Source organism: Hippichthys cyanospilos, chromosome 2, assembly GCF_059441005.1.
Source record: "Hippichthys cyanospilos isolate Australia breed blue-spotted pipefish chromosome 2, RoL_Hcya_1.0, whole genome shotgun sequence".
In the NCBI taxonomy this organism is placed as follows: Eukaryota; Metazoa; Chordata; class Actinopteri; order Syngnathiformes; family Syngnathidae; genus Hippichthys; species Hippichthys cyanospilos.
Genome location: NC_142370.1, coordinates 27,507,629 through 27,651,807, shown reverse-complemented (window position 1 = coordinate 27,651,807; position 144,179 = coordinate 27,507,629). Strand labels below are relative to the sequence as shown.

Here is a 144,179-nt window from a genome sequence, read left to right as displayed (position 1 = left end):
GTGCAAATGCAGGAAGTGCGTGGGAGTCAATTCATCTGCTGCCAATGAGAAGACACAATAACAGCATTTCTCTCGGACCACTTGGCAGGTAAAACATTTTTTCCATGCCTCTTTGTGCCTCTTTGCCAACATCTTGACATTTGTGCATATATATATATATATATATATATATATATATATATATATATATATATATATATATATATATATATATATATATATGTGTGTGTGTGTAGCCACCATTATCATATTCGCTCATACGGGCATGCTGAAGACGAGCCCAGGTGTCTCCAGGAAGTAGACGGTGAACACACAGAAATAGTTGCCATTCAATCAGTGGACACTCAAAGACAAACAGCAATTCAAAGTCACAAACATACCTAAGACCGACAATAAACCTACATATCATGTATTTGGAATGTAATAAACGGGAGTACATGGAGAAAAGGCACACAGGCATGGGAAGAACATGCAAACTTAACACAGAAGGATCAGAGCCACAAACAAACCCATGACCTCTGCACTCAGAGGCACATATGCTAACCAGTGTTGACTGTAGTGGTGCCTTTCTTTTTTTAGTTATAATTCTTCTTCATCAAATTGGTATTTTCTATTCAATTCAATGTTGTTTACAGCACTTTGTTCGGGCCTATGGTTGTTGTATAAGTGCTTAAAATATAATGTTGAGTTGAGCAGCCATGAACACACAAAAAACATAGTTGGCCACTCAACCAAACTTCCGCAGTGGAAGGCAAAAGGTTATTTTCTGTTTTGTGTCCCACCTACACATACGTACACTCACTCCACTCCCGGCCCGAGACTTGCAAATCCAATTACAAATACAACGCCACTGCTGTTAGATTTGTAATTGACAGTTGTGTATAGAAAAGATGACACGCCCCATATCGGCTTTGGCTGACTATCGCGTCTATAAACTAGGTATAAACACAGCATCAAATCAAGTGGAATTCCTAAGAACGGCGCAGCATAACATTACCAAACATTTCTATAACCACCAGTGTGTTGTTTGAGTGGAGTCAATGTGTGAATCCAGCAGCTTCAAATCAATAAACAAACACACACAAACGTTATAGAGCCAATGGCCGACAAAAAGCAACCAAATTTCCCACCAGCACAGGGCCGTATCTCACTCAACATAGCTGACGTTTCTCCAGCACTTTGCTGTTCACACATCTCTTCGTTGTTTTACGCTGGACTGCACAGCTAATGTAATTCTTCATTTCAATAATCTGAATGTTATGATATACTTACAAGCAGTGTATTGTGTATGTGCATGTTTAGCTTTAAGGTGTTTGAGGCGCAACATCGCATAATGTCTGTTTAGGATAATGGTGTGTGATACATTGGTACAGTATTTTTGTTTTGAACTGATGCAAATATTTAGAACATTTTTTTTATTGGAGCATTATTTATTTTTGGAAACGTGTTCTTCGTGGTCAGGTTCAGTACCTATCCCTTGCGAAGAGCAGGAACCCTCTTTACATTTTCGTGTCAGTAAAAGACGAGACTTGTGTAAACAGCTGTGACACAGCCCCAGCGCGTGCACAGCCGGCCGCACGCAACACACGAACGCAGGTTGCAAAGTAACCCATCCTGGATAAAATATACTCCATCCTTTGATTAGCCTCTTTGAAATACTGTAACACTGTGATTATGTGAAAGCACTGCGCGTATGTGGTCGAAGCAGAATATTTTCTCTGCGATTGCTTGTAGAGGCGAGCGGTGGAAGGGGGGGCTGAGCCGGGTGTTGCATGAAGAAAATGGGAGTGAGAATGAGAGATAAAGTCAGGGCAGGAGAAGGAGGAGGGACTATTACATAGCGAGTGCGAGCCCTCTTTGTGCAGACATTGTGACGCCAGATGGCTTCTTCTAATAAATATTCAACCTTAACTCAGTTCCCATGTAACTTCTCCTTCTCCTGCTTTTTGTGCGACTGCCAGCACACCCACACGGTTCTGGGCCAGCGCAATGATTACAGTAAAGCAAACAGAGAGCAAGCGAGGAGGGGGGCGAGGGTGTTTGACAGAGGAAACGGGCAGACAGGGTCCTGTATACAGAGAGATAGGGTGCGATGAAAGCTGACGGTTTGCTTTCTTTTTGTGAGTATATGCGTGTGTAGTTGGAGTCCGGGTTTGCGTTTCAGAAGGTGGAGGCCCTCTGTGGTTGGCGAGATTGTTGAAGCCCGAGCGCTGATGTTTGTAGGGAGGATTTGTTTACCTTGTTCGGAGAACCCATTGCCATCACTCCTGTAGCACCTCTCAGCTTAGCTGGACACTTTTCAATAAAGCTTTCCCGCTCATCGTCCTCTCTGTCAGCCCAGCACGTGCTGGTTCAGTGGTTTACAAAAGATACATTGTGATTGTCTGCTGTTGTCCTGTTATTAAAGCAAAATAGCTAGTCGCCACTCATCGCGTTTCGGTCGGCTGCGTAGTCTATCTTCAAACCCTAAAACCGCACCTGTGTAGCGATACGAGACGTAGAAGGTCTTCGTTTAAAGTCCCAGCGCACCCCCCATTGCTCATAAACCTTCATTAGTGTGCAAAGAATTAGACAAATACCAAATGTTTGACACGAGTCTGTTTTGGCACATTCCTGCCAATGTGAAAATGATTGCATTAAAAAGCGACAACACCTCACGTGCGATCCCTCTTTTGGGGTGATAGACGAGTTGAAATGTGCATCATTAGCATCGGCACTGCATAAAACCGTGTAATCACTCACCAACCTGGCTCTTTAGGTATGCACCGCTATAACGCACCCCCAATTTACAGCCATGACTAATTTAGGGCGCTTTCCCACAAGCCCTGCTAGTCAGTTTTTATCAAACTTGTGTTTTGTTGTGTTTTTTTTCCCTCTTTGGTGGTCTCATGTTTACAGGTAAAATACAGTAATCTCACTTGAGCGAGGAGCAAATTGACCAGCCTGAGAAGACTTGGTGCTCCAGAATGTGTTCCGCCCCAGAAGTGATCTTGATACTGAAACTCGTAATCGTGATTTCAAAAACCAAGCCCGATCCATGTTTTGTCTGTTTTGCTTTAGTTTGATTCTATATCAGGTAAACTGCCAAAATATCAAAATCCTTCTGCCTAATCGGAGCAGAGAAAACAAACTGCGGTGTGACAGCATCTTACCTGCCCATCACGCAACCTACTTTAACTGATGTTGCACGCTCAGTGGACAGAGATTAACATAGTTTAACATGAGTGTGCGGTCATCCACTTGGTGCTAAATAGAATAAGACTCATCATCTAACAAACAGATTTCACTCAAATCCCAGTTGAGTTCACGACCCTGCTGTCGTACCTGAGGCCGAGCAGGTTGGAGGGCGTTTGGGTTGCGTGTTCACTGAGGGGATGAGAGCCCAGTTAAACTCTGCATGAACAAAGAGGAAGTGGCGGAAAAAAACATTTGATGCTGATAATGCCCGTGCTGAGCCCCATTAGGACGGAGGTATTATCCCCCAGTTGACTTTGGCTATGAGAATGCCCCTCCCCCATCCGAACCCCTTGCTTTGCCGTTTCCCACCCATAACAGACCTGTTGGCCGTGGAGGTCTATCAGGCTCCCACATCTAAACAGGACAGGGGCCCTGACCAACTGAGGCCCTTGTACACAGGAAGGAGCCTAATTCTCTATGGATTAGAAAGCAAGTTGCCATTTGGACAGCTGCTGGCCTGTGAAAGCTCAGAGGATAGAATTCCAGCAGCTTCCTCCAATGAGTAATCACGGTACAAATTGCTTGTAGAAAAAAAAAAAGTGTTGTTTACATGTTTATTCAATGTCCATGCAAACAAAAAACACAAAAAAAAATGATGTCTTGGGTGCACATTCCTGCACACATAGCTATGAAAACCTTCATAACCTGATCGACAACATGCTGCAAACCACATGAGAAGTACACTGATTAAAGCGAGCACAAGAAGGTCACGACTGGCAGAGTGGTCACTCCAGCCTGAAGCATCCTTCAGCGCCAACACAACCGCTGATTTCATGTCTATGTGGTCAATTAATATTCGGTTTGCTTTAAGAGACACCACACGTCTGATCAGCTGATGTCACCGTGATATTTTTCTCTTTTCCTATGTAAAAAGTGTGTTTTTATTAGCACCAAACACTAATCCAAGTCCGTGTCAACTAGGCACTAATGTATTAATTTATTACTAGTCTGTGGCAGTTGTTGTGGGAATGGGCTTGTCTTCCTCCCAACGTCTGAGCAATTTCCTGAAGGAGGGTAGATAGATAGGTTTTCTGATCCAAATCATGTTCACATACACATGTGAGTCTCACTCAAAATTGCTGAGGAGCTTGCTTGAAAACTGGTATGAAGAAGCGACTTCAAGTTTAAATTCAGTTGGGACAAAAGGTGCAAGTTACAGTGTGTATAGTAAATGACAACAATAATCACTTCACTTGCACAATTCAATGAGAGGTCTTCTGAAAATTAAAGATATATTTTTTTGCAATTGTTTGGTGTGATTGTTGTTTACAGTGGTGTGGATTGTAACATAATATAACGTTTTGGCCCTTATCTCATTAAATATATTTTTTACGTTTTATATATGTGAAATATATGTGATTTCTATAAAGAAAGTGACCATGTTGAAAATCACAGATCTTATGCATGCAAAAGTGCACACAAACACTCACACATAACCACGCGTGTCCCATGTCCCATATCCATGTCTTTGAATATTTGTTTACTGAAGCGGCTTCTACTGGCTGTCTGGGCTGCGCATCATTCTTATGGAGTAGATTGTTTACGTTGTCACTTTACAGTTGATGGAAAATTTACCTTTGACTTCCTTGGACTAATTAAAGTGCATCCTAAACGAATTTTGCAAATCATAACTGATGGAGTTACAAAACTTTTAGAGGATGCAGGGTGGCTGTTTGCACACACAAACTGTATGATGGATTCTTGTGAGTAACCCACAAAAAAAAAAAGCTACCTCCATGTATTGTACATATTTCAGTTTTAAGGGAAAAATTAGAATCCATCAAATATTCAGCTTGTGTGTAAGCACTTCCAATGCCCCGATCAATACCGATCAGTAACACTGTTGTCTGGGGCACAGCAAACACGTGGCTTACTGTCTCATATGGTAGACTCCGGCCTCTATTGATCTTGTGTTTTAAGGTCTGTTCTTGTGCTGCCATGAGTAATTCTTCCACACTGTCTTTCAGTCCAGCCTTTACGGTATGTGTTCTTAAAATAAGCCACTCCTTCAATTTGACGGTGATACATTAGATGCAGTGGCTTGTCTTTCCATGACAGTCCATCTGGCTCCTTCTTCTTACAGGGCTTATTTTTTCTGAGGCATTCACTGAACTGAATACAGTTGTTAGCAGTAGCTTGTTAGCAGCTGAGCCAGTGAGTGATGCAGCAAAGCCTCTGAGCACATTTTGCCAAAGAAAAGCAATTACAACCATAATCGTTCATGTCGTTTGCACAGCAATTTGATTCCTCGATGTTTTGTTTTAAAGAGAAATTAATAGTAAAAAAAGAATGGGTGTGCTTCAGGTGCTACAGAGTTCAGTCTGTTGCCACTCATCCTTGCCTGCAGTCCTGCAACACTTTCTTACTCTCCTATTATCAGTTCATAATTCTTTATAATTCAAGCAAATTAGAGAAACTTGACCGTGTTAGCGGAGTCCGGCATGGAGCTGCAGGCGGAGGCTAAATGGCAGAAATTCCCCCTGGAGCAACAAGCACATGAAGCAAAACATTGTCTCTGCCACAAAAGCCGCTCTGTAGGTTTGATCCCCTTTAATTTAATTAGCCCGAGAGGTAGCATTAATTTGCCAGGAATTCTTCTGAAGCAGAAATCCGCCCCCGGTGGATGCAGGCGAGCGCGAAACCTCCATATTGCTTTAGTGCGACATTTTCTTGGGCAATGCAATGAGATCACAATCTGCACAGCATCCTTTGCATGTTGTCGGCACCCATAAACAGTGTCCATCATGTTGAATCTACTTTTTAAATTCCATACACACTGTGAATACGGGCGGCGTGTTTGCAGACTGGTCAGCGCGTCCCACTCACAGTTAGGAGGATGAATGTTGTTTGTCTTTGTGTGCCAAGTGACTGGATGGCAACAAGTACAGGGTGCTTCTGCGTCGGAAGGCAGCTGGGATAGGCTCCAGCACACCCGGAACCCTTGTGTGGATGAGTGGCAATGATAATACAAAACTAAGTTAGCTTGTTAAAGTGAGATGTGTTCCGTTGCTGGAAGAAACATGCTCAGAGTGAACAGTTTCTGAATAATAAGCAGTTTTCCACAATTTTCAGAAGTCACCTCTATTGCCATTGACCATTTTTACAAAATGAAATACTAAAAACAAACTTTTAGGTATACAGTCAAGAATTAAACAAAATGGCTTTGTTAAAGCCATAACGTCTTGGCCTATGAACGCTTCGGTGGACGCTGTCTTCCTCAGTCAACTTTTCAAAGGTAAACTCCACATACAGTATGTAACCTTCTCCACCCTTGACTGCTATACTAGTCCAGGGTAGCCCCAGCCTACTGCCCGAAGATGGCTGTGATATGCCACAGCAAGCCAGCAACCCCAGCTAGGATAAGCGGCTAAAGAAACTGGATGGAAGCTAAACCACGATGATATAACCTCAAATGTTTTATGACATGCTAAGCAAAACACCCCATGCCTTTCCAGAGCATGGTATAAGCCCAGTCAATGTTGCCATAGATGGCTTTGGTTCAGTTCATTACTGGTAACCCACTTGGAATAAGGAACTCCACCTCAATATTACTTCATGTCCAACATCAGCCTTAACATCTTCCATTTGTGGTGTTATTATTCATTACAAATACTGCATTTTATGCTAGTGACAACTGACAAGTTGTGCTTTAGTTGCTCTATTCCAAGGGCTTTCATGAATGAAACCCCTCAGCATCAGCACACCTCCGCATCTCTGGGCCATGGACCCCACAGGTCCGGCCCATGTTGAACTGAGCGACCGTAGCGGCGATGTATTTTATTGTAGTGCCACTCTTTTCTTGTTTTTAGTCTTTTTAATCATCATCATCCGAAAATTGTAAATCCTTTTGGCACGTGTAATAGACTTACAACGTAATTATCTTCAGCACAGCATTTTCCACAGCTACAGTGGAATGGTTGACCCTACCACACGTGTTGTGCTGTTTCCTTGGGGGTGATAGTTCTATTTCTTCTTCCAAGTTGATGAAGACGGAGTTGTGAAATCCATTATTCACATTTGTGTAGTGCACACTAACTCCTGCAGTGTGATCAAATAATAAACCAAATTTGCCTAGAGACTACTCCATGCAAGATATAGCCCCAGCAACAGACTCGTTTGCATTCTCAACAAATTCAAGAATTTTGTTTTTGACCCTGCATTTGACTGAAGTCAGCGCTGCAAAGGGAAAAATCTCTCTTGACTTTATTTGATGCATCTGAATGGCGAATGGGAGAGTATGAGCTCATTGCAGGGTCTTGAGAACGAAAAAAAAAAAACATTTTTGGGGATTAGGAATTTCTTAGACCACTGTCTCTGCTTTTGCTCTATCGCCTATTGTCTTTAAACATTTGGGGTTTTTTTTCAAGCAATTGGGTGGTTTGGCCCAATGTGCTGGAGACCTGTGTAAGTGGTAGACTTTGATGTGGCTTTGTCATTGTTTTGCGCATACCATTTATTAAATGGCTCAAACACCTGCTTTTAATTGACAATGGACAGGCACTTGAACTAGAGCCAATCAAGTTTGGCATGCTGACCAAATGGGCCTATCACAAACAAGGGTGAACAACACTCCCTCCTTAAAAGGGCTGTGGGTATGGGAAGAGTTTGTTGGTGGTTGCTGCCTATGCTGGACGTTTGCCCTGAAGAAGGACTGCTTTGGAGCTGGTGGCGGCATGATCCTGAGGCGCAAGTGGCGGAGGCCTTGCTGATCCTCAGCCTGACAGCAGTGCATTAAGGGCTTGTCTATATGAGTGGCAGAGGATGGAGCTTCTGCCACAAAGGTGTGAGTTTCACTGGCCAGTGCACTATTTTTGCGCCACCCTTCCCAGTGGGCTGCCTGCTTTTTCTACCTTCTGTCCCCCAACAGGTGACCATGATGCGTGGCCTCAGACCTGGAAAGGTGTCAGAGGAACCTTGGCGACTGCAAATGCATGACACGTGTTTTTACTTTGGACTTTTAATCTTTTAAGAGACATTTGCATGTGTTCTCTGAGTGACTTTTAGCAACTTCAACAGCTTCATTTGTCTTTCTAAGACGATGATTTTACACATTGTTGGGTTAAATGACCAGAATAAGGTGTATTTTATGCATAACTATTATATTAGTTATCGTCCTTCCTGAGGTTTTAATTATACATTTAGATTACAAATCGTCTGTTGAACATTTACACATTTAGCGAGACAAAATAATTTTGATTATTCACTATTGTGTAATGTTCTTGATCAGAGAAGATCAGTACCGTATGATAATTTAATCTTTTCGCTCCTTCAACAATCTTGAGAGGTCTTCCTATCCTTTTGTCAGTTGATTGTAACCTGAAAAGCACTTATCATTAAGGACACTTGTCTTTTACCAATTAGAGAGCTTCTCTTAGGAAAATAAGTTCTGACCAACTTTATTTGCGCCTTTTACACTGACAGGTTCCTCACAGTGTTCCTTACAGAAGCACCTAAATGTTAGTGCCGGGAACATGAGCATCAGCTTTGCGAGATCAGCACCACATTGTGGGCCTTTCACATCCTATACATGTCGCATACAATCACGGCACAGGTTAGCAACTAAGTGCTGGGTGTGTTTTGCCGCAAGCGGTGTTGCTTTCGCTGAGATCTCCCACCACCACCACCCCCCACCCTCTCCATCACTGATGGGCACCCGATTTGTGCACCAAGGTGCATTATCACTGTTCGGAGGTAAAAGCATGGCTGCTCACTATTCACTGGATGAATAATTCAGCACAGCATGTTTGAACAGGTACCGAAATACTCCTTCAACAGAGTGGATTTGCCCTCCTCGAGCCCACCCATTCCCGATTCTGCAGAGAGCTCTCTAAACATATCAGCACGGTCCGATGAAATATTAACATGTATGTGTTAGCTTTAGACCAAGCACTATCATTTCTCCAAAGCTGAGACAAACAGGTAACTTCGCAACGTACAGGTTGGGATATCTGACACTGGTAAATATTACATTTAGGTGCGCCCTAGCCGAGCGCCCCTCTGCCTGATAGCAATGAATGTGTAAACCTCTTTCTGGTCTGATCACCTTTACAAGAAGCAATGTCAAGTAACACACATGTCTGGAAGAGACAATGGAGATGACTTAAGACCTATCAGTTTATCAGGTTTTGCTTTTAATTTGTAAATGTTTGGGTAAAAATGATCATTTTTATTTGTTGGCAACATAAATACAAATAATGCCTTGAGAATCCAAAGACCGAGTCACAAATTTGGATAGACTCTGACCTGACTTTCAGTTATCACATGAACATTCCACAGGCAAAGTTTGCTTTCCTCAAGCAGACAAGGAGTAATATCCATGATTTTATCTTGAATAGACTTGATTAATTTAATGGTCTTCTGACTGGCCTCCATCCAAAGAGCATCAAACAGCTGCAGCTCATTCAGAACGCTGCACCTCATGTTCTGACCAAACAGAAATCGATACGTTTCCTGATGGCTTCTGTACTATGCGCTGTGCCGTAACTTCGCCAAGTAGCCCATTCGAGAAAGTAAAGCTTGCGCAGAGCAGGACACGAACATTGGCGTAACTCCAATCATTGAAAGCGGTCTTGTCACTTTTTGCTAACTCGTTTGACTTATGTCTTGTGGTTGCGGAACTCCTTCCTTTGTGAGGGGGCGGAGCCCCGGCGTGCACACCTGTTATGCAATCTATCATCAGTGACCTTTTTAAACACGGCTGGGGAAGGAGAACCACGCTGGGGTATCTTCTCGCCAACCGCGCAGCTCCAGCTTACATCTCCTCCCAGCTATTACCAAGCTTACTCGTCTCAGTGTTTCTGTTATTGTACTTTTAGTCCCTCGGTAGATATTTGAGTAGGTACTTTGTCGTTCTCCTGAGGGGTCCATCCCCGACAGTTTTTTTTGTGTCGCACTTTACGTTGAACTTTTATGTTTTGCTACTACTATCCGACTGTTTTTGTATTGCGCTCTCTGTTCGCCCTTTTGTATTCATTTTAGTGACTTTCCTGATTTTGGAATATCTGTTGAATCTAACGCTGTGCGTGTACTTTCAGTGATTCAATTTACTCATTTGATCTCACTTTGCGAGTGCTTGTCTGTTTGGTGTGCGCTACACTTTCGGGTTCAAGGTATTCTTGACACCACAGGGCCGTGAGTTTAAATGCAATGCACTGCCACGAGTTTAAATGTTTCACTCTGCTTTTAACAAATCAAGTGTCACTGTCACGGATTCGGTGATTGTGTAAGTTTTAAAAGTGGCTTTCCCCTATCACGGGTTCCAATTACGTTGACACCGCGACAAATATTTGTGCCACCTTCACACAAATTAGATCAACAATGACATTAATAGCATTTAGTCCCTTCCCTTCTTTCCGATTTCCCCCTCTCTTGCATGTGCACGTGAATTAAAAGAGCTAACCAGGAACATTCAAACGCAATAGAATGCAAATGGTCTGTAATCATCACAACACAAAAATTTCACCATGTCCACAAAACAAAAAAAAAAACAACAAGAAAGCAGATGATAAAATACAAAACGATGTATGCATCCAAATGAATTCACAAACACATATTACTTTCATGCATATATAAAATGAATAAAAGAAAATACTTTCTCTACTGTACTAAATATGTATGTATCGTGACTGATAATGCTCCTTATATGCTCAAAGATAAACCAACTGGCACTTGTTTCATGCTTTGCCCATACCCTAAATTTAGTTGCTCAGTTTAAAATGTTTATTTTTATATTTTGTATGTCATAAATGTATGAAGAAATATTAATATTTTTAAATTGGGCATCAGTTTTTCTATATTTTGGTACCGCTATTTCCTATTAAATGACAAAGTATCGTGTTTTTTTTTCATTTTATTTTTTACTACAACACCAATATAGTGTATAACCAGCTTAAAAAAAATAGCAATTGTCCACATGCTATTTTTGTGGAAAAAGGGATGTCACTTAAAAATCAAAACATTAATGTATTCAGCAGAGGTCTTTGAAACTCATATTATGATGTCCGACCACTTAAACACATCCTGATATCAATTGCAATTAATTACTAATTTTAGGAGTAAAAAGGTGACATCCTCAATGAACCAGTCTTTTAGATGATTTTTTTTTTTTTTTTTTAATGGCTCCTGAATGAACAGTTCCCTTCAAAACACCAAACATTTTGAATATCAAATCGTGTCTTTTGCGCAGCTGAGTTTTTGGTTAGTATGCCAATCGCAAACAAAACAGAAAGAACTAAAAAAAGTTAATGTGCCAAATGTAACTAAATGAAGAGAAGAAGACGGAAAAGCACTGAAATGCATGATAACACAGATCACGACGCTCAGTTTGAAAGTGTATTTTAAGACCATGGTCTAAAATTTGGAGGTGCTGATTGTCATCGTATGCTTGTACATGCATGTAAACTGACTCGATGATATGGCTCCTTTAAGTATTTTTGGGAAGCTGTTTCTACTTTCTGTTGTGTTTGTTGAGATTTTTAGGTGTTGCGTCTTTGCTTGTGTGAAGCACATTGTTTTTTTTTGTTTGTATGAAAGGAAAAATATCCGTAAAGCTGTACCTTTTTTTTTTGTAAGTTTCCCTATTTCCCTTTGCAATCAATATTGTGTTACTACAACGTATTACTACAAGTATCCATAAGAAATTGGACTGGTCCCATAATACAAATGCCCTCCTCGGGAAAGAGAGAGTGGAATGTTTCACCAGTAGAGAGTGACATTAATAATAGGTAGTAGGTAGTGGGCTTCTGTGAATCTTGTACATGTAGAGAAAGGCATGTTTCTTGGCCATGGTATGCTCCAAGACAAGTGAAATCAGAGTCACCAAGGTGGAGGAAATCCCCCTTTGTGCTTGTTCTTGAGTTGTTCAACCAGGAGAACGTGGATGAGAGAAGCAAGAAGGCTAAAATCAGAGTGGTATTGATCGGGCCTTCTCAGACTCCCTACTACAAGCTGTGGCAGAAAGGCAGCTCGTTTAGCCAGCAAATCATCCTACCCAAGAAAAGAACCTTTGAGCCTATCAATAGAGCTCGGGCCACAACTATACCCCCTCCCTTCATTTACTACAACCTCAATCAATAGACGCTTCTATGGAATCCATGCGTCTTGATACCTGCTGCTGCTCTCTCTCTCTCGCTCTCTCGCTCAAATATATATATGTATATATGTGTATATATGCATATATATATATATATATATATATATGTATATATATATATATATATATATATATATATATATATATATATATATATATATGTATATATATATATATATAGTGGGCCCCCGTGTTACGAACTTAATCCGTTCAGCTGCTACGCTCATAACTCGAATTGCTCGTATGACGGGCAATCCAAACCTATGTTAATTAGTGAATGCATGCAACGCGTGCAAAAACCTTAGGTAAAAACAGCACGACTTTATACACATATTAAAAATTAGTAACATAATTTACTGTACAGTTAAATTAAATAACAAATGTACAAAGGAAAAATGACATTTACCTTTGGGGCGACGTGACTTGAGCTGGGTGGAGGCGGAGGGGAGCAGAGACCAACCCACAGAATTTATTTATTTATTTTCTTAAAAAAGAACTTTTCTCAAACTAGAACCTATCACCGGCAATTTCCTTCTCTTTAATCCATGATAGAAGAAGCCTCTCCATTTTGTTGTTGACCGAGGTCTGTCCCCCGGCAAGGAAATTCTTGCCCTTAGAAGATTGCAGAGCAGTTACGCCATACTCACGAGCAAGGTTAACTATGCGTGCGCCTCCTTCGTATTTTTTTTTATTATCTCCTACTTCGTTTCTATTGTCATCATCCTCTTACTTCTTCCTTTACCGCCACTTGCAATTTTAAAAGCCATGTCTAACAGATATAGTTTGCAAAGTCTTCACAGCATTGCTTCCTTCCGTTTTTCACTCCTTTTCTCTCCTTCCTTCCATCCCGACCAGCTGTACCATCAAGCTAGATGAAGTTGTTCGGCCAATAGCATATCGGCATTTCTGTGATTGACGTGACGCCGGCCAATAGCATATCCCCATCTCCGTGAGTGAGATCGGGACTGTGACCTTAATCGACCAATAGCATATCGGCCTCTGACTGTGACATTGTAAGAGCAATAGCATACCAGCGTTACCGAGACATGCGTGAACAGCTGATTTCGTTGATGCGTCAAAGCGAAAAAAATAGTTCTGACACATTGACCAGCATTTTGGATTGTTCGTAAGATGAAAGGTTTGTGTGTAAGAGGGGGACAAACAACGCCGCCGTCCATGCGTCCACGCTCGTAAAATGAAAAGTTCGTAAAAGAGGGAGTTCGTAAACCGGGGGGCCACTGTATATAAATAATATATATATATATATATATATATATATATATATATATATATATATATAGGGGATAATGTTTACTTAGACTTGGTTTGGTGGCACATAAACAAAGATGTGGTTAGAAAGTCAAAGCTAAGTGACAGTCATTCTCTGCTTGTGGTCGAATTAATACCACAGCCATAATGCTGTGGATGCTCTTATTCTAACATCAAAGGTTTGCTGAAAAGAATGTTGCACATCTAAAAGAGCTGAAGCGATTTTGAGGATGCTCTCATTAGCGTGGCGCTTCCTTCCACTCATGATGCGTTTCATCACTTGAAGAGGTGCCTCCATGTGCTCTACCTTGGTCTGATCTGCACACTGGATGACGTAACACCATGCAATCTCAGCAGGGCTTCGCTCACATCAAGTTCAGATCAGTTGCCTGAACATCCCAGCTCGTCATGATATCACCCATTACTGACCTTCCCAGTTTGATAAATAAAACAGGGGTAACCCACAGCGGACTTGGATTGCTCACTAGACATGCTATTACAGCTAAACTGTTACATGGCGTTCACCAACTAAGGTGAGTCCCACATCAGAAAAAACGTGCTCAATGAAAACTGAGCCCATTAAAAGATGGGCCTGTTGTGACACGCTAAGTGATAATAGAGCTATCAAAGCTTATCCCGACGATGCCTCTCTCGGTCAGCCTGATACCTTGTGCAAATATCTGATTTCCCTATTTGTCCATGAAATGTTCAAGATTCAATATTTGCAGCCAAGGCCCAAGTCTGGTTGAATGATTAAACCCATGCGCGTTGCAGCCATTCAAAGCTCATCAGGTATGGCTGTTTATGTAGAGGGGAAAACAGATTTGGTATGATATGGTGTGTTTTAATCATTTTGCATTTTCATACAGTTTAAATTGGAACACTTTTATTTCCATGACAAAGTGTCTCGAGTTTATATTGGGAGCCTGCGAGGCATAGAAATGTCCCTGCTCATCAGTGATGAGATGTCAGTTTGGGTTCCCACATTATGGGAGCCACGTTAGTGCCGTTTGGAATTAAAAACATCCTTCACAGGGTGTCTTTTCACCAATCACATTAGTGAAGATATTAAGCTGTGCTGGTGAATCTTGGAAGGAGACATTGAATGCTGGCAGGGCCAGCCTCCCTGCCTCCGAGGTACCCGGTGATGTTGTGATCCTGTTTCATGTCACCCGTGTTGCAGGGCCGCCGTGAGACACAAAACATCAGTGAAGACGTCGGCTTTGTTATCCCCTTTGAGGAGGTACGCTCACCTTCAATGACACGGTTCCTTAGCAACAGGCGCCGGGTGGTCCTATGATTCCCTACAGTACCTCCTTGCAGGTGGGTGTTAGAGGAGATAAACATTCACACGCAGATTCGCTGCGCTATTTGCCAACATGACAATTGATCATGTCTACAAGTTTGCCAAACAGCTCAAACATTGTAAGTGGTTTAAACGAAGGTGTTGGAAGGAGGGAGGAGTGCCTGCCCAAATGTCTTTATTTCCTAATATTTTCTCTACGGCGAGCTAAGCAACACAGTATGACTCCCTCCAAACAATATGAGTTTGTTTGCAAGAGAATTTGGATTTAATCCACAAGCAGCGCAATATGCATGTATGCATAATTGATGCAAAACAACAGGATCTTTCATGGATTTTCAAACTAAAATACAAGCATTGTGTAGGCACATTTGCACCCTTAATAATTTAATATGTGCACTGATAAATGACTGTGTTTCCTATAATTTCTTCATCTATAGTCTTTAGCCAAATAACATGGGAAGGTATAAACAAAAGAATGCACTTCATACGAGAACTGTCAGAATTGTTTTGTGCAGTGTCAGCCTCGCTTGCCTTAGCTGGACACATTATACCACTTTTACCTGAGAAGCCTTTCAAAAACAAACTGCAATGGCAAACTTTGCAGGCAACTTTTGGGTACAGGTGAAATTCACCTGGCTTGTACATTAACCAGATGTTTTTCTGGGTCAGTCAGGTGTTACCGTCTTTGTTTTACTATTCACTCTGAGCGGTAATACATGCACCACTAAACGTTAAACATAAAGTTGGGAGATATGCGATGGTAGTTTGTTGTTATGTTTCTGTTGTGACAATGCTTCTTGTCAGTGAATTGCTTATTACTGGAATCAGCCAGAACCTCGATAAGCGTGACACGAATTCATAAATTTAATATATGTTTTCCACATATTTATACTGTTGGTAATTCCACAGGGTTAAAGATTGCTTGCTTACTTTGATGATCACATGTTAATGGTTGAACAAATGTTATGTTTTTGCAGTGTCCTGAGAAGTGATGCTTTTGGCGGTATGAGGAGTCCATGCAACACTGAAAAAACACCACTAGAAAGAGTGCTTATTTCCTTTCCAAATGATCCCTATTGTAATGAATATGAAGTTAGGACTTGAGCATGCTTGCAGTCAAAAACAAAGTACCGAATCCTATCTATTCAGGGGCCTGAGTTCACCAATGTGTACGGTGAAAACAGTGTTTGCATAAAGCTGTTTATGCAAGGGAAGACATCAATGGAAAAATGAGGACACTATTAAAGACATTATTTGTGCAGGGAGATTCCACAACCAGGAGCAGGCCCCTTTTTCCACAATTGGTGACTATTGTTTTTATACCTGGGTGACAAATCTCTCTATATACAGATTACAGTGATTCAAAACACTTTTTTTTTTTTTAAATAAAAGAGGTCAGATCTACAAAACACATAAAAAAATATATAAATAAATAAATGAAACAAAATCCTTCGAATGTTACCCAGTAGAGCACAGGGATATGCCAAAGCTCTTTGCATAAAATGTGTGATCTTATTTTGTGTCTTTGGCTAGCAGTCCACAAAATGTATAGGTTCATAAATTAAAAAAAAAAAAAAAACACAAACAACACAAAAGAAAGAAACTAGTGCCAAGATTGGGAAGGAAGAAAAACCTTTATTCATAGAGTAGGTTTTGGCCTTCATTACATTAGATTTATTTAGATGTACAAGCGCGAACATACACTTTGCATCACACTTTGTTTTGGTGCAGCTGTGAAGATTTCGAATGGCCAAAAGGAGCAGCTCTGGCTTTCTTGTGTCATAGACATCCTGCTGCATGCGTTATGTTGTTTCCCGCTTTTTCTACTCGTGTGCCTGAATCACTGTCTTGCATTCTACTTCACTGGTAAGAGTTGTTTGCGTTTAGAAAAGTGTGGAAGTGTGGGATTTCGGCCATGGAGTCCACACTGTGCACGCTTGTGTCAGTCGTCATGTGTTTGTGCTGATGGGCTTCCCACTTGTAGCTTTAGCCCCCTTCATTAAGTCAGCGGAAGCCCGGGGTTACTAACCGGTGTTGACATATTTTTCCAAATGTCATAGCTTCTGCGCTATTGTGCACGGAAAACAATGACGAATTGTAGTTGTATTCGCTCACTCTTTCGCTTACGAAACGTATGCTTCCAAATTCTGGTCTTTCAGAGACATGCCCTTGATTACATGGCTTCAACACCTGCTCTTAATTGACAATGGACAGCCACATGAACTAGAGCCAATCAAGCTGGGCATGCTGACCAGAGGCACCAATCATAATTGAGGGCCCTTTTATTTAAGGATTGTGTGTATGGGAAAAGGGTGGTTGATGGCTGCTGCCTGGACTGGAATGTGTGCCCTGACAAATGACTGCATTGGAGCTGGTGGCTGTCTAATCCTGAGGTGCAAGTGTTGGATGCCTTGCTATTCCTCAGCCTGACAGCAGTGCATTAAAGGCCTGTAGGTGCGAGTGGCAGAGGCCGGAGCTTCTGCCACAAAGTTGTGAGTGTTCTCTGCCAGTACGCCATTTTTGCCCCACCCTTTCCTGTCTGCTGTGTCCCCGCTTGTCCTCGACAGGTGACCCTGGAATGGTGGCAGAGGAAGTTGAAACCTCAAGGACCGTCGACCGCATGGCGTGTGTTTTAGTTGGACTTTTATTCTTTTAAAAATACATTTGCATGCGTTTTATGTGTGACTTTTAATTGTTAAGGTTGGACCAATTGGCGACCAACCAATAAACTGTTTTAATTGGACTCGTGGGGTTGCTCAAGCACTGCTCTCCCTCGTGATTGAAAGGACCAAAGGGGTTGCTGCGATGGATAGTTTAGCAGCTTTGCTGTCACCCCACCCCCGTTATGACACAAGATGAAACCATTTGCTTTTTCGCCGTGTTCGCTGGTATTGCAGCATCAGACCATGACGCTGAGGGGCTCAGTGTTGAGCCACTTCACTTTTGCGTTGAGAGGAGCCAGTTGAGGTGGTTTGGGAACCTTGTTAGGAGGCCTCACGGACACCTCCACGGTAAGGTGTTCTGGGCATGTTCCACTAGGAAGATGTCCCCGGGACGACCCAGGACACGGAGAGCCTATGTCTCTCGGCTGGCCTGGGAATGCCTGGGGGATCCTCACGATGGAGGTGGATTAAGCGGCTAGGGAGTGGGAAGTCTCGGCTTCCCAGTTCATGCCGCTGCTGCCCTAATTCTTATATTTTTTTCTTTTATGATGCATACTTTATATAATAATGCAAATGATTGGAATAAAAATAAGATTCTGTGCAAACCATTTAATGTCAACTCACAATGAGATTGTCTGTATTTCCTCTGGTTTCTTATTCTAATCAGTTAAATTCTGTGCAATTCCAATGATAGACAAACTAACAACAGAACTCCTAAGTAGACATGACTACCGCAGTGCAGAAAGTCACACTTCAAAATGCGTGGCTCTTCATTTTCAAGCCAATTCCTGGTGCACAAAGCATGAAGAACTGATGTCGATAGATATTCTTGAAATTCCCCTCAGAAGATTGTGATAGACAACAAGATTGCAAGTTGTGTCCTCGCTGCCACTGCAGCTCGGACCTTTTTTGGATGCACAGCTGCTTTAGGTGTAGAGCAAAGAGCATCTGATCACTCTCACAACGCCATTGAGTGATTCCATGATGTGTCACACTGAAAATATCTGCCGTCACACTATGAAAGACAGGTTTATTTGAACTGGGGATTTTTTTTTTCCTAAAAGCTCTTGAAAAGATCATATTATATAATACGGGGAAGGTAATCTGCGTCCTTGGATGCTTTGGATTCATGATTCAAAGGTTTAATTCATCGGATTGCTATCTGATGTCGGCATGCGACAAGTTAAACAAAGCAAGGCAAACGATGCAAAGTTCGCTGACAATTGATATTGGCTGTCTCATTACATGCTGACATCAAGGAAGTGGCGTCTCCTCCTGATGGTGACCTAAGGTGACCTCATCACTTGTGCCCCGGCCCCCCAGCACACCCTCGTGCTGTCACTGTTTTGTCATCTCTTGCGTGTGGATGTGACTGACACTGTCAAGAGCTAAAGCTTTAAAAATAAATAAATAAAAAATAAAGCCTCTGTCACTTTTGATGGCGAGGCCCTCAGCGAGTATTCTAGCCTCTTGCGGCACTCGGTTAATAGCAGGCAGATGCAAGCTAAAGCACCATCCGACGCGTCTCTTTGTCGAGACTTGAAATGAACAGCTGGACTTCCTGTAAGTGCCTCTCTCCTCACATCCTGCCGCTGCCAAGTAGCGCAAACAACTAATCCAATTGCGGCTAGTCCATAAAGCATGGCGGTGGCTATTATAACAACACTAACTGGGTTAACAAAGTGGGTTTGCAAGAAAAAAAGACATGCAGATCATCACCTTCCTCCTAGGTTGCTCCTCGTTACGGCCCCTCCCGCTTTAATTGGAAGTTTCTGCCTGGTTTCACCTAAGATGCCGATGAAACCAAAGCTGTCACAAAGTGTGCTTATTAAGAAGTATGGGGGGCGGGGGGGTGAAAGCTTAAACCCTCTTTGTTTTTCTGAGAAGGCAAGTGTCTGTGTGCATTTTTCCTGGCTGACACTCAAACACTCAAGCACGTTGTCGTTGTTATATTCTTCTTTTTGGCAGGAAATGTCCGTTTTCTAATCTGAACTCAAGTCACCCCGTGCCTCCATGCGTCAGAAAATGTCAGCAGTTTCTTTTGAAGTCAGCTTGGTTTGGTTGCAAAAACATCTGTAAATCACTCACATGAGAAACATATAATGTTCTGTGAACAAAGGAAACCTAGTACTGTATTTAAATGTTCAACAATCCAGGATAAAAGGAAAACCTCATACAAAAAGCTGTATCATCCAAAGAACAAAAGTTGTTTCTGAAAAATAGTCATACAAAATGTCTGCCTTCTCTGAAGATTTTGATTGGCAGTGCGCATAGTTTGTAAAACTGTACTGCATCTTACTGAGAGCTGTGTCTTATAATTTGATTACCTCAATTAATTTACTGAGACAGCGAACCAGTATTCTGGGAACAGCTCTTAGTCTCGGATCATAGGTTTTGAGACTTCTGATATCATTTAGCCCTCATGTGATGCAGGGATTTCCAAACCCCGTGAAACCACACCACTGTGTCTCATGTGCACAGTGGCAATGATAATAGTCCATTTTAAGGCCAAGCATGAGATCATCGTCATGCTGTTTATTGCGTTTCATGTGAATGATACTGTTACCCTCCAGTTGGCAGAGGTTGGCCTGATCAGACCATCAAGATCACATTGATGCGAATGAACAGTCATACAACACTTTTACAGTGACTTTGTTCACCGCATGTTTTTCTGAGGAATATAGAAAGATGATACAATAAAACAAATGAGCCTTATAATATGTCCTGCACTTTTGGCTTCGTCCTGGTAGAAGAAGATCAACTTCAGCAGCCTTTGTGTTAGGTGTGAAACTTGCGGGTCATGCCGTCATCATCATGTCATCTCATGCAGTCTGTCGTTTGAGCATAAAACTGTCTTTATGCATGCTCTGACAGGCGTATCCTTTCAATTGCAGCTTTGTGTTAAAGACCTTCATTTGAATAGAACGTTACGTTGTGACATGTTTGCTGGCCTCTTCTCTCAATGAGCCCACTGTTGACACCTCGTGCACACGCTGCGTACGATTTACAATCGATTCTCCGTGGCAGCGTATCGCTATGCAGCAGCGAGGTGGAGCATCAAGTTGCATCAAGTCGGACTTCCCCGTCTGCCTTCCCGCTTTCTTCCCAAATGCCGAAACAGCTTGTTTGCTGTTCGGGCGTGCAGATGTTTCTTCATGTGCTGCTGTGTATTTTGCTCAAGCTTTAGACTCTCATTAAATCAAGCGAGGAACAGCAAGCCTCTATAAACATCAAATCTATAAATTGCATGGATGGTCTTGTGCGAGGCCTCAGACAGCGCTCAGCTTTGATGAAAACTTCTGGGACAAATACAGAAAAATAACTAGAGATTGTGAGGCAAGAAGAGAAAGTCAGATAATTTATAAGTTTTTTCCCTCACTGGTGAGCAAGACGAGGAGGGAAGGAGTCGAGATGAGAGGAGCTTTTGATATTTATTAGGCCTGGACCTCAGCAAAGACCTCTCCCAGGACTGCCCATGTGACAATTAAACCAGGTTGTGGTTTGACTCTCTTTCCATAGGCAAGTGGCCAAAGTGTCTGCAGTCAAAGCATCCATGCCAACTAACAAGCTTGTTCCCTCTCCGCAGAACTGACAAGAAAGGCGAGGCTGCAGCCTTGAGAAACGAACAAAAGCAAAAATAAATAAATAAAGACGGGAAAATAAAAAAAATGAGAGGAGGGTGGGGGTGGGGAGGTGCTGAGGCAGGATAGAGGAGAGGGGAGTTTATAGAAGAAAATCGTCAGCAACTTGAAATGGCTTGATCAAGGTGCTTTTTTTGTCTTGTCTTTGAATGTTTATCAGCAGTTGAGAATAGAGAATCAAAGTTGTGACCAGATTTATTTGCTTTAATGACCCGCCTTGATTCCATTCATGGTTTTCACGGCTCTTGCTACACCTTCCTATTTGCTCCATAGTCATAGAGGCTCTTCGCCCTCATTTCACACTGTATGTGTGTGTGTGCGTGTGTGTGTGTGTGTGTGCTTATGCGCGGGTATGTGCGCTCTTGTCTTAGAGGAGCTCTGTGCCACACAATGGCCATCTAAACTCATTAAGAACATTCAGTAAAGAGCCATTAACAAACGGCTTCTCTCTGGCCAGAGATATCAGCTCTAATTAGGTGACCGTTCTTGACAGGCTTGCAAAAACAAAAGGCGCGCTCTCATTTGAAAAGGTTCAGGTCCCGCAAAGGGCCTCACGTTTCTTTCCCTCCTCCTCCTCCCTCTTCCTCAATGTAGCCCACTAATGACTATGGGGTGAACAACAAAAAAAGGAGGGAGTAAATACATCTCTACCCTCCATATACTGTATACTCTATCTTCCCTGGAAAGGCGACGGGGAAAAGGCTTGCCATCTTCCAAACAAAGCCTACCCACTTTGAAACCTTTTGCACTCTCGCCAGGTGATTGCTTGACCTTCTTTAGAAAGACAAAGCAGCCGAATGTCTCGCATGGCCTACTAATTGCAGTGCCATGCCAAGGCGCTTAGACCCTTGCACTGTCTACTCATGACCAGTCGTCTGCTGTCAAGAGTCTGAGTGAAAAAATCACTTGAGACACAGGTGACCTTTGCCTTTTTAACCTTTCCTTACTTTTCATTTACCATGCACATATATGGTGCGTGTCAATTTGGACCCAGGCCAGGTGAAATCCTTCTGCATAGCAAGTTTGAGTTACACATCTTTTCAAGTGATTCATTGAAAAGTTTTTTTTTTTTTTTTTGGGTGGCTCGGTGTGGCAGTGGTTAGCACATCCACCTCACAGTTAAGGGATGCGAGTTCGAATCCAACTGGCTCTGGCCTTCCTGTGTTTAGTTTTCATGTTCTCCCCGAGCTTGTGTGGGTTCTCTCCGGTAACTCCAGCTTCCTCCCACTCTTGGAAAGCATGCATCGCAGGTGTATTGGACCCACTAAATTGTCCTCAGGTGTGATTGGATACGTAAAGGGTTGTTTGACTGTGTGTGCGCTGCAATTAGCTGGCAACCAGTCAAGGTGTCCCCCGCCTGCTTCCCACAGTCAGCTGGGATAGGCACCAGCAAGCCTGCGACCCATGTGAGGATAAGCGGCTATAGAATATGCATACAAATATCTAATATTTAATCAAAATGATGTCCTGGTTATATAAGACTATGCTTATACTGTATCATTATTTTTGCTGTTTCATGTAAGGAGCCCATGACTCTTCCAAGACAGCACATGTAAGAGTGGTCACACATTCTCAGTCAAGAGTCCTACAATTTCAACCCTTTTCTTGATTTCACCTATCCATTTGATCTCTCATATCCATTTTTATTGCATATATAAACATTTTGAAATATTCAGCGCTGTGTATTTTGGACCACTTTAGGAAACATCATTAAGTTTCAGGGTGAAATAATGAAATTTAGGGTATTGTCATTGCTGTTAAAGTCAAAATGGGTCCAATTTTAACTCCAATGCATGAAGCACCTGCTTGAAATGTCTTTGGCAGAAACAAAGACGCGACAAATAAAATGCAAAGTTTTTGTTTATTCTGGTGGAATCTCAAATGCAACAAAGTGAATATTTGCATTGGTTTGAGCTGCATCTGCATAAATTATAGCAAATCTGCATATGTCACAACGTCTCCTGCGTGGGCACCTATGTTGGAGGGCCAGCAGGCTTCCGTTTTGACAGAGGGATTATGGGAAACAGATGACTTACAATTCATATTTGCAGCCCTAAAATTATAAACAGGAGTTTCACGAGTACAGGAGAGCTGTGAAATCATTTGTAAACGTTTGCATTTTCATACGCGCGCAAACACGCACACACACACACACACACACACACACACACACACATGCAAATCATTCAAAATGTCGTGTGGTTGACAAATCGCTGTGTGAGTAAAAACCCACCGTGACGCCCGCTGCAATACAATTGCCAGGAAGGTAAGCATCTGAGGAAGCAGCACATAAACCAGCACCTGTTGGCTATTAACCTTCCTGCCAAGGTAGCCAGGTGGGAGAAAGGCAGAGTTGGGACATCAGAGCTCAGAATGACGTATGAGATGACAGGGGTTGCAGGTCGTACGGTTGTTTCGCAGCCGCGGAGCAACCGGACGAATTTGGTGTCACGTGTCTTCAACACGTCCGATTCCCTGCCAAAGGGCTGCCACCAAACTTATCTCCATGTAAGCGAGGGAACTGGACTCTGAAAAAGGAAGAGTCCTACTCACACAGGTTTCTTGCTGTCCTGTTTGCTAAGGTCAGGTGAGTGCCAAGGTTCAGAGCTCTTTCATAAACGGGAAGCCGCAAGTAGCACAAGGCATCCGACCAGCTCAAGTGGAAAACGACCGTGTTTATGACCGAGTAAGGTTAAAGCTCACCCACCAATTCAAGTTATTTCTTTTGTATATCTTCAGCGCAAAAAAAGTGCATGCTTAAAACACTATCCTGCAATGCCTTCTGTTTTTTTACTTCCTTGGTGGGAAAACGTCCTCTTCCCGCAGCTTCCAAAGGAATCCGAGCGGGATCACATGCACGTCCAAACAGGTGCTGGATGTAGTGCGGATCTGAAGTCCCAGTCGGATTACATGGGAACATTCAGGATTGAGCCGCTCCTCCGACATCAGACCGCCGGGGCAGGACGAGGTGGTAGAGCAGGTGTTGGACATGTGCAGATGTCAGCTCCATCTGGGAAATAAAAAGGGAAAATCTCCCCACACTGACTTCCAACATCTCCTCCGTCACAGTGCCGAGCATTACTGCGGGACGTAGACTTCAGGGATATTTGTCACTGGCTTGACATAATGGCTCTGGATTCTGTCTAGCGGACATCCATATGTCGATGCTGTTAACCTCGTATGGAGCGGAAAAAGCACGTGAGTGCGGTGTTGGGGCTCCTAATTAGCTGGAAGTGGATCTCTTTGAACTATCGGTGTCGCGCAAAAGCAAAACGTGAAACATTTTCGGCCTCATTATAAGTTATCTAAAAGGCAAGCGCTCGTGATAATGAGGGCCATCCAGCGGGATGCGATGTGGTGGGAAGAGTGCGCCTAATTGTGTCAAATGGCTGCGAGTATTTCACGGTGAATTATGAGGGAGGGGGAGGGGCATAGAGCAGACACACACAGGCAATACAGGGTGCAGCAATAGTGTCAGAAGATAAATGAGCATCTATAGCAAATAAGAAGCCGGCATATCTAAAACACCAAAGTGTCTAATTGAGTGAGGTTTCAACATCACAACAAAACTTGAGTCAATGTCACACAGACAAATGTATGTGCCAAATGTTACAGTGTGGATGTTGTTTCAGAATCGTTTTATGAATCTGTCATACGGTGGGCCTTTGCTACTTTGACATTCATTTAGTGCGGCTTTTCTCAAAGTAATTTTTCAATTGTCTCTGTAACTTAACCTTGCAGTTTTACCTGGCTTGTTTGTGAGGTTTCTTGCTATTTTCTTCCTTCTAATGCTGGGCTCAGACCTAACGGGTTTCATTTTCACCTAATGATATTTTTTAGACTAAATGCTTGAAGTGGGCGGTGCGGTGTGAGAGTGGTTAGCACGTCCGCCTCACAGTTCAGAGCACCCAGTTCAATTCCAGCTGCCGGTGGCCTTCCTGTGTGGAGCTTGCTGTTCTGTACGAGCCCGCGTGGGTTCTCCGGGCACTCTGGCTTCTTCCCACACTCCAACAAAATGCATTGAATGTGTATTGGACCCTCCAAATTGCCCTTGGTGTGATTGTGAATGTGAATGGTTGTGAATGGCAAGCCAGTGACCATAGTGAGGGTATGCTGCAATAGAAAATGGATGGATAAATACTGGAAGTCTCGAGGACGGTCTTACTGAGTCTTACTGGCGTCTCTAGTCTCTCCCATCATCGATTGTTTAGTCCCAGCCAGAATGTGATGTCTGACGTTTTTTCTCAGCCTTTTCTGAGATTTGGCCTTAAGATGAAAACATCATTTTAAGTCTTTCAGTATTTGTGATGATGTAACATTGCCAATAAACAATAGATGAGCTCTAAGCTGTACAGTATGAAGGAAACAGATGAGATTCAATGCTAAAATGCTGGGGTTTAAGTGAATGTAACGGGTCTAAAATTGATAGCAAAATTGCTATATGTGCCATGTTAAAAAAAAACAAAAAACTCCTATACCAGTGACTGAGAGTGTCAGCTCAGCAATTAGCTCTTTCCACTCCCAAGCCAGGGTTGGATGGAGCAGTGGCCACGTAGTGGGATGAACGCTGCCAATGGCATCAACAATAATTATATTGGGGGAGGGGGTGACAAAAGAATCTAGTTGTAGTCTTTTAAATTGTGACACCACAAATTTCACAGTCTTTGTAAAGTCTCAGTCTGGACTTGGAACAGTTAAAAAAAAATGGAAATGCACAAAAGCTTGAGTATATAAACCCAGTTGCAGCAAAAAAGCCACACATTGGGAGTTAGAAGAAAACCATTTACTTTATTACAATGGTGAGTGACATAGATATAACGTTTTATTACCGTGTAAAGTAGAATGTAGAAATGATGTTTATTTGAATTCTTGTGAATATGATCCATGGATGTTGCTTAGCTCTGTGTGAGTGCGTGGGGTGGAAGCATGAGCCATGTCCATGTGACCAGAGAAGATGCTGAGAGCAGAAGACAGTGTTGTATTTGCATTCATGAGGAGTGATGTGAAAATAAAATGAAGTGAATGCTGCAGTGTAAACCCTGGCACCATGTCATCCTGTTTGTTGTACGGGTTCCAGGTTTCAGGTCTCTCTCTTGCGTCCCATGAACGGTGTGATGATGTTACCTGTATAGTAGCGTTTCAATCGATTTATCACTATCATCGGGAGAAACTCTGTCCGCTCACGTATGTACCGTATTTTCCGCACTATAAGGCGGACCGGATTTTAAGGCGCACCCTCAATTAACGACATATTTTAAAACCTTTTCCATATATAAAGCGCACCCGATCATAAGGCGCACCCTCAATTAATGACGTTTGAAAACTTTTTCAATCACAGTATAGTAATACTCAAAGTAATAACCATAATAACTCAAATAATAACTCTAAACTCTCAATAGTATAATAGCTCAGTATCAATATGACCAACCTTGTTCAACTCTAAACACACAAAAGAAACAGGTAAAGCTTACTTTATCAGTTCATTCCCCATCTACGAATCCCATTCTCAATATTGATCCGTATATAAGGCACACCTGATTATCAGGCGCACCATCAACTTTTTAAAAAAAAATTTAGGTGCGCCTCAAAGCGGAAAATATGGTAAACGTCATAGTGGCGTGCTGCCTGGGCATTTGAGGCCTCCCTTGGAAACGCAAAGACAATTGCGGACACAGACCTACATATACAGGTGATATATATATATATATATATATATATATATATATATATATATATATATATATATATAGCACTGTAACACTACTTGATTTCAAACTACTTCTGAATTTAACAAAATCATATTATTTGTATAAATTATAGTTTGCTTGATTCTATATAATTTTACAGTTTAATAATTCATACAAGCCTCTTTTTTGGAGTTTAAAGTAAGACTGAGTTTTTGTTTTTTAATTATTGCCCAATACAATATCAGATATGGCTGATGATGAACAATAAATACCGTGTATATAAGGATTGCTCATTTAGGAGTGAGTTTTTCTTTTGAACAGGATACTTATTTAGTTTGTGTGTGTGTTTAACCCTTTTCCAGCATAATTTTTTATCAATTACGACTCTTAGAAAATTAGTTTAATTTATTGCTTTTATTCCAATTGAAATACTGTATATATCATTTCAACTTTGATTTTACATTGCCTGGTACCATGATTACATAGTTTGTTTTGTTTAGATTCAGTGACAATGTTCTGAAGCAATTTAAGGTTTTCATCAGAGCAAAATAAAGATGCCTCATCTGCAAATAATACATTCTTACTTTCTTTTGAAACATTGCAAATGTAAATAGTAAATGGACTTTAATCAAGATAGCACTTTACCTTTTGTACTCAAAGGACTTCAGACTGACTACTGATTTACTAAGCAACAACTGGGGATTCAGTGTCTTCCTCAATGGTGCTAACACATGCTCCCAATGGTCAGAGGACCAAACCCACAACCTCTTGGGAAAAAAATCATTGACATAAATACAATGTTACCACTTTAGGATCAAACAGAGTCTCGAAGGGACCCATGAGTTATCTTCAACTCACTTGAATTTAAAGTGTTCAACTGCAAATACTGATTTATATCATCTGAAAACTTTTTCACTCATTTATGTGCCAAACCTCTCATATCATATTCCTGTAATTTTTCCGACAATGTTTGTGATCCATTGTTTCAAAAGCTGTTTTTAATGCTATAAATACCCTTGGAGTAAATCACTCTTTATACGAGTAGTGATTTCTCCCTCAAGTTTCATTGTGCCATACATATGATCCTTTATTCTCTGAAATTATCCTGACTTTCATTTACAACATTGTGTTTTGCAATAAAAAATCATGTGAACAAACAGTCTTTTCTAAACTTTTTATGAAAGCTGTAACATGTAAATGAGTGTTTCTCTCCAACCTTAAGAACTGGAATAACCTTTGTTGGTTCCTTTTTTTGATGGAACAATACCATTTTTTAAGAAGTGTATCCATATGCTGTACATGTGGAGAAGCATGCTTGGGAAGAAAACTACTGAAAATTGTCATCAATCTGCAAAGTTGATCATAGACAGTTGCGGAACACATATTGTGTTTACAGAACAGGAATTTGGACATTAACTTGAATTGTGACTTCATTTAAAAGTCGCCAATGATGTTCAGGAAGGAGTTAGGGGCTTAGGGTCAACGGTTACTTTTAGCCCAGAAAAAGGTGTCAGAAATAAAGACCTAACAATCAAGGGTTAGATCATTGCCTGTACAGCTAATAAAGCTTCAGTACTACTTTGCTAGTATGGTGTGAGTGTCGAGAAAACCTAGGCACTAAAAATTTTACTGTCTAGCTTAGGTCTGACAAGGGCCTGTGTTTAGCTCCTAAATTCTCGTTCACTTCGCCTTAAGTTCGTACTCCATTTCTGCTTTAATCACCACCATTTCAGCGCTTGTCTGCCGGAACGCTCGACTTGTTTAAATAAATCATCACAATGTGGTTACTTCACCTTCGCATGGCGCCATAGTGAGTGATCTCTGTCCCGCCTCCGTGAAGTTTGACATGTGCACAGTCTTGTGTAAATATTCATTAAGTTCACCTCTTTTTTGTGCTGCTGGAATTAATTTATTTTGGACCAGCTATCAGCCCATGTAACCTGTGTTAAATCTCACTGAGCCATCTTGGCCAAGCCAAACACATTTGGTCATGGCTCTGAAAAACATTACCTCTTGCAGATATATAATACTGCACACCAGTAGGGAATATGGGTCAACAATATTGCGCTGACAAGATGTGGTGTGGTAGCGATGCTCTGGAAATCTCACCGCTGTGCCGCCACCGCCAAAAAGTGACTCTTCATAACCAGCCGCTCAACTATAGGCGGATGGCATCGTGAAGATTAGTGTCTCATCTTAGTGTTTGCTGGTTGCTGTTAGCAACATCGCTGTGTTCAAGAACTGGCTTTTGTCTTTGCAACAATCATATGATTGACACTGGCGGGCTGATTCGGCGCTGGTGAAGGATGAGACCTGAAGCTCCAGTTGGTCGTAGGTTGGTCGTAGCAAAATAGCTTGTGTTCGAGGAAGAGTTGGAAAGTAACAAAAATAAAAATACTTGAAACTTACTGTGTGTGTATATTCTTAGGGAATCTGCATTTTCCTCATTTTTCTTAATCTGCCCACCTGTCCACACCTTTTTACCCTTTGCACATTTGTCAAAACAGGTATTTACAGTTTTTAAAACGTGATGGCATTACATTAAAAAGGCGTAAAATATCTAGATGAAATCAACTGCGGATAAAATATTTCTTTAACGAGATACTGGGTACTGAGAGTACAAGATGAAAAATAAACCACTGACAAGCGACAGGGTAACGTGAACCTGGAAGCATTCTGTAGATTTCAAACTTCAAATCTATTTGCCATTTTTGACTTAATGAAGAGATGTTCTTGAAGATGTTTTGCTAATGTGTTGTCCTGTTCCAATCTGAAAAGCACATTAAGCATTCAAAAAGCCTACCGTACTTTCCGCACTATAGGGTGCACCGAATTATAAAGCGCACCCTCAATTAATCACATATTTTAAAACTTTTTGAATCACAATATAGTAATTCTCAAAATAATAATTATAACTGAAATAACTCTAAACTCTCAATAGCATCATAACAATGTCATTATGACCAACCTTGTTCAACTGTAAACACACAAAAGAAACAGGTAAAGCTTACTTTATCAGTTCATTCCCTATCTACGAATCCCAATCTCAATATTTATCCATATATAAAGTACACCTGATTATAAGGCGCACCATCAGCTTTTAAAAAAAAATAAGGCTTTTAGGTGTACATAGTGTGGAAAATATGGTAATTCGAAAAAGAAAAGGCATAGGTACTTCTACGTAGGTAGAATTACTAATACTACTACTTCTACTTAGGTACTCATCTCACACGGTGTGATTACTTTAGTTGCTTAAGATTTATAGTGCTTCAAAGAACTGAAATTGCAAATGTAGATTTGTAATGCGGCTTCTGTTCTTAGTTGCACTCCAAAATAAGACATCTAAATGGGAATACATGGTGGAGTAATCAGATTTACTGATCTACAATATTGAGTAATTTACTGTCCTGTATTGAGGTCAAAAGTAATTTTAGTAAACCTGATGTCTTTTCTTCACCAATAGAGCTGAAATAAATTTGGGATCTAGATAGATGTGACCTCACTTTTTGGCGGTGGTGGCAGTGATGACGCTTTCAAGCATGCAAAGACGCCCAGTGAGTACACTAATGTTGCAAAGCTGACAGCAATAAAATTGTTGTTGGGAGTCAGAACTGTGGCCTGTTATCCAAAGTATATTCGGACCCCGCTCTGTTGATGAACATACATAACAACTTCTTGCAACATTAAAAGGACTAAATGTCATGTACCTGTGACACTGTCAGAGTATCAGCAAAGGTTTTTGGTCAAATCAAGAAATTTGTTTTCCTTTTCTCAAAGAAGCAGCGAGTAAGTTGGCCACAATAGAAGGACTAGTGAAAAGAAGGTGAGAGTTTCATGCTCCGCGGAACGCTTCTCTAAACAGGGAACAGTAAAGACCTGACCCACTGTCAGCCCTCCCTCTCTTAGGATTTGTGCTTGCCTGCCCTGTCATCTGTGTACAGCCAGCCAGGAACAGACACACCCCAGAACTCACTGCCAGAACTGCCTTTTCTCAGAGGCTTGACGCTGATTCACATGAGCTCAGTGACTGTTTCAGGCCCAGGTGAATTTTGCCAGAGCAGCCTTCCAACAGGAAAGACGGGAACAATGTAGGCGTGGCTTGCTGGGACCAGCAGGAATGTCTGTTAATACCAAATGGGCTAAAATTGAATTCCAGGGGTTAAAACTCAGGTTGAAGCATACCAATAATCATATACTCTAGTGGGGGTACACAGCCACCAGACTGTGGCCCGGAACTAAACCCATGCAGTTTGGAACCTGGCCACGTAAGACAACTGCAACAATCATTTTCTATTGATGATCAAACTCTCTAAGGGGATATTCTGACATTTTGACAAGTTAGAAGATTAACAGTCACACAATATGTGGGGGGAAAAAAATAAAAAATAACCAAACACCTGTTTTTTGAGATGGGATTTGGCCAAATAATGAGAAAGGAAAAAAAAGACAACTACAAGATACAAAAAAAAATGTGTTAAAGCAGTCCAACTTAAAAGGTGTGGATGTATTGTTATTTGTCTCAAATGCACCAAAACCATACTGCAAATATGTCAAAACAATCCTAAGATTCGTCTAAGCAAGCACAAGGGATTTTTGGAAAGACATTAATTTACTTCATTGAAGATCAGCCCAGTGGCATACGGGCAGAGTGTCCACTCCTAGAGTGGGAAGTAAGACCATAAAACTATGAGCCATTATCTCTTTGCTTGACACTTAGCATTGTGTTGGAATTGGGGCGTTAGCTCACCAAATGATTCACGAGTGCAGCACCACTGCTCCTTCGAGAGATGGGTCGAATGTGGAGAAAGACTTTTACCTTACTTGGATGTGTGTGACAAACCAATGGTACTTTAACTTTGAAGAGAAATGAGCATAATGAGCCCACTAACAAAGTAATTAAAAATCGATTTATGCTTGAGACATGTGGAATCTCGTTGGCGCGCGTTTTGCAGCACTTTATACTCGGTGGGGCTTTCCCCCGCAGTCAGTCGATATTCTCCCATACTATAGTTGGCAGTAAAGGGAGTCTACAGCATATAAACAACACTACTCTATAATAGAGGTCGAGAATCCTAGTAAATTAAAACAATGTATTTCTTCCGAAGTTTTTTTTTTTCTCTTCTCACGCCAACATGTAAATTGTGTATTTAGGTCAGAATAATCCTTTTCAGGGGAAACATTAAGGTGTTTGTGCTAGCAAACTTCCATCAGAAATTGTTCGTCTGCTACGTTTTTCGCGTGGTGACGAAATTCCGGAAGGCGCGCGTTGCGGACAACCTGGCCCATGCGGACTCTGAGCAAAGTGGCTTCGTTGCCGAAATTACGTCATTTTGATGAGCCGCGGGGAACTCGTATACGCGTCAAGCATAAACCAAGCTTCAGTGTAATGCTGAGTTGTGTATGAATAAATTCTTTAATCATTGTTATGAGTGAAAATATAGCTTTACCTAAAACAGGTCCATGAAAAACAGGAGCTTGAAGCTTTACTGTAGTTGCTAAGAAGGACTTCTCAGGATTCCATAGCTATGTCTATCACTTTTTTAGACACCCATCAACAACCTACTTGTCATTCAGTGGCGCAATGGGAAACATGCCACCATGACTGATAACAGAATCAAATGTGGCCATGCCTTGGAGACGGCCCTTTCCAGGTTCCCTGAAAGCCTAAACTCACTTATATAATTCACAAACCTTCACGCTGCCATCACCGTGTTGTCCTTGCGAATGGAAGAACGGACCAGTAAACTTATTTTGTTTACTGGCATAAAAAAAGGGTAAAAATGATATAAATATAATTCAATTTGGAACTTTTCTAAGGTCTGAGGAAAAACACCCAATGACTGAAACTTGGCAGGTTTGCATGTTTAAGCTGAGTGGTCACTTCCTGCAACAGACCGGCCTTATCGCTTCCTCGCCGTGATTAGGCTGCTTCCTGGTGGCTGCATCTCAGGTTGAAGTTCATTCACTGTGCTTGTCAGTGATGTCAAAACATAGACGATGGCCATGTCACCACGGTCACTCTGTTTGTCTCTGTTCTCATAAGCCTCCTGAGAAGTTGCAGCCTTCCACTCACAAGCTGTTTTGCTCGTCTTTCTCACTGTTCCCGGTGGAATGTGTCCTGCCGAGTCAAAATGCCATTTATCTCCAGGCTGCACATTGGCCTTGCTGCCAAAGCAACATTTTTTGGAGTTTATCACAAATAGCCAGGGCAAAACATATCTTCTGTCACTGCGTGTAAAACTGTGGATGTCTCTCCTAACAGGTGAATGCATTTTGACAGCCAACTAACAAATTTAGATTGATTGGTCAATTTTCGGAGGATGCCCTTTATACACTTCCTTGTGCACTCAATGTGAGATACACCCTAAACTGCATGAGCCTTCACTCTGTTCAGCTGGATGTCTGGGGATCTGAGTAACAAATCCCCACTTCAACGTGAGCTCCTATCAAGCTGCAGGGCAGAAGCCAGTTGCCACACATATGTACACACACGCATCTTAACCACGTGACATCTGTTGCAACTGTCATTTTCCTCTCTGCGTTTATCAAGAAATGTGCAGTTCTGACAAAGCTGACAGTGGCTGGGCTGTTACTATATCCCGCAGCATAATGGCAGTCAACTTTGCGGGGTCCAAAACTGGTGCCTGCACGCTGCATTGTTCACATTTACAAGTTCAGGGGTCATTTTGGAACTAGAATGGTATGGCTGTCATGTCTCGTGAACACATCTGCCTCACTGGCGGAGGTTGGGAATTCGCATCTGGCCTTCCTGAGTAGAGTTTGCATGTTCTCCCCGTGTCTGCACAGGTTTTCTCCGGACACTGCGATTTCCTGATATATATATATATATATATATATATATATATATATATATATATATATATATATATATATATATATATATATATATAAAAACAAAAAACAAGCAGGATAGATATGTTGGACACTATATTAGGGGTGTCAAAGTGGGAGGGGGGGCAAAATGAAGAAAAAAAATACAAGTGTGTACAAGTATTGGGCCAAACTAATAAATTGTTCACCAAAAAATGAAAAAGAGTGCACATATATTACTATATGGTTAGGCCAAAAGGAAAACACGATGTTTCCTTATTTTTCTGTCAGTAATTTTTAATTTTCAACAGACAAACTTCTTTCATATAAAAATTCCAATAATATGCACATTCATTGAACGAAGTGGTTTTATTCAAGGCATGATCAGTATATGTTCACAAGGAAAGTGGAAAATTAGAGTAGGGCAGAAGAAATAAGACATTTATCAGTCACCCAAGTGAAATAGTTTTAAAACATAATTGTAAAAAAACAAACAAAAAAATAGTGGGTAATTTGGTCATACCTAGGGGGACTTTAACTTTTACTTATTTATTTTAATAAATATAAATATAATATTTATTTATTTTATTCATTTTACAGGGGCACTCAAATACTGTCCGTATAACCTTCCTGACAGAATAATCTTTGCCTTCGCCCACCATGCAAGATTCTGTGCTTTGGTTCCCTCGGTAGACCAGGGGTTGGGGGCTTGACACCTCAATGCAGTTCATGTCCTGTAATTGTGCCATTTCTGGGACGTAACGCTAAAAACGTCACATTCACAGGTGAAAATTGATAACTGGGCAATGTCAGAAGTCATCCAAAGCCAGGGAATGTGCGCTGCTGTTTTAGATTGATGGACACGCTAAGCAACTGTGTTTTTTGCTCAGGCTCATGTTTAAAAAAGAGGGCTTTTGTCTGGGCAAACTGTTTCACAAACTTGAAGCCTGAAGCTTTTGATCAAATCCCACTCTGTAAATGGCCGGGCTGATTCGACCAGCTCTTCTGCCTCGCTTTCCGTTTTGGCTTTTCTGAACAGAGCCTGCCGAGATTTAAGACCTCATTTTAATAATTCCACTTTGTGTAACCTTTGTTTCATTTCCATATTCTTGTTTTTGTCAACATGTTACGTTCCATGAGGCAATCTCAGAAATAAAACTAAAACTAAAAAAAAAAAAACTTCTTGTGCTCTTAAGGGTCCTTAGATGCGATGAGTGAGAGTAGGCATTTTTCTTTGTATGCCCGGCAATTGGCTGCCAACGTTCAGGGTGAAGTGGAGATTCTGAGGATATGACCTACTCCTCAGCATCGAGTCTGAAGATTAACTCAAATACATGTTAACTTTTTGGATTTAACAGCTGAGTGCATCAACCTGTAGAGAGATGCAGCATTGCAAGGGACTGTTTGAGATGAGGGAAATGTCTCACTGCTACTAAGGGAACCTCCCACAAATGTTGATTCTTTTAGTCTAGGTTCACCATACAGCCTGAAGAGGCCCAATTCCGATGTTTTCACCCCTATCTGATCTGTATCTGATTTGTCAATGATGGTATGAATGACACATGTCCATTTTTTTTTTTTTTCAAATAAGACCCAAGTCACTTGAGTATGCAGTACAAAATCCGATACATATCCGATCTTTCAAAATGGGAAATTACATTCATCTGACTTGCAGGTAACATACAAGTGAAAATGTTGCAATTTGCGCTCAAAAAGGCAGAAGCAGCTATAGCAACAACAGCGGACAAGGTGAAGAAGTTTGAAAATATTCTGAGGGAGCGAGCTGCTTGCTCCAAACTTGTCAGGGATACGTTGCTGGTATTTCCGTGAACACGAACGTTAAACGAGCTCGCTTTGTGTGTAAGCATTAAGCCCTGCAGCTTGAAGTATTACTCTGCAAGTGACAAATAAAGTGAAGCCAGCGACATAAAGTCACAGAGACCTTGACGCTTGGCCAGAAGCTGCCATTGAACCCAAATGCTGCTCCAATTGTCAGGTTGAGCGGGAGGCCATTAACCCACTGACCCACCTGCAGCACCACACTTCTGCTGCCTTGCTGCTCTTCTGCAAACGTGTGTCAGCTCTGATTTGCTTGTTCGGATGTCAATGAAGCAGCATATTACATACGTCCATGCATGCACAAAGCATAGCAGTTCTGGTAGAAAACACACTGAGCTCCATATTCATTAAAGGAGCAAATAGCGGCTATTTTACAAAGCGCACACAAATTGTGAAATATGTCACTAAATGAAATGTAAGCAGAACGTGTCTTGGTGTGCTGGTGGTATTTTTTAAAACGTGAGCTAACAGGCACATATTTGGCAGAAAAATTACCAGCGTCTATGCGAACAAGCCTCATTGATGAGTGACATCTCATTCACAGATACTGATGGAAATAACTAAAGGCAGTTTTGGGAAAAAAAGCTGGTGTAAAAGTGGGGCTCTTCAGTGGATCCTCATATTAAATGAAAACAATGCTCTGGGCAGTGTAGGGCAAGTTACTTCGAAACTGTAATGCATTATTTATGATTTATTGATGTTGTTTCAAAAAAATTAGTTGCATTGCAATACTATTGTATTTGAAATGTAATGCATTACACTACTATTGCATTACTTTTATATTACTCTCTTTACCATAACTGGAAATATGGATTTGCCATCCTAAATGGAGCTCATTGAGCTCATAACACATCCAGCGAAAGGCTGGCTTAAGCCTAAAATCTGTACAAATCATTCCATCTGCGTTGTATTGTGAACCTTTGAAGACAAGCTACAAAATCCTTTTTTTTTTTTTTTGTAAGCCCTTTATTACTTAGCTTGACAGCATAGTGATGCATTGTTTCTGCTTTAGTCAAAAACAGTTAGTGTATATCACAATTTCAATATTAATGTTCAAATTCAAATTCAGTCGGCAGATGTTCAGGGACACATATTTAAAAAAATAGATGGTTTTGGTGGGGCTAACGTTAGCAGTTAACATACAGTACACCATTGTTATTCTGTGCTTCATCTTGATGCAGGTGCATACTGACCAGAACAATTTATAGACTTTTATTGATAGCAATTGAAAATTCGTTTTCGCTTATCTTATCACTATTGCTAGTTGCGACAGGGATCTTGCTGACAAGGTTTCCAAATGCTGGTGAATCCACCATGGGAAGCGGCAGCATATCTTTTACGTATGCAATACGCCGCAACAAATGCCTTAAACTTTGTGTGTTTTATTTTCATGTTATTATGGCTTTTTGTCTATATGGTTTGTCGGAGTACTGGTCCTATTTCCCGGACAGCTCTTTAGGTATCGCGCACAAATCACACCTAACTTATTGCCCCGGACATTTCTTCTCCAATCTCGTGGTGTTTTTGTTGTTTTCTTTTTGGGGGAAAAAAAACTTTCAGGCTAAAAATGCATCGCAATGTATTATTTTGCTCTCAACGAGTACAACATTACTATATAACGTAACGAGTACAATATTACTATTCTTTTGTAAAAAGCAAAAAAGTAATACGTTACAGTAATTACCGTACTTTTGTAATGCATTACTCCCAAGACTGGCACTGGGACATTCTAAAACCCTTTATGTAAAAAACAGCTCAAATCAGAAAACAGGTGCAAACTGCTCAGCGTGTCAAAATGTGTTTGCATGTTTGCGCTGGTATGCCATTAGCGCAATTTCTTTTGTGAATAGGTCATTAAGATGGAACAAACTGCCGGTGCAAATGAAGTGCAATTATAGGCGCAATCACTGGCCGCAGTTTTTTTTTTTTTTTTTTTCTTGTGGGTTCACTCCTGTGAGTGTAGATGTAAATATTTGAATATAGGGCTGTTGAACCAATTGTAAGTAAAAAAATAACAAAATGTCATTTGTCTACAGCAACCGAATGCAAGTATACCCTAGATGTAGCTTTGTGCCCTGGGCATAGTCATGCTGGAACAGAAACGGGCTTTTCCAAACCCACATTGTTGAAGAATGTGGTTCGTGTGTGTGTGTGTGTGTGTGTGTGCGTGTTTGTGTAGGTCCGTATATATGAGTGTTATACTGCAGAGGAGCACCAGGTCATAAAGTGTCACTTTAGAGACAACGAAGGCTGGAATGACTTTGGAAGGCAAATTAGAGAGTTGGCTACTGCATGGACTACATGCTTGACTATTTGAACACTGAAAGTTTGTGAGTCTGTGTTTGGCCGCTTCCACTGGGAGCGGCTGACATCTTGTTTGACATATGATGCCAAGTGTGTCAAACTGTGTTTTGGTGCTCTTGCGGGTGTGAAGGCATTAAATCAGTCTACTCACTGACAAATGGGCCAGGGCACAGGTGTACACGTACACAAGCAAACATATGCACCGTTCTTAGAGACATGCACATTGAGGTGGTACTACCAACTACAAAACCCTCACATGTCATGAGATCAAGGCACTGGAATTGCGTGTACGGAAGATTCAGTCTCCTTCTCCACTCCAATTGTGTGATGTGTCTGTCAAAAAGAAAGCCACTCAAAATTTGACTCAAAAAAGATGTGGTGGAAATCCAAGCATTCGTTGGGGCCTGTGCAGTTAATTTACTTTGCTGTTGCACAGATTAATGGCACAGGAACGCTCTTTGGTATAATGGACATTGTGCTGCACGGATCACTTGAGCTGGCAGGTTTGGCTGCCAATTATCCATTTTCTATACTGCTTGGCCTCATGTTTTACTAAATTACTCAAAGAAAACCTAACGTAATATTGTCAGAATAAAAAAGTACCTTCCACAGACCCCCGATGATGAAGGTTTGGCTTGCAGTCTGTCCCTTAAGAAATGACTCAGATGCCAACAAGCAGTCTTTTCCGTCAAACTATTGAATTCATCCTCCTCATCTACAGGTTCCCCACAATTGGATTTCATTTTGGGAAAGAGCATGAAAACATGCCTTTGGAGGGTTTTTTCCTTTTTCAGCTTAAGTCAATCACTTCACGCCACCGATAAGTATTCTGGTGCTTATTATTAATTTTAAAAAAAATCCAAAAGATCTATTCAAATGGATTAAACCATCAGGTCAAAGATGACAATTTTATAAACTAACAAAATAATGTGCATCACTTTATATGTTATAAAATTTTTGAATTTATTGTACGTTGCAAAATGCCTCTGTTGTCATTGTACAGAATGATTTGGGGCAAATTTAGAATTTGAAGATCAAAGAGCTGCTGCAACATATCCCAGCTGTGTTTGGGCACTAGGCGTGGCACTCAAACTGGTTGATAGCCAATTGCAAGGCTCACATAGACAAAAAAAAAAAACATTCACACTCACAAACACACCTAAGGACAATTTAGGGTGTCTAATATACCTACCGTACATGTTTCGGGAATATAGGTGGAAACCTGAGTAGCTAGAAAAGACCCACGCAGGCACAGGGAAAACATGCAAACTCCACACAGGAAGGCCAGAGCTGGAAGTGAACCCACAACGTCCGAAATGTGAGGCGGACGTGCTAACAAGTCTACCAACCGTGCCACCACCGTGCATGACTGTGACCTTTGAGGCTGTAATCTTTGTGAGGAATTTGAGGCTGCACGTAATTTTTCTTACCAACTGGTGCGGCAGCTGATCAAGTTGCAGCATCTTTCCTCCATCGGCCTCTCAAGCCCCACACCCTCACGCTCTGCTTCCTGCTTCTCCGGTTCTCCAATCAATGCCAGCGTGAGCGGCTTTAGTGGCATTTCTGACGTGTGCGTGAGGGCTGAGTTGGGGAGGGGGAAGGAGGGATTCACTAATAGCCAAGCAAGGTACACTAATCTCCCATGGCAACATTTGGTTTACCTTAAGCTGGAGGGACAGCTGTATTAAAAGCAGGAATTATCATAATCAGTCGCAACTGCCTCCTCCCCGCTTCACCTCTCTGCATATAAAACTTCCACATTAGGCTTAAGAGTACAACGGCTTAGCGGCTGCTCGCCCTACATCTGTCTTCCCGCCGCCGCCGCCAATCAGCAAGGTACTACACTGATGGGGGAGGGGTGGTCCGACATTGATAGAGGGCGGCTGATAATTAGAGAGAAGAATGGAGAACATGGTTCAAGTGCAGCTGGGAGGGAACAACTTTATGATGTTGTGGCACCTCTCACTTGCTCACATTGAGTTAGAAAATGCTTCTTGATACACTTACACCTACGATCTTCTTTATGACAAATTGTCAGGCACGTTCCCCTTTCCCACTAATAGTTATGGTTGTACCAGGATGATTACTGTTCCTTACATAATGTTCAAATTCTTTGCAAATGTTTTGCTTTCTCTGAGATTTGTCCGGCTGCTTCAGCGCCAAAGGTTGTAGTCGTTTTCACAATGACCCGGCTTATAGTCTCCGAAACCTCGCCGCTTGGAGACTTTTGTAGGGTTATAATTTTCATTATTTTATTTGTCTTTACACATGGTTCGAGATTTGTTTTCATTTAAAGGTGTTGTATTTAAATAGCATTAAGGACAGGACTTTAGGGAGTTCTTTTTGTTGACAGAATGACCTGTTGTAGGAGATCTTAGAGCACGTTCACCTGCACTGAGAGCACGAGAGGTTGCATTATGCACAGGAACATGCACAAAGACAAGTAGTAGAACATGACATGAAAGTGTGTTCTCGCTGCAGCGCACGCAGCTTCCATCAGCTTTTTTCCTCCTCCCTTCGAGGCCCTCGGCACCATAAATCCGACTGATTACTCCGCAGCCCTTTTGCTTGACTGCACCTTCACAATCAGCTGTGGCCGCCAACAATGAGGCCCTGATGAATCAAACATCCATGGCATTAGTTTCACCTTGCTGCCCCTTTCCCATGCGCCGCCGCCTCTTTGTCAGGCCCCGTTTGATGGGAAGGACTACTGACACTGGCTGCACCTATTGACAGACGGCTCTGTAAAGACAAGAGTCTGCGAGTTGAGCTTTCTCTCACTTGATTTTTTTTTTTTTTTTTTGCCTTTGCTCACAAAGGTAAATGACAAAATCTGGTTGGAAGCCACAGTGTCAGAATCTTTGATTCTAGTCAAGGTGCTTGGAACGTTATGAGGAAATATCAACATATGTTTCAATCATAACAATCATAAAAGTCTTAGAACTGGAGACAGTACCAGTGCCACTTATAGCACATGGTATTTACCAGTATATATCAATATATAGGATTTTTTTTTTTTTCATGATTATCAAAATAATCTTGAAAAAAAATCATCCCTACTGTATATATTGGAAAACATCTGCACCTTTTTTATGTATGTACTGAATCTTGTTTGTCTGGGCCTGGACCTTGAGTGTGTAAAAAAAGTTGATTAATGGATTTTCACACACAACGTTGGGTGATAAGTTGTTTCAGTGTTTTGGAATTTTGACATTTATGTGACCACTACTTTTGTATAGGTGTCAAAAAATGTTTTTTCTAATTCTAGAGGCTGAAAGTAAATAGGGTATCTACCCCAAAAAAATAATAAAACAAAACAAAACATGGACATCATCTTACCTTCTGCTGCTCTTTAAGAGGCGTTTTCTTCATCTTCTCAGCCACACAGCACCATTATACCTCTAACAGCAGATCAAACCAACGATGCGCTGTGAAAGCGTTGGGGGCCACTAACAGCCTGTATGGCGCCCCGCAAGCATGAAGGACGAAATGTGTTTTGCCACTGGAGGCTACTCGTAATGAGACCCAAACACTGTGCGAATTTTTTTCCGAGTCCAAATGCAACTGACGCCCAGTTTCATTCCTCACTGACAGACCTATCCATATGTGGGAAGACGGCAAAACAGACATTATTTAGCTTGACTTTATAACCACATTCACCGGTTTTGATTTTATTACTGGTAGGGAGTTTCGTTAAAATGTCAAAAATGAAGCAGCAGCTCCCTTCCAAATGTGAAATAAAATTTTATGTTAGCAAGGTAAAACTGTCGCCACCACCAAACCTTTAACATCCTCTACAAACAAGTGACAATTTATCACATAAAATGAGAGCAAACCACTATTTAACCTCTATTAATCTTAATTTAACCCTTTCAAAATAGATAAGATTCCTCGAAAAAAGTAGACGCGGCTTAATTAGGTTGTAAAGCACTGTAACACCCCCTTGCATTTTTGAAGGTGTGTGCAAGTAAGGTAAATCTGTGTGCAAAGGTGACGTCAAGTGCCCAATCGTATAGTATTTTCAGTCCCTTGGTTTATTTTCTTTTATTGTATTTATTTATTTTGGAGTTCGAACTCAAATTTGAGTAGCACGTTCAGCTGTTTAATAAATGGGACAAGCAAGCAAAGGCATGATTTAAGCAAGAGCAGGACCTACAGTGAGCCATAAGTATTCCTCCGTGCCACATAAATTAGCCATGTTCCAAATGTGACTCTTTAAGACACACCCCTTAATGGTTTACTTCAAACCCTCGTGAGTCTTCTTTGCATTATTTTTCATTGGTTTGTTGCATTGTTTTTTTTTAATGGTAATATATCTTACTGTATTATAAACCATGAAAGAAAAACTGTATTTTGGGTCAATTTCTTTCTAATGGAAAAATTGAAAATACAAACTTGGTCACTGAATGAATTACATTTGCAAATCAAAGTACCTTGTATTTCTGTATTTTCCTATATTAGGTCAAACTTAAAATGCAAACATTCCATTTTAAGTTTGACCTAATATAGGAAAAGTGTGGTATCTTCTGAATGACTCTACCTCTAAACTTAGAGTGAACACAGACATTCACGCTCATATCAACACACATTTGTAGAGTATCAATAAAAAAAAGCCTCTTTGTTCGGGATGACGGCTCGCTTTTAGTCCCAACATGTGTCCGAGTGAGGCGGTTTAAATCTGCCCACCTGTCCACACACTAATCCATCCTGTCTCATGCTATACAATTAATTAAGAGGCTACGATTAGTAACCTACATCCTTACTAATATTTCCCCTGCTTTTGAAAAAAAAAAAAAAAAAATATTGAAAGATTGGCTCTGAATGAGCAAAACTATCAAAAAATTCTGGCCGTGAGAGGGGAACAACCTTGTCAACGTTTTCAGCGGAATTACTGAGATTTAGAATTATCGAGATTATATGTGTTGTATGTTTGTGGCAGAATGGGAATAATGAGCGGCAAATCTGGATTAGGTCATTCGCATCACAAGAGGGAATTTATTCAAATGATTATTGTGAGCTTCACAACAGCCTCAGTGCAGGGTGACATAACACCACCTTTAAACACATGCATACACACACACTCACAAACGCACGATGCACATCTGATTCTGTTTTTTTCTGTTTCATGTGTAGACACTCTTACAAAAATCTATGCTGCCAAAATGTGTGTGTGTGTGTGTGTGTGTGTGTGTGTGTGCGGTTTGTGTGTGCGTGTGTACAACGGCCGTTACAAAAGCAGGTTACGGCGGTGCACAAATGACACAGTGCAACAGATGATGGGCATTATCCCATCAACCTGCTGTTTCTCCACACACTCTGTGCTCCCTTTGAAAGGACAGCCGGTGTGTACGCGCGTGTGTGTGAGAGGAGTGGGTTAAAGTGGGAGGGGCTGGGGGCTTTCACACACACTGGCGCGCACTCGCATGTACGGACACACACGCACACTGCACCTGCCACAGACAGCCCCTCAGAACAAGAGATGCTTAAACCGTCTGTCTGTCACAATTTTTCTGATATTATACTTTGTAAACACGGCTGCCGGGAACATAAATCAGGATTCCCTCTCACACATTCCAGTGCAATGCTGCTATAGTACCTAATGGAATGCTTTCGTTCGCGTGACAAAAAATACTCACAGTACTAAATTGTTATTCATTGACACTAACTATTGAAATGTGAGCGTTTCAGTAAAATACTGAGGTTTTTCAGTAATGCATATATGAGTGTTTCAGAAGGATATGGCTGTTGCGGTGTTGTTTCGATTTCAGTAGTGTGAGAATGACGGAGTTGTGTGAATGTGTAGAGTATATGTAGAGAGCATTTCAGTAGTGTTCAGCTCAACATATCAGTAGTGTGTGTGGAAGCATTTTAGTACTGCGTGAGTGCATCATATGAGCTAAAAAAAAACAAGCTTGTGTGAGACTGTTTTAGTGGAATATGAGTAGAAGGAAAATGTGAGTTGTATGTGAGAGTAAATTAATAAAGTCTGTTAGACAATTTAATTTGAGTAATGAAAATAAATTTCATTTTTTTCATTTCAATAAAGGCAATAAACTATTTCAGGACTGTCTATGAGAGGATTTCAGTATAACTGTGAGACAATTTCAAAAAAATCTACATTCCAAAACTACAATAGTGTGTTTGTTAGCATCCCAGTGTGTGATGGGGAAAATATCCATGTTTGAGCGTAATGTTAGTAGCGTACATGTATTTTCAGTAGTGTGGGTACGTTTTTTAGTTGTGTGATAAAAGTGTTTCAATAGTGTACGTGACAATCTTGACACTGTGTCATTGTTTTTTGAGTGTCATTATTTGTATCGTGTGAATGTGAGTGGAAAAAAATGTGAGAGCTTTCAACAATGTGTTGAGAATGTTTCATTAGTGAGCGTGAGCGTTTCTGTATTTGTGTGAGATCAAAAACAAATAGTGAATGTCATTTTATATATATATATATATATATATATATATATATATATATATATATATATATATATATAGTTAGGCACCTGAGGTTGTGTCGCCTCATCAACTCCAAAACAAAGTAGACCAGTTATTTTCTCCGGCCAATCCCGTTGGTTCTCCGCAATGAGTCAAGGGCTTCGGTAGGTGAGTGTTAAAAAAAAAAAAAAATTGGTACACTGTTATTTGACTTTCCTCTACAGATTTTGACAATACACACACACAAACTTAAGGGGCTTAATAAGGTGTTTGACAAAAGAGCAGAAAATCGGCAAACACCAGACAGACATATGCACCTAATGGGTGTGAAACGCACCTCGCCAGAAGGTTAACTTCTCTGCCTGTAAATCCCCCCCCCCCAGCCAGCACCACCACCACCTTTGCCGCCAACAATAGACCCAGCAGTGCCCCGGTGATTGCCTCTTTTCACATGGAAATAGAAGCCGCCTCTCATCAGGTTCCCCTGAGCGGTGTACAAATGACAGTTTACAAGGCATTCTGGGGATGGATTGGAGACAGCCGCAAAGGTTGGAGGGAGCGAGTGGGATATTTTTCTCTTTTTAGAACAAAGTGACATGTAAATTAGCTTTAAGAGCGCCACTCAGGATGCTGATGGCACCCTAATTGTCACAGTCAATTGTGGTCAACAATCTCTTCAGTGGGCGCAGCCGCTGACAAAAATGCCGCCGTCAAAGAAGGCACGGACGCACCTCCGCGGCCGTGTGCACACCTCGCACGCTCTTCTCTTTGCTCGTGAAAGCTCGAAGCAATAGCTTTGCTCGGCAGGAATTGGTCAACCCACTTCTATCAAAATCACTCCAAACCTTTGAGTGTGAAGATAACGAATGAACTGAAACTTTCCCCAAAAGTCGGTAAACTTTGTATGAAGCAAGAGAAGCACTGGTAAAAAATTTATTTAAGAAAAATAATACAAAATATCTAAATGTGCAAGACTCCGGAGGCTTGTCAGAGAGGTCACAAGTTGAAAGTTGATTTTTTTCTGCAGAGTTCATAAAAATATGTTTGTTTGCAGATTGTTTGTTCATAGTTTGAGAGCAGCCTGCCTTATGTGCACACACACACACACAAACACACACACAAGCATGCTTGTTTCGACCCGGTTTCCTGACCGAACTTTACTTTGCAAAAACAGGGGAATGAAAATAAAAATGTAGCCTTTGTGCTGCAACTTGCCAGTAATTTGTCCTTTAAATGATGATATACACCATGTGTTTGCCTGAATGTATGCGCGCTTCCATTGGGGGTGGAGCCACCAGATAACTCCACCCTAATTTTTACACCTGTGTTTTTTTTTTTTGTTTTCTGTCCTGAAGGGTTAAGGATTTTTTTTTAGATCTGAATAAAGACGTAGAATGCAGGCATTACGTACTCTTTGTTTTGTTAGGGTTAAAGGTTGGCGCTGGATATTTACTGTTTTTCACAACTGTCAACAGAAATTAAAACAGATTCGTCTTCTATTTTGCCACATACACTGCATGCGTACAGTTCACACTCATTGCTTTATTGTTGTTTTCTTCCCGCATCTGTTGTTATTCTCACAACAATTCAACAACATTGTCGTTTTTTTTTTTTTCCTTTTTACAGTATTGCAGTATTTTAATTTTTAATGCCTGCTTTTAATGCCTTGATGCACATTCCTTTTTTGTGCTACACACATTCTTCTGCAATAGACAAGATCCAAATTAGGATTATTCAGCCTTGGTCGAGGTCTGTGATCCACTGAATGCTATTCTAGTTTTGCAAATGTCTTTGACCAAGCTGTTCCCTGTGGAATATTAAGATTAATTCCGTGGGATATATACAAGGCAACATGTCTCACTCTGAAGCTGATCTTTTTCTTATCCTCGCTGAAGATGTTTTTGCGGCCGTCGAGTGGAAATGTGGGACAAGGTTCCTGCAAATGTACATTTGTTCTTTTCATGGTGTCTTTGTGTCCTGAGAGGATGTGCACTCGTATTAAGAGCGTGACAATATGCAAATGAATGTTGAGATGAGAGATACAACAATTATTCAAATGTTTGATTAATTATTCAGCGGAGACACTGTCAATTATTCATCGGGGCAAGCGCTAAAGTTGTGCTCTTTTTTTTTTTCTTTTTCTCGGCGAGTGAAAAGTTTTCTTGCGGGATCCATCAAGCCTCGGATCAGAAGCCTTTTATTTGTTAAGAACTCCAAATCAAATTGATTGTGACATTCATTGCAAATAACTGCCGATGTTGCGGTGAGCTGCAAGGTAAACCTCATGAAGTGAAGTGAGTGAAGTGAAGTTGTCATGGAAGGTCTGAAGAGTGCATCGTTTTCTTAAATTCTTTATTTACTCAATCCAGTATCAGCAACTTCATTTCAGATGCAGCTGTTTGTCTGTGTACATCCGTGCGCCCGTGTGTGTATGTGTGTTTGGAGGTGGCAGTGCAGTGTGTGTAAGCGAATAGCTGAGAAGATGCAAAATCAATAGCTCTCAGTGCAAACATTTGTTTGTGTCTCGGCGAGCTTGTTCTCCTTCTTGTCCAAGCGGGAGAGATCAGAAACAAATGAAAACTCTTCATTTTACATGTTGGAGGAGCCCTTACACATCACAGGCTCCGGCCGTCACCCTCTGCTCTTTAATTGTCCGTCAATGTCTGCGGCGTGGCGTTGGCGGCTATCAGAGACCAAGTCTGACGAGAGATGCTCAGTTTGATGTTGCAAAACTGGAAGATATGCAAACAAGCAGATGGGGGAGATGAAATGCGGGGTGCTGGAGCCTTTCTGCGGTGCATGCAACTGCCCGTCACTCAGGCCACTGTTGTCATCAAAAAAGAGATATGGCCTTTAGAAATGGTGGCGCTGAATCAACATGTCAAAGGTCAAACTCACAGCTTTCCTTCAGAGAAGCGCCGTAGCACATGTAAATAGTTTACCCAAGGTTTCCCAGCCTTTTTTAGCCAAGGCCCATGTGTTTAACGAGAAAAAAAAAATCGGAAAAAACAAATAAAAATGTCACAAAAGGTTGATGCGGTAACTGTATATTGTGCCTTCAAGTGACTGATTCTACCTATTAGATGTCATTAACCTTTTTTTTTTTTTTCTGACCAGTTAAGTAAAATTAGTTAATTTGTTGGGATCTAATATGTCACATTGGCTGGAGACCAAAACCGTAACCTTAACATGGCTTCGAAATCTGATAGTCAATGAAACCTTTTCTACCCCGCAATAATGAGATGAATTGAAAACCAGATATTAAATACCTGCTGTGGAGTTTTGCATTTGGAATTTTCTGTGATTCTTGTGCGACTCCCACATATCTAATTTGGGACTGTCAAGCGTAAAGCTGAGCCCTGTCTTGGCCCTGTGGCTGCTGCAGCATCTTTATTTGGCATGCAGCCGTCATACAGCAACACAAACCTTTACATGATATATTCATAAGAGAATCAGTCATCATTATATTCATAGATTTTGCTCAGATGAATGCAGTTTCTTCATAGAGATAAAAACCCTGCATCAAAACAGGAATCCGTGTTTTACTTCTTTGGGCATTTTTTGACCTTTGACCTTCTTGAATTTAATATATTGCTTCTTTCCTGTTACCGGGTACTGCAAGTCCAATTTGATCATCATCCCTTTCTCTGAGTTTGGACCCAAATCTGCATGGCTACATCTGACACAGACAAAAGTTAGGATTATATTCTTGGTTTTCTGCCTGCAGGCGCATTAAAAAAAAATACAATCCCAGCCAAATGAGCACATATTGAATCCATTTGACAAAAAAAAAAAAAAAAAGCTCTGTCACTTTTCTTTGTTGCAACGTTGTGTATTAAAAAAGCAAACTAAAAAAAAAAAACATCTAAAAAAATCATGTGATCACAGTGTTTTTAATAAATTAAGTTCCAAAATAAATATTGAGACAGTAACGCCCCTCTCAATTAACAACATGTATGCATTAAACACGCCGCCACCCCTAAAGGTCACACACACTTAATCCGTTTACACGCTGAATATGCGGCCCCACGCACAAGAGCCTGCATGCGTGGGGAAAGGCGAGAGGTACCACTTCAGGCCCGCGTGCATGAATGGATCTGCGGCCTTGTTGTGATCAAATGCGCGTGCGTGCGCGCGCAGGAGAAAGTGCGACAACAGCGCCGCTTCGTTTACATGCAAATACCCCGGCAGCAAATTACGCGTGGCGATAATTCACCCAAAACCTGATTCACTCCCCACCCGGAAAAGACAACGAACCTCATGTCACTTTTAGTTCAGATTGGTAAAGTTACCTAAATCAATATCCAACTCACCTGCGGTCTCCCGGTAAAAGCTCTGCTCGGGATATATTATTATTAACGACTACTACTGCTACTACTACTACTACTACTACTACTACTACTACTACTACTACTACTACTACTACTAATAATAATAATAATAATAATAATAATAATAATAATAATAATAATTTTAGGACTGGAGTAGAATTTTGGATTTTTTTGTAAGTGTAAAAATAATCATGCGTCGTTTTCGTTGATGAGGAAACGAGGAATGGGACAGACTGATGATTTAATTAGCCCTCCAGTATACCTGAAAAAAGGAAGGGACACAAAATAACCCTTTATTTGCATAGCCAATCAACTCGCTACATAGGCGGGGCTTACTCCCTCTCTCTCTCTCTCTGTCTCTCTCAGAGGGAATGTGTGTGTGCGTGAAGTTTGTGTGTGTGTGAGCGCGCGCACCCGCACATCAGCTACAGCCATGGAGAGGGAGAAAGCAAGAGAGAAGTGCGTGAGAAGGTTGACTTCTTTAATAAATGTGGGGTTCATCCTCTTAAGTGGCCTCCGGAAGCGAGAATCACTCTAATAAACCTGGAAAATGTCGATGATATTCGCATTATATTCCTGCAGGGACTCGTGCAGCTCCGCGGACACTTTACGTCTCTTTATGTCACTTTATGCGTTTTCTCTTTTTTCACCCCACTATCTTTTAGTGCCTCAGAGCTCTTCTAAAATAGCTGTTGTATGTGTCACTGTTGGAACATAGTTTGAGATTTTAGGGCTAATTCATAAATTTATATTTTGGGGTGATTTTTATTATTTATTATCGAGCGTTAAAAATATGCAAATGAGCAAAATGAAAATTATTCCCTCCATGTTACGTTCACACATAACTTATACTTTCATGCTCTGCGAGATGTCTGGCTCATCCAAATAACGAAAAAAAAAAGTTACAAATCTAACGTACCATTTATAACGAATACCTAAAACACAGACACAAAAATCGTATTAATTGCTATGTTCAGGGGAAAAAAATTAAAATTTAAGATTAAAACCGTGTTAATTTTTCTCAACGATTTTCACAAAAAGATCACGCACCACAAGACTGCTCGTATGTTCAGTAAATATTCATAATTAATCGCTGCTATATTTAGAGGATAATACATTTTACATTGAGCATTCGATAAAATGACAATCATCCAACGATTGGCGGTCAATAAAGTAGACTAAGAACACGCGCATTTCTGCCCAAAATAAGCACCGAGTGTAAATACAATTTTTTAAAGAAAAAAAATAGCATCCTTACGTGCACTGCGGCTGGCGCGGATATGCTCCAAGTTCCTCCCGGCGCACACACGCTCTCACACATACACACACACAACTCCGCGTGGACATAGTTGCTTTCACAGTGCAAAAGAGAAGGATGGAGAAAGCGAGAGGAGCAGGAGGGGGCAACAAGGGCGTTTCGGGGTGGGGTGGTGGGGTGGGATAGAGGAAATAAAAAAAAAATATATTAATAATAAGTTGAAGGCAGAAGATGCTCACGTTTGGCTCCCCTCAATTATCCCCTCCCGTGAAGATAGGTGGCGTGCGTTTCAGGGGGCTTCTCCTCCGTGTGCACTGCAAAGAAAAGGAGGTGGAAAGAAAAAAATGTCATTAGAAGAGGCGGAACACGTCAGTCCCGACCCAGGTTTGTTTCCTGGAGTGGGTGTAAGACATCAGTTGTAAACCTGCCCGAGCAAGACGCGCGCTCCCTCCCTCCTCCCAACCACTAGCAGGCTTTATTTCTAAGGCTTTATTATCACCGCTGGACCGGAATCCGCTCACCGCCGCGCTCCGGTGTCATCGGACCAACACCACTGTTTGTTCCCCTAACCGCAAGCAGGTACGTTCCTTGCACTTTCCCCCCTTTTATTGACACTCCAAACTGACAAACCCCACTTCAACGCGCTCGCGCCTCACTTGGAACTTACCTGCGCAGGTGGATGAGTTGGTTCCGAATGGGGGGGAAAATACATGCATGCGCAGAAGCGGTCAGTGGACAATTCTCGTATCCGGTACCGGGCGCTCTTTACCCGGCGTTTTGTTCAATGCAGCCCCGCAGTGCTCGGGGATGACCTGGCGACTCTGGTCCGCTCGTTCCGTCCACTTTGTGCCCACTCGTACCATAGTCAAAAGAAACCGACGCCGTCTCTTGCCGTTTTAACCTTTTTGGCGGATATTTGATCAGTTGATCCCACAACACTCTTTCAGATTTATTTATTTTTTGTCCGCAATTCAGCGCGCCCGCAGCCCTGCCTTTTCTCGCCGAACATTTTCCGTAGCATAAACATTATAATGGATCTGCTATTTCCGAAAGTCGGGTATATAGTGTAACAATACGGTAGCAACATTTATTTCAAAGTGCCGTTCTACTTTCCCCACTCTGATTGCACTTCAATTTGTAAATGAGCTAAAACGTGATTTTTTTAAACGTTCTTTTCCCTCTCATTGATGAAGTTTGAAGACCCAGCACGAACTTTAAATAAACAAGCAAAGCAAAACCAATCAAACCTATTTGAGAAACTTTTCGCATTCAAATGCAATCATTTGAATGTTTTACATAACTTTATCGACAAACGTGAAGATGTGCGACTCCAGTTAATTTATCTACTGTTGTTGTCATGATGAGTTTTAAATTATTCATAGATGTGCGCGTGTGTGTGTAATTGTGTGGTTTAAAGTTAGTTGGATGTCTTCGCTAACTGTCCCCGCTCTTGTCTGTGTGCCTCTGCCTGTTCGTGTGTGTGTGTCCCCCGTCAGACGACAAGCTGAATCCCAGCGTTCGGGTCCACATGCGAGCTGCCGTCTGAACCACACGCACACTTCTAAATGAGGCAGGAGATGATGGCGGAAGGGCCCCGGTGCAAGCGGCGAAAACAGGCCAACCCGAGGCGGAAAAACGGTAAGAAACCGTCCCCTTATCTTGCCGCCTTCTTCTGCTGTTTGGAATCGCGCAGTCTGATGAGCACTCCGGGCGGGACCGTTACTCGGGGACCTCTGTGCCTGCAGTCTTTAGCGAGTGTTGAACGTGTCTTTTGGGGTGCATGTGTTGTCGAGCGAACAAGGAGCAAACTTTAGGGTGTTGGGAAGTTGTGTCGGTGCCGAACGGCCTCCTGGCTGCAGGGACGAACCCGTCGTGGGGTGGAGCGCGGTGTCCGAATGTGGGGAGAGGGGGGGGGGGGGGGGGGGGGGGGGTATAACGGTCACCCGGCTGTGGCTGATCCCAGGACAAGAGCGATTTATGTGCCTCGGTTTTTGCTTCAGTGCGCTTGTGGTCTGGTTTTGCGTCCGTATCCTTCTTTTGACATTCATTTAATTTGAGTTTATATTATTTTCAAAATACAAAAATCTGATAAAGAAAGCCACGTAACTCCCCGCTTGCATTCGCGGACACGTCGGATAGAAATAAAGAACTTGTCGGCTAAACTCGGACACTAATTGGCGCGCTGGAGGTGCACATTTATTGCTTTTCGTTATCCATTTGAGTGCACACTTTCCCACAAGAGGCAAATGTGCTGTGACATTTCCTGGCCCCGTTATTCCTGATTATTCCACACATACACACTGTGCGCGTGTACGTGCTTGCGTGAGTGTATTTGCGCGCGCGTGTGTGTGTGTGTGAAACATGAAGGCTGCCATGCAGCTGCTCAGACAATCTTTGCATTTTTGTTTAAGCTACCAAACAGTTGTTATATTCGTATTACATTTTTTTTTTTAAGCAGCGCCCCCGCGGATTCTTTATCTGGATCAGATTTCATTGATTGCTGTGTTGGATCGATAGTCAGCAAAGACAATATTCCCGTTCTGAAAAGTAGCTGTCCTTAAAATATTAATTCGTAAAAATATATATTGAGAGCATGATGAAACACCTGTTGTGTAAAAAAACATACGTAAAAAACACTTTTTATAGCTTAAATGTACAAAATCGTTCAAATTAATGATCACACCAGCGACGAGATCAGATATTTAAAATGGACGAGACAATACTTTTATTCAGCACTTTGGATGACAATATAGCACATGTAATTGACCCTAACCATCAATCCCCCCGCCCCCACCCACCCACCACGGTCTTTCTCCCTCTCGCTGTCCGCCTCACTGTCCTCTCCTCGGCCAAACCAGGCGTGCGGCGGGTCCGTGAGGCCCGACTCCCCAGCCGATTGGAACGCTCCGCAATAACTAATCAGACCCAAACATGTTTGTGAAATCTTGTATCAGTTTGAAGGCGACTCTGCGTTAGGAAGATGTTTAATGAGTTTTTTTTGTCCTGTTTGGGGTGAACGTGATGTTTCTTTTTTTTCTCCCCCCCAGCCAATTAGTATTAATAAGGCCTTTGCTCACCGAGTTGTCCAAGCGATGACATTCTCATCCAGATGACTATTGGCCTTCAGGGCTGGAAGTGGAACACGGTATAGTGTTCTCTGGTTAGTGTGCCTTATGATATTTAACCACGATTCATCACTTCCTTCTGCAGTTCTGCACACCAACATAACATGCCAAAGTAACGTGCACACACACAAAGTGAAAGTTCAGTCCTGGTCCTTCTGGCTCTTCGGATACAGCTGTGAACGGAAGTGCGCTTGCATCCCTCAAATCGTCTAGTCTTTTCCAGCAGACAGCCGCCAACAGCAGTAAATCTTGTGAAAAAGCAGAACCCCGCAATTCTAAACCATGCGTCAGCCTAATCCGAATACTTTCTGATTTCGTTGTTTGACCTGCGACCTTTGAGAGTCCAGATGTTCCCTCGGAATTATACCTTGCGACAAGTGCCGTCCAGTAACGCATTACAACTTAGAATTGCAGTCTGTGTGTGTGTGTGTTTGCGCGCGCGTGTGCGTGTGGGTGTCTAAGCATGCATTGAGCGTAATACAATGCCACATTTGTGCCAGTCCAAACAATTTGTCCATTACTATTATTCTGCAGTCTTTTTAAAGTTCTGTGGGAGAGAACCGTGAGCGTTTGGTGGGGCGGGATGTGGGAAGGGGGGCATGTGGGAGTGAGGCAAGGTGCTCCCCCTCCTTCTCAAGGTACAGGGGGAGGGAAGGAGGAGGATTCGCAGGGCGCTCGCGGACAATTGATTGTCAGCGGTAATGTGTTTCATTTACATGTTTATACCGTCAATAATGGCGGGGGGTTGTCCGCCGCGCCATTCACCGCCACCATTCCCATACGGGTCGCCAATTGTGAGCAGCCTTCCACTCCTGATGGCTTCTTCTGTGCATAGAACTATTTCACGGCGCGCCCGTGTTGAAGGGATTATTCTGTTTGAGCAAGTGAAATAATTACAGCGCGATGTTCCGGGGGCCGCTGCGGCGTGGCGGCTTGGTCCACATGAACGCGGCAAGCAAGCGGCTTTCTCACACCTCAGCCATACGTGCATGTGCATGATTCGAAATAAGCAGTGTGTGACAAACACAAGGAGTATGGAGTAAGTAGCGGAATAAGAGGTCAGATTTGTCCCATCGCAACTGGCGTGACAGCTTCGTACAGTATTTGTTCGTCCCTCGGCTGTGGCTTATAAATATAATTATAAAAATATGTGTGCTGTATATTTATAAATAGTTTGGCCAGCTGAGTGAGAGTATAGAGCACATGAGCGACTATATGCCTTTACCCCCCCCCCCCCCCCACCGTCGTCATTTGAAAATGATTTTTTAAATTGATTTCAATATTTTCTTAAATAATATTTGTTCTCGATGTGGAGTTTTGTCTTTGTCGTCATATTGTATGATGTACGTCCCAGTTTGGCAGGATTTGTACACAGACACGCACTGAGACAAATAGTGTGGCTTGTGGCACCGGGGACACACAAACAAACACAAACACGCACCCGCACGCACACCCATACACGCGCGCACATTAATGATCATCTCCATCCTGGACATCGAATGGAACCTTTTCATCACATCTCCGCATCATCCCCCAAAATAGCAACGGAAAGCAGTTCCTGACATTTTCTGTTTTAATTCATTTCCCATTTTATTTATTTATTTTGTTCAGCCGCGATCTCCGCTTTTGTGAAGATTTTTTTTTTAATTCCCCCGCCCTCCGCCTGGCGGCCAGAGAACACACACTCGCAGAGGCACCGGCGGGCCAGACCCCTGACACGGCGGGTCTTTGGAATGCCTTAGGTACCATTTCACTTTGGCTCACATCAATGCTGACCTGAATGCCTTTCATATCTGATCCGCCGCGTCTCTCCTGGTAAACATCCCCCGGGGGGAGAACAAAGAAAGGAGCTCCTCTTCTGCTGCTTCTTCTTCTCCCTCTTAATCACAATTCAGCCCCTCTCGCCGCCAGCAGCAGGGCTGCACATTTGCATTCAGCATCAGAAAGGGGGCCGAGATGAAAAGGGGGGGCGAGGGAGGAAGATGAGGGAGGAAGGGGTTGCTGCTGGAAAGAAATAACTGGGCTGTTTGTGCTTGTTTGTTGCCGGTCCCCTGGTTACAAGCCTTTTATAGCCTCCCTCCTTTAGCGGGACCCGGGCCCCTCCTGACACACAGATAGTGTTACGAGATGGCGTGCTCGCGCTATTCGTGGACACTCACGCTTCTTAAGAAGAAGCGGCGGGCTTGTGCATCCGTGAGCAGGTGTCGTCTTTTTCTTGCCTGGAAAAGTTGTGACCTGCAAACACAGGCAGGTGTCTCACAAGCTCCCTGTGTAACTGATATCTTTATCATTCACCTCCCAGGCGGGATGGATGCAAATCTTAAGCAAAGATGGGGAGACGTGGGATTGGGGCGGGGGGCATCATGTGATATGGATTTCTTTTTACCCTTTCTTTTCCTCACACAGAACTTTTCCCCCCCTTTTTGGTTAAGAAGAAGGATTATCGGTACACCTTCCCTCCCCCACCTCCTCCTCCTGGCCAAGCTGCGCAGGATTTAGGCAGATTTACTTCAGCAAACACCTTTGGACACTGGGGTAGGGGGGGGGTGTAAAGGAGAAAGAGTCTGTTTGCAAAAGGGGCCTTTTGTTCTGAGAGGTTCTGGATAATGCCTTACCAGGCAGCCATGATATTAACCCCTGCTTTGGAAGGACAGGCTGGCTGGTACTGTGAGTGTGTGTGTGTGTGTGTGTGTGTGTGTGTGTGTGTGTGGGGGGGGGGGGGGGGGGGGGGGGGCATTGCTCATGAAAAAAAAACAAAAAAAAAACGTGTGAGGGTCTTCAGACATACACACTCATTTGTCAGTTCCAAAATTGATGAAAATGGTGGCTGGGTGAGTTTTAGCCACTAGAGTGGCTAGATTCTTTTTTTTCTTTAATATAATTGGTAGTTAATAGTTGGCCTCACGGACCACGAGATACAACCTTGCTAGTGCTTCTCATGTTTTAATGCTTGACATGTTATAGATGTGTCCTTCTTGCACGTCAGACTTTATTTCAAGCCTTCTTTTCCTGTCCATCCCACCGTTGTTATTATGTAAAAAAGGGAAACACAATTGTACTGTAGACCTCAATGTTCCAGCAAATACCTATATACGTGTGAACGCGCGCAATCCTTAATGTCTCACCGCAGCACGTTGCATTCTGGCATATCACGCCTCATTTGAGTCAAGTGACAAGTCTTTATGGGGTCCATCCGGCCCGTCTCATCCTGCTGTTTGTTTTTTCGCTCTGCTGCTTTGGCACGCCCCGAATGTGATTTTTAACATATTCTTGCAATGACTTTTTGAAGTTGAGCAACTTTCCGAACGAATACAATCAATATACATTTGGAAAAGTTCATGGATATTTGTTGTAAACGTGTCGGCACAACTCCATTGTCAAGTTTTTTTTTAAACGAATTTCCATCGAATGACTGTGTGAGATGAAAGATTTCCTTTTACTTGAGACTGTGTGCTGGCAGTGCCGACTGTTGAGATGCCTCCTTTGCACAAACACATTTGGACCGCTGTCCACTGAGCGCCCCACACACGCACCAATACACATTGTTTGATTTTCGGCACCTCTCAAGGCAAGGTCAGCAGCACATGCGCCAATCAATAAGCGATTCGTCAAATTAAAGCATGGTGATACTGAATGTGTATGTCGGCCTCTTTGCCCACAAGCTACCTTTAATGCGTTAATAGAACATGCTATTTGAAGCGCGCCATCACTTTGCTCCATTATTCACCGGCGCCCTGCTTGCCAGCCACCTCAGCGCACCGCTCTCGTTACCTTTCTCTAACGAGGACTCGCTTGCGCTGCTCGGTGCCATCACATGGAATTCAGATGTGTTATCTTGGTTTAATTGCGGTCGATTGCCAAGTGAGATTAACAAAATTAGGGCGTTTTGCAGTTGCACATATTTCTCTTGCTTTCATCTCGCCACTGATCAAGCGGCCCACTAACCGGAGGTTGCAGCCTAAAGAGGAAATGGTCAAAAATTACAAGCGGCCTCTCTGTTATTCAAACATACATTTAACCTCTGGCAAGAGTGAGTCAAGGAGAGATGAAACGTGGAGGGGGGGCAAAGGGAAGCTGCACCCTTTGCTTTAAATGTCAGCAGCGGCACAGCACATGGACGTGTTGGGCAAAGTCGAGCGTGGTTAAAAAGTCTGAGAGGTGAATTTACGTGTTAATAGGTTCTGACTGGATAGGGAGCCCCCTCCTCTGAACGCCGCATGTCCTGCTGCTGTCAAAGGCAGATGTCAAACAAACACCTCCTCAGGTAGCGGGGGGATAATCACGCTGACAGGCCCGTCCGCCGCCGTTCTGACAGCCAGCTCAAACAGACTGCAGAGGAGACGTATGCACTTTCAGGTTGCACCTCACAGAAAGGCTTTCTGTACAACACGGTAGATGCCACGTGGACACCTTTTGATGTTTGTGTGACAAAGCGAGCGAAGCAGACTTATCTGCTGTTCGTCAGTTTGATGTCTCTTGCACGGGATGGATGATTGTGTGGAGCTATGTCCAAGATCAGGTCAAATACGGACACCGACAAAAGCCGTGCTTCTCAACCTCCATGTAACACCTTAAAATTGATCTCGTGGCTCACCACCCAAAACAAAATTCACAAAAAGTGAAATGTTTTATTCGACATTTTGTGAAATTTGGTTTTTGATGTACTTACTGGCAGAGCCATATATATATATATATATATATATTTTTTTTTTTTTTTTGACCAAAAGATTTGTGACACCTGATGATCTCTCACTCATCTCGCAAACATGGTAGCCACTGATCGACACATTTGTTCTGCAAACAGTCGTGGATAAAAGGTTGACTTCTGTGCATCTCAGCAACTAATTACTGCTCCATATGCAAGGGAAGCCACGTCCTTATCATCCAGCATTCCTCAGATAAATTGCATTCTTCTACGACTTCACTAGTTCTCTGTGGTCAGGCTTCCTTCATACATGGTGGACTCAGGGGGAATTTCACTGTCCATTCAGTGTCCCGTGCGTTCTGATAAGCGCCTTTTATTTCATGTCCCTTACAAAATAACAATCTAAAAGTTATGGATCCTTGCAATGCAGTACTCCAGAGTAAACTGCTTTTTAGCTGACTCCTCACTGACATTAAAAAACAAAACAAAACAAATGTATATATATATATATATATATATATATATATATATATATATATATATATATATATATATATATATATATATATATATATATACTGTATATAGTGGCATTATCTTGGCAAAAAAAAGTAAACCTTGAAGCAAACATGTGCCACCCACAAAGCTGGAGAGGTACTCAGGTAATGGGAGTGGAGGCGCGGGTAACATAAGGCTGGATCTTGATGTTCCTCATCCGGTTTCTCAATTTGGCTGCAACTTCCTGAAGCACCAATCAGAGTTTGGCTAATGTTATTATGTTTGCTAATTAGTTGCGGTGACTGGCAATGACTTTTCAGTAATTAAAGTCATGAAATATTCATTTGTTCTACCTTTGCAGCAGCCTTCCTTAATTTTGATGGTGTGCTGGTAATTAATACGCGTTTACATTACCTAATGTTGGCTGCATATTTAGTGTGACCGGTGGTCCTCTTTTTTCAAGACTGAAACTCTGTGTATTTGTAGCTCGCCATACCTCAAGAATAACTTTGTTTATGAAGTCATCAGGTCATCACTTTATCAGTCATTACATGCAACAACAGTAACTGCTTGTGATGTCACTCCGTGTGTGTACATATTAATCATTAATATATATTACTTTTGAAATAAAGTGACCCGTTTCAGATAGTGAAAATAAAATATAATGACAACATGTTCTGGCTTTGTACTTTAGTTTTAATATTCATCCGTCCATTTTCTGTGTTCAGTGGAGTACTATCATGTAGCTTAGCTGACTGTAGCAGCAGACTTAACCACAGAGTTCCTCACCAGACAGTCACAGGACTGACGCTTAGAGACAGACATCAGTTCATTCTATAGATCTTTTTTTTGTCAATTACAAAATGGCAGACACTAACATACTTTATTTACCATGTGTTGACCAGGTCCCCTCTCTCTCTCTCTCTCTCTCTCTCTCTCTCTCTCTCTCTCTCTCTCTCTCTCTCTCTCTCTCATACCGACACATGCACACACACACATAGACTCCTCCTGAACCTCTCCATAGCCCTCAGAGGGAAGTAGATAAGGACTTTGTGATGAAACTTTTAGTGAATCTGGCTGCTCCAATTCCACGGCACAGAGACCCCCCCCCCCCCCCCCCCCCCACCCCTTCAGACTCCTCCAACCTAGACACACGCCATATATTGTTATTAACATTTGTGCGGAGAGGCGAGAGTGATTATGTTTTTGATTTCAACCCCACCCCCCCACTCCCACCACCTGTTTGCAAATAATTTAACGGTTTCCTCCTCTTCGTAGTCTCTGGCTGCTTCATCTTCTCACGGTGCTCCGTCCCACCTTCATCTTCTCCTGTCTTCATCATCATCTTCTTCCCCATTTGCCCCCACTTTCAGCACCCCTGCCTCAGCTTTGCAGGCTGACAGCTTGATGGCCGTTTTGACAGGCCGGCATTGAGGTAAAGCAGTGTGACGGCAGAGTTTTGTTAAGCTCAGAACAAAGGCTTGGAGATGCCGGGCCAGGCCATTGTCCCGCGCACATATTGGCCTCTTTTTCAGGATTTAATGCTCTGTTTACCTCCATCCAGTCACTGCTATTTTTCAGAGAGGAGCTCCGTCCTGTTAGATGCACTTCAGGGTGACTGAAGGAAAAGGAAAGTTTTATTTAGCAAGTGTGTGTGTGTGTGCGTGCGCGTGTGGAGTTGTGTGTGTGTGTCTGGACTGTCCCCTGCATGCTCTCTGGACAAACTGAAAGCAGCGCTCAATGGGGTTAGAGAATGAGTGTTGTTTTGCGGGGTCGGGGTGGGCGTCACTGGCCAGAGAGCACAGATGGATTCTGTTTTTTTTTTCCCGACCATGTTTTCAGGCAAGTCCCCTTAGAGTTTACACTCTCAGATTGTGTAAAAAAAATGGCCCTTTAAAAAAAGAAAGAGAAACGGATGGCTACCACTTGCAGCTCTTCAGGGAAAAACGATCCCATATAAACTAAAAAAAGGCGCTGGCGTCTTCAGGAAACATGCCATTGTGGTTTGCCTTTGTTTTTACATTAATCTCAAAGCTAGGTTCCAGAGCAGTAAAGGCAGGCGAGGGCGCCGTTGTGGAACCCAACGTTACTTTGACGAGCGCATAAAAATTGGGAGCTGGTGCCAGCATAACCCATCTGTGCTGAAAAGTAGCAGACTTTGATTGGTTAACATCACTTGTTTTAAGGTCAATTCCCCACACCCAGCAACAAAACCCTCACAATGATTGACAAGCTGAGACTCTAATTGTTTTTTTTTAGGAAGAAAGATAGAAAATCCTCTTGCTGTGGTAATTAAAGGGTTAACTGGATCAAAGAATGTAAAGAACTTGGTGTGTGTCCCCCCTCCATTGGCAAACTGTTACAAAATTACAGCAGATAAGAAGTGAGCAGTGTTTATGCAATCAACCTAACGAAGAAACAAAACAATTTAATGCGGCAAAATCATCATTCATCTGCATTATAATTGCCTCTCTCACACATCTACCAACATGCTTAATTAAAATTGTGATTAAATGCGGCTGCAGTGTCTGCAAAGACGCAACCACACGCACACACACACACACACACACGCACACGAGCACATGAATGTAACCATACACACGTACTAACACACATACACTCCACCACCTAAACAGGTGCTACACAGTTTAAAGTAAAGGCAAGAAGCTAATTAGCATTAGAAATTGTCAAATTGCCTGCAAGAATTTGTGTTAATTTCAGTCACTGATGAAGTAATTTATGGAAGGGGGGGGGGGGGGGGGGGGGATTGTGGTGAGAGTAACATGAGGATGATTACAGCAACACGGGCAGGCACGTCATGCAGGTGAAGCTGTTGGATAAATAGACAAACTATTTACTACACACACAAACACACTAATTCCCCTCAAAACTCTGAAGTTATTTGGAAATTGGAGTTTCGTGCACGTGGCTCACTCACGACCCAAATGTTGCTTCTTCACACTGCAATTCAAGTCAAGGAAAACACAACATTAAGCTGGTGGCTTGGAATTTTTTTTTTTTTTTTTTCCGCCCGGATTGTGATGCGAGCTCTGCTCGGGATGTTGGCCGCGGTCCTTGCTCTCACTCAGACTTTCCAGAACCTTCACAGATACTGCTGATCTGGACCTCTCATGTTCACTACCCCCAGTAATTACCTGTCATTGTACATCATTATAGTTGGCGGCGCTGGAATGTCGAATCGAGAACCATATTGCAAGCCAAACCCTTCCACCATCTTGAGGGGAAAAAAAACTGGCTGCAGAAGTCTCGCTAGAGCCACACTTCTTATGACGAGCGTTTGCGCCGGCAACATGGCGCTGGTGCTTATAGTGTGGTCAAAGCGGGGGGGGGGGCTCTCCTTACGGCAGTCTTCAGGGCAGTAATGTGGCGGGAAAGAAAGACGATCGAAAAATTCAACATGAGTGCAACCTGAGCCTCTTCGTTTTCACTTTGGTTGACGTGAGTTTAATTAACATCATACGCAAGAAGTTTGATGTGAGCTCAGTTTTCTAGCAAATGATATAAAAAACGGCATGTTTGAGGGGCGCTCGTCTGTTTCTGGGGAACAGTTAAGATGCCCTTGATCAAAGACCGCTCCCCCACCCTGAAATTTGCGCTTGGCCTCTGTCACTCCTTGCATACAGTACATTCATGTTCGTGATGTGTTTCTAAGTCTATATTGTGCAATAAAGTATATGAATACAGCAGAGAGTAAGTTGATTTTCCTTTTGAGGGATTATAATCAGTATAGTGACATAAAAAAAAAACTTAAGCATAGATGTCATAAATAGACTTTCTCACCATAGTGTAACTGAGTGGAAGGAATATCTTCCATGTGTGCAAGTAGAACTGGCCCGTTTTCCTTCAGCCACATCAGAGTTCCTTTGCCATTATTTCATGCTGTCAGCCCCTCTCCTAGCCCGCTCCCTTCCTCCTCATCCTTGAAGCAGGTCAGCCAGTAAGTGACAAGGTATTTCGCTGTTTTGTGAACCTTTGCCAGACTGATTGTTCACTGCAAGTGTAGTGTAACTGAGCTGCTTGTAGCTCGCCCAAGTGTGGAAAATAAGATCGGGGGTTGAGTTTTTTTTTTTCTTTTTACTTTCACCACCATTGAGTGAACCCCCCCAACCCCTTCACCGCCACCGCACCCCTTTCTGTCCAAGTCACGCTTTTGACTACGTAGATGGTAAAACAGATATCTGGAGGTTGAACTCCTTTCGTACATACATTTCTGTTCTACCTGACAGGTTGTCCAACATTTACACTTATGGTGCGATGATCCGTGACCCCTTTTGGCCGGAAAGGCCTTTTCTGCTGAAGCCATGTGTTGAATCGTGCCTGGCCCGTCGACATACAGTTGGTCAAAAACTCCTCTTCCGAATATAGTAGCCGACCTTTCACGTGTCAGGCGTAATTTTTCATCGTGTTCATTTTCAGCTCTGGAAGCATTGCTATTATTTAAAAGTGTTATTGTTTAATATGAATTCATAATTGTTTAAAGCAACATAAAACAATCTACTTTGCACAAATTACAATGTGCTGTTGGAACTGGGGCTATTTGGGCTTGTACCATCAGTCGTTGTTGAAATACAGTGAAACATTTGGAAAGTGCGGGGTATGTTTTGTTGAGGTTTTTGAAACATTGATGACATTGATGCAAATTAAGACTGGTAGCGCCACTGTAATTTTGATTTCATCACGTACCGCCATTTTAAAAATCTTATTCTGATCTCTGTTGAGTACCTGTTGTGATTTTATTGTTATCTGTGTCTGCCAACTGGATATAAGAGATAATATTATTATAATGGCTGTAGCTGCCTGACTTGTGTAACAGATGTGTAGCTGCGCTTTGCCTCGCACACAGTGGCGTTTATCTTGCAGCAGATGGAGGAAGCCTCTTGTGCGTCGTATTAAAAACTGTACCTTGTTTATGGCCTAAGGCGCAGTGTGGAGACAACCGTGGATATATCAGACAAAATGCTACCCTAAGTGTCTCCCTATGATTCCGACATATTTTTCTGCGTGATGTGATGAGATGATGGCGCTTAGGTGAAAGGGATGTGTGCACAGTGACAACAAAGCAGAGACGTGTGGGGAAAAGCCTCGCGGAACGCCACTGATAGAGAGAGAGCAGTAAAACCGGAGGCGGGGGCATCGCTAAAATTAGTACAGCATTAGAGTGGGTATGGGGGTGGATCTGGTTTGTGGAATACACTACCACACATGCACAAAAAGAAACAAATACACATGAAAAAAACCTTGAGCGAATTTGTGCGCGCATAATGTGAGCGCGACCTGTGAAGTATGCCAGGGTTCCTCAGGTAACAGGATTACGTGGGCACATAATTGATCCATTCGGGAGAGAAATGACGGGCCTCTAAAGAGGCCACGGCTTTGGAAATGCAGTTTATGAAACAGGCATTCGTAAATTCAAAGGAATCAATACGTCAGTTTTATTACATCTCGGAGCCAGATGGGCGTTAAAGGCAGCACTCATCCTTCCCAACCTCTCCATCACGCCACGCCGTCTTTTGTCTTTCTTGCTTTTCTTGCAGCGTTGGCACATTTATGTATACTAATGCATGGAAACTCAGATTCCTTACAGTTTACCTAAACACTAAAAAGGTATAGCCATTCGCGTTACGGCTGAACGTTTCTTCCTCAAGGCAGACACAGCTTCAGCATGGCCAGTTTCTTCCCTCGACTTGTTTTTCACTTTTTTGTGAACGTGTTTCTGTAAATGTGTGACATAGGTCACCTCAACCGCCCCCTGTTCTCTTCCTCCCTAATTCCTTGACTCCCTCCTCTTTTGTTATCTTGCTGATAGGTGGACGCATCAAGGTCCTCATTTTGTCACCAAGACCTTTCCGTGTGTATGTGAAATATCTCCTAACGCGACACGCCGTTACTGCAACCAGTCGCCCAGCTGATCCTATAGCACGGGTCCATAGCGACTAGGGAACGGGGCTTCCAAACGAAGCGTTTCCCTGTCTAAAATATGCACGTTTCATATAGAGACAACGGCATCCCAGGCAAGGCTTAATTAGCATCCTGAGCTGTAATGCAGATGAATAATGCAGCAAAGACTGATGCAAACGGATAGAAATATAAGGCGCTAGCGACGTAGCTAAGAGAGGTTAGAAGAAGCTCCCCGATGCCGCCCTCCACTTGGCACAATTAGGAGGGCCCGCTTCCCTGACGTTTGCTAGGATTCTCCTTTTCCCATTCCAGTAGTTAATTTTCAGAGTCAGTAAATAATAAGAAGTTGGTGATGCTTGCGTTTTTAATTCCACCTCCCCCCTCCTCGCCGCACTTTCCCCTTCCTCAGTTCACTGGGTGACATCTGCTATCAATGCTAAGCAGGTGTTCCCGTGCAAGCAGACATGCCCCCCTGTTTGTGTTTCGCCATCACCGCCACCGTGCACCCAAATGAGCAACGTGATTAAGAATCCTGTAAATTTTTGAAAGGAAACGGATGGCTGCCCGGCTAGAACGTAATTACACCGCCACCGACATCCGCAGCTCGCCGCTGCTGCAGCAGCCGGAGCCAAAGCAACAGCAGAGAACTAATAATATATAATGGCATCTTTGCTTGTAATTCATAAATGAAATAAACTGGAGGTGTATCCGCTGATAAGACCCCCTCTCCTCCCTCTCCGCCGAAATGGATTCGATCGTCTTCGACGACGCGCTCACTCGCGGAGCTTGGCTTCTTCACATCTTTTTGGTTTGGAGCTCATTTATTTGCTAAATGAGGCCTGTGCATGCGCTCCCTCTTTTTTCACTTTGCCATGACATCACGCTCGTCGCCGCCTTGGACAATTACCTCTGGCGTCTCAAGTGGCGTCCCACTTCCTTCCCTTTAACTTCAAAGGCGCTCGCCGCATTAAGTTGGTTAATTTTTTTTCATGCGCTAAAGGAAGCGCCACTATCTTTCTCGGTGTCAGACCGAGGGCGGGGTGCTGCCAGGGAACTCTTGGGAGGTCAAGTGAAGGTGGGAAAGAGAGATGCTGCATTTCTTTTGTCAGCTTGCCGTTTCTTTAGTGTGTTCATGGCGAGCAGTCCCATCTAGTCCTGGAGAATTTTCACATTTCAGTCTCTAAGCGGCTTCACCCATGCAAATGTTTTGCCCACCCGTTAAGTTTGCCACGGTGTTTGTAAAGAGTTACGACGACCCGGGCTGCTGGGAAATGAATCGGGCAACCGTGGGCGGCTGGGTGGTGATGGCGGCAGCGGGGGGAGGCGGTGGGAAGCAGACGAATCAAGGGGGCGATTGTGTCTGGTGCCAGTCAGTCGAAATTAAGAGCCCGGGGCGGGGGGAGGGCGAATAATGGGCAGGGGTGTATACGCGCACTGATGGACCTGGAGACATCACCTCGCATGCACATTAATGTGCACAGTGACACATCCTTAAGCCGCTCTTTTATACGGAGCAGCTCACCTGAAAATAATGGCGGCGGCGCTGGGTGGGGGGGATGCAAATGAGGCCGGAGGTTAGCGTGGGAAAAGTGGGGCAGGGGGGGTGCTAGGTGATCCTCCGGGCAGAAGCGGGGAGGCCCTTTGTTTGCAACCTCAGTTTAAAAATACCCACCATGCACCTCCCCCTCTCCTCCTGCTCCGTGTCACCTCTGCGGCCCCCGGCTCGGCCGAGCAGAGCGAGCCAGTGATCTATGGTTTGTTTAACAAAGAGTGAGGGGTCATGTCCATTTATCAGCCGAACGCAGGATTGTGAAGACATTATCGTACCGTTTTTTGCAACAAATGTTTGAGTGACATGAAGCTACGATGTTCACTAATTTCACTCTCCTCTTCTCTTTTGGGTCCTGTTACACCTGCTGGTCCAAAGCAGGTAAGCTTTGATTAAGCTTTTTTGGAATTAACGGCATTTCAACCATTGTTTATCACGTTCGTCTGTTCTCTTTCCTCATTATCATTCCAAGCGCTGTAAAAACATGTGTTTGTTGTCTAAAACAAGGCGCTCGGCGGCACCAAACCTGTTTGATGGCACCGCTGCCACCGCTGCACCACTCTTGCTTTATTATTATTTATTGGCCATTCCTTTCACCTCCTCTGTCCCCTTTATCACCTGTTTAAATAATTTCTAGAAACAAGCAAACATGCACATATACTTGGACACACACAACACAAACACACTCACACTTGTGTCGTGCGCTCAGCTTTCGCTCATCAAAGTTTAATCGCTGCCCATGTTACAGTTTTTTTTCAAATAAAGCACACTTAAAAGATGTAGATGCAAACGCCGTTGCATTATTCATGTACTCTGGCAGCACTTGTAGGTTTAAACATTTGCGAGGCCACCTTGATGTCAGTAATTACCTTCACCGTGTCTGGAGTTGTCATGAATAAGCTATTTCCTACGAGCAAAGGCCGTGCCTGATGAGCTTTTAAAGTGGCTCTACATCCGACTTGTGTATCGCCTCTCCTGCATCAGTGAATCCAACGTGGTTGGGCTTGGCAGAAACTGCTCTCACATTCATGCACATGGGCCTCAGTCGTCTTCTCTGTGTCAGAGTTAACACGGATCCATGGCCGCACTTGGACCGCCACACTTCTGCCTGTTCGTGGCTCACCAGCATTACATACATCAAGTAGTTGGAAGTTACAAGTCACAAATAGTCAAGTACCATTTTTTGATATTACATTCATTTTTCATACCTTTTTGCTTTTACTCCTCCATTTGAAAATCAATCATTTCCCCTAGGTAGTTTTTCAAAAAGGGACACAAAATGACTTTTCAACCATCGCTGATGGCACCACAGCGTAAAAAAGACTTAAAGAGTGGCTTCTTTGACTGATTGATTGAGAGATTGGTGAATTACAGCATAAAAAAACAGGGACAGTAGTGACTTGGAGGAACGTGGGAGAACAATGACAGCAACAACATTGAAGATGGAAAATATTCACCATTCTTAGATTCGATTGACTCCAAGAATGTTTCTTTACAAATGTGGTCTACCACCCACAAACCACCAACTTTAGGCATTCAAATTTCTAAAAGAAGCAGACAGAAAAAATATATATATTTTTTAGTTGTCATACTGAAGTCGTTGATCACTATTCATTAGTAAAACTTTATATTAGAAATAATTTAAAAATGATAATTGTAATAAGGCATTATTTTGTATACTTAAAAGCCAAAGCACACACCCATAAGACTTTTGTACTTGTAATCGCAATGAAAAATTAATATTTTGTCTAGAGTTAATTTGATGTATAAAATCTTTTTCAATATCCAATTGATACATACATACATACATACATTTTATATATATATATATATATATATATATATATATATATATATATATATATATATATATATATATATATATGCAGATTTATGTGCTTGATGCTCACGTCTGACCAGTTTTCTGGGCTTGGTCATGCAACATTCGCAAAGTGAGTCATAACTGGTCGTTACCTGAGGCCAGAGTACTAAGGCCTTAATTGTTTAGAAAAGTAATGTACCTATCAAATTTGATACAAAATATTAATGATTTGAGTGCTGCAAATGGTTCTATATGTTTTGTAGGAAAACCTTTGGGAAAACCTGTTGAATCAGTACTTCGACAATAACCGTTCTTTTAATGCAAGTACCTGAATTTCCCTAGAGACTAAGGTTAAGTGATTTTCCCTGTTTGTTTTAAAGAATTTTGGGATGAGTGCATCGTTTCTGAAATTCACAATCAATTTAATAATCTCTGTGGATTCCTTAGCAGTATGAGTACGACGCACATGCACGCCCGCGCGTGAGGGTAGCAATTAGCCTGCTCTCAGCATGTGACATATGAGCTGCAGGTTGTCGAGGTGTCAGGTGTTAAGTCTTCCGTCAGTACTGGTCTCGTGACAACCTGCTGAAACATTGTTGAGCTTCCGCCACCACTTTAACCTGCACGCCAGCGTGTTACCCCCCAAGTGCAAATGACGTTTCTCCCCGCAGGAGGGTGAGCACAGTGAGATTACTGCAGCGACGCAGAGGGAAAACAAAGTAGCGAGAACGCTCACTTCCATTGTCTTTACGAGCCTACAGAAGAATTAATATTTAAACATTCTAATAACGTGGCTCGCCTTCCATGCACTTTTAAGCAAAGCAACAATATTTTTCACCTGAGGTAACACCATGATTTGTCTTCCCACCACGCACAATTTCCAGACAGCCACCCCCAACACTCATCCTCCCCCGGAACCTGTTTGTGATTTCCGCCTTATTTCTCACACAAAACAGAGGAAAATATTCATGGAGATGAATATTGAATCGAATTTCCCCCACATACTTTCTGAGCAGGGATGGTCAAGGCTGCGGGAAGCCTGTGCAACCCCTTGAGGTGCATGCAACGCCTCGTAAAATTCGGAATCAGAATTGAGAGTAGCGGTACTGTGCACAAGCATTATGTTGTGTTTTACTTACTGGTTTAAACACAACACCATGCACCCAGTTAGGCTACGATCATAGCTTGTATAATTTATTGTACAATGATGAAACATGAAATAAGTAAAACGTTTGAAAGAGTTGTATGCCCCACACACATTATATTATTTTTGTTGAGTTTTATTCAATAGTGCCACAAACTAACCTCAAATAACTAGGATGCCCCTCCTATTTACAGGCAAGGTGTAGGTAACGGTTTACTTTCAGTGGTACTGCGTAAACAAATGCTCAGTAAAAGCAAGATAATGATCTACTTTGCGGAATCCTCTAAGGAGGCAAGTTTGAGCCCTGACACGGTGCATATGCCGCACACGCCTTCATCTTTGTCGAAGATTATGGGGACCAGCGGCAGCTAAATTGAATGACATAAAAAAAAGAGTTATGCATTTAGCCCTGCTTCCTATCTGCAGCAGGTTCATGTTTAATAGGACACAACTGCATTCATGTCTCACCTTGCAACGAACACACAAACCCTCATAAAATATCAAGTCATAAGCTGAGTTCCACATTTTATGCAAGGTGCAATGCCATTGCATAAACAATTTTTATGGCACCTGGGGCTGAAGATTTAAGTCAGACGGTAAGGTGGGGTGGTGCCTTTGTTTTGGGAGGGATAGTTTTCCTTTAATACATGGCGCTTCCCCTGGGTGTTCTCCAGAAATTGTTGCAGTGCCATAGGCCATCAACGGGTTTATTGAGGAGGACACTTAGAGTGTGGGAAGATGACGACCGAATTACCCGTGCAATGGCCCACTTTTCGGTGAAGCGGTTGCTGACACGAGAGCTTGAAATGTGTGATCATATGTGTTGTTTCTATTTAACCTTCCGCCTGCCTTGCCCCTTCCGGCTCTCTCCAAGGAAAATTTGACTTTACAACCAGGAATCACCCTAAATCTTACTGAAACAAACCAACCAACCAACCAAACAACCAAACAACCAACCAAACAAACAAACAAACAAAAATGCTGCCATTCCAACACACAGGCTTCTGACTGGTCAGTCACTTTACATTTGACCCACTGCCACCAGGTTCCAACATGTCGCAATCGAGAACTCAGTCTAGACTGTCGAGCGAGGGGATTCTAGATGAGGACGGTTGGAGCAGATGACTTTCACCAATTAGATTAAATCCTCTGCTAAATTAAGGCAACTCTGCGACGCCCCCACTCTTGAGTCATTACTACGACTAGGCAATTATACCCAGAGTGGTCCAACACAGAATTCCTGCAACACATTGGTCCAAATGAGTAAAGATTTAGGACAGATCTGTCAAGAATCAACTAGAGACATGACAGCAAGGTGGCATCCAATCGCGCCTCTCATATAAAAATGCCAGCATATGCAAGGAGCCAAATGAGAGCTTGACCAACGCGCTAAAAGTAAACACGCGCGAATGCAAACACTCGCTGGCCATTCATTTGGATCTGCATTTCAGCACAGTCTTTCAAAGTAAAAGCCTTGCGAACATGGAAACCACTGACTCTGTTGTTGACTCAAGGCAACCTGCTCATTGACCGTCATGGCCGTCTCAGCAGCGGCATTGCCGCAATTGCTCTTTTTCAGAGAAGCGCAGGCTGGGAGGGGAGCCTTCCGAGGGGTGGCGTACACTCTGCATGACAATACCTACATCTGTCCTCCGTTTTGTTCTTTCTGATACTATGGGGTGCCTTTGTGGTGCTGTCGTGGTAACAGGAGGTTAGAGGTAAAGGCGGTGGGTGGAGAGGAGGTCTTGTGACACAGCTTTTGTTGTGCTTCCATATTTGATCCTCTTAGCAGTTTGCTATGAGTCAGCCCCCATACTACTAGCCTCGCCACCAGGCATACAACCTTTAAAGTCACAAGTTGCTTCCAAAAAATCGCCCTTACGCCCTTGTCTTTTCGCAGCAAGAAAGACTCGTCTCTTCACTAACTTATTTTCTGAGTAGCGTACCTGCCAAATGAGATGGCGACTTTACAGCATCAATTTGCACTGTGTGTTGAAGAAAAGTTTATAGCCCCTCCCCCCTGGCGTGCCTCTGGAGGGGCCATTACAGGCCCTTTATTGTTTCAGAGCTGAGGTCATCCTCCTGCTTGGTGCAGGCCAAACAAAGGCTACGGGTTTCATTGCAGGCTCAACTGTGTGAAAGGAAACACGCTCGAATAGTGTTTGATTCTGACGGATAGGGGAGCAGGCGGTGAAGCAAGGAAACGGCCGCTACACCTGACAGCGGCACATAAGTCACTTTTGCTTTTTTTCCAAGATGCTCTGTGTCAAACCTTTTTGTGCCCGCCAGCGCTGCAGCCAAGGTGTTGAGTACATTTGAATCAGGATGTCATTCCTTGTTGACAGGAATCAGAGAGGCAGCCGAGAGAAGGGGAAAGGTGGGAGGGAAGGGGCTGAAGTGAAGCAGGATTTGAAGCACTTATTCGTTGTATGTCTGTATGACAGGACTTTTAGATGTTTACCCACACTGAACGACGCTCACCGGTAAATAAAAGGCAGGAGTATTTCAGGCCTTTGTCTCGGTGGCGATGACCTTGGTAATTGCGACGGTAATTACAATAAGTGGCCGATATATTTCAAGGTGCAGCGACCTTCATTATCTAAATCAATTTGAGTCACCATCAATTTGATAACTCGCCGCGTGCGCTTCTATATGGAAGACATGCGGCTAACGCGGCTGTCGTCCGCCATATAATGGAACACTGTTACTGAGATTGAGTCGGGCCGCTCTCGGCGTAGGCGCCAATCAATATTAATGGCTCGTAAAAAATACTACCGTCCAGGCTGGGCCTATTTAAACAAAGTGCGACGTATCGAAGGAAGTCGATGAAGATGCACGGAAAGGGTCAAAGGTGTGCGAGGATTCAGCGTCTACCAATGCGCACCATGAAAAGCATCCGTTCGGAAGAGTGTATTTAATTGTTTGCAGACACTCATAGCCCTATTGAATCTCACAGAGGTCCGCATTCATAGCTTGCCACCTGGATGCAATCCTGCCAAGTACCGACCATCGAGCGCCCTGTCAGTGCCACACGTGCTCGCCTGTTGAATTATGCACCTGTGTTGTTTTGCAAGTGTGGCCAGGCAGTTTGTCGATTTTAACGCGAACGCAAAATCGCAGCAGTCCAGCCCCTCGAAGGCCCTTTCAAGGTAGCTGGCACCATGGATCGATGCCCACCTTCCACGGAGCGGGCGATGATAAAATGGAAAATGGAAATGATAATTGCTGATAGATATTTCCTCATCTTTCCTTTGCAGAACAAAACAGCTGGATGTGCCGGCATGAGATGCTAGACGCAACGTTAGCTGGCGAACTAAGGGCTTGTAGGCCTGTGTGGCCAAAATATGTTTGTGATCATGTTAAGCCAAATCCTCCTCCGCCTCAATGCTGACGCATCAGCCAGGACAAAACAGCAATTATTCTGTGACCTCATTGCCATGGGTTGGAAAAATGTGTAATTTGTGCATGTTTACAAGTTTGGCACACCTGCAGCTCATCCCTTGCCTTGAAGACGCCAGGCGCTGCCAGCCGCCGCCGTCGCTGGCTGTCACTGAGACGAGCACAGAAAGGAAGGCGGCGAGCGGGGCGAAGTAGCGAGAGCGCAGCGCTCTGTGCACCATTCTTCCCGAAGCCTCCGACTGGCTTATTGCTGCGCGTGTTAAGAATCAGCCTTTTACACAGGCGTACAATAGAGGCAACATTACTTCCACAGTAGCCTCATTATTTCCTCGCCGCCTACCTTCTGCCCTACACTGGTTTACGCACTCCTTGCGTTATTGTTGGGCCATAATGGCACTGGGGTAGTTCTGCAATTCCCTCATTATTTAGCTTATTAAGGCTGCATCGACTCTATAATCGTGCTGCATTTGGTGTCAAAGGGGGCGACTGTACTGATTTGCCACATTTGAAGGCGAGACGAGACTGCAAGCTCAATCCTCCACGCACGCGGGCAGGATGAAATTGCTCTGCAAATAAAGGCGGCGTATAAATGCCCCTCGTCGCTGACACACAATGCTTGCGTCGCCCGAAGCAAAGTGCACCTGGCAGATAACCCTGCCGATTTGAACGTTGTTACATGGCTGTGCCAAATCGCAAAAACTTGGTAGCATGCAGGCTTTTGTCAGGTCAGGCCAGAGTAGACCTTTTCGCGCGGCATCACACAGGTTCGCTCGTGGAACCAATAGAATGAAAAACAGGAACCAAAAATAAGCACAGAAATGTTGCCATGATTTGGGGAGCTTTGTGCCCTCAGCATGAGAAAAGTACAGAATCCAAAACTAATTTCTTTGCTTCTGTTTTGACTCGTAGTTCTTCTCTTTTTGAACAACATCCAGCAGATGGCCAGGATATGTGGAGGCCCAGGGCTGACTGAGGCGCCTTCTTGCCATGTGATGTGCAGTCATACATCGGGGGATCATTGGGCAATTTAATGATGCACCTTGCGAGGACGCCAGGCAGGAAGTGTCGGGCTTGCAGGCGCTCAGTAACAAAGGCTTAATGACTATTCATAAGTGATTTTCACTATGCCGATCCACTCGACTGGGAAGCTTTGCCCTGGAGAGTCGGCGCTGTCACTTTCCCTCACCTCAAAAAAGCGCCGCCATCGACGGCGTGGCATGTGAGCAAAAAATTACCCACAATTCCGCTGGGGGCCCGTCTCAGGTTTCATGCAGGAGAACAAGGGGGGTGGAATAATACGTACGTGGCAAGTACGGATTGATAGCCGTGGATACGGTCTCGTGGGCCAGTAACCCTTCGATTGCTTAGCGAGAGCATGAATTCACTACATCCCTTAAATTCTGGTCAATAAGACACTATTTTATACCTGAGCCCTTCTGAGAGGTCAAATAATTCACTCAACAAAGTAACCCAGAGCTACTCGAATTCTGCTTTGCTGCAAATGTCAGCCGAAAATAAATTGCTGTAGTGTCTGCCCGTTTTGCTCTTCTGATCCTCTTGCATCTTTTGACACGAACGTTGAATTGTGAGGCTCCATGTACTCAACTCGCTTTATAATCGACGTTATCAAGCTCTTTTCGACAGGCATCGTTCACCTTATCTAAGGTAAATACAATAATGGCCTTGTTAGGCTCATGGCTACTTGGCATGCGTGTTTGCTCAGCAATGTGAGTGCGTCGGGGCACGGCATGTGTGTGTGTGTGTGTGTGTGTGTGTATGTGTGAAATTATGCTTCCAGCGTGACTCTGCAGCGCACTAATTGAATAAAGCACCTGAAGGAGCCTGACTTTTGTCACTGCTTCTTCAAGATGAGAGTCACGATCACTTTATGGAAGCCGGCCAGAACCCATATCACATAATTAATCTGCATCGATCATCTGGTTATGCTCGAATCACTGAATGCAGCTCCCTCTTAGTGGTACAACGCGGGCTTCTCAGGCTCGCTGGACAATGAGTCGACCTGTTGAACTGGGGGGAAAAGTCAGTCTCAGGTCTCAAAAGAATCAACGGGTTCACTCTGCGGCGATGTAAAGATTGACTTCTCAGCATGTTTTTTTTTTTTTTTCTTCTTAATACGAGTGTGACGAAGAGGCCGCCTTTCCTCTCTTTATGCCTATTGTTGGCAGCTGTCATCACCCTCCAAAATACGGAGCTTGAATTAGAACTTTTCATCGGTTGTATGTCGGGTCAAGAGAGAATAACTCTCACTACGAGGTGGAAAGTTAGACCTCCAATTTAACTTGAGCATCAGACAGGTAGAATTATTCCACTGACGCTGTTTGCGTCTGAAGTCTTGGTGGTAGGGTCTTATCTTGGGGCGCCCCCATAGTAAGTTGTTTTAATTGAAGTAGCAGCGCATCATTACCATTGCTATCATTATAATAAAGCTAGCAATATGGATGATATTTCTGTCCCCAGCCACCGCTGCTCGTCACCACAGCCCCCCCCCCCTCCCCCCCCCCATCCCTCCCTCACTATACCGAGCACTCTCCCATCCCGCCACCCCATTATTACGCTGTGGCATCTATCAGATGGCAGCTTAATTAGGGCTGTATAGCACATTAAGCAAGAGGAGTAGCCACGCTCAAATATTTATAAGGTTGAGTATATTTATGATCTGTGTCATAATCCCTTATTGGAAGACCTCAACATTGCCATACTTCCCCCGACTTCCTCTTTGCCCTCCCTCCCCATACTCTCCATCATGGAATGTCAGGAAGTGGTGCAATTCGGAGCTGAGTTTCCAACAGACGTCCCTGAGCACCAGATAAGATGTTCAAGACCCAAGCACACAGTTGAACAAAGTTTTGGTTTCTGGTGTCAAACTCCACCTCTGTTGTGTCTCACCACAGCTTTGTTGTAGGTTCACGCACTTGCGCATAGCACTTTCAGACCAAGGCTTTATTTTCTTAATCCTCGCTCTTCTCAAATTAACAGTAGCTATTTTTAGTGGTTAGGGTGCAGCTTTAAGTGGTGTTGGATGGTACTTGACAAAAAACTACCCCCTCCCTATTTCCCCCTTACCATCACCATCATACCTCTGCTTAAACAAAAGGCGAGGAGTTATCGGCACCATTGAGGGCTCTCCGCTTTCTCTGCCACTCAGCCATGGCTTTTGTCCACTCCTTCTTTGAAGGAACCAGAAGTGTCATGTTTGTTTAAGACCCAAGAACTCATCCTTAAGAAGTTCTCTTCTCTATCCTTGTCCAAGCAATGGGGTAGGGGGAGGTAAGAGTGGAGGCTTAGCTCTTCATCAGTTACTTAGGTGGGCGAGTGCATCATTGTTTTGGATGTTGTTAGAGTGGCAAACAGCGAATATCATGCATGAGGGCAGTGGGCACTGCTGAATCATGATGGTGCTGTGCGGAAAAGTCCGTTTCTTACCTTGGCTTAATGCTACTCGCTTTATTTGGACTTGATCAGAATTATCCTCCACCTCAACACTTTTGATCAAATTCAGGCGGCTTGCCCACACATTTCAGCGGAGCGGAGCTTGATTAAATGCACTTGTGGTATTCACGTTGCCCTTGTGACTATAGACTCTTCTCCCTGCGCCTTGGCTCATGCAGAATGAGAAGATGCCATGCCCGTAGAAGCATCTGCAAACACAGCAGGCCTTCGGCCAGGTGGTTGGTGTTCGGTCTCATTTTTCTTGATTTTGATGTCCTTGTTTTTTCTTTACTTTCACTTGCAAACATCACCCCACCTTCAATGATCACGGAGGGCGGGCGAGAGGAATGAGTTGCACAGCTCTATCTGCTTCTGGCAGCTCCACACTCTCCAAGCGGAGCGTGAGCACATCATCAAGTATTTTATTGCGTCAGCTGAGATTAGTTGGAAACATCAGCGGGGACATGTACCCGGAAGTGTCTCCGTGCGCGGCGTTGGTTGCGTTGACCCGAGAGGGAAGCCAGAGTGTCGGCAGGAAGGTGTGACACAATAAATACAAATATACTGGCTGCAAAATTGTATTCCTGCTCCTCCTCTTGAACAAGGCTTCCGTATCCACCCGGGAGCCACCAAGGTGTCGGCTTGCACGCCGTTCCAGCCCTTCAAGCTGTCAGACACACTCCGGTGGCGCCAAATCCTCTTTTCCCTCTTCCTCTTCGGCCACAAACATATTTATCTTCTTCTCGCCGCCATCAAGGGCGAGCACCAACATCCAGGGCAGCAAGCTCTCCAGGGCCTGTCACTCGACATTTGCCTTTCAGCCATTCGGCGGACACGTTGATGCGCAGCGACATGCAAAGTGAAAGTCAACCTGGATGCTCATATGCTCACGCACACGTGCACACAGAGGACAAAAGAGCAGCTTTGGTTCCGTTTCATGTGTTGTCACTTTCTTTATCCTCCTGCAAGCCACCTTTACTCCCATTTCATCATCAGTCTTGCCGCACTCGCCGTGTGTGGAGGCCAGAGTTGCTTCATTGCGTCTGGCTGCAATGTTCCCAATTCTTAATTTTTCAGTTCAGAAAATGCCCGGGTTCTTGTCACGTGTCACGGTGGAAGTGTGAGCAGCTCGTTAGCTGTTCAAACTAGCATGTGGGCATCGTGTCCACCGCGGCAGCGTGTCCTCTAATTGTTTGAAAGAGAGCATCTTCCTGCTCTGTTTGTCGTAATGAGAGATAAGTCGCTTCACGCCGTCAAGCACCTTTCTCATATGTCGTCCACGCCAACACACACACAAATCTCTGAACAAGCACATGTCCTCCCCCACTCACACACACTCTGGAATGGGCCTCGGGCCGCCTGCTTGCACACTGCTCTTATCTCTCGTGCACAGACTCAGCACACCGCCGCCGCCGAGCCACCTGATCTCCTTTCAGGTCGGACTTCCTCTTGCCTTCTAAATTGTCGTTAATTGAGCATTGCTAATCGAATAGGACGCTGCCTTTTTAAGAGAAATTGCCACACTGGTTGGGTGTCCGACGGTGACGTTGCATTGTGGAAAACTATTGTATGCGCTATGCATAATAACATTAAGTATGGCCGATGAGCCGTGGGTGGGCCTCTCAGCGCCCGTCAGCTCACCAAATGAAGTCCTTGCAACAGCGTGTGCGCAATGCAATGTCTTCACATGCACTAAGTGTCTGTCAGCGTGTCAAAGGAGTTATTCTTGCTCAAGACGGTTTCAAAACAGATTTCAAGTTGACCTTTGTGGGACTCTTGTGGGGGCAGCATTGGGATGGGCGGGGTAGGGGGTTCGTGAAGCTGTCCTCATCTGTTGAAGCTGCCTGGCGAGGGAGCATCCCCCTTGGATGTCATGTTGCAACTGCTCTACAGTTCCATCGGTTAAAGTGTGCATCCTGTCCGGACAGAAAAAAGAGGCGGAGTTTTAGTGTTGCAACTCGAGGAATCCCAAAAGGAAGCAGCTGTGAAGGCCAGATGCCTGCTTTCATAGCATTCTGTTTCTCGCCAGCCAGGTTCCAGTGACCAAGTTTTGACTTCATAGAAAAATGTTTCTTTTCCAGTTTGTTATGATTATGTGTTATGGAGCAGGGTGGCGCAACACAAATTTGAACTTGCTGAACAACACATTCACCATAACAAAAACTGTTTCATTGGTGCACTTCTGACTGTCATGATAAAAATGCCTTGCTCAAGGGAGTAGCTAAAAGATGAATGTTCATGTGACCTAATCCTGGTCTGATTGTTGCACTTTATCAGTTGATTCCTGGGCTGACTTCAAGTCTCCATTTAATGGATCTATGACAACTCATATTCCTGTTGGAAGCCAATTTGTACCAACGGACGGGCACGAGTCACAGTATAACGTGACAGCGGGGCACATTAAATGAGCAAGACAAGTTGTTAAAGCTTGATTGGCCTCTTGCTCACACCTGGCATAGAAAGGATGAAAGGGGCATGTTGGAGCAGGTCATATAAATAAATATTCAGCTAACCCCCAAGGATCAATTATTGCCCGTTACCATGGAGACAGTAGTTATGCAACAGCGCATTACAATTTGAGCACAGCGAATGAGGGGAGAGCTTAGAGCCACGTCAAACCTCCCTCTGGATGTCCAAAGGAGTTAGTCACGTGGTCGGGGTCAAGTCAACAATGTGAGAATGTTGCTGTGAGATGCTCTGTTTGCACTACCTGGAACATAAACAGTGGCAGGTGACAACTGACATGAGGGAGGAAAGGGAAAGTGGTCCCCTCGCACGGCAACTATTTCTTGTGCAGATGAAGTTGAAAACGAAGGCCTGGTAACGCTCAACGAGTCTTTTTGGTCCAGTTGCGTGTGCGCTAATTCTACTCCCATAGTTGCTCGTCCCGGCGGGGGGCACTGTTTGTTTTATCATGGTCTTTTTCTTTAACCATGAGCTACGGAAAATTCAAACTGCTGCCATTCTGCCATGTAAGAACACTGTGGGTTTTGATTGCCGCTTTCTTATCCCTCGCTTGCCCTCTGTAATGACCCGTTTTAGGTGTTAATCACCATTGGAAACACGATTGGCTGGGATGAAAGAGACTGTATTTGGTGTTCAGAAGATGAGAAGGTCTTCTCCATGCTGGGAGGGAGGGAGGTAATTTTCCTTCATGCATGTTTTCTTATCAGGTATGTGCTTAAAGCGATCTCTACTTGCAGCATTCTGTCTTTGGGGACCAAGAGAGAAAGATGAAAAAGCGCTGGGCCCAGGTTTTCGTGCCTCACCCAGACTCCTATGTCCCTCTCTGATCGAGTGTTGGGCTCACTTCTTCCTAGTTGTCTGCCTCTAAAGCATTTTCTTGATAGATTAAATACATATAATGATCGGAAAAAGATAGGTGGAAGATTCAAGTTGAAGGGGAGCGTCACACCTTTGACATTTGATAATGCTTGTGGTTTTCTGTCCCTTCAAATTCAAAGTGTATCCAGCAGCGGAGAAATACAAATGTCTTCATAATACTTTTGCCACAAATTGCAATGCCTCACATTTTCAACCCACTAAGTAAATGCAATCATTTACCTTATCACAAAGGCTGGCTGTATGATTTCTAGGAATGTTTTAGAACGTAGTATCACTGATGAGCACTATTCACAGCTTGTATAGTCCCCTAATCAGAGTGACAAGGACAATGCTTCATAAACAAAAATCAACCAAATAAGAAAAATTAAAACTGAGGAAACATTTTAGTTAATCGGCGCTTCTGACATCCATTGAATTATGCCATTTCAACAAAAAGGTGCTGCATTTGCCAATTGTATTTTGACAAGTGCATGCATGAAATAAATTCATGTGGATCCGGATGATTTTTTTTTTTTTTTTAAAGTACCTGCTTTTTTTTCATTTGCAATCTGATTCCGAACAACCTGATGAAATAAGATGGGGTAAATGAAGAATTAAAAAATAAATAACAATAATAAAGAAATAAAAGTTTGGGTTCTTTTTACCTAGCTTCTGCTAATTTTTGTACTGGGTTTGCAACATCTTGTTTCTCTGTCCTAACTGACTTAAAATAGTATTTGTAGAGTTTTTCTAGCACAATATTCATGGTGACTTTTTTTAATGGATAAACGTACAAATACACTAAGTCACGAAAAAAAAATGTATGTTAATCATGCAAGCAAAACTGAGTATATTGAAAATATACCATATATATGTATCCATAAAACTAATCAAAGTGGCAAAGTTGTTTTGAAAGTAGAACTGAAAAACATTGTGGAAAAAAAAAGAAAATTGGCAAACAAGAGGAAAGCAATAGTTGCTGCCCTGTTTCCTCCAAAGGAATTCCAGCAAGATCAGTGACATGTTTAAATTGTGAAATGCTGCAGTCATGCGCCACAGGACGTCCAGCAGTTAAGTGAGAATCCGCAATGTCAGAAATTCATCTTTTGCTGGCAACTGGATCCTTCTAAAGACCTCCACTTTTCTTGTTCCTCTTTCAATTTAGACCAGAAGGTGTGATTAGTTTAATAATGAAAGATCAGGCCATTATTGTTACGTAATCACAGCTGTTAAAGAACAGGTAAAGACGGTTGCAAAATGGATTTTCGCTTGCTCTAATAATAATAGTCTACTGAAGACAAACGATGGGGGAAATAACATTTTAGTGTTCGGAGATATGTGTGGGGGCATTGAAAACCTAGGCATGCTCTTAATGGCATTCTCTTTCATTACTGAATTGTTTCTCTTCTGGAATTACGTATGCTCACCATCCTCTCCTTCAGGGTTTGGAAAAGCATGCTTCCATGTGCCAGGGCATCCCAAAGATGCTCGCTCTGCATGTGGCGACGGAACTGGTGCGGCCCTTTTTGTTTCCGCGAGCACATCCTTTAACTTGGCAGGTAAATGGTTCATTAGGGCCGAGGTACAAGGGACCGAAGAACAAATAGGTCTAAGTATTTGTTCAGGGGTGTAATCTACACGTCAATTAGCCTGCCAAGCTAATTAGTGCCTCACCGTCACCCGAGTACCTGAGCGCCGCTTTCAAGCCGCTGATCAAAAAAAGCAGTATTGACAGGAAAACGGGGAGGCTGAACCATGGGGTAGCTGTGTTTATGAGAGAGAGAGAGAGAGAGAGAGAGAGAGAGAGAGAGAGAGAGAGAGAGAGAGAGAGAGAGAAGAGAGAGAGAGAGAGAGAGTGTTTGTTTTTTAGCACATAACACCAGTGCAGCTGCTCAATTATGTAAGCGCTCATCTGAGCAAGCAGGGAGTTTCTCAGACTGTGACACCAGACTGGCACATATGATAACAATGAGTCCATGTGCACAAAGGGCACCTCGCAAAGTGTTAAACATCTAATGTGGCAACTGTTCTTGCAGTTTGAGCCCATCGTAGGAAAGTGAGACGTTCAGGTCTGACGTGATCAAACGAGAGTGCATGTTAGGGGTCACAACCTTAAACATGCTGGCTGTCTTATTAAGCTGACTCAAAGAGCCCCAGGTGTCCCACCTCCTCCGTCACACCACAGTGTCATTAAAAGTGTACTTTTCGCCCTCCTGCAGCCACAAAAGAAAGACAGGTGATGACTGGGGAAAAGGGAAAGAAAAAGCTCCGTTAGTTTCCTCCCACTCATACACGGTAGGCTCTGGGGCCCGGCCCTTGTCGGTGCTTTTTCATGCCGTTAACCGAGATGGCGAGAGAGGTTAAGTCGTGTCACATTGCCGTCGGCCTGCACCTGGCGCACCTTGCCGCGAGCAAGCACAGACAGTAGGGTTATTAAAGCGGTAAATTTCAACAAAAATCAATCTAGTTTGCATTGTTTAAAGAGAAAAATCCCCTCCAGTGCAGATGATGTGTACATGGAGATGCATGTTAGCCAGAAACAAACGTGTCATCATTTAGCAGTTTTTGCGGTTAGCGTTGCGCTATTGCTAAACATTCATGCCTAGTTGCCGGACAGCTAATTTGAAGGTTGGTTAAGAGGGTTCATACCACCAAATGAGTGTGTGCGTGCGTGTGCATGTGTGTATGTGTGAGTAACAGATGTGATCTTACACTCTCATTACCATGTGAATGAGGCCCTGGGCTGCCCGTTTGGCTCAGTCAATCTAGAGAGGAAACAGAAGATTCCCCCTACCCTCATGTATCCCCTAACCTGGAACTTAGCTCCACACCACAACTGGTTGATTCTGTCTATTATCTTTAGGCCATCTGAGTTCACTGCTTGACTTTCTGTCCTCAGCAAAACACAAATACGAAGTAAAAGTACATACAGTACATGTGTGCATGTATTTACTTTTACTGTTAATGAGCGGCCCATGTTTTTTTTTTTTTTTCACGTCACTGTGGTCCATAAAAAAAATGCGTTCGTTCACCTCAAAACAACAGGTTGTGCGGACAGGAACGCCGGTTTTGTTTTATCATTTAGGTTTTATTTATTCAGAGATAAGGGGTGGCCTTGTGGCATCAGACAGGAATGCAGGAAAGCCTTGGTCAGATCAAACCAGAGCAACGCTTTTAGTGCCTGAGGAAAAAAGGTGAAGGATGGTTGCACATAGTCTTTGCTCACAGCAAGAATCCATCCGGTAAACGGGCATGGTTCGTGCTTTATTCAAAACTCAAATGAGCTCTTGATCTATGACTTCTATAGAAAAAAAGGGAAGCTTGCAGCGCGCATTTGCAGGATTTTGGCTTCATCCAAAAATGAATTAAAGGCCTACATTAATTCTTCCAAAATGGATACGTCATATTTGTGAACAATTTCATTTGTTTGTGTCTTATTTTGTGTGCTACAGCTGAAGCATCAAATGTTGTTGTGAGCCTGTAATTACTGCCCAGGTTCTGCTCATTGAAAAAAAAAAAAAATACAGTAATCTGTCCTGGCAGTGCAATATGTTACCACAGCTTTGTAATTAATTTTACAGGGAGCCTAATATATTTACAATATCAGATTGCTGCTGCACTGTATACAGTTTTATTAAAGCCTCTAATCAATTCTGGCAAAAATTAATTTCACAATGATCGCTTGTGTTTGAATTTGCATATACTTGCATTCTATTTATATTTGTAGATTATTTTCTTTAGAAAGCAGGCAGTGGGGAGGTTCGATTTTGTTGACATTTTATATTTGTTTAGAATAAAAACAAACCGCCAACCACAAATGGGATATCCCCAGCAAGCCCGTAACCCTTGTGAGCACAAGTGGTTAAGAAAATAGACGGATGGATGGATTCATCTGTATAATGTGTATGTATGTATGTATAATCCCTTGATCACATTTATTCACATACAGGTCAGAAAAACAATTTCCGTTTTTTCAGTTTAAAGAGTTAAAATGAATATGAGAAATAGCTCAAATGTTTATGCTGTGCGTATTGTATGCCACTGTAAACTACAAACTTGATGATTCACAAATTATTGAACGAAGACTTGTCTGACAGTTGGAATCGATAAAGAGCATTTATATCTATGGAAACCATTTCATTTATTTATTAAGTGTAACTAGCATGATTGATGGGAGTATATTTGGTTTCTTTATAAAAATGGAGCTATATCAAATTGCTATGTTCATTTTTATAGTATTTTTTAGACAGTTTGACGCAGACTGTTGCGCAAATATTCATTGCCGTTAATTCCTAGAAAGACCTTCCAAAAAGCTATTATCTTTAATATCTCTGGCTAGGAGCTCCATGGGATTCTTCGTTTTCTTCATGTTTGTTGGTTCCCTCCTGAAAAATACACAAAGTGACACAAATAGACACACACACGCAGACACACACGCGCACAGAGATGTCCACTGCCAATCGCACAATGGCACATCATAGTAATCGGCGCACAGATAAGCATGATTCACAAACACACGGTTGAAGCTGATGTGTTATCAGGTTGACTCAAAGTGCTGCAAGGCTATACTAGCTCTCCTGAGGTGCACACAAGTGTCCTCACACACAGGCGCAAAACCAGAGGCGCACTCTCACACACACACACACACACACACACACACACACACATGCTCGTGCCGCCATGCCGGGTGTTTGGTGTGTCTTTGAGAACACTTGGACCTCAAGGAAGGAGACGCATGTCCATTGCCACGCAACGGTTTGATTGCACTTTCAAACTAATGCACATTGTTCACTGCAAAAGCCATGATATCAACCAATGCACGTTTCTCTTTCTCTGTCACCAATGCATATGTTGTAAAGGCTCATGGAGTAAAAGAGGCTTTTATTGTGGCGAGAAAAAAGGCACATGCTTCCCTTTATGTGAATCTGCCTTTTCCAGCTTTTTGTTTTCTTGCTGTGTGTACATTTGGTTAGTTACAGTAATTATGGGCCAATAAGACGGCTAGGCGAAGGTAGACGGGGGCTGTTTTTTCTTGGCCTCCCTAACGAACATCTGCTGAGAGATTTGCATATTAATTAACCCACATTAACTCTAATTATTCTGGGAAATTATCAAATAAATTAAATTTTCTAATTTGAACCCCCTCGTGTTGTTGCTTGATGCATGTAATAGTACAGCCAGGAGGTGAAGTGGATCTTACCTGAGCAGGGACAATCCACCCCCCACCCCCCACCCCACCCCCGCCCCCACGTCACCAGCTTACCCCTTTTCCTCCTCCTCTCTGCAGGCCTCGGGGTCCTGAGGGCAGCCAAGGAAGCTTTTGTGTCTCCTTTTTTTATTATTTTCCTTGTGTGACCAGGAGGACCAGGAGGTGGGGCTGGAAATGGTTTAGCGGACATTTGTTTGAGGCGGGAACATCCATGAATTGGGGGGAGGAAAGGGGTTCATATGTGGTGTCTGGGTTGGGGAGAGGGGTCTTAGTAGGCGTGCGGTGTTGTGGTGGTTTGGGGGGTTCAGTGCAGAGGGGGGTTGATTGTACTTATGGAAGGTGGGTCACAGATGGTTGGTCGATGCAAAGGTGGTGCCAGTGAGCTGTTTCGTCAATCTCAGGCCTCATTTCAACGTCCAATGTTGCCACTTTAAAGACCACTCTGAACTTGCAGAAAGTTTTCTGTTGTTAATCTGATATTGCCATTGGATGGGCTCGGACATGTCACAAACACATGCTGAAAATTGTTTCTAGTATTATCTCAAAGTTGTGTAAAGTTCCAAAATTGAATTGACTTCACTTTTCAGGGATTCTGCTCCCCCATTTCTGTTGCGCTCTCACACTCACACACACACACACACACACACACACACACACACACTGATGAGACGCACGCAGACACACGCACACACTCCCAGGTTGTATTTACACTCCGCTGAGTTTTCACCATTCATTGCACGCCACCGCCCCACCTCCCTTTACTTTCGCTGTCTCCTTTCAGGGTCTTTGTTTGCCCACGACCTCCCTCCTTTCACCGACTTGGCCCCCTTGTGGCCCTCTTGCTCTGGCGTGCCCTCATTCCCAGACCAGACAACACCAAACATCCAAACAGTCACTTTTGTCGGCGGCTCGACAAATAATTATTCACTAAACAGTAATATGAGAAGGTTTGACGGATTGTTTCTTTATCTGGCATTTCCCTCGTGCCAGGTTGCAGTCTCTACTTCAAAATAAACGTTACTGTCCTTGCTTTGTACCGTAGCAGAGTGAGAAGTAGCCAAGGAGCTGTGGCAGACAAAAAGTCATAACAAAAATCCACTTCTGCCAAATGTAGCCACGAGGCAGCAACCCTGTCTCCACCTTTGTGCCCTCCCCCACGCACCAGGACTGACTAATGCCATGCTACACCCGCCCCCCACATCTCGCTCTTAGCCATCCAGGTGATTCGCTTGGCTCACATTCATGAGACAGCCAGCGAGCGTGAGCAGTTACAGTCCAATAGGGAGAATGTCCAGGCTCATTATCGGCGTAGGAGGCCAAGTGTGTCACCCGAAGCTAAGCCTCGACACTCGGCTAAAGAGTCAGCCGGGGTTAGCATTACAGCGTGGGTGTTAGTCATTCCACCTCGCGGCCATCACCTCTTACCACCGCCCCATGAGAAGGAAGAGAGCGCGCTCTCTCTCCCGCTCTCTCTCTCGCTCTCTCTCTCTCTCTTTCTGCCACTGTCTCTCTCTCTCTCTCTCTATCTTTCTCTCTCTCTCTCTCTCGCCGGCTGGCTCCAGAGCAGGAAATGCAGTCTCCTTGCGGCGCTTAACAGCACCTTGGGATGCTTAAATGAATGTGATTATCAGTGTTAGCGCTGCAGAGTGCAGGTGCAGCACCTCTGAACTTAGCGCCGCGGAGGAAAGTGCTCACCTGATGATGAAGCTCGCCGAACTTTGGCTTTCAAAAAAAGTTTGTTTTTTTTCCGACAATTTATCTGGTGTCCACACATCATTTTCCTCTTTTGGTCAAATAAAATGCATTCACGTGTTGCTGTCTGTAGATTTCTGCCAGTGACAACTCATAGAAGACAGCATGACTATTGTGGAGTGTGCACACAAAGTCATTACACTGCGATGCTGCCATTTGACTAGTTGTGCTATGTGTTCACACAAACCCATAGTCCCATTGTTCAGAATTCGCTCCTTGGTATTTTTTTTGCCTTTATTTCTTTCCCTTTATATTTCTTTCTTAAAGAAATGAGAAAAATGAAAGAAACTGTCACTTGCCCTCCATCTCACCACCTTAATCAATAGAGTAGCACCACTCCATTTACAAGAGAGCCACTAATGGCGGATTTGTGAAAGCCGGGTGTCAGATATACCAATCTTTAAGACAACAGTTACATGTCACCTAAATAAACGGCACAGCCATGCAGGTAACACTTTATGCAGCACACATAGTGTTTTGACACCAAGGTAAGAGGAGCGAGCAGAGAAGTAAACATCATTGTCTTCCTTGTTCGCCTGCGCCACAAAAGGATGATGAGGAGGGTGACAAAATGACGGCCTGCGAAATGTTCGTAGGTTAGAATTACTTTGTTGCAGAGCACAATGGCAGTGGATGAGGGACTCGTCAGCAGTGGCACCTTAACAAAGGCGTCTTTCTGCACGTTAGCGGCGCATGTCGCGCTTTGACAAGCTCCCTTGATGCCAACCGACAGCTGACGCTCGGGGAAGATGGCATTGGCTGTAGTTTCACAAGACAGTTGGCCGCCCCCATGTAGCAGGAGACACAAAGTGGTGACAAAAATAAATGAAAGCACCACTTTTCTTCTCCACTGTGAAAGTTTGTTGTGCGGAAGGTGGGCGGTGACCCACCTTCCTCACGTGGGAGTAGAAGTCAGTTGCGCAACAAAGAGATGCTCCCTCATTCCTTTTTTGTTGCACACAATAGCCTCTTCAGAACCTTTATAACCTATCCGGCCTTGGATAATTTCATTCAGAGGCTGTCAATGCATCCGCATTTGTAGATGAATTCTACATTGGCAAGCTGATCGAGTCTTTCGGTACTATCGTTCCAGCCGACCACTCTACTGGAAATGTTGGTGAAGAATTCAATCTGAAACCACTGACTTCCTTTAAGAATGGCTGTTGTTTTGGAGCAGCGTGCAGCAAAGGCTCAATATCAATTATGCCAAGGTAGATTTGGACCACCCAGGAGAAGCCTGACCGGCCAAAACCAGCCCGCCCCACAACCCCCGGCTCCAATCCCCCTCAATTCACCCCTTCTCCCTCCCTAGCAGGTCACTATTGCCCTTTTTGTCATCACAAGCAGCATTACTAAGTCTGAACTTGCCTAAACCCTTGTGATCACACCTCTTGAAAGGGTTTTGTTTCCTCCACCGATTGGTATTCGAAGCAGGTCACCGCAATCCCAGACGCCTGCACCCCGACCCCGCCTCAAAGCCCCGTTTTCATTTTAATTTGCACCTGTTGTGCAGTTGTTCGATGTAGGCAAGTGTGGACCAGTCAGTTATATGCGCCTGGAGGGGGCTGTGGGAGGTTTAGCCTTTCATATGTAGAACGTGAACACAAGTGTCATGCACAGACTTAACCGTGGGAAGAGGCAGCCACATATAGATTTATTAAAGCCCTAAAATGTGAGAGAAACACAACTATATGGTGCCTTTTTATGACTGGATCCAACCCCTCAACACCCCCCCCCCCCGTATGTGGTAAGACACCCCAGCTTGTCCACCTTTACCATAACCTGCTGGTGGTGGTGACTAATTCACTTGGATGACAATTTTGGGTGGGTTCACAGCTCTGTCAGAAGGGCTTCCCTTGTAGGATGCATTGCTGGTTATTGGTGTGAAATAAAAATGTGAAGAAACTAACAACATTTCTGGGAAACTAACAGAATGAAACTGACCAGGACAAACTGCTTCAGAGATAATCAACTGCATTTGAAGGCATCGAAGGCCAAATCAGATTTTTCAAAACTTTAAAAGGCTCTGCAAAGTTAATGTAGCGTAATTTTCATTACTTTGAACCTAAGCGTATTGTGTTGGTTTTAAAGAAAACAAATCAAAGAAAAAACAGCAGTCTTGGTTTCCATACATTTTTGTCAATTATTGCTTTTGTTATGCCAGAGACCATTGTTTTGCAGGGGTCCCAACAATTTAGCTGTGTATGTCCGTGTTTGTGTTTTTGAAGCGGCAGACTTGTGTGCGCACACAAACCCTTGAGGCCTGTCGCCTCACCGTTTTTACATGTTAGGGAACATTTGTATTTATTTTCACGCTTGGCTGCATTCAATGAGTAATCAGGTCGACCATAGTTGATGCGACTCGGTTGCGCTCCTTGTGCTATGTTAAGCATCTGAAATGCGACAGCGACGCTGAGGCGCAGAGCCACCGCAAAAGGTGCAGCATGCTGGCATGTGAGGCATGTGAGCGGGACTAGAAATTAGCGGCTATTTTGGCCCACATCACACTGGCAGCTGTCTGCCCGTCGCTGCGGTTCAGTCGCAGATTCCAGTGCTGTAATTGGGGCGTAACCCATGCTTTGGGCCAAACGGCCATGCGGGACCTGTCCAGCTTCCAAAAAATGTGGAAATCCTTGTCGAATGTGCAACAGTGACCAAGGAAGGAGGAACCCCTCCCACTAATCCAAACATCCTTTATTCCGCAGCTCTCAACTACGAAAATGTGGTGGAGACCAGCTCGGAGACAGAGGAGGAGGACAAGCTGCAGGTGTCCGAGGAAGACCCGCTGATCAACGGCACCGGCAGCCCGGCTAGCCTCGTCAACGCGGATGCCTCACCGTGCGCCGAGAGCCACGGGCTGCCCACCAAAGAGGAGGAGGACGACGAGATGAGGGACAGCGGAGTGGAGCACATCTGGCCTGACAGCGACATGCTGAGTGCCTCAGTAGATGGTGCCGGTGAGTGTCAACTGATGTCATCTCAGCTCAGGAGGGCGCTACAGAAGCATGCGTCACACTTGGCTCCCCAAGCCATTTTTGCTCTTTGTTTTAATTAAAATGAGACACCTGACACCAATTTATTTCAAACATGCGAGGCTGGAACAGAAATCGGTTCACTTTGATCCGCCAGATGTGCGGCGTTCAGGTGAGCTGCTAATCGCTGAACTCCCCTAATCCAACTGGCAGATTCTTTATGTGCACACGCTGCCGCTTGTGGCTTCATCTTATACCGTAAACCCCTCCCATCTGGTGCTCGTGTAGACTTAAACAAATGCAGCCAAGTGTCGAGCAAACATGGTTGGCCTGATGGCGATTCATGGCATTGCCCCGGCTGGCAGATCGGTCGGGTTGGTAAAGTTGGGCTGAGATTTGAAGCTTGGACGTGGACGACCTCACAAGGAGTGATGCAATGCCATTCAGAACCTCACCTGACATTTTTATAGTGCTTCAACTATCGAAGCAGCGGGCCTATTCAAGGCTTGCCATCCACGGCCGGTCCATCGCGTCAAAGGTTTCTGCTGCCACTAAAGCAAACAAAGTGTGCCGCATTCAGTTTTCTAAATAAAGGGATCGGTGGTTTTCATTGAGATGCTTTTGAAATAGCAGTTTTTCTTTACTTTTAACTGATTGCATGATTTTTTTTCTTCAAATCTTTTTTCAACTTAAGTGTGGTGACATATCCTGTAAATGATCTCTAAGGGAACTCTATCGCGTGGCTTATGACAAAAATGAGTTTGACACCCCTGATCCAAGGGTATTATGTTGTGGCTCCTCCCAGGTACCCCCCGCTCCCCCCACTGCCTCCACCCTCACTCCACCAAACTTGACTCATGCTCTTTTGTTGAACGGCCCTGATTGCCGGGGCGCCAGTCACGGATGCTTGAAAGATAAATACTTTTAATTAGGGGGCAGGGTAGAACCATTAAAGGAAGCCAGACTGCTGAAAAAAAGTCATTAGCAATCTTAAATGAAATTTTTATTTTTATGATAGCCATTTACATGTATAATAAGAGTCAATGATTCTTGGAAGCGAGTGACAGGAACAGAGTGCGGCGAGAAGTCATGTAAGACAGCTCCTTTTTAAATGAGCTTGGCTTTGCTATTCATTTCTGCTAATGAACTAGCCATGCAAGGCGCCCAAGAACCCAGGAACGTTCAGCGGGCTTAAATTTTAATACTGGATGTGGGGAGGTGGCACATTTATTAGGGGAGGGAAAAAGCCTAAATAACAGTTCATATCCTTCAGGGATAGAGGGAAGAAGACAGTTGGGTAAATAAATCAAGATAAAGGATAAACAAGCTGTCGTTGCATACGGTAATTGTTTATTTGATAAAGACCCGCGGTGCCATAATGTCTGTAAATCAGCCATGTTGCAATTCCCACATAATCTGCTTCTGCTGTGATAAAGTGTCTGACATATTTGGGGGAGCAAGTCAAGTTCATTAGAGTCTCTTTCCCAATCTTGTGGCTGCTGTGTTTCCCAGCCTACTCTTACTTTGCCGGTGCCTGAGTGTCTGCGCAGATACCTCAACACATAACTGAGTCCTGAGATAAGCTAACCCCCCCCAACACGCACACACACATGCACACACACCACTGTCCTGCTGATTTGGAGCCCTATCAGCAGCTTCTTGGGCCTGGAAGTCTTTGGAAGGTTGACTGTGACCTTCGTGAAGAGTTTGGACTCATAGTAATCGTGCTGATACATCAGGGAAAAAAAAAAAAAAAAAACACTTTTGGTGCCTTTAATGCAATTTAACGGTGACTTCATGCAAGACAGGAAGCGATGTCTGTGATTCCAGAAGACAATCAGAGCCTTATATCTGGCCTTGTTCTTGACATTTCTCCATTCCACAGTGTGGCTGGACCCAGTCTTCTGGAAAGCATGACATCATAGTCACTGACAGACCTTTACATATAAATCACCTGCGCTCGAGTTAGCATCGTGACACTGCACCATATTTTCATTGCCACTGGGCATGTAATTGCAGAAGTTTCTCGCATTCTTTAATACCCCTTAACTCTCCCCAAACTCCACACCCCAATTGTTGCCAAGTCCAAACTTCAGACTACTGTATACATTGAAAGGATGCATGCATCGCCCCTCTCTTACTTTTTTTTTTCCTGAATACAGATCCATTGTTTTATATGTGGCCTGAACCTCAGACGGGTCGAAGAACGTCCAGTAAAAGGGGAATGTTTTCATAACAAACAGCCTCAGCCTGAGTGCAGCGTGATGATGCGTGCTGTAGTCTTGGTCTTCCATGAGGTGTGGGCCTTCTGTGATTTAACGCTGACGCAACACACCTCTGGCTACCCCGTGATGCACAGCCGCACATTTTTCTGGCCCACACACATTTCTTGTGACAGCTTTTATGCCATGTAAAAGGCTTGGCCGCCATGTCAGGACATAAACACTCGCTTTTTGAGAGAACTGCCCTCCTCCTTCGCCCGCCGCAGTGACACATTGCCGAGTGCCAGAGGTGGACCTGCCTCCTGCTGGAAGCGCTGGTCTCGCCTTCAGACCGCAGATAACACATGTTTTCCAAGGTAAACACTAACAGGGCAGAGAGGAGGACCAGTAAATCCCACTGGTCATCCCCTTGCGTCAGGGCAAAAGAATGCAGCCAAATTTGATTAGCCAAAGCAAACATAGCCTGTGAGGACAAGCACATGTGCTGAAATCTGAGCTGTGTGGGTATATTTCAATCTGTTGCTCGTGATTTATGCATCTAAAAAGCCGTTTATTCTCAAGCTGCGGTTCTGATGCCGCTTGGCAGACATGCGATCAAAAAAAAAAAAAAAAAACTCCAGAAGCCAGCGAGTGGGGGTGTTCACAGCGTACACTGCCATCAAGTCCATTGTCAACTAAAAATAAAAAAAGAGTAATATTGCTTCTGGCTTTTGTGCCGATTTTGTGCAGGAAACATTATGGATCAGTGCAACTTGGTCCACCTCTTCCTGTGGCATTAAGTGACATGGGACGGTGCCGCCTCATGACACCCAGGCAAACTGAGGCATAAAACACGGCCTCCGTGCTCTCGGAAACATGCCGATTTAATTGAGATTAGAAACATGATGACGAGCTTTTCCCTGAGTTTACGAGCACCTCACCTGTGCCAGCACCGCACTGGCTGTCTCTAGGACTATGGACCTAATTGACTAGAAGAATCTGTCATCTTTTAACGTTGCTCAGTGTAGAATCTGGTTAAACAATGCCTTTGACAGCAACAAGTGATGATATGATGTGATAATGCAACTCTTAATTTGTGGCGCAGGGATTTGTTGATTTTAGAATGAGCAAACGTGCACTACTGTGTGTAACAGCTTTGCATGAAAATGTTCACATGTGATAAAGGGGGCACGATATGCATGTGGAGGGGTGCGGCGGCATCACAGCCGGGGCGTAATGAGCTCAAGCAGCATGTTGGCTGTAGCTCAACAATTTCTCAGGTGGATATTGTGTTTAATCGCGGCTTGTTGGCATGTTAAAGGTAAATAAGTCACTGTCTGGCCTGTATGATAGTATTCATTGTGCACAACGGCAATGTGCTGCAATCCACAGCAGTGTCTTTATTTGTCCATCTTCTACATCTCATCTTTGTTGGCTTGTACTCACTCTGCTTTCTTTGTCCATTTGCTCCAAAACCCCCACCCCTTTTGCATCACTCTTGTGTGCAGATGAAATCAAAGATTTCGACACTTTGGGCCCTGACTCTACCTTGCAGATAGCAGGAAATGGGACAGGTAAGTCAAATCGTTGTCTCCAGCTAATGCAGTGCTTACCAAATAGCACCCCCTCCCCCCCTCTTTTTTAATTTTTTTAATCCTCAAGCAAATTATTTCACTTGGTTATTTTTTCTGTTTTAGACTAAGCTGTAACAACTATAATCAGTTGTTGAAAGTTTATTTATATTTTTTTTCTTCTGTTAATGTTGAAAGGGATACAGATTTAGGTATACATATACAATTTTTATAGATAATCATATTTATAATCGACAAGTCGAGTGTGTGTGTGTGGTGGGGGGGGGGGTCTCTTTCCTACGGAGGGCTTGGCAAAATATAATTGAGATGCACTGAGCTAATGAAACCCTGTTTCTTGAGTCCATGCAGCCGTGCACACCAAATTAAGTTTTATGGTGTTTAAAGCTGTGACTGTCGTAGTATAGTTTTCTATTCAGATTACAAGAGAACAAATTATTTGGAACCTGAAGCCATTTATCACAAAAAAAATAAAATAAAATAAAAATGTTGTATGCCATTATGTTTTATACAGACATTATCATTAGTGACATACTTTGTTTTGAGTCTTTATTTTTTTCATCCAGAAATGCTTTGTGCCGGTCAGAGCGTACTTGGCTGAAAATATTTCACCGAGGGTACATCACTGAAAAAAGGTTGCGAATCACTGCTTCAGTCAATACGACAAAAACGAGCGAGCAAATTTTTTAGAGTTTATTTTTTTTAAACGTTCACCATGGTGAAGAAGGCAACGTCTCTCTGGGCTAGGCGAAAATACAATCTATCACCTTCATCATTTCCAGTTTAATCACCATAAGAGCAATTCCAGCAATAAGCTGGGAAAGACATGTCTAATGAACACTGTAAATGATGCAAAAAGACTGCGGATTCATTGGCACCGGTGACATTTGCTTTTTTTTCTCTAGAACACCAAATATTTGCTACCTGACCTTTCACAAATTGGCTGGTGAAGTTGTCACAAATGGCACTTTACAGCTCACCTTGACTTGCCATCCAAAAGGTTCGTTAGCAGCAATCGATCCTGAATGAGATGTCAACTTAGATTAGGACGAATGAAGGTTGCTAATTTTGTTGTAATTTCCTAGTGAGGTTGGTCATTTTAGCATAACAAGCCTCTGATGTTAAATATTTTGGTTTGACTAGAACCAACAAAGCCACAGTCCCGCCACTTATCTTAAAAGCGACATCCATGCTCGGCTACTGAAGAATTCAAGAGTGTTTGTTGTTTTGGCAGTCATAAGTGAATTAACCCAGTCAAGTTTTTTTCGGCCTGTTGCTTAGTCTACAATTTTAAGTTGGATTCGTTCACAATTCTTATTATAGCAGTGCAGAACCCATAATTTAGACGAATTGTTTATGAAGCTTTACACTATTCTTTTTTTGTCGCATCACAATTGGAGCAAACGTTTTCAAAAATCTTTGAGCAGGAAATTTCTCAGAAGGTGAAGGAATGATGTGGATTGCTGTTTGTTGTCCCCTCTCCCCTTTAGTCAAGAGCGTCAATTGCACTTCAGAGTTTGAGGACTTTTTTGCCAAGAGGAAGCTGGGCGACAATGACAGCCATGTAGTGAGCATCGCTGAGTATCTCCAGCGAGGCGATACCGCCATCATCTATCCCGAAGCCCCTGAGGAGCTGTCCCGACTTGGGACGCCAGAGACAGCAGGGCCCGAGGAAAACGGTATGGAACTTTTAAACGTGTTTAAAGATTTGGGACTTGTTTTATTCTACATTTTTTTCAGGTTGTTTGTGAATTTTTGGGGGGGATTTTTTCCGTTTTCAACTAAAACTGTTAAAAAGAAAATATATAATTGTTTTTAAGCCTTCAAATTCCAATTTCAGGAGCTTCCGCTTCTTAAACTAAAATGTATTTCTTCTTTAAGGTCAGCAGTATGTATTTTAAAACAAAGATTGCATTCCTTTGCTCCATTACAATGCAGTAAGACATTTAATGTCTTTTTTAATCTTATTTTATTGATTCCTATTAAGATAAAATGTATAAATCATCTAATCTTTTAGAGAGCAAGAACATCAAACAGGAGTAAGTGTAGGGCGAGCTGATGGCAGACTGGTTAGGACATTTGCCTCACAGTGCGCAGGTCGTGTATTCGCATCTGATTCCAGCCTGAGAAGGCTCTCCTATGGATAATTAAGTGTACAGGTATTCTAAGATGAATGGAATTTTGCCCAATTTTCATGGATTTTAATACATGGCCAAGACAGACTCAATTGGTACAATTTAATGAAAATGGTACAGTTGTGATGCAAGTTGGGAAATGAGACTAACATCCTCATCCTTGGGAAGGTTTGTTACCTTTTCACATACTGCACACAGCTACAATCGTTTTAAAAAGTACTGTAAACAAGGCGGAAAGGAATGCTCGACACAAAGTCCAGTGGGTTCATATAGTTTTGTCAAGATTCTGCCTGTGCAGTTTGGCTCTTGGCTAGTGTTCTTGAATAATAAATGAATAAATACATTTAAAAACAAGAGAGAGAGAGAAATGAGATGCAGCAGCAGCTCTCTTACCCAACATGAGCAGACAGCTGTTGGTCCCACAGATTTGCCGGATGCCACTGTGTTTACCTACAGTCTAAAGGAACAGCTGGGCAGAAACCAGATAGTTCACCTCTAAAGGTCCCAGCAGGCAGAGGAGCATTGAGGATTGAGGGAGTGGGGTCAAGCTGCAGACATGGCAAGCGTATGAGTGGGAAAGATATTCAAAAGGAACAGCAGTGAGAAAGTTACAATATGTGTGTGTGAGAACGTGCGTGTGTGTGCGTTTAATTTTAAGTAATCTTAATGACAACTATTAAAAATAAGCAGTCAAAGTCCTGTTGTCTATTTTTTTTTTTAAGTTAACACTTCTAAGTAACTGACTTTTTATTTTTTTGCCCATAAATATGAAAACTAATTGTATGATAGTACAATAATACACTGGTGTATTTCAAGCAAAAGTAACTACATTTTTGAGTGAGCATTTAGAATGTTATTAGTATTTAGTCTTCTGTGATGTAATTTCTTCAGTTGATCTCAGTGGTGGAGTTAAAGCTCTGCCAGATGAACGAAGCTAGCTAGTTGACGCTAGCTTGGCAATCATGTTAATAGCGTTTAAGTGTCCTGAAATGCGCTTGTAGAGCACACAGATTTGCGCCAACAGTTTGGGAATTTGGTGTGCACCAAAAACGGAGTGTCGGCGCATGCGCTAGGTGCTCTGACTGATGACGCGATGCAGTGCTGTGTTTGAAAATTAATGGGTGGATCCCACTTACAAAGTCATGAACATACTTCAGAGTGAATTTCAAAACGTGCCGGAGATAAGATCTTGATAACTAAAATCGCAATTCCGACCTCGTTGGATTTCAAAGCACACACCTAATCTGGTGAACAAAAAACGTCCTTTTCATACTCCCACATTTGTGTGACATTATCCTTGTAATCACCACCGAGGGTGACACTATCGTGATCATTTTAGACGACTGGAGATTTTACATGAGCAGCAGACACAGTAGCAGGTGTTTCCATCTTCAGTTCCGTCTATATGTAGTGTCAATACAGAGCTTTTCTTCTGCCTTGTGCTTTGTGGTTCAATCATGACCGTTTTTGATTTGTTTTTTTTTTGTTTTTTTTGCAGAAATGAGTACCAAAAAGGAAGATAGATGGGGATTAGATTTAAAGTCTGTGTTTTACTTAGGAAATGCATTTTAGTAAAAAAAAAAAATAATAATAATAATAGGGTGAAACATGTAAAGGGGGAATTTCCACGAAAGTACAGCGGGGTAACGAAAATACTTGCACGCCGTTACATTACGAGACGAGATGTGTACGTGCGTGCGCATGCGTGCCAGCCCAACACTGTGGCCCTCACATGCAGCAGATTGCGTGGATACCTCCCATACCACTCTGGGCAAACTGCCCATTAGCTGCCATTGATTGGCTGACCTTTTGGCCCGCTTTCCCTTCCCTTTCCCCCCTCTTTCCCCTCCTACCCCACCATCACCCATGCAGACCTGCCACCTGGAACGCCAGATGCCTTCGCCCAACTGTTGACCTGCCCCTACTGCGACCGGGGCTACAAGCGCTTGACATCATTGAAGGAGCACATCAAGTACCGCCATGAGAAGAATGAGGAGAACTTCGCCTGCCCGCTGTGCAGCTACACGTTCGCCTACCGCACTCAGCTCGAGCGACATATGGCCACGCACAAGCCTGCGAGGGATCAGGTTAGCTATTTCTTCTCCCCCTGCCAATACACACACGTATACGCGCGCACCCTCCATCTTCTCTCTAATGTGCTCTGATCCTCTGAGAAGAGAGATCATTTTTTTTCTGATTGGCAATCATTATTAATTTTTCATGGCATTTTGAAGATGTGACTCCTTTAATGGTAATAACTTTAATTGAGGCCCTAAATGGTTTTTTGATGGCCTTCCTTGATATGATTTTGCAGCCTCGTGTTCACGATCCAGTGATTGTGTTAATTTCCAATTTGGAAAATTTTATCAGCTCCTTAACTTTGCTCCTGGTCTTTAATGTTGTTCTGGTGACACACACGCACACACACCCACGCACTCACGCACAAAATAGCAACATTTACACAACATCGATCGGACGTATGTTGTGTGTCTCAGTGTATGCGAGTTTTCCCTTGAGGATGAAACCCTTCCTTGAACACGTCATAGATGTTAAATTAAAAAATTGTTTATTTAGAACTATTCAAATTTACAGCAGCTCAGTTCGATTTATGGTTCTGGTGGTAACATGATAAATTGGTCATGCACAAATTAAGTATTTAAAGAGGTGAAAGCAGACAAAGTATTGTTTAGAAGTTCTTTTTTGAAGAAGGTAACCTAACCCTTATTTGTACAAATTCAAATAATTCTTGAAGAATTGATTTCTGAACAGGTTTTGATCAGGAAAATCACAGCTTCTCACGCTGCATTGACACAGAAAACATTTTGCTGATAAAAAAGCACAGGGATTTTTGGTTGATAAATGTGGAATATTTAATATATTTTCATTTGAAATAACAAATGTGGATATTTTGCAAAAAATTAATGGGAACATCCTCGGAACAAATTCCATAAGAAATCAAACTTGTCATAATAACAGTAGAAGTGCAAAACAAATATCTCTTCAACTGCATTCAGACAAATGAAACCCGGGTGAAGGCAAAGTGAGGATAAACGAGTGGTTAAAAAAAAAAAAAAATCCATGTCACACGCTGTGTTCACTTGTCTCCTGAGACAGGATGACAGCCTCAGGCTGAATTTGATGTCATCAGCCAGCACTCTCACCTATTCTACCAGCTGGATGTAAACGTGAGCAGATGGGCCGGCCGAATGCCTTGCCGTCCCAATCCCCACATTACCATGCTGCCGCCGCTCGCTCTCTCGATGGCCGGCGAATCCTGTTCAAGCACCGCGGCCCCTTCTGCTCCACCACTTGTGTTAACTTATAAAATCAGCTGCAGTGTGGCCCGCAGTCATTTTCTTTGGCCGTTTGTTCTTTGTCATTTCTGTCCTATGTTAGCAAGCATGAGAACATTTGCATAAGGAATAATGTACCCATCAGTAAACATGTGCTCTCATATGTTTACAAGTCTTAATGCTCCTCCTCCTTTTAAGCAATTAGCCGGAATATGACTAATTAGTTCTTATACATATGCAAGCATCCTGCCGGTGCCCCGCCCACAAGCGTGGCGGCATTGATGGCGCCAGTGCGTGAAGGCGAGATGAAGCATTTTGCTGGTGCCATTCACAATTAAGGGCCCAGAGTGTCTTATTAGCAGTGAGACTAAACTTTAGCGGGCAGAGGTCCTCAGGGGGAAAAGGGGAGGAGGAGGTATGGGCGGAGGCACCGAAGCAGCTGTTGCTGTTTGTTTATGCAACTCAGCAACATACGAGTGGCGCGGTTCTCTCTGGCGCTTGGCGGGGGCCCCCGACTCTCCCCGCTTGATCTGTGAAGGTTGGAGCTTTTCTTCATAGTGTCCTGTGCACTACCATCTGTCTCTCCAGGAATTCATACACCCCAGCATTTGTCAGGACCAAGCCAGTAGGAGGGGGCATAGGGTTTGCGCTCGTCTGAATAAATGTCCTCCTCTCCAATTCGGAGTGAATCTTTTCATGGGCGAAGAGCAGGTTCGGACTAGACGTCCGGTGCTGATGATCGTTAAAAATGCTATAAAGATGCACCTGTACGCTCTGTCCTACAAGAAATTTGGGGCTTTCGAAAACGCTGTGAATACAGGTATGCGGGATGAGACAAGTCTTATTACTGTGAAATGAATGAAAAGCAGATCGGATCAGTGCCTCTAATGAAGGGAAATGCGCTAAATATAGATTATTTTATGGACTGCCGATTTCTAAAGGCAGGAAATTAAACGCTGTGGGATGTTCCCTGTTATCGCCACCACTTGTGGCTGTCCAACAGTGAGCGTAACATGCTTATTGTAATGTTGAGCACTTATGTTGGCGTCTTTTAAATCTTACCGCGTCTTAACACCAATTGCGTCTCCCGTAGCACCAACTGTTGAACCAAGCAGCCGGCAACCGCAAGTTCAAGTGCACCGAGTGCGGTAAGGCCTTCAAGTACAAGCACCACCTGAAGGAACACCTCCGCATCCACAGCGGTGAGTGGCATTTAAAGAAGGCACTTGAAAATGTGTCACTCTTGAGCCAGACATCTCATTGTCTCTGTTCTTACGCTCCAGGCGAGAAACCCTATGAATGCCCCAACTGTAAGAAGCGCTTCTCTCACTCCGGATCCTACAGTTCGCACATAAGCAGCAAAAAGTGCATAGGCTTGATCGCCGTTAATGGCAGGATGCGTGGCAGCATTAAGACAGGCTCTTCACCCACCTCAGCCTCTTCCTCCCCCACAAACACTGCCATCACCCAGCTGCGGCAAAAGCTGGAGAACGGCAAGCCGGTGGGCCTCTCTGACCACAACAACCACCTGAGCATCAAAACGGAGCCGCTTGACTTCAACGAATATAAACTGATGATGGCCTCACATGGATTTGGTGCTCCTGGGCCCTTCATGAATGGAGGCGTTGGAGGCAACAGTCCACTGGGGGTTCACCACAACTCAACAGGCCAGAGCCCTCTGCAGCACTTGGGTATGCCCGGGCTAGAATCACAGATCCTTGGCTACCCGGGCCCGCTGATCAACAACCTGAGCGAGGTGCAAAAGGTTCTCCAGATTGTCGACAACACAGTGTGCAGGCAGAAAATGGACTGCAAACCAGAGGAGTTGTCCAAGCTCACAGCCTACATGAAGGAGTTAGGCTCACAGGTGGAAGAACAAAAGCAGGGTCTGACTTCAGCGAGTGGGCCACAGACCAGTCTTCCGCTCGTCAATCACAACGGCGCCACCAAAAGCATCATAGACTACACACTTGAGAAGGTCAACGAAGCCAAAGCCTGTCTCCAGAGCTTGACCACAGACTCGAAGAGACAGATTAGTAATATCAAGCACGAGAAAGCTAACCACATGCTGGAAAGCGGCATGGAGGAAAAGGCATCAGAGAACATGTTTACACTGTATGCGTGTCAGTATTGCAAAGAAACTTTTCCGGGTCCCATTCCTCTCCATCAACATGAGCGCTACCTGTGCAAAATGAATGAGGAGATCAAAGCCGTGCTCCAACCCAGCGAGAACATGATGCCCAACAAACATATATTCATGGAGAAGAACACTCATCTGACCTCCTCCATCTTGACTGAAAAGGGACTAGCGGGTTCCCTTCACCCCTACAGGGACCACATGTCTGTGCTCAAGGCTTATTTTGCCATGAACATGGAGCCCAACTCTGAAGAGCTGCTCAAGATCTCCATTGCCGTCGGCCTTCCTCAGGAGTTTGTCAAGCAATGGTTTGATCAGCGCAAGATGTTTTCGTACGGTAGCACCAGAACGCCGCCGCTCGAGCATAAGAGCAGCACGGAAATGGTTGTCGGAACAAACAACCGCCACACTCCCCCCAAAGACCCCCTGGCGGCGCGGTCGCCGATGTCTCTAATCAAGCCAGGTGACTGCATCACATCCCCGGCTATTGCCGAGCTCCACAACAACTGTGACAATTCCCTCAGACATTTAAAAAACCATCAGTTCGGTGAGGCTAAAGCCACAGGTGATAAGTTGGACCATTCCCGCAGCAACACTCCGTCACCACTAAACCTGTCGTCCACCTCCTCCAAACATTCGCACAGCAGCTCGTACACCCCTAACAGCCTGGTGTCAGAGGACCTGCAGGCCGAACCGCTCGACCTTTCACTTCCGCGACTCATCAAGGAACCTAAGCACGCACTGACCGTGAAGAGCCGACCAAAAGTAAACAGTGTTACGGTCGAGCTTAGCAGTGTCCCCTCGCCGCGCGAGCACTTCGAAGAGCCACTCAACCTAGCCTATCTCAAGAAGGAGTTTTCCGTCTCTGTCAACAACGGCAACCTGGAGAAAAGCACTAGCCCCATTTTTGGCATTAACCCCTTTGCCGCCAAACCTATGTACACGTCACTTCCGCCTCAGAGCGCTTTCCCGCCCGCCACGTTCATGCCACCGATGCAGGCCAGCATCCCGGGACTCAGGCCCTACCCGGGCATGGAGCAGATGGGTTTCCTACCGCACATGGCATACACATACGCAGCTGGCGCTGCTACCTTTGCTGAGATACAACAGCGGAGAAAGTACCAACGGAAACATGGTTTCCAGGTAAGACTCACTCACCGATGATTCTCCGACAGCCCCGTTAGCATACCTATGCTAACTGGACGCCTCTGCGCTGACAGCGTAATGAACCTACTATTGTTTGAAATATAGGGTTTTAAAAACGGTACGTCATTTGACCGGGCCAAATATTGACTCGCTGTCATCGTGGTGCCAAACAGTCCAAATTTCAGAATGTTTGGATTTGTAGAAATAACAAAAGCCTGCAGTGTAGACCCCCCCAAGCACCGCCACGCCACTCCGCCACTCCTCAGTGGCGTTTTAAAACGAGATCAGCTTCCAAGTGCAGTTTAATAATGCACCAGCCCCATGTTCATTACCACTGCATGCTGAGGGCTGTTTAACATAGAGCGAACCATTTTGATGAAAAAAAAGTATTAATAATGTTTCTCATTCTAAGTTATTAAATTAGGTTTTAAAAATACAGCTACAGGCGTTTAGTTGAAATTGATTGCCGAGTGATAGCGCGGTCCCGTCTTAAAACATCCTTGCATTGTCAAGTTCATTAAAGGAACACGTCACACCGTCTGATTGTGATCGCTTTGGCAGAATGTTCCTCTCACGTTGGAACATTGTTCTCCATCAATTCACACGCCACACTTGTCTTCATCATAAAAGAGATTTTAAAAGGACGGTACTTCTACTGACTCGAGTGAAAGGAGACACAATAGACCCCCTTGCAAATCTCCGTTCAATGCATTCTGTGTAAGGACTTCATTGCATATACAGTACAAAGATTTAACAGAGTAAAATTGGATTCATTATTGATTAGAATATTAGCATTATTACTTCTAAATAAGTAAGTCAGTAAGTAAGTGAGTGAACAACAATTCTTAAATCAACAAATCAAAATGACATGACAACTAATTTTGACCAGTCCATATTCTGGCCCTGGAACACCTTCACGCATAGCATCTACAAATACCGTTTTTTCGGAAACAAGACGCATGCATTGAACTGCAGATGAACACATTTCTGATGATTTTAGGCAAGAGGCAGAGTAAACCCTGACCAGATTATTCATTCTGTGTGCAAATACAAACAACCATACTCACATTCACACCCTATGGACAATAATGAGTAATCATTTCAACTGTTTTTTTTTTTTTTTGTTTGTTTTTTCTCAAAAATGTAAATGAAGCAGGGGGAAGAAAATGCAAATTTCACACAGTGGGATATGAAATTCTAAGCTGGGATCTTTAGACTGTGAGGCAGTTGAGAAACGCCTAAAAGTGGAGTGCAAAGGTTTACATGGAAACAGAAAAAAAAAAAAAAAAAACGTTCACATTTATCGAGATTGGCCCCAAATTATTATGCGTTTCACTCAATCCATTGTCTAAAGCCACTTATCCTCACTGGGGTCGGTTGGGTGCTGGTTGGGGATACCTTGAGCTGGTTGCAACCAATCACAGCTGTTTCACTCCTGCTAAATTAAAAATAAATACATAAATACATACATCTTGTGCGTGTGTTTGCGGCTCTAAATAACAAAACCGAAACTGATTGTTTCTTTTTTTTTGTCCCCTTTCTCTTTTTTTGTCAATGTTTGTCGTTGCTAAGGGCGAGCTGCTTGACGCTACAGCCGATTACATGTCAGGGCTGGACGACATGACAGACCCCGACTCCTGTCTGTCGCGGAAGAAGATTAAGAAGACTGAAAGTGGTATGTACGCGTGTGACTTGTGCGACAAAACATTCCAGAAGAGCAGTTCCCTTCTCAGACACAAATATGAACACACAGGTATATACTGTTCTAGACCCTTATTTCCAACCCCATTATATTTCCTTTTGTCAATGTTTGTATTGAAAATCCTCAGTGAATCTTTTAACTTGTCCCCCCCTTTTCCTCCTTCCTCTGTTGCACATCTTGTAACTTGCTTCTTCATCAACAGGGTGGACATAGTTGCGGTAGTTGTTATCCCGACGAGTAAAAGCAGCTCTGTAATTGGCGATAGATCGCATCAGCACCTTCAGAGCGCCACTAACGAGTCTCTTATTACTGTTACGATACAGTTCCTCTTTCATGGGGTTGCATCATTCATTTCAGACGCCCTCTTTCGCCTAGCGTTCGCCGCTTTTGTGCGTCATATCTATTTGGACATGAAAGCAGGGGCTGGGGCAGCGACGCTTTCATGCTCACTTCGCTGTGTTGTTCTGGTCCTGCACAGAAGGGAAGTGGTCAGACTGGAGATTAAAAGCCTGTTTCGCTTTGTGTGAGGAGGGTACATTGCAAAAGTTTAAAAGAAAAGAAATGCCGTGGCAGGCATGGAATCAACGTCAACTTCAATCATATCTACAGATAAGCTTGTGCACCACGCCTTCCCACTGAGCTCAGCTCTCTTTACGCCTCCAACACCATGTTTACGATGCATCGGCGAGTGCAACGCACCGGCTTTTTCCTTTGTTTTGGACCGCAGGAGGGAACTTTCATAATGTCAGCCAGCGAATGCGAGCGCACTTTCTCCACACAATTTGAATAACGTTGGATCTGATGTCCAGTTATGTCATTTTGCTCCATGCCATCCAATCCATCAAACTCTTTGCTTTTCCTCTGCTTTGTGTGAATTTTGATTTGATTTGATTCTTTTACTTTGTTTTTGTCACGCCGCTCACGTTCCGCGCTCTTCGTTTTGTGTGTCCGCAGGCAAGCGGCCGCATCAATGCCAGATCTGCAAAAAGGCCTTCAAACACAAGCACCATCTCATCGAGCACTCCCGTTTGCACTCGGGCGAGAAGCCCTACCAGTGCGACAAGTGCGGCAAAAGGTTCTCGCACTCGGGCTCGTACTCGCAGCACATGAACCATCGCTACTCGTACTGCAAGCGCGAGGCGGAGGAGCGCGAGGCGGCCGAGAGAGAGGCCCGCGAGAAGGGCCACCTGGAGCCCACCGAGTTGCTGATGAGCCGGGCCTACTTGCAGGGAATCACTCCTCAGGGTTACCCGGAGCTGACGGAGCGCGAGGCCATCTTGCGGCACGACGGCGTGAACGGAGGGATCGCAGAGGGACGCAAGGAAGTGGGAGAAGACTATGCCAAGATGGGACGCAGGGAGGATGAGTTTGAGTTCGAGGAGGAGGAGGAGAGCAAGAGCATGGACACGGACCCGGACACGTTGAGGGACGAAGAGGAGAACGGAGAGCACTCAATGGACGACAGCTCGCTGGATGGCAAAATGGAAACCAAATCGGATCGCGAGGACACGGTGGAAGACGCCATGTAGTCGGCCCTCCAAGGGAAGCGCGTGACGTTTCTTCCGGTTCTGAATCCTTACCTGCTCAGTTTAAGACGGGATGTTTTAAACCGTACGTGCACGTGCCTGAAGCTTCGGGGAAGCTTTGACCGCTAAATCAATGAGGCAGCGGCATTGAAGGGAGGGGGAGGGGTTTGTGACTGAAGCTGCATTATGCAAACCCAACAAAGAATAAATACATTTGGAGAAAAAAAAAAAAATGTACAGTCCTAAGGCCTAAACATGAGTGTGGTGCTAACCTCCCCCTGCCCGTGTTCCATAATATTTATAGCACAAAAGAGTGACTTGTACAAATTGCACTCCGCTTCTGTAATCATGAAGAATAAAAATAAAGTGTTGCCTATGTATATATTTATACGGGGTTGGAAGAAGAGCAGCGGGGTCTGCGTACCCCTTTAGCCCCTTGGTGTTTGTCGTCACCCACCTTTGGTTCCGCCACCTGCAGCCACACTGTGTCAGGCCTCCAATCATTAAGACTGTGAAGGATATGGGTCAAAGAGGAGGAGGATGAGCTCGTGGCGCCTCCGTCTTAAGGGAAATCGTGGGTTCCGGACGCTATGGAAGGGGGAGTTAAATGAAGGATGAAGCCTTTGAGGTGTTTTATGAAAAAGAAGCCTTATATGCAAACCTTTTAACCTGTGTGTTTTCTGCAAGTGCCACCCTCGTATCGTGTCAAAGGAAGGTTACTTTTTTTTTCACCAGCTTCAGTATTACGGGACGGTTTACCATTGTTCTCTGCAGCACCCGTGTCAGTATTAAGACTCTAGGCAGCAGTTACTTAGTTTACATTATGTTGTGCAATGTTTCTTTGTCAGTATTACACCAAACCTTTTTTCTTTTCGTTTTGGAAAACAAGAAATTGCATTCATTTTATTTGTAGGTTGGTTGGTTGGGGAAAAAAAATTATTTATGTGGCCCATTTTATATTTCCTAATTTTATTTATTTCATACTGTTGTGTACAGTACTATAGGTCTTCAATATATAGATATATTTTAGTAAAAAGGAACATGGTGTTGATCATAGGGCAAAATTTACGTAAAGAGAGCATTTATTGTGTTTTGAAACATTGTGAAATGCCAAGTTTAAACTTATTTTATTTTATTTCCTCTATTTTCCACACAATGGAAAATTCCAAATTTGGGAACTTTTATACGATTGTGAAAACACTGTATTTTCGACTGAAAAAAAGAATTCCACTTTCTTCATCTTTGTTTCTTTTTTTAAGCTAAAAAATGAAGAGGGACTGTTAAATACTATGTATGATATGACTGAAGAAGAATCTTTCCTGAAATGTCTTTGTAAAAGTATTATTGAATTCTTGATTTGTAATTTCTCTTGAAAATGACCCTGCTCGAATAAAAGTAGCCAAATGACAAAATACCAATCACTTGCCACGTCGTCTTTGTTTGGAGGCGACAAATTATTAAACTGTGATTTCATGCGTTTTGCCCAGTTTGACTTTAGTTGAGTTCCGGCTCTGCTACTTATGATATATTCATGCGCATTTTATTCATTACTATTATCAATTACAGTAATGTCATATTTCATCCTGGTGCGATTTATTTTGAAAAACATGCAGGGACATTATTTCAAACTAAATTCCACACTCAAATATAGTTTACGGATTGTGCGTATTCAAATCGAGTAACACATTTCTTATTTTGAAAAGAAGCAGACAATATATATATATTTTTTTTAAAAAAAGGGTTTGGGCCTTTATACCACATGAATGTGTGCATAAAAAATGGAAATGAGCTTGTTTCATCTAAAACCCCAATTAATTTGAGCAAGAGAGAATAATAGCCGCAAACTGTGCTTTCCCGCTCCCACGTTTGTAGCTGGCGGTGACAGGTGGACTCCATCACGTCCCGCACCGGCTTTATGCAGATGAGCAGCAACATCAAACGGGCCAGATGAAAGCACCAAAGGTTGAGCGATGCCAAACATCAGAACCTTCTTTGCGTTTTCTCATCGATCGCGTCGCCAATGGATCATTCGCAGAATAGCTCATGGATAAAAGGGGGGCAAGTGAGTGGGCCAAAATGTTGATTAGCTCTTGAATTTGATAAGTGACGCGGTGGAACAGGGCTGAGCGTTGAAAGAGCATGCCAGTCTTTCCAGTGAGGCTGGGGGAGAGGCGGGTTTGGGTTTGGAAGCGCAGTATCATTTAATGAGCTGACCGTCCGCTATTTCCCCATCTTTCAGACTTGTACACGTGCTCTTTGGCTTAACTGAAGAAGGTCAAAGGTCCGGGTGGGTGCGCTGAAATGTTTCTGCAATCCCGGGAAGCATCGCCGAGGCAAAAGCGCTGAGTTAGCGGGCTGAGACAAAAAGCCACCGATTGAGAACCATTGCTGTGAAGTGGCTCTGTCATTCCGCAATAATGTCTGAAAGTGATCCAGTCTGCTTTTACACGTACAGATCAATACAGTCTGGCACTATCAGTAGAAGCCTGCTTCTAATTGCAATTGATCTCAATGAATGTGAACAGAATTGATTTTTGCTTCACTAAATTTACTGACTGATTTCAACAAGAAAACCACTGCTTCTGCATTTGGGATATTATTTTTACTAATTATTGTAAGTAAAAAATACAGTGACTGTGCTTTTAAGCATGACCTTGCGTCACTCCCAACTGTGGCTGCAAAATGGAACCCTTGCTTCTCACCCACCCACACAAAAATCCCCCTCACGCAACGCTGCATCGTTGAAGAGGAAGACGATGGGACGGCAGTGATTAGAGAAAGAGCATGTATGAGGCGAGGGATTTTTTTTTTTTTTTTTTTTAATGTAGAGGAGTCGCTGAGAGCCTGTGTACAGGCAACGCTATGGCCTCAGGCTAAATGTAGACTTAGCTTTGGTCTCCGCGAAACCCCGGTGTGAATCATTGCAGCTCAGCTGTCCAAAACAAACCGCCAATCTGGGCCGGGCATATGGCTGCGCGGCGCTCAACGACAGCGATATGCACGTGTTGTCAAAACGCTCTAAAAGCACATCGCCAAAACTGCAAATTGGGTTTAAATGAGCAAAACATAATCATATTTTTTATCATGTGAGCAAAGTCTTGCTGTTATGGAGTCTATAAGCTTCACCTAACCTCTATTTATTTATTTATAGCCAACAATTAAAAAAAGTTGCACTCGCAAATAATCATATTTACAAAGTAGTAAAACATACACTTTTACACAATTTACAATATAAATATAATTATTGTTCATATTAAACCATTGTTGTGAAACATTCGCATTTTATTTTTATATTATCCCACATATTTAATGCGCAGATATGTTTTGGTTTCAATCATGCGCAAATGATCCGGCCACTCCATCAAAAAAAAAAAAAAAAAAATCAAACCTGGCCTAATATTTAGCCCAGATATAGTGATGCTAAACCTGGCCCATCTGATAATCATCAATATCAATTTGTGTTTTCCCAAGTTTTAATGAGTAGACCAGATGAAATGATGCAACAAGCCCACACGGTGTCCGGACCGTTTGCAGGGCACATGAAGAACGGACGCGGCAAAAGAAGCAGGACCTTGGCGCTCGGCGAGACAGAGTTCAACGACACGCAGGGAGAAAAAGGCACAAGTGACCAGCAGGGATTAACCAATCACAGCGTCAGAAGAGCGGCCAGCTGTTCATTCTGGCCGGAGCGGAATGAGGCCTGGAGCAGGTGGTGCGGCCTGATGCCAGCGGTGCTGAAGAGGAGGGGGGGCCCTGGAGGAAGATGCTGATGAAAGACACTCTCCTAATGTTTCGGCATCACTCTCAGTCTCCCTGTCCACATTATCATGAATAAATATTCTACAAACGCAGAAAATCTGACAAAGTAAGCCAAGCACAGTCAAAATAAAATCAGGAGTTAAAGGGGAAAAAAAATCACAAAAAAAGAAGGTCAACATGCTCAACAAACGAATAAAAACGCAACCTGATGAGATTTAATCTTAAATATATTTTCTCCTGAGTCTCCTTGAACCCGGGTCTTACCCAAAAGACAAAGGTTGGTTTATATTTAGGTTCGTTTCTAGTAATGGATTCTTTTCCAGTGTTCTGTTTTGCTTTTTGTGCCTTTTGTTTGTACCTGTGCATGTCAACCTGATTTCTCGAGTCTTCCAGGCCACAACAGAATTGTGGGCAAAATGTTGTTATTAACCAGGAAGGTGAGCCCCCTGCTGGATGAAGACTCACTGAAAGTTTGAAGTCAATGTTTATTAAAGTTGGGTTTTTACTTTTCAGGAACACAGATGCAGGTTGATAAGCATGAATGTCACTTGTTTGTTGAACCATAGAAAACAATATAGTATGAACTTGCAGGGGTGTGAAACGCAACAGGAAAGCAGTGTGTGGATATTGTACGTACCAATGGCCAGAATATAAAACCTGTCTAAAAAAAAAAAAAACCTTGATCAGATTAATCAAGTGGAGTCATCCTTGTTATTGCCATTCAATGTGATAACACCACAACAAAATGCAGGTATGAGTTTTTTTTTTTATTTTGGGGTGGGGGATTTGTTAGTTTTTTTTTTTTTTTTATGTTGGTAGTTTTGTGCAAGACTCGCGGAATCCATTTGTTCCACGTTATTGTCTCCAACTGCTTTAATCCACTCTTCTCCTTGTGTGTCAGCAAATCACCCTCTTCTCTCCCAAGTGTTCTGAAGCTGGATGTTGTTAGTTGGTAAATGGTAAAAGTTGTAAATCTTTCATTTTATGACACAGTGATCAGTAACCAAACTGATTTATTTATGAATATTTTATTTCAAAAATATGGTGAAAACTAGTGTAGGGAATATTCATGTCGCAAGGTGAATGAGTGCCCGTGATTTTCTACTCGTGCCATAAAAAATTCAGGTGCGTGCTCCTGGTTCTAGTCATTATCAGCAGCAGGAGTAATATAACTGGAACCCTGCCTGATATTTCAGTTTCTTTCAAGCATCTCACTCAGTATTCAGCAGGTGGACCAATGATCTAGTTCCATCGAAGTTGGTAAATAAACTTCACCGAGAGAAGCTAACATAAACCAAGCTTACCATTTAAACAGCGGTGGAAGAGTGGTTAGCAGGACCGACTCACAGCTCAGAGCCCCGAGTTCAATTCAAGCTGGCTCTGGCCTGCCGGTGTGGAATTTGTTCTCCTAGTAACCGCGTGGGTTCTCTATGGGCGAACCAGCCTCCCACGTTGCAAAAATATGCATGGTTGCTGTTTTGGCCACTCGTAATTGTCTTTAGTCGTGATTGGGTGTGCGCATGGTTGTTCGTACCTGTGTGCCCTGCAACTGGTTGGCAACCATAGGCACAGCAATACAGAGGTCCCAGTGAGGATAAGCGGCTATGGGAAATGGATCCCGCGCATATACAAATATCAAAATCCCCCCCTTGCAACTGCAAAAGAGCTGAACATAAGAAAGATATCAAAATGACAGATGATGCAAACTGGGGCTGTGCCCATAGGTCAAGCTTCTCCAACAAGTGATTGCAATTCTTAGCAGAAGTTCTTCATTCCTGAGTCTCCACTTCCAAAGGCTTAATTCTACTTTTTTCCCCAATCCTGTTTATGGAGAGGACAATTTCAACGCATGCACAATGGGAATAAAACATAAAACCGGCAAAGTCAAGTTCTTTTCTTTCTTTCTTTTTCTGTAGTTCCGAGGTTTTGGGTCATGTTTGTTTTTGGCAATAAGCTTGAATGAAGCATCGGCTTTCCTTCACTGTTTGCGCCCAACCAAAGTTCAATTTGTTGTCGGTTGTCACGTGAAACTGTGCAAAAGAGATGTACATAGTCAAAGCCAGGAGTTTGCTGGGATTCGAGCAGATTCAGCCTCAAAAATCAAACATGCAGCTGGTCATCTTACTGTGGTAGTATCCTCTGACATTCAAAGGAGAGCCTCTCCCCCTCCCTCTCACTAAGGGGTAAGTGATTATGTGTTTTGCCAAAGTGGTAATCTTTTGATATGCACAAACACAGATTCTAACATGCCGGCAACAGCAGGTTTTTTCTTTTTTTCTTTTTTCTTTTTCTGGGCTGACAGCTGATTAGGATGCCGGATCATGGTCCCAGCTGGGCGCAGGGTACATCGCTCATTACACGTTTTCTAGAGGAGGGAGGCTAATTCACAACGCCACACAGCATGGTAGGTGTAATCATATCATGCAAAATCAGCGGTCAGTTCAGCGCGGCTGGAGCCTGATTAAAGGCCGCCAAAGACAAAGTGACACGTCCTCAACCTCATCAGAGGAAACGTTAAGCAAAGCATCATTTGGCCATCAAGGTGCAGACCCATTCCTTTTAGAAATGATCTTCTTTTCCCTTCCCAGGGATCAACATGCAATTTTTATGAAGCCACGTTTGTGGCCTAGGCGCTCACATCGCCGGCAACTTGATATAATTAGAGCTCAGTATTTTGGACGTAAAATAGCTGCTGTAAATAAGCAGCATTCTTCAGCCAAACTCACTGTGACAGTTTGAGTGAACACAAGGTTAATGTGCAAAATCAGCAGGGATTTGTTAACCCTTTGCCCATCCTCAATTGGCCATTTCTGTAACATCGGAAAGAAAACGACTGCCCGTTTTTATCATCTAAAACCTGTTGTATCCCTTTTCTACCCTGTCTACTTATTTCTAGGACTGTTAATGGACTTAGCTGTGCAGTCTACTTAACTGTGTGTTCTGCTACCGCCATGAAAATGGTTAATTATCCCATTGAGGACTTCCTGGTCCAACCTTACAGTCGGAGAAGGATGAATGTGGCCTTGCATGTATGTAATGTCTTTAAGGAAGCATTCCCTCCACAGCCTGCGGGGATTAGGCCTAATGACAGAAGTTAATTATATTAAGAGTGATTTTCAAAAACAGTTCACGAATGACAAATTATAGTTAAAGTTGCTCTTAATGCTCTTAACTGTAATTAAATTGCCTAATATCTCAAGAAAACGAGCGTGTTGAGCTGCAGGAATGTCAGAGGGAAACTTTTCCATGGTCAGTTGTTAACAAACTACCGTACAATTCATTTATTACATCTATTCTCTGTCAACACTCCCACAGACTTTGTGTGCGTGTGTGTATTTAAATATATATGTAGATGGGACAAGACACAAATCCCACGACATGAGATATCACACCATTATTTTTCAATTCATGAACAAACTTATCAATCGATCATGTAAATGTAAACACAATCTTGCATGCAAATGTGAACATCAGCGAAGAAAAATTGTGCTTGTGTAATTTGCCAATATTTGAACATATTTTTCCGGATTCCGCAACACAGGTGATTTGAAAGCAATGTGACTATAACGGAATTCCATTTGTGACCACAACTGTATTTTTTTTTTCCATTGCAGGTTTATCAAGCAACACCAAAAAGTAAATTTGTGTTTTGATTAACAAAAACATCAAATTTCCAATTGTGAAAATTTGACAAATTAAGATTTAAATACATAAACTGTGGCAGATGATGCCTGAGGACTGAATTTTAAATTTAATGGAAAAGCTGATTTGGGGGTTGAGGCCAAAGAACCATTTTTCATATGTTGGGATTTTAAACTTTCTGAGATTTTAAAGTTGCCCAAAGCTCAGATATCTTTAACCTCCAGTGTTCACAACACTTCCTGAAATTTTCAGGTTGACAGTTTTCTGAAAGGTACTGTATATATATATATATATATATATATATATATATATATATATATATATATATATATATATATATATATATATATATATATATATATACAGACTACAAAGAAAGTTTGTATTCAAACATTTTTAGTTGTAACTTGTTAGCATACAAGCATTTGACAACTTGTTTATTAAACCCTTGATGAGGCAAGCCTGTCTTCATTGGCAGGGAGTTTTTTTTTTCTAGTAGCCATAACTCCTAATTTTTGTTTGCGCTAGCAACGTTATTCCACAGATTCGGAAAGCAGAGAATCTGTGAAATTGCATCCTCTTTTTCTTCCAGCGTTCAACTGTTTTCTCCATGCTTAGTGTTTTGGGGGAATAATTGTATAAACACTGGAATAGACAATGCTGAAAAGGCGCACCAGGAAGAGGAAACTCCCATAGAAGTTCGTACCATATTCACCAAAGAATCAACAGGAGAGGGCAATTGAAAGCAGTAAAGAGGTTAACTCCGCCAGCATTCTTAAGGGTTACCTCATTTTTACGTCCATGCTCCCAAGTACATGGCAGTTAAAGCATTTCTCAGAAATTTGGAAGATATAACTCTATGAGGTGATAAATAATTATGGTGGCAGGTGGTAATGATTACAGCGTCGGATTCAAATGACAGACGACATATATTGTTCCACTGGGCTTAAGCCTTGTCTACACGTTACCGCTGCTATTTTAACCCGGGTGATTTGACTCTCTTCGTGTACAAATATTCCTATTCTATCGCTTTGTTTATTTTAGAAAAGTTTCTGTTACCCAAATCAGCAATTAAATTAATTTACAAGCTTGCCAAGCTGCTAGGCACCAGTAGTATCAATCAGACAGAAGTTCCGTCCCTTATTGTCATCAGCGTCGACATCCTTGGCAGGAAATACAACATTGTGATGAATAAAACTCCTGTTTATGATGGCTGCACGCAAACGTGGACTCGTTGAATTTGACAAATCTCTGTAATGGCCTGGGCAGAATTTTTTATTTATTTATTTATTCATTTATTTTAAGAGATAGGGCAAACCAGTGGTAGACCGAGGGGAAGTCTGTCAGTACCAATGGAACTCCAACCACTGCATATGACAGTGGCAGAGAGAGAGAAAGAGAGAGAGAGAGAGAGAGAGAGAGAGAGAAACAGAGCGAGAGAGAGATTTTAAAATGTCGTATTTAACCTTGCTTTCAACACCAAAAGGGCTGACAAGCCACTCAGGAGCCCCTTGCAGAATTTGTAAAGATTTCCCAAGTGCCGTCTGTCCTGGCAAGAATTAACTCTCCTCTTCCAGCCGGTAAAACCTTGACACCTCAAGTGAAAAGTGCTTGAGCTGTCGTGCACTATAATCCTCTGAATGGTTGACAACGTTTCCTTTGGAGTACAAGCCGGAAGGGAGGAAAAAAATGGGAGAATTACGTGCATTTGTCCACTGGTAATTAGATGACTTTTACTCAATCACCAGCATTTTCCATAGAGGACCTTTGAAGTGTGATGATGCCCCACTTGGACAATTTAAAGCAGAGGAACCAGTGTTTTTGACGCCCTTGATATAGCAATATCTAGTTTGGCTCAGCTTTTTACACATCAAAGTCTTAAGCAAAAGTGGTGTATGGACACCATGCTATTGCCAGAGAATGCTACCGTTGAAGTTCTTCCTGGATACTCTTCACCTCCAGTGAGTTTTGGAGACATTCCGAGCCATGCCATTTGTGCAACTGGCATATTAAGTCGACTTGCTGGGCATGCATGTACTTGTGTGTGTACTTGTTCAAGTGTGTATATGCAGGCACACACATGGAAGCAATATCTTCCATTGCTGCCATGAAGCTATACCCCCCTGTGCTTTTCTCACATGTGATCATGTCCAAATTTGCATGGGGGGGATGATGTCAATAGTGTGGGTGTTTTCTTTTTTTCTATTAAACGTACATCTCGGATGTGCAGGTTTCAACGCAACCTCTGAGGTGAAGTGCAACCTCTGAGGTGAAGTGTGAAAAAAAAAAATCTTTGCTATCCTTTATTCATCTCAAAGTGCAGATTGCCTAACAAGATTGGAGCAAGGCCATGCGCCATCCAACAACTAATGAAATATAGGATGGAATGAAACTGCAAGACTTGGCTAGAGATCAGCCTCTAAGGTAATTGGTAAACAACAACAAATTGAACAAGTATGAAATTGCAATAACTCTAAAGATGCATTTCTATCTTCCTAACAGCAGTAACTTTGTTTTATCAACCAAGCTTTGTCTTTGCGCGGCTCATGATCCCATTCGATATGATATCATGTTTTGTAAGTCGCTATTAAACTAAAATGCCATTTATTTGTTCTAGCCCGCCATGAGAATGCACAATACATATGTTCATTTTTTAAAGAACAATATGTCATGTTACTGTGTTAAAAACAAAAGCAAATATCAAACAGACACTCTAGACGGAATGGTCCACTTTTCACTGAGTTTAATTATTATTTTTTTAAAAATCAGGTACCATCCATTTTCAATGTAAAACATTTGTTATGGAGGAATTAGTGAATGTGTAATCAATTGCAAAGCTTCTTCTATGTAGAAATAAGCAATATGACAACATCCCCCTTCATATTCCCATGATGACTCCAAAGGAACTGGACAAAACATCTCCTTTCAAAATCACTGCACTTACTGCACATTACTAGTTATGTCCAAAAAACAGGGAACAATCTGCCCCAAAATTGTACGTGCACATCTCTGCGACATGTTAAACCAACCCAATACAAGCATTTTTCTTTTCTTCATTTCACCATGATACGCAAAACGTAGCGATACAAGAGACTTTTGTAAGCCTAATTATTTGCATGTCTTTGTACATTCGATTTCATTACAATAAGCATGAACTTTATTTACTTTTTCTCCCAACGCCACCTACAGGTGACTTGCTCACTAATGACAAGATGACACTCCTCAAAAGGCCCAAATCAGTTGGAAAACGAACCCTTTTACCAAAGGTGCGGTGCTGTTTCACAAATGTGTCCATCCCCACTCGAGTTGTGCATGGGCATGCTGGATTTCTTAAAGGCTAACTGAAACTTTGCACAGCTTGCTATTCAGACATGGACTCATTCAAACAGGCACTTCAGCTCGCATGCGAAACCCCGCAACGGGGAGCTGCACAGCTCAGCAGACCCAAGCTCTGCCGGGGCTCCGATGAGCATCCCCAATTGTCTGACCACTAAGACCAATCATCACCAAAATTCACACACACATTCCTACTTCTTCACTTCAACCTGGAACAATATAAAATGGTCAAAATACATTTGTCAAAAGTTTTTCCATGTCAGAGCTCACATTTACTGTCAATAAAATCCAAAACGTTTTGTCGATCATTATTCTATTTGTCTCAGTTTGAAGTGAACAAGGGTGTAAATGTGCATGTGAATTTTGATGCTGCTCTCTCACCATTTTAGATGACAATTGAACATGACAAACCAAACCAGGTTTTTACATGTGGACCTGTTATACAAGTGCCAATGTTTAACCCAACTAAGAGTCCCCAAGAGAATGAAAAAAAAATAAAAAACAAAAAAAAAATAAAGAATAAAATGCTTGAATTGGGTTGGGTTAACTTGTTGCAGAGATGTGCATATTCTCTCTCTCTCTCTCTCTCTCTCTCTCTCTCTCTCTCTCTCTCTATATATATATATATATATATATATATATATATATATATATATATATATATATATATATATATATATATATATATATATATATATATATATATACATACATACCGCATTTTCAGACTATAAGCCATAACTTTTTCCTCATGATTTGAGCCCTGCGGCTTATAGTCTAGTGTGGTTTATCTGCTGTTTTTTTTACCGCAGGTCAAGCAAAAGTGTGTATCTGCTCAAGGAGTCAGTTTATGGAACAAGGAAATAGAACTGAAAAGATGTGAATCAATGGCTGTGTTCAAAAAGTGTTTTAAAATATATTATAAATAATATTTTTAAAAAATGCATACATTGAATAAGCTATTGTATAGAACTTTGTGACGTGTACATTTGATATACGGTACATAGTATATATGATTGTATTTATAATATTATGATTGCATATATTATTAATGTGCAGTGTATGCAATGTTCATTAAATTAATCTATCATTTAAACAAAAGGGAGAAAGAATGCTATCGAAGTATTGATTTTGAGTTTGAACTGCTATTTAACTTAGCAGTATTCTGTTGGTTATATCCATATTCATTTTCTATACATATATTGTTGGGACTAAACAAACAGACAGGTTCAGTCTGTTAAAGAGAGGATGTTGCAGTTGTTAGACAATTAAAATATATAAATATACGAAAAAAATTACAAATTTCATATAGCACCTTTTTGCATACATATCTGATGTTATGACCAGCGGCTTATAGTCCAGTGCAGCTTATCTGTGGCAAACTATGTTTTTTTTGCTCAATTTTTGCTGCTACGGGTTATATACCGGTGCACCTCATAGTCCGTAAATTAGGGTTTATACTTTATATTAGTATGAATGCATGAAGCAAATGAGTACTTAGTTATATGCCTTGCAATTCAGCACAGTTTCGCTGAAGACTCAGGAGACAGTGATTTTCACTTTTTTATTTTGATTTATTGTTGTCTCTCTGTCAATCATTCAGTGTTTTTTTATGTGCAGGCACCTGATTGGTGATTGACTAAAATGGCCACTGCCTTTAGATGTCCTGCCTCGTCCTTTGGCTCACCTCTTGGTTTTTGTCATAACTTTGCTGTTTTGGCCATGAGCACAGCTTAGTCTATTGCTGAGCATAATTCTATGTTGGTGAATTAAGAAAAGTAGCTATCAGGGTGGGCAGCCATTTTGTTTACAGGGTTTTGGTCTTGTTTATGTTTGTTGAAAGTTATGCATGATGTGTGTTTGACATTGATTATGTATGCTTAACAAAGATTTAGCAGTGTCCAGCCTGCCTCCATCTAAGTATATTTAAATACTGTAGCTGACAAATTGATGAGGCAGTGACAAATCCAGGAAATATTATTACCTGGTATTGGAAATGGGGAAAAAAGCTCATCAGGCAAGTCTGGGAGAAGCTGTACACTTTGCAGTCAATGTATCCCGTCCCTTGCTGCACACCTCGACCCGATTTAAAGTAATAGGATTGTTTTCAGCAAAACAAAAGCCACCGAAGCAATAGAGCATTTGACCTGAGAGTCTTGCCAACATTATATGGTCAAAACAAAGCACGGAGGAAATCCCTTGCGCTTCCACCTCTCATGATGTCACTGGATCTGATCTATTATTAACTTTTTCAGATCAATTATGCCTGTAAGCCCAAGACCTGTGATTTCCACTTAGGTAGCAAACTTTTGCTAGTTTAGACATTAGTGTCGCTGAAGCCCAGAAGACTTCAAATGTAAAAGCAGTTGCCACCTAGGAAGTCTTGCACTACCAATCAGAGATAAATATAAGCAGGCTGGAAATTTTTCAAGAGTATAAGTCAAGGCAAGAATTACATACAAAGGTTTATATTAGTTTGCTCTACTGATTTTGTGGCGTTAACATTTTTTAGTTCCACGTGCAAGGCCGTTTTCGAAGGCCTGAGAGATCGTGTCAAAAAAAGGAATCGCTTGAAATGAGAAACTGTTGAGGAATATTTTTGCGCATGAATGGCTTGCCTTTTGAATTTCACGTCTGTGAATTTTACAAAAGTAAGCAAAAAAACATTACATGACGTGCCACATTATCTGCTCAGGCGGTTCAATGCCTTCATCTAAATGTCACAAAAAAAACTTCATTTACAAAACCACATCAAATACAAACCTATAAAAGAATTTAGAGAGCATGAGAAGTGATATTCAGTCCCGAATGACATCCAAGCAAATAAAGAGGTTTTAAAATCCCTCCTTATTTATAGTCCATTGTCACCAGGTGTGGAAGATGTTTTTCTCTAGTGAAGTAAACAAATTTTTCAGGACTATGAATCGCTTCAGATTATCAAGCGCAAATATCCCAACGTCCTTTAAATTGCTTTTAAGTTGATCTTTGAGAGGTAAAAAAGGACTGTTTTTGTCCCCAAAACACGATAGACAAATAATTGAATTGTGGAAAGTGTGACAATGATCTGATGTGTGGTTTCTGCCAAAGAAGCAACATGAAGATCCGTTTGATGAGAGAATGTCTACAGCTGTTTTACTGAAATTGGTCAAAGTTTTGGGATAAGTGTCCAAAAAAGTTCCAGTCCTGCCCAAATGCTTTTGCCCCGCTAATTTGTGTGATGCGGTCAAGCATCAGTCTGCTGATGGCGTTGAGGGTGCATGAAAGCTTTAATTAACTGTGTGGATTTAATCACTGCGTGTCAGGGTCTATTGGCCAAAGCGGACAGGATGACGGCAGTCCAGTCGGACTAGCCAAAGTGGGTCAGGTCCGAAGTGAGTGGACATGGAAGTGACGCCGGCGTGTGATGTGACCCGTTAGCAGTGAGGCAAGCGACTCAGGGGCAACTCTCCTCTCCTCTGCCCGGGCCGATGCAGGACGCTGGTTGCCACGGGGCAAACAAATCAGAGGAAGTCACAGTGACACTGGCTGAGAAGTTTGCTGCGCTGCACTTTATGGCCACTCGACAAACTACGCAACTTCTTCAAGTAACTCATGTCATCTTCATGTCTTCATCCAAGCCTTTAAGTTCCTTTGCTGCTTTCCTTTCCTTGTTTCTTCATTTCCCATTCTTCCTCATTTTCCATCCTCACGTCTTTTTTTTAAGTTTTGGTTTCCTATGCACTCGTTCTGTCAATGTTCTTATTCTGACACTGTTCTTACCCTTGTCCTTTCCCTTTTCCTATGTCCTTTTTTTCTTCTTCTTTCTTTATTTTCTATTTTCTTTGTCATAATGATCCATTTTATTTTCTATCCTCATTCATTTTTCCTCTTCACCTTTTTTCTTTCCTTTAGTGTCTGTTACGTTCTTCCCCATTCTTTTAATTTGTAACCATTGCAGTCCATAGAATTTGTTTGTACCGCAGATTCAGGAAAAGTCCTTGCATTTGCTTGGACCTGTGTCTTTTAATTGAAGCACAGTAGTCTTGTGGCCTAGTGGCCTCTGAGCCATGGTGCTGGAAGTCTTTGACCATGATACGAGCGGGTGTCTTCTTGCCTCTGCCTAAACAGGGCACGTGTAGCCACGGGGCAGCAGACAATCAGAGGTGATCAGCATGACACACATGCATATACACACACAGGCAAAATGCACACACACTGTGTTTGGTGCAGTCAGCCTGTTCTAGAAAGCCCAACTGTGTGCCCTCTGAGTGAAAATTGGTTTCCCATGCCTTAGAAAAGCACCTCCCACTACCTTTTGTGTTATAATGCTATTCCATCTCAAATGAACCATATATTGCTAACACGAGTTCTCATTTTGATTTTGATTACCCTTTCAAATTTAACAGGTGATATCACTACCCTTTCCAAATCACTGCAATCTTGCCTCTAAAGGCGAGAGCTAAAGAATGGAAATCATGACCACGTGGTGAAACTAAAGTGTCCTAAGACCCAACGTCATGCGGTAATAACATTCAATCTGCTGTATCTCTTTTGGCCAAATTCCGTTTGGAATTCCAGTCAGAGTAGCTTGATGATTAGATTGCTTTACCCAATTCTAACATCGTGTCTCACCCAGCCTTTAATATGCAAATTGTAGGTACGTAACGCTTTGATGGTTTTATTTAAAAGACATGCCCTCAGGCGGTAGCGGTGGGCTTCCAGGAAGAGGGGTGTTCCACCATGAAATAAATAGTTGTTGGAAGGATCATAAAGTTGTCATCTTGGAGGATGAATCGTTAATTGACGTGAATAATTTATTTGTGTTGCTTACCTTATAGATATCACACAGAAGTGGATGACTAAAATCGGGAGTTCAAACATTGCGGCCGGTGTCTACGGGAGCTACCCAATTTCAGGGGGAATTACATCCTTTAGATTACTTGTCATCCTTTCGACTCATAATGGCGTTTGTCCTGAGGTCACGCCACTGCAATTATCCAACATTACCGGAATGCTTGGAGGGATTAAGAATAATGATCTCGATATGAATTATTATGTCGCTGGTGCGGCGCACGAGGCTGGCGAAGGAAAAGGAAGGCACTGTTTCATCAAAAGAGGGAGAGACATTCACATGTGACTGTCTTTTTCAAGAAAAGGTCAAATTGAAATCATAAAAGTATAAAAGATATAATGTGCTTGCTGAAGAATTTCATATTATTATGGGGATGACTTTGCAGGTTGATCCATGAAATGTGACCATATTACATACTCCCTCTACTTCCTCCTACTCCAAATCGTGTCCAGCATAGTTGAAATTCAAATATCCCCGGCGTAAACGAGATGAATCTCATCACAAAAGGCGCCCCACAATGCCACGCATTGTTTTTGTGAACTTTGGGCCTTTGTAGGCCGCTTCACGGCCTGCAGTGTGGGCAGAAATCGTTGACATTTTTTCTGTGACGACAGCCTCGTTACTACTTTTGTTTTCTACTGTAGGTTACTGTGTATGTGTGTTTGTGCATGTGCGTGTGTGGTTCCCTGTGAAAACACTTGATTGTGGCATGCTAGAAAGTTGTTCTCAACCAGCTATTTGACATACGTATTCTTGGTGTAAATTTATTCTGCTAGAACAAAGACACTATGATCAGCGCAGTTAAAGCCTGTGTATCCTGTATTTATGCAAACCATGGTTTCTTTTGCTGGTCTTTTTTTTGTGTGTGCGTCTTTAGTTTCATATAAACTTAATAAGTAGAAAACCACACCCTTCCTGTCTGTCCATCTCATTTTCTGTGCAGCTGTCAAAAGCTTGCTGTTGTGACATCAGATGATTTGGCGTTACTGTGGTCGTGGACAAAGTGTTAGTCACGTTTTGTTATATTTTTAGATGTATCCTCTTACTCATGTAGGGTCCTGTATTCACTGGTGTGAATGGTTCGCTCCTTGATGCATAAGTTGCCATGCAATTGTTCTTTAGTTTTCCTAATTGTGACATATTGAATTGCTGCCTGATAGTATCTAAGCTAATAATTGTATAATTAGTATCTAAGCTCTAATTGTCCAGCGATACATTGTCAAAACATCAAGCCAAGCTTTCCAGCTATGACAAACTTTCTTCCTAGTTTTCTTTCTGAAGCTTGCTACTGAAGCTTCTTTTTTGGAGTTTGTATGTTCTCCCTGTGCCTGCGTGGGTTCTCTTCGGGTATTCCGGCTTACTCGCACATTCCGAAACATTGGACGCACTAAGTTGTCCTTAGGTGTGATTTGGTGGGTGAATGGTTGTTTGTCTGTGTGGCCTGTAATTGGCTGGCCACCAGTTCAGGGTGTACCCTGCCTACTGCCTGTGGACAGCTGGGATAGGCATCAGAAAGCCAGCGACCCCAGTCAAGATAAGCAGCTATAGAAGATGGATGGATGGATGGATGGATGGATGGATGGATGGATGGATGGATGGATGGATGGATGGATGGATGGATGGATGAAGCAGCGTGGGACACAAATGAAATCCAGCTCAGTAATACGAAGCAGGATATGTTACCTCACAGCCCCTGTGGTCCGAATAGCAAATGTTAAATGAGAGAAGAGCGAAGTGTTTGAATAAAGAAGTACATTCTTAGTAGGGAGGTGAGCGGCTGACAATGAAGCTCAGAGCCGAGCCTGCGAGAGGCCGACTTGTTCATCCCTTGTTATGCTGCTAATGTGTATGATTTAAGGGGGAATTATGCACATCTCAATGTGCCTATAAATGACATTATTCATGCACAGGTGCTGCACTAAGCAGCTCCTGAATGATAATTAAGATAATCTTTCTCTTTTTTTCTTCCTTCATGCTTGCTCGCTCCCTTTTCTCACGGATCCACTTTGTTCAAGCAATATCTCCTGTGTCAATACCTCACTAGACTGCGGCCCCTCTCCCCTCAGCCATTGTCTGATCTTTATTCAGCACTAACAAGTGCGACCACGTCTGGGTGTCTCCCCCGAGCTTGACGGTATTTCTGAGAAATAACGTGCCAAGTTGAATTAAAGCGAGAGAATTAAAAAAAAAAAAAAAAAAACTTTAGCGAGGCAGAAACTCGGCGTTCCCGAGGGAGTTCTCATCGCAATGAATTTCTCAAACGAGAATATGAAGACATTGATGTGGAGCACTTTGCATATGATAAGCTCTTTTTCCATAAAGAGCAATGATTACTTTTCAAAACGTTGCTGTGGAAAAAATGTTGCAGGCGTTCACATATTACAGAGAAACTGTCGTTTTGCATTACTTGGGCTAAAATGAAAATTTTTGATCAAGAAGAAGTGAATCACTGATGCCTTTGGACAGTAGCGAGGGTCTCGGTGTGGCCCAGCCTTTTGGCATCTATCGTCACAGCCAGTTAGTAGATCCAGCTTGGTTTGCGTTCTTGAGGCTGCGTGGAGCTCGTTCTGTTTTAGTAAACACTGAGTGATGACTATCGCCACTTACCAAGGAGAGTCACAGCTGTATTGTTTTAGCGTGGCTGTCGTGTTTACATGAACATCTCTATTGTGGACGGCCCTGCTCGGTTCACTTGACTTGTGTGCAAATCACTCTTCCCCGTGTTTGGATTTCGTCAAAGTTGCTCGGCGTTTGCGTCCTCTCCATTTCAGCTGGCTTTCGTTAGTGGGCCACACCCTCGCACCTCACATGGACATACAGTACTTTGGATGTGCACCGCAGCACGGACAAGAAGGAGCTGCAAATATTTCATGCCGTTTGCGTTGAGCTGCTTTTGCTGCCAGAGGGGGTGGAGTTTTACTCAGCGCTTCTCTATAGACCGCAGTTCCCTAAACTTACTTTTGGCTGAAGACCCAAATTAGATGTATGGTGTTCCTACACGGGACCTCAGAAATACTCCGTATAGTTACTGTATGTTTAGAAGTATTTGCACAAAGACAGACTTTTAATTATTTTTCTCAACACCACCAAATTAGATGAGAAATAAAAACAAAATGTGGATGAGGTCTCAATATTCAGCTTGATCCCTTTCAAGCCTAACTATGTCAAACCCAATTTGTTTTACAAGTTTTTATTTGCAAGACACCTAATTCAAATGTTTAGGAAAATTATGAAGCTCCTGTAGAGCTCGTTTGTGATCTAACTATTTCAAATAAGTGTGTTGCAAAGAGAAGTTCGGCAAGCATTCAAAAGACAGGCCCTCGTGAACTGCAGTTGGACACTTTTAGGCCTGAAAGGCAGTTCAGTGATATATGTATTTATTTTTAATGGGGCTAAAGTCATTTTTTGCAGCCTTACCTTCATTTGTTAGCTCAATGGTGTTCTAAAAAATCTACTGAATTGTAAAATTCCATTATCGACTTGAATTAAAATAAATCATTACAAATGACTAAAGTCCAGAGACAGCACAAGATTCTGAGTTTGCTTTTTCAGAGATTCACTGCAGCCAGTTTCAATGGCTCTTTGATTGAGGTCTTGTTGCCCTGTTTTATTCTGAGTGAGGAAAAAACATTGGGAATGTTCCATTTGCCTTTAAAAGAATTTGAATCAAATTTATTTATTTTGTCCTTAATCAAAAGAAGTCTCAGATGGATTCACAAGCTGCCCCCCCCCCCCCCCCCCCCCCCCCACCTCCAACATTGTGTTGCTTTTACATCATGTTCTGGCTCCATTAATTGCTGTCTTAACAGTTCTCACAATTTGGCTGGATCAGAACAACACAAATCAGCATTTTTATCAGCAATCACATTTATAGGGTGGAAACTCAGAATTCCATGATGTCCAAGGTTACTTTTTGGTCCAGGTTAAAAAAAATGTGGGCATGTAATGTAATTACAATACAGTCCTGCTCACCATTATTATTGGCACCCCTTCATTTTATTTTCATAATCTCCACAATATCTTCAGAAATAAATGAAAATGTGACACATTTATGCCAACAATATCTCTCAATTGGATCTTTGAAGTAGAATAACAACTTACATTTTGTCATTTCTAAGAAATAAACAGAAAACACAGCATGTGCAGCGAGAATGGCACCCTGCTTTAATATTTCGATGGACACCCTTTAACAGGGATGACATCTTCCAAAAGTTTCTTGTCGCCATCTAAAAACTTCCTGCATTTTTCAGATGGTATTTTATCAACTCTTTTTTTGTCGTTTTTTTCAAGCACTTTAATGTTTGCAGGTTTTTTCCCCCCATTTGCAGACCTAATCTCGTATTTTCAATAGGATGGAGATCAGGACTCATGTTTGGGCATTTAAAACCCCACCATTTTTTTTTTTTTTTTTGTATTCCACCATTCTTGCGTGCATTTGGATGTGTGTTATGTGTCTTTGTCTTGCTGGAGGGCCCATGCATGATCTTCCACTCAAACCTGGTTTTCTCACACTGTTTGGGACATGCTGCTCTAGAATGTATTGATAATCTCTGATTTCATGATTCCTGTAATACGATCAAGGCCACCATTACCAGATTTAGCAAAGCAACCGCACAGAATTATGGATAGTCCACCATGCTCAACCATTGGGTGTCCTTTTCCTTGTAGGCTTCATTGCACAGTCAGTAAACAAACTGTTGGTCCAGTCCCAATTTGCACCAACCTTAGAAGGCTTCTGTTTTCTATTCTTCCCATGTCCGGGAAGGTTCTTGATAGTTCCAAGCCGGTGGAACATCTTGATACCGTTACGCACTGTTCATAGTGCAATACCAAGAGGTTTCGAGATGGCCTTCTAACTGTTATAGGTCCTGTATTTGCAAAGTATCACACTTCTGACTGTTCCTTTGTATTCACCATTGTAAAAAAGGAACAAGGGATAACAGATGGCTGTTAAAAACATTGAAACGAGTTGAGTGATATTACTTGGGCAACTGGACAATTTATCTGAGGTGTTTCTCATTTGTGATTTACCAGCGGTAAATTGAGACAGCCCCAGGAATTAAGCTTTCTACCGACAATATGCGCCAAACACTGTCACTGTGCCTCACCTTTTTGGAAAATATCAGCATTTTTGGTTAACCAGCTAACAACAGAAAAATATTATATGCAGATATTACTAATGATATTACTAAATGATGCTGTTTCTTCCTAACTAGCAGTTGATAAATGAGCTGTGTGATAGAAGCAAAGAAAAACGGAGGTGCCAATACCAATACCAGAAGGAAGTTACTTTTGAGGTTCATAACATCGTATGGTACTTTAAAACATTTGCCTCATTAATAATTGTATTTTTCTGACTGTTTTCTGACATGATCTTAGGCTGTCCCAAATATTGCCCAATTGTAATGTCACAGTTGTTTATGTTTGGAAAATCATATTTTTAGTAGGTGTTTTCTACGTCTATATCTGTTGTCTTCGTAAACCAAATATAATATAATGGATTGTAAAAACATGACGACATTTCTTCACGTGTGACTACATTTCAATGGAGACCATTTTCTATTACCGTTAATTTCTGTTTGTGCTTTTGACACAAAACATTGAAAAAATTACACTGACTTTGCACTGACGGAAGCAGGTTTATGTCCGTTGATTGAGGTCAGTTAGGGAGTCCTCTATTCCTGCATTTTGACGAGGCTTCATATCTTAAGCAGAGCTGAGCCGTGATTGCTCATTACTCCTTTTCATTTGTCAGCAAGTGGCAAAGGGCTGACCCTGAGAAAGATAAACAATAACATTTCAAGTAAAAAAAGGTATATTGTGCTGCTTGACGCATATTTCACAAATGCAATATTAATTAGAATGGCATGTTTAGATGAGTGGGGTGCATACCTATGTATAATCCATAGATGACCATCATTTGTGGTCCGGACACCCACCCCCCTTTCGACGACAGGCAAACGTTGACAGCTACACTACTGTTTAAATTAAGAAGTAATCTTGATAATTATTAATTACAATTTTGTGCAGTGGAATATAATGGTATTATTCATTTCCGTTTGACTTTATCTCTCACACATTACCGCAGCGACAATCACCTTGGAAAATTTTCATCTGCATTCTGATGGCTGTGCGTTAATCACCACCATGAATGTTTGCGATCTCACACCACAATCAACGTGCGTGGAGGGAAGCGTTATTGTTCCTTGAGTCGGTCTTTTGCGAACAGAATGTGCCTGATGTTTCTTTGGCAGTGGAGAAGGTAAAAATACAGAAGATACATCTGGTTTGAGTTCTGCAGCACCACATCACTTTGAGGGCACCCCCCTTTTTGTGCTGCAGTCCTGGATCCTTTGTCTGATTGAAGCTCAAACAGAGCAGGAAATGCAAATAGTCACAGCTCTGAAGACATCTACTGACGTGATTGTTGGGACGGTTTGAGGAGGCCAGCCCGCTTGCCACATTAAAGGACTAAGCTAACAGAGTGGGATAAGTTAAGCGAGAGGGGGGAGCTTCAAAGACAGAAAGGCTGGCCGGCCACACTGTTTGCGGCCAGAAATGTCTTTCATTAATGGCATTTGATAGTTCCATTGTTCTAAGACGCAACATGAAAAGGGTACAACACAACAACCAAGTCAAAACAGTTATGTTTTTTTTTTTTCCCTGCCTTTTGGAAAACTTCCACCTAACAACATTTTGGTTCATCTAATTCTTTTTTTCTTCGTCAGGGATCATGCATTGAAGAAAAAAAAACCCATTTAAATAGAGGTTCTTTGTGTTAGATTTTGGCTTTCCTGACAAGCTCCCATCTGCAGACCCTGTGGCAGGCAAGAAAAAACATTTATTAGAGTACAAAAACTAGATTAAAAGAGATTAGGAACATACACACATCCATCATTTACATTATACACACCTGTACAGTAACGGAGTGCTATTTTCAAACTATACTAGTATGGCCTTACTTTATTTTTCCCAGGATAGGTTAGCATTCTGCATTGTGGAAGATAGATGACATTACATTCAAATAATAATAATTGCTTACCAATTAATAATATTTTTATTTGGTGAGCAAGTTATTCCAATGCTTACTTACACCATCCCCTTTGAATGCTTTTCTTTGAAAAAAACAAAACAAACCAAAAAAAAAAAAAGAATGTTGTAACGATCTCAATAACTAAGCAGCCATGGTCTTTATTGGCACCCGACGCCATGCAGAAGTACATTAGGCACTGTTTCACAGATAGCTGATTTGCATATAGTGATGTAAGGTCTGCCCATCATCGCCTCTCCTCATTAGTATCCCGGTGTCCATTTTTAGAAAAAGACAAAAAAGTGTTCAATTGCTAATAATTTGTGTTCATGCAATTTCCCACAAATCCTTGTCAATCTCGAGTCGGTCTAGCACTTTATCAAGCACCAGAAAGAAATGGCGCTACAGTAAACATTCTATAATTGACTGTTCAGGAGCATGATTATCAGTTTGAGCTTGATTTGAGGACGTAATCTGCTTTTTGTGCATGCCAGCCAATTCAAGCAAAATGGACGAGAGACTTAATGGCGCACTAACCTCTGAGCCATTCATGCCAAATGGAAGTACTTGATGATTAAGTTTGAAAGAGCTGTGTTTTTTTTTTTTTTTTTTATCATCAGCCAGCACAAGAGTTGACAATCTAAAGGCCTTCAACAAGAAATAATTAAGATGCATTTGAATGCCGACAGTGGCGCACGTCGCTGGGTGCTAAGCACGTTAACGACTGTGCTGGTAGGCTTAAATGACTCCCACCAACCCCAGATATTTACGCGCCCTATCACCTAAAACATGATTATGGTTACTACCACTGATTGTGCGAAAAGTTTGGAACTACACCCAACTACACCCACTTGCAAGCTGTTTTTCAAAAGACCAAATTGCTTTTAGTTTCCACATCAAAACCAGTTTAGGATGAATCTGTGCTGCTTATTCCAATTTCAACACCGCCAACTATCCCACCAACTCCCTATCCCCCATTTCTCCACATAGTTTAGCATTAAAAAAAAATCAGGTCAACCTTTAAGATCTATGAGCAGGGAGGAAGAAAAAATGAATTAATGGCATGCTATTTTTACTCAGTCACTCATCTGTTAATTTGGTATGACCTTAGTCAAAGGCAGCGCAATAACAAACTTCTTCTTAAGACCAAACCCCTGGTCTCCGATGTTGCTTTGGTGCGTATTGTAGAAGAGAAGGGCCTTCAAGTCTTATCTGCAAAATTCAACGTGCAGGATTTTCAGTTGCGCGAGAAACTAATACTCTTTCATCTGCTTTCATAGCGTATTGTTTCACATTTATAGCTGCTTGAAGATGTTTTTGAAACAGCCAATCAAGCAGCTTCTAGGCCCACTAACAAAATGAGTTCTGACAGCCAAATGATGCTGATGATGTAAAGGACTTGACCAAAAACGGCGGCTATAAAAGTGTCTTTGTGCACGCACTAAAGCGGAGGTACATCACTGCCTTTATTTTCCACCTTCCCGTGGCTAGTGAGTTCCCAGTGTGACTCCCCTCGTGACAGCATCCAAACTTTACTGCTGCAAAGTCTCAAGTGCTCACTGCCCCCATTGAAGCATCCCTGCAGGGGTTTTCTTCACAGAGAGGCTCCAAGGGGAGGGGCTAATGGTGAAAGTTTGGCAGCGGGTGACAGATCTCCAACAGTGGCAGCCTTTGTTGCCAGGTTGCTCACGCTCTGCAACGTGGATGAGCCAGGTGGCCTCTGACCTGACCTCCTCTCTGGAAGGACCGGTGGGTGCAGGAATAAAAAGGAAGCGGTAAACTTGCGTTGAAGAAAGGGATGGACGTGGAGGAAGGGGAGGCTGTGTGAGCGGCCATGAAAAAAAGTGCTTTGAAATAGGTCAACCGGTATCTCATTTTTCTTGCTAAGCTTGTAATAAGCTCTGACAGGAATACTGTGGGACACTGCGGATACGTCCATTCAACGTTTAGTTAGGTAGCAGAGCAATCATGGAGAAGATTGACCTTCTTTTATTTTGCTGCAGTTGGAATTTTTACCTGTGTTCATCTATGAAATGGTAGTGATTGTGCTTTGTTTTTCATTTTTTGCAAAACTGAAACCCAAAGTTTTAGCTATGAAACACATGGAGTTTTCTATTTACAATTGTCTTTTTTACTTTCACTTCCAACAGAATAAATGGGTTGGTATTGCAACCCAAATCAGTGTCTTTACTCAATCTGTTCATGCCAGTGATTCATGACCAATGTTTGCACAGAAGAGGAACGGGCCACAAACTCCTCCAAAGCAAGTTCCATTACTTGAAAACCTCATATCCCCTTGATGATTTGACCCACGCTATATCAAGCGTTGACATCATCATCTGGATTCTTTATCACTCTCGTTTGTGATTCACCGAATTGTCAATGCTATTTGCATTATTTACAGTCGTAAAACTTGGCAGGAAGAAAAAATGAGAAGAGTGTAGAGAAGAGAGGAGAGTTAATTTGGTGCCATCTGACTAAAAATTAAATTCAAACTGGTAATGTCTAAGGGAGTTGCCCCGTCAGGCTGACACAGCATGTGGTATGCATTGCATCTGTTGTTCTAGATCTAGTTTAAGAATTAAAAACATAAAATGAAATGAATCTGCATTTAAAAAAAATCGTGTTTACATAAAAAAAATAGATTTTTGCTTGCATAACATGATTATCATTATTATCATTGAAAAGCTAACATATCCATCCGAACATTTTCAGTACTTTGGGATCATTGGTGAGCGGCAAACAAAACCGTCTGAACCAAAGAAATTATTAACACATTTTTGCATGGAAATGTATGGTCTGCAAACTCACAAGTGGAAAACATTTAAATTGTCTTTCTCTAAACTGATTCACTCACACCCAACATACTAGAACCCAAACCACGTGCTGTATAGTCCACTAGACAATGTCGGAGAAAGAGTGGCACAGTCCATGGAGCTCAGAATCAGAAACACCCGCTGCGTGTGTGTGCAGCATTTAATCAAACTGGCATTAGTTTGACAGTGTAGCTTAAACTTCACTTGCCTCCCAATCCCAGCTAAGATCCTCATATTGTTGCTGAATTCAACCATAGACTCAGCAACTAAATGGATAAGACGAGCTTAAAGTTCAGACCTTTTTTTCAAACCTGGCTATTGACTTGGATACGCCCATCACCTGCCCGAGAGTCCAGGGAGCGTCTATCCCCTGCAAATGCTCAATTACCGACTTTAAGCTAAGGACTTTGTGTCTCTGTGCTAAAACCGGAGCTGCTGAACAAACCATCAGTTTGCCCGTTCATCCGCTCAGTGTGAGAGGACTGTGAACAACCACCGGCACTATTTTTTTTCACATGAAAGTTAGGCAGCATACCCTTTGTGGAGTTCTTAGAACGATGCGATGCAAGCAATGTTTAGCGTTCATCGATTCCTTTGAATTGACGACTTCAGTGATCAGCCTTGCTCGGTCGCCACCACCACTATTTATCCCACTGCATATAATCTGTCCTAAGTGTTTAAACTATCAGCATGCAGAAATAAAGCCAAGGTGGCACATGATTGGCTGAGAACCAATTAGACCTCAATGCAGCAGTAAGACGGCAAATCAGATGTGAGTGCACTGTGTCCCTACAGCCAGTTGAGAGGCGGCGGAGGGAAGCCTGCTTTGCATGTTTGCCCCTGCCAGAGTGTGTGCTTGTGTGTGTGTGTGTGCGTGCGCGCACGCGCGCGAGTGCTTACGTATCCTTGATAATATTACTAAGAATCATGATGCAAGCTTTTTGCCTAGAGTGTTTTTGAGCTCATTTTCAAATGGTAATTTGCCTTATCCGAAGCAAACTCACTGAGTGTAAGTAAGTGATTATTTGCATGGCTGACAATCACTCGGTACGCCTGCGGTCTTTTTCCAAACTGCTCTAGTTTGTCCAGTCTTTGAGTGAGGAAAGTGTTGAGAGAAGCCGTCTCCCTTTGAAACATCCTTTCATTTACCTTATCGTTGGACCCAAACGCGGCATAGTTAACAGCCGCTAAGAAAACAGACGGCCCTTTCATGAATGCCCTAAGTTTTCAAATGTATGGCTGTCTAATAAAAACACAATCATTGCAAACATTTCTTGCTAGAGAAGTTTGAGCACCTCAGTGCTGGTTTTAATTGGCTATTGCCTCCTTAGGCAACGTGCTAAAGTGCAGTGATGACGGGTCACAGTGACAGCAGGAACAATGCGGTGATTTATATGATCTGCTCTCACACTCCATCATGTTCAAATATCATGTGCGGACTCATCGATGCCCCGAACCCAGAGCACACCCATGAGACAAGCGGGCACGCACATGAGCGCACACAGGCCCGACTACGCGGCTTTCAGGGCCGACTGCGCAGCGATGCTTGGAGCAGGATGTAACTGGAACTCCATTCAATTCAGTATTGTTTAACTGGTGGCCGATGAGCAGAACTTTGTTTACCCACATTATGGCCCGGTTGTTTAAGCTCAATGGGTTAGGGATGGAGCAAGGCCAGGCCAGCTATGTCTCGGTCAAATGATGAGGACTTGGACTTGTGAAATCCAAGTGAGCGCTTGATTTAAGGAAATGCTCCACTCCGGCGTCGGCGAAAGGTCACCTTAGTGACTGTGAAACATCGCGCAACGAAATTTAACATTATCCAAACTGGCAAGAGGAATTCAAGCGGGCGGCCAGCAGCCCGAGTTCAATAGACATCAATAACAATGTGATGGAGGCCTCCCCTCTCTAGGAGAAAATTGTGGCGAAGGGGGGAGCAAAAGTCATAGCAGCCCTTGGTTTGCCACGCTCATCCATCAATCAGTATTTAGGACATTGACAAGTGGTAATTTAATAAGCAGTGACCTGAGCTGGCAGGAAGCCAGCCTGACAGACAATACAAACTCATTTATCACAAGGGAGCGAGAGCCCAGCCGCTCCCTCTGATCCACAGATTGCGCTGCAGGAGTTACCCCTGGCGCTGTGCTGAGGGCTAAGTGAGCTCCGAGCTCGTAATGCAATTACATTCAGCAGCGCATGTACAGAAGAGGCCGAAAGAACAGAGATCCCGTGCACCCTTTCCCCAAAGTTTCACCTCCAGTATTCTGAGCATTGTGATACGGACGTCACGCGAAATGTCTCGAGGAGAGCCGTCCTGCGTTTCTCCGTCCTACTCTGACATCACCTGGAAATGTTGTTGCAATGGCTTGTTTATCTTTCGTGTCCAAGCGGCATGTTTAGTGTCTCGGGAATCTTTGGTTGCTTGAGTCAAAGAAGTATGCATGTATTTTGCAGAGAGGTTTTGTATTGTATCTGCCAAAATCACACCCACGTCTTTAAACGTTCACGTTTATGAGTTGTCGAAAAAGTGCAGCAATGTGTTTCTACATGTCTACAGAAGGCCATTTGTTTATTGAGAACTCGAAGGTCTTCTTCAAAAACTGACACTGTATTAATTCAATTCTGTAAATTCTGTTTATCAATTAACAAACTGATGCCCTTGAAGTTTTTGACTATTGTGTGGAATTTCGAAAGTCGAACTTTTCCATATTTTAATAGAACTATGTTGTGCAGCCAGCTACAATGTGAACACATTTTCCCAGTGCTTTGCTGCATAACTGTATTTGTGGCAGCATCACTAAATACTTTAATATGAACACTTTCGCTTTTAGTCTGTGTTTGATATTTAGACAGCAATGAAAAATTTCATCCTGAGATTATCTTCTCTGAAACAGATGTAAGAATTGAGCGTATTATTCAATCGATTGTTATTTACCCATTCCGAATGGAAAAAACAAACCACGTGTAAATGTATAAATGTGTGCACAAAAAATCTATCAGGAAAGCGTGTTTTCAAGCAGCGAGTTTATTACTTAATCGAATCATAGATGAATGTCACAATACTTAAGTAAATAACAAATTTGGCAAGATTTCTCTGTCAGGGAGGATAAAGAGAAAGGAAATTGATGGAGAATTGCAAAGAGACTAGATTTTGAGTACTACTATTAGTTTGTTCTTTCAGTTTTGAATTTAAGATTCCTGTCCACTTGTGTATTCTAGATGCCATTTGCATACTTCTTAATTGGCACCTTCCCAACTGGTGTGGACCTATTCACCTCTTTGAGTGGCGTTTCTCTGCACCAACCTTAGTTTTTGTTGCTGATATTTTGGTGCTCTCTCATTCGAATGAACTTTGTTAACCTGTTGCGTTTATTCTAATTTGGGGTCCATTCTATGATGGTCCCCACAGTCTCTAGATCTTTCCAAGAGTTCCCCTGATTCTCAGGGATAACCTCATTGCAACTGCCTTGTTTCTCACCTTTGTGTGAAAAAACTGTGGCATAGCGTGGGTATTTGTGCCCCCTATTGCGTGGACCTGAAGCAGTCCTTGGATGTCTTCCAACAGTCCAGTATTGAGCCTTTTTGACCCTTTAGCAACTGTACTTCTCCTTTTTGGCAGTGCGAGTGAGCTAAACAAGTCCCAGCAGGCTTGTTTAACAAGCTACATTATGTTTGTTTGCAGCCCCATCAGCCCCCTCAAGGCTCACGAGGAACACGCCATACATTTTATTCTTTAGATTCCAATGAAAAGGCGCGAGATGTTTTTGAACACAAGATGGAAAAATATATATTCATACTTTGCTCTCAACATTAACACAGTAAACACACGTAGGATGGGTTGTTCTTTGCTTATAACTTCCTTGTACATATAAAGCTGTCTTTATCCAAAAACATGCAGATACGCCGTTGCAGCACGAGTTGATGACTGGTGAGCCAGGGTCAATTCAGGACGGACACCGCATCTTGTACGTCCAATTTAGTGTTGCGGCGTCCCTGTATCGTCTTGCAGTTCTGATAGCCGCTGCCGCACCGGCATCCACATGACTTACCGTTGGCCACAAAATGACGAGCTAGTAGGCTGGATCATGACTCAGCCACCACGTTTGGCTTGTGAAGAGCCACTAAGTGGTGATATGGACTTTAATGTGCTCTAATGATGTCCTATTTCTTATGTTGGACGCTTTCATTCTGGACATTCCACATGCTGTGTGCCTCACCTGGGAAGCAGATCATGTTAATGAGGATCCTGATGATGGGAGGGAGTGACACACCACTGCACCATGATGACTGACCTTGCTGACCCGCTAACCTCATTTTATTCACCGGATGTTATGGAATATATCTTACGACTCAAAATTTACTGATTTGATTGTTTTCCCTTTTTTGGGCCATAGATTCGTCCTGATTCGCATCATAATATATAGCATGTTCACTTTTGATACAAAATCAAAAATGTATTCAAAAGTTATCCAATTCAGGGTCATTGACTGTCTGGACCCTATTGTGTTTGACTTTGAATAAGAGGCAAGGTACACCTCGAGCAGTTCTGTCGATTTCAGTAGTACTAAAGAACAGTTAGCGCTTATATATTTTGTCGCATTAACAAATCGTAAAAGCTCCAAGACGAGTTGATCTTTTCTCCACTTTATCTCACTTAAATGTGCACTTATCCACAGCTGCAAATAGTTGTCATTCCGCAGCCTTTGAAAACAATCACAAGTGAATATTTGTGAAGTTGCAGCCAGTCAGCTCAGGCTTGCAGGGGCTTTCGTTTAGCAGTGCGGCAGTCCACTGCCCAAGGAGGACCAAATGAAAATCAATGTGATTGTGATTAAGTGAGGCCAAAGGCACCCTCCTGATTATGACCAATAAAGCGAATTAGATCAATGTCTTTTTTTTCCTCTCTTCATTTAGGTGACTTCTAATGCAGTGACTTGATCAAATTCAACATCAAGTTATCAAAAGAATTGCTGCTGATTTATAGGTAAGATAACTGGGGGGTACAACTGTTTTTGCTCATGCCTTGTGGCAGTGCAACAATTTTATTGCTTAGTCAAACCACCTCCTATTTTAAAATTGCCCCGCCAATGGTGTCCGAAAATCTGCAATTTATTTGTCAAAAGATCCAAATCACAACAAAGTATACCCACTCAGTATGCACCACAAGACACATTATATCCATCCCTCGGTTGCATATCTGAAATCAGTGCAGAACGTTTGCTTAACCATTATTTGTACAGACAAGGCAGGTAGGTGTGATTGCTCACAGCATGGCGGCCTCAACTGAAAAAAAAAAGTGTTGTCATTTTACGTTTGATTTTCAAAGGCTGTAAAACACATTTCAACACTTGTCAGGTGAAAAAAGTCAACTCTACACATCTCTTGGCAAGTGATAATTCTGTCTGGGAGTCAGGTTTTGATGGATCATTACCTCAAACATTCATTGTCATCCAAAGTATTTGATCTTATTAGAAAAATCTTTAAAAGCGACACATGCATGGAATTCATTGCTTGCACGCATACTATTAGCAAGATTATGCCAAGCGGGACATCTCAACTATCATACTCCTCAACAGGAAACACAGTGTTCATAGACCTGGTATATGGGCTACTGATGCAAAAATTCAAGGGAGAAATGAACTAAACCAAAGCAATTTCAGTTATTTTACTTGAGAAGCAGTCAAAGTAACTGATGAAACCCTTTAAACATAATAACATGCCGTCAAAAGGCTTTGTTTTACTGCAAGAGTTGCATTATAATCGAGTTTCATTGTGCAAAAGATTGGTGTGGTCTTTTTTGGGGCTCATTGTGCCATACCTGCAATAATCGACAAACCTTCTCCTCCACTTGGGCTCATGTCACCTTTCTAACAATTGAGACCCTGACAACTTGCTGGTATTGGTGTGTGTGTGTGTGTAATTCACCTGAAAAGCAAATATAGCTGAGGTCTCAAAGAATAGCAGCTCTCCCCAGGAACCAGAGGCCATACATTTTGGCAGCTCAGATGGGATTACAGGTTGCTAACATCCGATCACACCACAAACTCTTTCCAAAGTCTTGCCCAGCAGGCTGCCCTCTTTCTCACAGGATCAACACACACACGCAGAGAAATTGAGCCCGCATATTAGGTATACAGCTGTGGTAACCAAACAACATATTTCAGTGGCCCTTGGCATATACTAAGATTTACATTTAACCCTTGTGATTAGCCTGTGAATGTGACCCCACTGACTGGATGAATTTGAAGTAGTAACACAATTGTTATTGTTATTATCAGCAATAGTAAACACAATGCGTATTCTATTTATCCATTCAATGTAATTTCACGATGAGTAAAGTATATTTGTTTGTGCAGCAAATAGTAGGCTACAGGGCAAAAGGGTTAGCAAAAATCCTGTAAAATTCTGTAGGAAAATGACAGAACTTCAGTTATCTTGTTTGCGGCCTTGGGAATTAAAAGTCTGAAAACCTCTGATCGTAAATAAGGAAGGAAAACAACACAATGTCTCCACAATTTGTCTCAAGACCTCTGTAGTTCTACTTTTTATTCATAAAGTTCGCCAAGTGATAAGGACCTGACCTCACTTCTATTGCAGTGAAACTACAGGCCTTACTCAAGGCTGAAATTAATTTTCTTTACCGCTATTCCATCTCGTCAGTCGTTTAGCCCAAAGTTCTATAATATTCATTCATTATTACCTGATTGCACCCCTCCCTAACACCCCCAACAATGCTCATGCTCCAGCCCGACCTCCCTGCAGACCACACTTTGAACAAGTACCATATCTCCAAGGCCTAATTAGAAGGGTGAATCTGCTCGTTCAGAATTGTCAACGCTTACCTCCAGTGGGAAAAGTCTCGTTCGAGGAATGTTTTATGAAATAATGCAGGTTTATGACAGGAATCATTCTTTCGTTCAATAAACTTCACATCCTTGTTCATGCGGCGGCTAAGATGGAAACGGTTTGTTTATACACTTAAAGACAACATGAAATGAGTGTCCTTAACTTAATCACCACCTTGTTTCACCACATTTGCATATATTTACATATTAATTGGACCCACGATTAGAATTGGTTTTGTAATTTTAATTAAGTGTCCACAAAGGTATATGATTAACGCTTTTTAAAATACAGCCTGACATAACAAGAAGCAAAAAAGGCTCTTTGCTGCAGATTCCTCATAACACCTCTTCCCCCACCCAACTCCCTCCCCCCGCTTTCAAAAAGGAGGGGATTACTTACAGAGAAAGCCTGTTTCATGATAACAATGTTTTAATCTGCACAAGATTAGGCAGCTGAGGAGAGGGAAGAGCGAGTGGTGGCGGGGGGCAGAGCCTCCAAATCAGTTTCTCAAGCTAACCATGTTTAAGTATAAGAGTTCATGTATCAACCAAAATTAGTGCAAGAGTGTCAGAGTTCTGTCACTGAGGGGGGCCATCGAAAATGGACATAGTTTTTTTTTTTTTCCTGGAGCAAACTTTGAGCGTTAATGACCATTATTTGCAAGACACCTCATATCTTAGCGCAAATATGTTTGCATAAACCTTTGCTATGGTGATGTCCCCTCCCTTACCCATCACCATGTGATGGAGAGGCTTGTGTGTTCCAATAATCCAAGGCGCTAAATTGTCTGGAGAATTTTTTTCCCTGTCAGGTGTACAGGGGCTAGGTAGGGCATCATACAAAGCACGGCTCAATGTCCCGTGATGATTACAAACATTGGAATACTTTTTCTGTTGGTTGGACGCAGGTCATCGGGTTCATCTGGACCCTTAGCGATCCAGTCTGCAGCTCCATAACCTGCCACTAGCAATATTGGAGTGTTCCCTCTCTGGATAGGAAGGAGCTCTAATTCATACATGGTCCAACTGATGTCAAATTACATAGTGAGAAGTTCTACGAAACACACAGCTTGAGGTCTGGTACCAGTCTTCTTAAAAGGGATTGGACTTTCTTGAGTTCTTAACGTTAAGAGGTGCTGAGATGGGATTCTGAATCAGGGTGGGCAGTGTGGCTTTCCTCTTGCCTGTCGAACCAGCGGACCAGGTTTCCATCCTTGGCAGTGTCCTTGAGGGTGTCTACAGGGTTCACCCAACCAGTTCACATTTTTGTAGACTTGGAGTAGGTATTCACCTGTGTCAGTGGGGGAGTTCCATGGCGGAGCCGTGGAGGGAAACTAACTAACCTTTATGGACAGAAATTTTAAGTGCATTCAAACTATTGAGCAGATCCGGTTTTGTGGATCCGAATCCAGGTTATGCTGTACCGTTACCTTCACCGAGCTGCGATCTTTCTCTCTCAATGATGTAGTTCAAAGCCGGGTGTGAAATGTTTGGGGTGAAAATCAGATCTGTCTGTCTGAGGCCATGGTCCTTATTGGGAAAAAGAGTGACTTCTCGGAAATCGGGGGAAAAAAAACTTTTTATTTTTTGTTGTATTAAAGTACATTTCAGAGCCTGGAGTTTTGCTTTCACTAGATATTTTGGTTCAGTACTTTTACTCAAGTCATTTTTTACATAGGGTAGCTTTACTTTTACTCAAGTAAACAATCTGTTTACTTGCCCATCACTGTCTGCGATACAGACTGTGTCACCGACTGTTGTCATCAAGAAGGAGCTCAGGTGAAAGGTAAAGCTGTGTAAAGCTCTCGAGTCATTCGATCTACATTGCTACCCTCACCTATGGTCAATTTCTCTCCCCCTGAAATGAGGTGAGAAGCTTTGTCCTCCAAAAGGAAGTCCAGCCGCTGTTCTTTCACACTGAGTGGACCTTCTGCTTCCCAGAGACAACCTAGGCCACATTTGAATGAGAACGTCTTTGATTCCCCCAAAAGAGCTGGACAAAGTTGCTGGGGAAATGGAAATCTGGAATTATTTGCTACAGCTGATGCCCTTGCAACCCAACTGCAGAAGTGGAAGAAGTGTTGTACTCTGAATGCCTCACTTAAAGTCAGTCGGGGTAGCCTTCGGCATACCTTTGACTATAGTGAGGATAAGCAGCGAGGGGGATGGATCAAATTTTGCCATAGTCAGAAGGAACGTAGTGTATCCTGTTTTTGCATTGTCTTGAAAAAGAAGGTTTTTTAGGGCATAGATTCATAGCCTTGGCTGCTTGTTCAGGTTCATGTGAGACACTCACACAGGGCCTCATTTAAAATGTTTGCATGCATGTAAAAAAACCTGCATACACCTGTAATGTGTTATACATTAATATCTTAGGATTTGAATTTGTGCACCCTGTGACAATGTCTCTGCTGTGGTAAGCTATTTTACAGTTGTGCCAGCGTGGTTGTGTGGTCACTCCATCACAACAAACTGCCTGAGATGATTCCACGAGTTGTGCATTAGATTGAAGTCACAATGGTTGGCCCGCTTGTAGCATCCGGGACGACTCCTCTTTGAAGGACTGCATTTGAAAATGTCTCTCCATGGACATTGTCTGATTTTCTCCTGATCAATAAATTTCCCCTTACCATTTCTAGCTTTACAGCAATAACAATGGTGTTCTCCACAATCTGACCATGTTATCATGTAAATGATGTTATTCCACATGTTCCACAATCAAGGACATGATTGGCAGCACTTGGGTTATTAGAAGCACAAAAATAAGACTTGATGACAATAGCTATAATTTGGCATGGACTTCCGCGTAGATGGCCCACTCTGTCCATTACAAAGGAGGCATCGTGTGAAAAATAAATAAACTGGAATTCCAGCGGTAAAAACACTCAAAACTAAGACAGCTTGATTTAGACACACAAAATAAAATGGAATGTCCTCCCACAAAATCCAAACTTGTTTTTATTTTTATTATCAGGTAAATGATATAATACACGAATTGGAGTGAGCATGTACTTCCTATTTTTGTTTTCCTTTAAAAACGATAACACAGACTCGTTTTGGAAGTGTGAGGCGATGGTGCAATTGCAGCATGCGAGGCAGAGCTAATGTGTTTTTGTGTGCAAGCTTTTTCCTGTTTTGCAGAAAAACAGGAGCCAACAACACACAGGACGATTTCTTTTGATGTAGTGCGTCTGCGTGTTGTTCTGGCCCCTACGTGCACAATGCCCTGGGCCAGCAAAACACTGTAAAGTTTTCTCTCCCGTACGCTTAATGAGCTCAGCTTTTGCCAAGTCAAATGGCCTGACATGTAACGCAGCAAGACCCGTGCAGCACTTTTTTTCTGATGCAATTACACCAAAGTCAGGGTATCATCGTTGGGACTTTTCAGAAATGTAATATTACCTCATTTGGTCTTTGGTGTGGTCTGGAAGGTTTCTCAGAAACATTTGGAAGCATTTTACTCATAAAACACTTAACCATCTAAGTGATAGGATACTGTTTCCTGCATGCTTTGCTCGCTGTTACCAACCGCAGAGGAGGGAAAATTCACGGAAGGTTGGTGCATTTTCTCCCATCATCGGCGAGTCAACCAAAAAATCTGCTGGGTTTCAACCACAACAATTCAGTAGAAAAGGACAGCGCTACGGTGCCAAATATGTGTTCCAGGATGGCTTTTATCATTCAGACTGGTGCCGGTAACACTTTTAAAATCGACAAGGGGGTTGCCTCCTCCTTTTCAGGGTGCAACCTGCCCATGATCATGCCTGGCATGGAGCTTGTCCTCTTATTACCAGCACTCCCAGCAACCTCTGTGATGACGAGCCTCTCTGTCATCCAGTCCAATCCTCAAAGCTGTCTTTTGGGAGCCCTCAGAGTTATGGCATTAGCTGAGCTTTCTTCCTCAATCCTGCCTCCGCCCTTGCTCTTAAATTGCTGCTTCTTGAGTTACTAAGCTGTTTTAATAGGTACAACCTGTGCTGACTCTTTCCCCTCAGATAGGATGTACCTCGCTGAATTGCTCTTCTGTGCACCCTCCCACGACGCATCCTGTCACACGCGATGACTGGCCTGGTGATCCTTGTCTCCCAAACGCCTTTCCCTGAGCCAGAGATTTGAATGTGTTCTCTACTTCATTCTTTTTCACTTGACATGACAGTATTTTCATCCTCAGCATTGTGTGCCTGAATTCACTTAAACTGCAATTGCCACGCATAAATAATTTTGATATTCAAGGCATGTAGCATCATCCGGTTAAACGGTGATGTCGATAGAGTCCACAACTTTCTTTGCTTGACTTTACGCTACAAATTAAACACTCTACAATTACATTTAATTGAACATATGGAAAATGTAATTCACTGTACACAGTACAAATACAAGGACCTATGGAATCCATGTGTGAAACTACACAGTTCTGAATTGGGCTTGATTAGGATTTGACAGCAGCATTTTAGTGGATTTAGTGGATTGCTCTCAATATTATATTACTAATAATGTCTTTTATAATAATGCAATCAAAAAGCTGCTTGAACTAGCTACAACCTATTTTGTGCGCAAAGAAACATCAAGCAGATGGGAGAGTTTGGCACACCTCTCCTCCTTCTGGATGAAGGCAAAAAGTGATTGTCCAACACGCCGTTCTGCACACTTTTTTTTTTTTTTATCTAGACCATTGAATATGAATGCTCAAAGCAGCAGCAGAAACATGGAACTTTTTGGGAAGAAGAACTGAGGTATTGATTTATTGAAAGCCTTAAAAAACAGGCTTATTGGCATGTACTCGGGCTCTCTAGGTGGTACATAACACTTCATGATCTGAATGAAAGCCACCTTTGTGCCCTAATAGAATTTGTCAACATAAAAGCAAGTGGAATTGAGCCCCGCAACTCTGCTTGCCTTTGCAGACGCTGTGCCAAATACTTATCCGCTCTCTGGTGTGTGTTTAAGCATCACTCCTGGGAATCACACAGACATAATGAAATTACTTTGGAACAAACAAATCGGGTCACCCTCTCAAGGAGACAAGCATTGTATGCTCCTTTTTTTTAATGACTCGCTAACTGCCCTGGTTGGTGGAACCTGCATGACCTTTCTGCACTCATTCACTGCATGTGAACAGCATGCGAAGAGTGATAAAAAGGGAGTTAGCGTGCACATTTATTAGTAGCGTAGACACCAACGAGAAATCTCAGAATTCCACAGGATATAAAGTCAGTCCTGATTCCTTTGATTGTGTTTATGCATTTGCTAGTCCATCATAATACCGTATGCAGTGTTGGGACTAATGTATTACAAAAGTATTGTAATTATTGTAATGCATGACTTTTTAACTATAACGCAGCAATGTAATTTATGACACACATAAAAATAGTAATATTGAGCTTGTTACAAATGAGAGAAAGGAATGCATTAGTGTCAAAGTTTGCCAGTTCAGTCACCTCACTTCTAGCCTCACCTGCTCAGCCCTCCTGCTAATCTGCCCCAAACACTAACACCTGCAACCACTCACCCGCCCAGTATAAAGCCAAGTCACTTCCCTTCACAACCTGCCAGATTGTCTCTATGCGCCACACCGAGCTTTCCAGCAATTCCTCCTGCCTGCCTGCCTGCCTGCCTGCCTGTTGTCCGACCCTGTTTGTTCCTGACCACCCGATTGCCTGCCGAATTGACCGGATCTTTGGTATCTCGACCCTTCCTGCCTTTGACCGCCCGCTAGCCTGCCGCCTTAACTTGTCTGCCCGAGCCCCCTTCCCGTCTGCCTCCCTTCGCCCGGCTCCCAGCCAAACACCAGCACTCCTGACTCCTGAACGCCCCAGACCTCTTTGCCACGCTCTCGTCAGCTCCCACGACTACCTGCACCTTCTGTTTAATAAACGCTCTGCCTTTGCCCTTACCAGTTCGTGCGTGCTCTTGGGTCCTCTCTCCTCCCGCCGTAACACATTACAATCATTTTTTTTTTTTTTATCCCCTTACTGATCTACTACAGCTGAGATGAAACAGTAGGTTGAATATGGACAATATGTACAAAAGATGGACATACAACCATTACTTTCAGTTCGTCAGGGATAAAGACAAGAAAAATATCACTGTTAGATGCAGTTTTTGCGCGACACCTAAAAAGCTGTCCACTTGGCGAAATAGGACCAGTAATTTCACAAATTATTTAGAGCGGGGCCATAGTAACGTGAAGTTAGCAAAAAGAAAAGACTCTCTTGCTGAGGGATACAGTAACACTTCAACATTAAGAGGTTAGAAGATTTGCTGCTGCTTTCCAGAATGGATTCACCAACATTTGGAAACCTTGTCAGCAAGATCCCTGCGGCAACTAGCAATAATGACAAGTTGAGCTAACGCAAATTTTCACAATTGCTATTAATTCCTCTTAATATTTGTGGTCAAAGTGAATCAAGATAAAGCATACAACTGTTGAACAGTATGTTTAACACAATAATGATGATTTTTTTTTCTGAATCATAAACAACTATCCTCTGAAGCTACGTAATAGGAAAAAGGGATTAAATTACATAAAAATGCTGTTACTTGTTATGCCTTCTAAGATTTACAATACAATACAGATCAAATGATTTGTACTGATTTTAGGCTTAAGTCAACCTTTCACTAGATGTGAAATGAGCGTCATGAGCTATATTCATAATAACAAATCCATATTTCCAGTTATGGTGGTGAGAGTACTCAAAAAGTAATGCAATAGTAGTGCGATTGACTGCATTACATTTCAAATACACTCATATTGTAATGTAGCTAATTACTTTGAAATGACATTAATAAGTAATAAATAATGCATGACAGTTTTGAAGTAACTTTAAACCAAACCACAATATCAACCATTGATGCTTGTATTTTCAATTTCAAACAGACTATTTAACAGGGACAGAAAATAGAAACCTTTGCAGCCTTGTGACTGGGAAACATGTTTTTCATAAGCCTTGTGAAGTGATCGGCAACTGTTGGAGGTATGTTGTGCTCTGCGATGAAATGGCAAAACATCATTCCGGTTCTTTTTTAGGAGCAAAATGAAAATCCATTGATCAATATGTTTTCCAGACTTCTACGTTTTTGGCGTGGCTCTTTGTATCAAAATGATCTTTAAATCATAGAAACCGGAGGTGGCTACTTTCACGTCATTTTTGCAAGCAACACAATACAAATATTCCACACCTTTCTTCGAAGCTTGTGTCAATCCCTCGTATCGTCCTGACATTTGCTCCCACTCTTTGTGATGCTTGCCTCTTCCATTTAACTTACGGCGTTTTAATTCAGGTTCGGCCATTGCGACTTGATGATTGTATCCAAAGAAAATTCAAAACTATGTTGTAAAGTAGACCTGCTGCTCTGCTTTTGCCTTGTTCACGTGCGATCGGAGTGATGCAATGGGAAATCCCCAGGCGGCAGACGCATGCGCACAGTAGCATCAAACCGAACGAAAAAAACAATACCGAGATAGAGGCTACCGCGGCTAACTCGTTT

At 42.7% G+C, this 144,179-nt stretch overlaps 1 protein-coding gene and 1 long non-coding RNA gene across 5 annotated transcripts; one reads left to right on the top strand and one right to left on the bottom strand.

Annotated features, from left to right (window-relative positions):
• Positions 1-46,641: 46,641 nt before the first annotated feature.
• Positions 46,642-51,688, bottom strand: LOC148428093 (uncharacterized). 3 transcript variants are annotated; one of them, XR_015868445.1, is made up of 3 exons: positions 50,563-51,688; positions 49,896-50,209; positions 46,642-47,038 (listed from the first exon to the last, which is right to left on the bottom strand). It is a non-coding gene; the product is annotated as an uncharacterized LOC148428093 (long non-coding RNA). The 3 variants fall into 3 exon arrangements; XR_015868446.1 differs by lacking the exon at positions 50,563-51,688 and adding an exon at positions 50,417-50,449; XR_015868444.1 differs by lacking the exon at positions 50,563-51,688 and having other exon boundaries at positions 49,896-50,541.
• Positions 50,117-105,850, top strand: zeb2b (zinc finger E-box binding homeobox 2b). Of its 2 annotated transcripts, none has more exons than XM_088439531.1 (10): positions 50,117-50,474; positions 51,392-51,533; positions 88,437-88,688; positions 92,413-92,478; positions 93,984-94,172; positions 96,501-96,715; positions 99,015-99,123; positions 99,205-101,201; positions 102,777-102,879; positions 103,861-105,850. In XM_088439531.1, the coding sequence occupies exons 2-10, from the start codon at positions 51,461-51,463 to the stop codon at positions 104,433-104,435; spliced, it is 3,579 nt and encodes a 1,192-aa protein (XP_088295657.1). In that variant the 5' UTR covers positions 50,117-50,474; positions 51,392-51,460; the 3' UTR covers positions 104,436-105,850. The 2 variants fall into 2 exon arrangements, with proteins under 2 accessions (XP_088295657.1, XP_088295648.1); XM_088439522.1 differs by having other exon boundaries at positions 102,777-102,957.
• The last annotated feature ends 38,329 nt before the right edge of the window (positions 105,851-144,179 follow it).

Bases quoted from the DNA above. Each gene is read 5' to 3' on its own strand.
- zeb2b (XM_088439522.1), top strand. From the start codon at position 51,461: ATGAGGCAGGAGATGATGGCGGAAGGGCCCCGGTGCAAGCGGCGAAAA. The intron at 88,689-92,412 runs GTGAGTGTCAAC...TCTTGTGTGCAG, and splicing joins TGCCTCAGTAGATGGTGCCG to ATGAAATCAAAGATTTCGAC. The intron at 101,202-102,776 runs GTAAGACTCACT...GTCGTTGCTAAG, and splicing joins AACGGAAACATGGTTTCCAG to GGCGAGCTGCTTGACGCTAC.